The sequence below is a fragment of the Oryx dammah genome, unplaced genomic scaffold, assembly GCF_014754425.2.
Source record: "Oryx dammah isolate SB20612 unplaced genomic scaffold, SCBI_Odam_1.1 HiC_scaffold_29, whole genome shotgun sequence".
Classification (NCBI taxonomy): Eukaryota; Metazoa; Chordata; class Mammalia; order Artiodactyla; family Bovidae; genus Oryx; species Oryx dammah.
This window is the reverse complement of record NW_024070213.1, coordinates 60,419,915-60,554,887: the sequence shown is the minus strand read 5'-3', so window position 1 is coordinate 60,554,887 and position 134,973 is coordinate 60,419,915. Positions and strand designations below refer to the sequence as shown.

Here is a 134,973-nt window from a genome sequence, read left to right as displayed (position 1 = left end):
GGTTAGGACTCTGCACTTCCACTGCCGTGGGCATGGGTTGGATCCCTGGTCAGGAATTAAGACCCCACATGCCTCGAGGTGTGGCAAAAAAAAAAAAAAAAGCATATGATCTGAAAAATGGCGGTCGGTGTGTGTCAATTTGTTTTGGGGTATTTTCTTGATAGTGGCATATATCAGCGTGAGAGTGGCGTTTTCTTTGAGACTGTCATGTGCTATTTGCAGATCTATGTGACCATGCCCTGCACATATCGCATGATGAGCTGTGAACCATTGGAGCGGCTCAGACTGACAAGCTTGATGGATCACCCCCAGGAGGGGAAGAGGGTAGCAATGCCTTTTATATTATGTTTTTACTGAAATGAACTGAAAAAATATGAAACCAAAAGTATGAACTGTGTTGTCTTTTCATGCCCAGAATTAGGCCCTTTCATTAGGCTTGAAAATAGGAGATTCCAGACAGGAAGAAAAAAAGGGAAGGAAAGGAAAAGCTTTGGGAATTGTATAGTGCTAAGGTAGAAGGGCAGGAGGAGAAGGGGACAACAGAGGATGAGATGGTAGGATGGCATCACAGACTCAATGGACATGGGTTTGGGTGAACTCTAGGAGTTGATGATGGACAGGGAGGCCCAGTGTGCTGCGGTTTATGGCGTCACAGAGTCGGACACGACTGAGTGACTGAACTGAACTGAACTGAAGGTAGAAGGAGCCTGAACCATAATTCTTTTGTCATCTGAAATTCCTGATGGACTAACAAACTAGATAAGCATTTATTCTGTGCTTACTCAATATAATGTGTCTAGAGTCTAATTACGGAGAGGGCAGTGGCACCCCACTCCAGTACTCTTGCCTGGAGAATCCCATGGATGGAGGAGCCTGGTAGGCTGCAGTCCATGGGGTCGCAAAGAGTCGGACACGACTGAGCGACTTCACTTTCACTTTTCACTTTCATTCACTGGAGAAGGAAATGGCACCCCACTCCAGAGTTCTTGCCTGGAGAATCCCAGGGACGGGGGAGCCTGGTGGGCTGCCGTCTATGGGGTCGCACAGAGTCAGACACGACTGAAGCGACTTAGCAGCAGCAGCAGAGTCTAATTATTGTGAGAAGAGGAAACTCTATGCATAAGCTAGGGAACATGAGTAAGTGGGTAGTGTACAGGGCTTCCCTGGTGGCTCAGCGGTAGAGAATCCACCTACAGTGCAGGAGCTGCCGGAGATGTGGGTCGAGTCCCTGGGTCGGGAAGATCGCCTGGAGGAGGGCACGGCACCCCACTCCAGTCCTCTTGCCTGGAGAATCCCATGGACAGAGGAGCCCGGCAGGCTACAGTCCATGGGGTCACAAAGAGTTGGACATGACTGAAGGGACTTAGCATGCATGCATGCTTTCATGGTAGTATAGGATTCTGGAAATTAGTTGTATTCATACTGATGAAATATAAGATAGAGCACACTGCTGAAGGAAATGGATTTTTTTACCCTCTGTACCCTTCCAGATGGAGGTATCAGCAAGAGCAGACAGGAAAGGGCAAATGGATGTGATCATCTAGCTGACAAGTAAGGGCTTTGTCAGATAGGGAGAGATGAGGTAAGGAATGTTATTGAAGGAAAGGTCTTGCTTTCAGATTCCATGCCAACAGCAACATGTCATCTCCATCCCTAGTTATGGCCAATGTAGATTATAAGTACACTGCAGTGTGGACTACACACACTTTCTGTGCGTAGAGATTCTGTCCTGGGACACAAGATGAAAATGTAAAGGATACTTCTTTGAGGCGCTTCTAAAACACCCTGATCCGGAAGTGTGGCTGTCTCAGGGTTTGGAATGGAACATCTGTCCCAGGGAGAAACACCTGTTACTAAGGTTTATTACATTTCAAAGACTTTTAAAAAATTATTTATTGGCTGTGCAGGGTCTTAGTTGTGGGAACTTTTACCTGCAGCATGTGGGATCTAGTTCCCTGACCAGGGATTGAAACTGGGTACCTAGCATTGAGATCTCAGAGTCTTAGCCACTAGACCACCAGGGAAGGCTCCATTTCAAAGACTTTTTAAACTAAGCACTTTAGAATCTAAGGGCCCTTGGAGGTCATAGATACCCCCAAGGTCATCTTGCAGGTTCACTTCTGCAGATGAAGTAACTGATTTTACAGATAAAGAAACTGAGGCCCACAGAAACCACAGGTCTTCAAGTTCTGTATTTAGTGGCAAAACCAAATCTATAAGCTAATGTTCCCAAGTGTCAACTGATCTAATATAGCTGTGAAGTAGCTTCTGTGTTAATTCTTTTTTTCCCCTCTTCATACCTTGCACTAAGCCTGGCACATGGAATGAACATGTTCAGCAAAGCTTTCTTGTACCAGAAATCCCTATGAAATCTAACTAGCTCAGAGCAAGCACCCTGTACTAGTTGGCAACTAAATTCAGGGTCAAGTGCTCACTCTTTCTCTCATCAGTCATAAGAAATGTATCCATCAAATCACTTTTCCAGCTGTCACTGCTAAGCGTTATGTCTTCTGTGATGCAGGTGAATAATGCTCACATGCTTCATTCCCCTATGAGTATACCCAGGGTTCTGTCCATCATCTGCTTGCAGCCTGAAAAGTTCTTACTCTTCCACCAGAAAGTTTCTCTGAAACATAAGTGAGAGTACTCTTATGGGGAACTCAAAACTCTTCTAATTTACACACAAAAAAAGATATTTACAAATTTAAATAAATAAAACAAGTTACTTGTGATGTGCCTCATTAGTTTGTCAAGGTACAGCTGTTAAGAATGTTCCCAGACCAAGAGTTTGCCGCTGGTACGCAGGCATGTATCTTATATAGGAAAGAGTGGACCTTATCATCCTTGACTTGATCCTCAGAAGGTTAGGAGGATATATTTTGCTTATCTCTCAATTCATACCACAGGTTAACACAAGGAATCCATGAATTTTTCTGAACCTTTCTGGAGGCTACTAAAATTATTCTAGCCTAGTATTTGGTAGAGCATATACTCAACCCTGGCCTTCCCTGGTGGCTCAAACAGCAAACAATCTGCCTGCAATGTAGAAGACTGGGGTTTGATCCCTGAGTTGGAAAGATCCCTGGAGAAGGAAATGGCAACCCATTCCAGTATTCTTGCCTGGAGAATTCCATGGACAGAGGAACCTGGTAGGCTGCAGTCCAGGGGGTCGAAAAAAGAGCTGGACACGATTGTGTGCCTCACACTTTGACTTTGCACTTTCATTCTCAACCTCGTATATATGGTTACACCCTAAATTTTACATGCCTTCTAAATGAGTTTATCAGAAAAATGTTAGCATTTAATGAAACATTCCCAAAGACAGTGTGATAGCCTTGTTTCTTTTGTTTTTGGTTTGGTGAAGCTTACGGGATTTTAAGAAGACTCTTGAGAGCCCCTTGGACAGCAGGGAGATCTAACCAGTCCATCCTAACGGAAATCAGTCCTGAATGTTCATTGCAAGGACTGTGCTGAAGCTGAAACTCCAGTACTTTGGCCACCTGATACGAAGAACTGATTCATTTGAAAAGACCCTGATGCCAGGAAAGATTGAAGGCAGGAGGAGAAGGGGACGACAGAGGATGAGATGGTTGGATGGCATCACCGACTCAATGGACATGAGTTTGAGTAAGCTCCGGGAGTTGGTGATGGACAGGGAAGCCTGCCATACTGCAGTCCATGGGGTCGCAAAGAGTTGGACATGACTGAGCGACTGAACTGAACTGAACTGATCGAGTTTTAGTTCCCCAACCAAACTCAGGCACTTGGCAGTAACTGGACTGCCAGGGAATTCCCAAAGACAGTGTTAAATGAGATCCAGGGTGACTAGGAAAATGTATTATGTGAAAATCTATGTTTTAGAGGATTTTTTTTTTTTTTGCTGTAAAAGCATTCTGAGCAGGAACAAAAATCCTTTAAATATAAGACAAAAATGAATAATAAGGGAAAAAGAAATATCTTACTCACATAACACACTTATTTAATCTTTATAACTCTAAGAAATACTAGATATTACTCCCATTTTGCAGATGCAGAAAACAAGCTCAAAGAGGGGTACGGTAGCCAAGGCTTCATCCCTAGTGATCACCTTATGCCTAGGCCAGTGGAGTCTTCATATAGTCCCCAGTGGCTCTCTAAAGCAGTACTTCTTTTATTTGTTTGAAAACTACCTTCAAGTTTGAATGCAAGCCCTCTGAATCTAATAATGCACAGTGAAAAAGCACTGTATCCACTTTTCAGCCTTTTTCCAGCCTGATTATTCCTTGTAAGAAGCCCATTCTATTCCCCTGGTCTTTTTAGGTGCTGTTTGTCTCTCCTACCTTTATTACCTGTATTCTGGGAAGGTCATCATTTATCATATATTTCAGGTATGAGTGTACAACGGTTTTACAGGATGGATGAGACTATAGTTCTTTATCTCTTTGTTTAGTTCCCCAACCAGGGATCAAACCTCTGCCCCCTCCATTGGAAGTGTGGAGTCCTAATTACTGAACCCCAGGGAATTCCCTATAGTTCTTATCTTTTAAAATATCTTTAAACATACCACTGAGCTACTGTGCTCAAGAGACAGTTAACAATGACTCAAAGTCCCCTTTCTGAGTTGCAGCTGATAATATACAGTCATCATCAGACAAACAATATAGCTTAGTAGCTACAAGACAAGCTTCTGGAGTGAGGCAGAACACTCCAGAATTTAGGCCTGAATTCCAGCAGTTCCAATTACAAGCTATGGTCCTGAGTGGGATGCTTTATCTAAACCTTGGGCTCCTCCTATGTAAAGATGCTACTATTACCTACATCCCTTAGAGTTGTGAGGATCAATTAAGGTAATGCATGTACCGCATTTATACAGTATCTGGAAATAGTAAGTACTCAACAAATTTTAGTTATTACCTATTAAATAAAGGAGTTTGGTTTCAGTTCAGTTGCTCAGTTGTGTCCAACTCTTTGTGACCCTATGCACTGTAACACACCAGGCTTCCCTGTCCATCACCAATTCCTGGAGCTTGCTCAAACTCGTCCATTGAGTCAGTGATGCCATCCGACCATCTCATCGTCTGTTGTCCTTTCTCCTGCCTTCAATCTTTCCCAGCATCAGGGTCTTTTCCAATGAGTCAGTTCTTCCCATCAGGTGGCCAAAGTATTGGAGTTTCAGCTTCAGCATCAGTCCTACCAATGAATATTCAGGCCTGATTTCCTTTAGGATGGACTGGTTGGATCTCCTTGCAGACTCTTGAGGGACTTTCAAGAGTCTTCAACACCACAGTTCAAAAGCATCAATTCTTCAGCGCTCAGATTTCTTTATGGTCCACCTCTCACATCCATAAGTGACTACTGGAAAAACCATAGCTTTGACTATACAGACCTTTGTTGATGAAGTAATGTCTCTGCTTTTTAATATGCTGTCTAGGTTTGTCACAGCTTTTCTTCCAAGGAGGAAACATCTTTTAATTTCATGGCTGCAGTCACCATCTGCAGCGCTTTTTGGAGCCCAAGAAAATAAAGTCTGTCACTTGTTTCTCATCTATTTTCCATGAAGTGATGGGACCGGATGCCATGATCTTAGTTTTTTGAATGTTGAGTTTTAAGCCAACTTTTTCACTCCCCTTTTTCCCTTTCATCAAGAGGCTCTTTAGATCCTCTGCGTTCTGCCATAAGGGTGGTGTCATCTTCATATCTGAGGTTGTTGATATTTCTCCCTGCAATCTTGATTCCAGCTTGTGCTTTATCCAGTCCAGCGTTTCTCATGATGTACTCTGCATATAAGTTAAATAAGCAGGATGACAATATACAGCCTTGACGTAGTCCTTTCCGGTTTGGAACCAGTCTGTTCTACGTCTGGTCCTAACTGTTGCTTCTTAACCTGCATACAGATTTCTCAGGAGACAGGTAAGGTGTTCTGGTATTCCCATATCTTAAAGAATTTTCCACAGTTTGTTGTGATCCACACAGTCAAAGGCTTTAGCATAGTCAATGAAGCAGAAGTAGATGTTTTTCTGCAGTTTGGTTTCCTGATGAATTTTTAGGGTGCATTCTTCTACTTATCCTTGGCCACCAGAGGGCACTATTGCCCTTGTCTATTTTAAAGAGGTCATTCCCAAGGTCAAGATGACCTCAATTCTCAGTCTTCTCTCCCTTGTCCCCTCCAGTTTTTTCAAACACTTAGCTGTATTTGGTCCTATAATTCACTTGGCTGCTTTATTCATGCTAATCCTTCTCCTTTAACTTTTTTCCCCAACCTCCCCAAATAGCTTCAGAGAAAAGACTCTAAGCCAGTTCCTGGAAAATACCGTTCAGTCCCTTTGATCCCTGGGTTTTCCCACTGATCTTATAGCAATGGATGTCAGGACTGAACAACCTCAAAATGAGTCTGTTGCAGGAAGGTGGACTGTTTCCAGGGCCTGAAAAGTGTCTCTTGTCTAATATTCAGAAATGAATTGTCTGAGGAGACACACGTGCTGACAAAGCAAGAGACTGTATTGGGAATGGGCACCTGGGTGGAGAGCAGTGGGGTAAGGGAGCCCAGGAGAACTGCTCTGCCACGTGGCTCAGAGTGTCGGGTCTTATAGTGATGGGGTTAGTTTCTGGCTTGTCTTTGGACAATCATTCTGACTCAGGGTTCATCTTGGTGGCACACGCATTGCTCAGCCAAGATGGATGCCAGGGAGAAGGATTCTGGGAGGGGGTAGGACATGTGGTTTCTCCTCTTAACCTTTCCTGAACTCTTCTGGTTGGTGGTGGCTTATTAGTTCCATGTTCCTTAGTAAGACCTGTCATAAAATAACTCACGCAAATAGTTACTATGGTGCCTGGCCAGGGTGGGCAGTTTCAGCCAGTGTGTTTCCCCTAACAAGTCCATAAAGGCCTCATGACACTAGGCTCCAGGACACTGTAAGCATTATTGTTCCCCACCCTTCCTCTCATCATGAGAGTTCCAGAACAGGTTACCCTCATGGCCACTCAGTAATATCCCTTTGGCAGCCTCACCCTAAGAATGCCTTCTGTCTGTTGGGGCACTGGAGTTCAGTCCTCTGGTCTGCAGGCTAGTCTCTGTGGATGATTAACCAGAGAGAAGAAACCAGGTCAAACTATTCTAGGGTTAGGAGGAAATCCTCTGTGAGATGCTAAATTGGGAGCAAGTATTGATCAGTGGAGCTTTGAAGTCACCGAGGAGATAGCTAAGTTCAGTGCTCCTCTGGGGCACTATTTATGAAGTTTCTTCGTAGGATCTGATCCCCATGCCAAAGAAGCATTGCTTGGTAGGTGTAAAGCTAAGTATAAAGAAACCTGGCAAGAGAAAATGACTTTTCTTTCTCTTTCCAAGCTCAAGCTATAAACTAGGTTCTTTATCAATGGGATCTAGCTAAACTTGGCTTAGATGATACTGAGACCTCTGAACTTTGTTACTTCTATGTAAGGAGATAAAAGGACTGTTCATCTGGGGTGTAGGTCAGTTCCTCTCTGCCCTTGGGTCAAGGACAGTGATAGCTTATTGAGGTAGAAAGGTTCTAAGTTTTTGTCTACCCCAGTGCCATGGTTCATTTAACAGTCTCTGGGGAGCACAGGATAAGAGTATATAGAAGACCGCCAAGTAAGTGTAAAGGCCCAGAGGCCCTATGAGAGTAACAGGAGTGATGCAACAAAACAGGAGGTGATTTTGGGTGAAGGATTGTTCTGCAGCTCCTGATCTTTTGGTTATATGTGGTGTGGACTGGTTGTGTGGGGTTATATGACTGGAGTGGTAATGAGACTAACGCCCAGGACCCAGAGGCTCTGGAGCACTCTGGAAGCCCTCACGTTAAGGGGGCCTTTGCAGGAGTTGCTTTGTCTGATACTTTCAGATGGTAAAGAATCGGCCTGCGATGCAGGAGACCTGGGTTCTGATCCCTGGGTCAGGAAGATCCCCTGAGAAGAGAATGACAACCCACTCCAGTATTCTTGCCTGGAAAATTCCATGGACAGAGGAGCCTGGCGGACTATAGTCCATAAAGTCACAAAGAGTAGGACACGACTAAGCAAATAACACTTCGTAAGACTTGGGTTTCCTGACACTAATCACAGAACTGACTGCTGGCAAAGACCACCCGATATTCAGGTTCCTGCGTTTGCTTTCCTTCTCCACATTTTAGGATCTGTTGGTATCTATAATACCAGGGCTTCTGCTTACTTCAAATGATTTCCAAGTAGCTAATTCTGGCATCATAGCCTGTGTCCACATGATGTCACCTCTATGGCCATTAAGTCATTAACAAATGACATTGATCAAGAAAGCATGCCAATGGAGTAGGATCAGTTGCCGTGATAGTAAGGGGTTGGCTTCCGAGGACCTTTCAAAGGTCAAAGTCCTTGGAGCTTTTTTTTCTAACAGCTACCTTACAGTTAATCCTAAACGTGTTAGGGGCAAGGGGAAAAGCCTAAGAAGGAAGTTAACTGAGTTCTCAGGCACATACTTAACCACCTACACGCTTCCCCCCGCCCATCCACTCTCTATTAGCCTACCTCGGACGGTCCAATCCTCCCCGCCACAACTGCTGTCAATGGCTTAGGACCCGCCCCCCCACGCACACTGGACCAATGGCCGAGCCCGAGGCGTTTCCCCCGAGAGGGGGAGGGAGCGGGTTCCGGGCGGTAGGCGGGGCCTCACCGAGGACCCCGGGCTGGGCGCCGCCGCCGGCTCATCTACTCTATCCCTCAGCCTCCTCCTTTCAACCTTGTTCCCCTCGTCCGCGCGGCCTCTGGTGCAGCGGCGGCGCCTCTAGTTCCTGCCGCAGCTCTCTTCCCTTCTTCCCTCCCTGGCAGATCCCCAAGTTCGCCCGCCATGGCTTTACTCACTGCGGCCGCCCGGCTATTCGGAACTAAGGTGAGCATCTAGGAGGGACCGCGCGGTTCCAGGGTGGGGCTGAGGCGACTGCAGGCCCTCAAGCCCGGGGTCTCCCTCCCCTACCCAGGCGCACCCCAGCGCGTCTTAAAGGGGCCCTACGCTTGGCTGGCCGCCTGCCCTGCTTAGAGCTCCCAGGGCTATGTGCCTTCCGGCCCACTGCGGGTGAAGTGAGTGCTGCCCGCCCTGGCCTGAGGTCTTGGGCCGGTGGGGAGGCCGGACCGAGCTGTCACCACGCTTGTCAAGGGTGGAAGAGGCGGGGGTGCTTGGCCTTGGAAAAAGGAGTGAAGAACATAGATGTATTCCACTGGGATTAGGGAAAGAGCCTGTTTGGAAGAAGGGGCTGGCTAAGAGAAGTGGCAAGGGTGAGCAAATGTGCTCACTCTATCCTGGGCCCGAGCTGGAGCCGTGGCGAATTTCAGCTTCGACTGGGTAGAGAGGTCCTTGTCAGTTTCAGAACTGCCGGCTTCCACTTCTCCAACCCAGTTATTTAAGCCTTTAGTGACCAAGCATAGCAGTTCTTTCTGGAGGAATGCGACTCGGGTCCTCTTTGTCCTTGGGACTTTTGCAGTTACTCTATATAGGAGGAGCTTGGGTGGGGTGGAGGGCTTGTGTAGAACCTTCTGCGATTATCGCGTGTGATTGGGGAAAATTCGTTCCTATAAACTGCAGACTGATAAGTGAAGATAACTGGGCGGGAGATAGTAATTCCAAGGTTACATGACCGGTCCTACTACTTGCTCACTTAAGTTTTACTGTTGCTTTTAAGTCTGCTCTACCCAAGAAAGGTTCCTCTTTTGGGGGACCCCTTTACTTTTTAAAAATTTATTTGGCTGCAGCACACGGAATCTAGTTCCCTGACCAGGGATGGAATCCAGGCCCTCTGCATTGATTGGGAGCATGGAGTCTAAGCCACCAGGGAAGTCCCATGGGGGGCCCTTTATTTGACTTTTGTTTTTGGGATCATAAGGAATATTGTTGCTTACACAGTGTTTTCAATTTCATATTCCCAAAATTACTTTTGTCTCTGGGTAACTGGGTCCTTTAAACAGAAAGACTGGTGTGCTGAGGGGTCCCAGCCTTCTAATCCAAGCAGGGACAGTCCCACAAGTGACCTTGACTCTGGCAAAGAACTTACATTTTTTTTTTTCTGCAGTCAAATTAAAGCTGCCAGCACCTAAGGGGAGGAAAGGAAAAACCTAGAAAGGTTTTGGCTTACAGTGTGTTATCTTGAATGGTTGGCAGATAAGGTAAAGCCTGTAGCATTTACAGGTTTTTCCAGGTACTCAGCAGCAGCAGCACGGTGGAGGCTGACCATTTAGGAGATACTTGTCTCACTTGATGGTAGTTCCTTCCACTACCAGGGAACAGGGAAAGGAAACCTCTTGGGGAATGAAACAAGTTCTGGATAGTGTTTTGGCAGAATAGGAGATACTATAATTAGCTCATTCCAGAGCTGCTAACTCTACAGTTTGAAACTCCCTTTGGAATTTACATTTGAATTTAGTTTTTCTCTTAATCCTCTGGGGAAAGAAACTCAGAAAGTTTTTGAACTGACAAGGCAACCTAATTGTAGTGATCGTTATTGTTTTGTTTACTTTCTTGTTGGACCTGAGGATCCTAGAAACCTGTATATTGGAAGCCCTTAGAAGGCTTTCGACCCTTATAAAAAGCTCAACAGACCGAGGAGTGGAAACTTCCTGAGATCTAAGCAGTATAGCCAGAATACCAAGAAGTCTTTCAGTCTGACAGCATTGCTAGCACCTGCCTGAACTTTTCCAGATTAGCCTACAGCTTAATGGTGCTCAGTTTTTCTTTTGCTGTTAAGGTAGGCTTTAGAAGGCAAAAATAGTCTTCTAGCCTACCACTTTGATTCTCAAAGTCAGGTGTGATTCACTTTTCTGAGAAAACTTTTTAACCTTGCTAGGAGACACAAATGCTAATAATTGTTCTGTTGTTCCACTCTGCCCACTGTCAGGTAATCTAATGAGCACCTTAGTTGAAGAGACCACCTCATTCAGAGCCTTAAGGTTGTTTGACTTCTTGTTTATCTGAATGAATTTCTAGTAAGCAATGGCTTTAGTATTAGCTGTGGGTACCTTCGCTTTGTGCTGTCTTTTCATAGGTGATCTGAGTTGGGAATTAGAGTAGATCCACCAATTAACTTCTGCATTCTTAATACCAAACTGACAGACAGCCCTACTTCTTGTATCTTTGAGAATTATTCCTCTAAGCTGTTTGATAACTTTAGTTAAGTCAACCCAAAAGTGTTTCTAGATTATTTCTAGACTTTTTCAAGACACTTTACAGCAAGCCCACACCACTACACATCTCTTCTGTAAATTCAAACCTGAAACTGGGTTCTACACAACTGATGGCCTGATGGCTTACTAGATGAATCAGAGATGAACAGTGGAGAGCAATGCCTCAGCCTGTGCTAGTGGTGAAGTGATTGTATTTGTTCTTCCTTGTGGTCTTTAGATTGGTAGCCGTTGAATGCATGGGTGTGGGGAGGCGTAGACATAAGCAGGGATTAAGCAGGTAATCAGAAGGGAAGGCTGCCATTCCAAGTGGGCAGAAGGCGGGAAACCAGACTTGGTGGAGCTTCCTAAAGCCACAGAGTAATTCCTTCTGCCCTGTTTTTGGTGCCTTATGTAACAGAGTTGAATAGGATTTGAGTGAAATTAAAACCAGTAGAGAGACAACTTTAGCAGCAGATCTTAGGATCTGTTTTTCAGTTCTTCCATGAACATTGCCTGAATTCCTATACTTTTAACATGTTATTATTTTAAAGATCTGTGAGTAAGTTCACAGTGCGCATCATCACCTGGGGTGGCTTGTTACACTGCATGTTTATGAATCCTATATGCAGATTCTGGTTCAGCAGAGGTGGGGTGGGTCTGGAAATTTGTATTTTTTCAAGTGTCTCAGTTGGCTGCTTTGGTGATCCCCTCCTGTTGGGCCAGTAAAGCCACATGCAGTCCTTTTTGCTTGTAACTATATTTAATATATATGTGTGTGTGTGTTTGGGCTTTTTTTTTTTAGTGATTTTTTAAATAAATATGTATTTATTTGATCGCATCGGGTCTTAGTTGCAGTACACAGAATCTAGCACAGATTTTCTAGCTGTGTCACATGAGCTTAGTTGCTCCTTGACAAGTGGGATCTTAATTCCTCAACCAGGGATTGAACTTACGTCCTCTGTATTGCAAGGCAAATTCTTAACCACTGGACCACCAAGGAAGTCCCTAACTAGTGATTATTTTTAAATGACTTCAAAAGTAGCTATAGTCTGTTTTAGACTATTTTCTCTAGATAGGTGTTTCAGTTCAGTTCAGTTGCTTAGTCATGTCCGACTCTTTGCGACCCCATGAATCACAGCACACCAGGCCTCCCTGTCCACCACCAACTCCCAGAGTTCACCCAGACTCACGTCTATCAAGTCAGTGATGCCATCCAGCCATCTCATCCTCGGTCGTCCCCTTCTCCTCCTGCCCCCAATCCCTCCCAGCATCAGAGTCTTTTCCAATGAGTCAACTCTTCTCATGAGGTGGCCAAAGTACTGGAGTTTCAGCTTTAGCATCATTCCTTCCAAAGAAATCCCAGGGTTGATCTCCTTCAGAATGGACTGGTTGGATCTCCTTGCAGTCCAAGGGACTCTCAAGAGTCTTCTCCAACACCACAGTTCAAAACCATCAATTCTTCGGCGCTCAGCCTTCTTCACAGTCCGACACTGTTTCCACTGTTTCCCCATCTATTTCCCATGGAGTGATGGGACTGGATGCCATGATCTTTGTTTTCTGAATGTTGAGCTTTAGGCCAACTTTTTCACTCTCTTCTTTCACTTTCATCAAGAGGCTTTTGAGTTCCTCTTCACTTTCTGCCATAGGGTGTTGTCATTTGCATATCTGAGGTTATTGATATTTCTCCCAGCAATCTTGATTCCAGCTTGTGTTTCTTCCAGTCCAGCGTTTCTCATGATGTACTCTGCATAGAAGTTAAATAAGCAGGGTGACAATATACAGCCTTGATGTACTCCTTTTCCTATTTGGAACCAGTCTGTTGTTCCATGTCCAGTTCTAACTGTTGCTTCCTGACCTGCATACACATTTCTCAAGAGGCAGGTCAGGTCAGATAGGTGTTTACCAACTATTAAAGAGCAATAAAAATTTCTCTGAAAGAAAAATTAGGATTCAGGTCTCTCCTAAGGCTGAATTGGTGTCCTTTGCAGTCGTCTTCATTGAATAATCGGCAAAGCTTTAGAGAAGGGTCTCTTAGACAATGGGAGTTGGGCAGAATTATTAAGGGAATTCTTGTGAGTATGAAGGGCATCAGAGTACGAAATCTAAAGATTTCTCTGCTCAGGCTGTTGAGTGGCCTGACCAAGTAGTGCGAGTAGACTTCCAGTATTACCCTTGTGAAACACAGATGTTAAATGGCTTTAGTTCTCTGACCTGGTTCTGGGGAGAGAGGAGTCTTTGTCCTGTATGTGTTCATTTTTACTTAATGCAGGTTGTTTCTTCTGCACTGGAAGCCTTCATAGCACAAGATTTTTCTTGCAGTTATTAGAGAATTGTGTTGTTTCATCAACTAAGCCAGTTCTGCTGGCTTGGCAAGCTCTGATCTTTTGTTAATGGACAAGGGCTCTAATAAAATCAGGAGCGTCTCTCACAAGTTTTTTTTAAGTTAATTTTTAAATTGAGGTGTAGCTGATTTACAGTATTTCAGGTGTACAACATAGTGATTCACAATTTTGTAGATTATATTCCATTTATAAATATTATGTATTGGCTGTGTTCCCTGTACTGTACAACATATCCTTGTAGCCTATTTATTTTATACACAGTAGTTTGTAGGCTCACAAATTTGGTGTTGGAGCTCCTGGGTATGTGCCAGGACATGTTCTGAATGTGTGTTTGATGGAGTATTGAAGGAAATTTGGCTTTTCCCTTGTAGAGTAAGGGTCCTAGATATGGATCAATGATGATAATAGGCTAAGAGGAGTAAGAAGTGACTACATCATTAAGTAAGTGCTTATCCAAATGGGATTCTACTGTTTGCAGAATCTGGGGGAGAAGGGAGTAGTTTTAATTGATTTTTGTTAAGGGATTTGGCCAATATCCTAAAGTATTATAAGCAAATCTTTGGCAGAATTTCCTCCATGTTTTATTTGTCCTTTTCCTCCCTTGGCCTTTTAAGATAGAGGTTCCCTTAATTGTATTTTTCCATCCTAGCATAGCACATTTGACAGCTGCAGCCCATTTCTATCAGTAATAGCCCCCTCACTAAAAGTTATTGGCATGTGATGGCAGCATGTGGGGTCTGAAAAAGCCTTTTAGTGATGGTAATTCCCACCACCCTGTAGAGAATTCTGGCAGACAGAGACTGTGAGCCTGGCCCTGATCTTTGGAAGTAGCTCTTGCCATCTCTCCCCATGAAGCAGCTGACCCACTGAGGGAGATGACTCCCTGATTCACCTGACAGCTGCCTTTCCCATAGGATGACTCCACACGTGGCACGCAACCAGAAGCCAAAGCTCAGTTGCCACACCTCCAGAACTGGGGGCAGGAGCTAGGAGCTGAAAGTTCCGGGATGACTCAGAGATTTGTAAGCTGGCCTATTCTGTCTGTGAGGATAGCCTGCATGCACTGTACAAAAGCCATTTAGCAGCTTTCAACGGCAGCCAGGAGGTAGATGTGTGTAGCCTAAGGTAGGACCGCCCTCTAACACCTCCTGCTGGTGTTAGATTATAGTTAGTTAAATTTGTTTCCTCTCCCTGAGACTCTTCTCTTGGTCAGGAGGCCCTTCAGAAAGTTGGGGCTTTATTTCCTGTTCTTCAGCTACAGGGAATTATTCACTCACCCCTTCCTCAGACCTTACTGTCTTTTTCCTGGGATCCAGCTCCACGAGAGAGTTGTGACACAAGTTGGCAGGTAATAAGCCGACACATAACTAAGAAACATGCTTACTGATCTCAGCTATGCAGAAGGCACTGTTCTAGATGCTCTCAAGCAAATTATTTCATATAGTCCACTTGTCTACCCTGAAATTGGCTTTATTACCAATTTTGAGATGTCAAAATTGAAACTAGAAGTTAGGTCATAGAGCCATGGATAGCACAGCTGAATAGTAGCAGGACCTGGATTTAGGCCTTGACTCTTGATAACACCACATCCTAGACTCTTGGTGTTCTCCCCTCTGCTTCCTTGCTTAACACTTTAAATCATGGATGTTTCTCAAACTTAAATACTGTTCATAGGAATCAACCTAGTGAGTTTGTTAAACTACAGATTTGGATTCAGTACGTCTGAGGTGAAACCCAAGATTCTGCATTTCTGACAAGCTCCAGGTAATGGTAATATTGCTGGCCAGGCAGTCATATTTTTTAAATAGCAAGGTTTTTATGTACCTTTATATATATGTCCTTGTTGGAACCTTAGGATCAGACTTTGGAGCCAAGTAGCTTGAGTGTTATCCTAGATGTGGAGAGGGAAAGGGAAACAGTAATAGTTTTGCTTTAGACGTCTCAGTTATTTAGTAATGGAGCTGGGACTGGAACCCAGATTTCCTTTCCTAATTCCAAGCCATGTGCTCTGTCTTCTACATCATTAGGTAAAGTTATCCTAACCTGAATTTTTTCCAATATTCTATCCATATTGATTGTTTTTAAAATCCGTCATATTTCTTTAGTTTTTCTTTCCCCCTAGGCTGCAGGGTGAGCTAAAATATGACTAAACTTGACATTAAAGAGTGCTGGAAAGTAGCCATACTATTTAATTTTCTGTATTTATTAAAAACAAATACAGAGCCCTTGGTGCTGTGTGCCAGGCGTGATCGTAAGTGCTTCATAAATATTGACTTAATTCACCCTTCTAGCAGTGCTTGAGGTAGGTTCCGTTATATCCATTTTACAAATATTTTCTCAGGTCCTTTCTCTCTCCTCCTTCTGGGACCTGTGTAATGCGAATGTTGGTGCGTCTAATACTGTCTCAGAGGTCTCAGACTGTCCTCATTTCTTTTTTTCATTTATGTCTTCAAGCTCACTTATCTGTTTCTTCTGTGTCACTTATTCTGCTATTGATTCTTATTTAAGTTATTGTATTGTTTAACTTTCCTGGTAGCTCAGATGGTAAAGTGTGTGCCTACATTGTAGGAGACCCAGATTCGATCCCTGGGTAGGGAAGATCCTCTGGAGAAGGAAATGGCAACTCACTCCAGTATTCTTTTGCCTGGAAAATCCCATGTACAGAGGAGCCTGGTAGGCTACAGTCCATGGCATTGCAAAGAGTTGAACACGACTAAACTTAAACTTTATTGCTTATCTGTTTGTTCTTTAGTTTGTTGTTAAATATTTATAGTGTGTTGATCAGTGCCTCTATTCTTTTTCCAAGATCTTGGATCATCTTTACTATCTTTGCTTTGAATTATTTTTCAGGTAGATTGCTTACATTTTAGAGATAAGGAACTTAAAGCACAGAAAGATTAAATGACTTGGCTAGGGTCACACAACCGGAAGTAAAGTAGGAACAGAATATTCTACCTTCACTTTGGAGCTACATAGCCATGCTGTTCACACACTAGCATTATTTTTGCAAATTGGAGATCTGGCTAAGAAGTGTTGCAGATGGAGCTTAGGGACAGTTGAGATCAGCTCTCCTCAAGTTACTTTGAAGTGCCTCATTAAATGGCAAAGACACGCTCTACAAAGGAAATTGAGACTTTGCTGGTGGTGGAAGTATGGTGATTCTTTCCATCTGATGCCTTTAAATGATGTTGCATTCTTATAGCCTTGTTAGTTGACCTTCCACCCTTTTCGTTCTGATTTCCTTTTTTTTTTTAACCTTAAGTGAAGTAAAAAGAGAGGGAAGCTCATTGATTCTAGTAGTTCTCTCTTATAAGGGGAAAAAACTGTTTTTGTTTTATGTTCATATAGGCATATTGGTGGAATAGAGAGACCTCCATTCTGAGAGAATTTCATTTTCATCTTAAGATCAGGCTTTCATTCTGTCAGCTTAGCTTGGATACATTTTTTTTCTTTTGCCTGAGATTTAACCTTACATTATTCTTACAATGTCTTCCTCTTGCCAGTGAAGTAGCCAGCCATTATAGAAACTTAAAGATGTTTTAGAAGTGAAAAAATTATCATTATGGAGAGATTTCAACTTTTTTCTCTCAGATGGTATAGCCATCTCCCCTATAGCCTCTTTAAAAGCAAACCCACATAACCAGCTCCCCACAATTAAAGGGTCTGCTGAGTGCTGGTGTGGTCTCCAGGAGATGGGGCTTCTATAATGAGGGATCTGTGGGACCATGGAGCATGGGATAGCTTGAACATGGAAAGTGCTGTAGAAGAGTAGTTTGAACCCACTCAAGGTTTTCCCTTGTTCACTTTTTGATGACTAGTAAGATAAAGGAAATAGGTATTTCCTGAGTGCTGGGTCCACTCCCATTCACCCCGTGTGGGATGAACAGGCTGAATGGCTATGTGCTGTGTACTTTCTGCCCAAATGGTCCTCAGTGAGCTAGAGGAGATTCTTTAGAAATTTAATGAGAGGAGTCCCAAGCAGTCCTCATTAACAATTTGAGGGCTTCCCCCTTTGTTTTAGGGCCACATTAGCTTGCCTTGTGTTCTCTGAATTTAGCTTTGGGTATTCTTGCCTGGGAAATCCCTTGGACGGAGGAGCCTGGCAGGCTACAGTCCATGGGGTCACAAAGAGTCAGACACAACTGAGTGACTTCTCTTTCTTTCTTTTGATTGTTTTTAAAATAAAGTTTTCTGAAGGGTCTCTTCCCTTTTCATTTCTTCCTCCTGCCCCAGCAGAAAGAGGGGTATGAAATTCTAAAAGCCTCAGGCACTACTCAGTCTCAGCTTAAGCATGTGGTGTTTTGGAAGTTATACAATACCACTAGTTCAGATGATTTCCAGCACAATCAGACAGCAATGCAATACAGTCGGCCCTTTTTATCCATGGGTTTTGCACCTGTGGGTACAACCAACTGCAGATCGAACATATTTTTTTAATTCCAGAAAGTTCCAAAAAGCAAAACTTTCACTTGCAATGTGCTGACTATTGGCATAGCATTTACTTTGTACTTCTAACTATACAGTATTTACATTGCTCTAGGTATTATAAGTAATTTAGAGATAACTTAAAGTATATGGAAAAATATGCATAGGTTATATACAAATACTACACCAGTTTATGTAAGAAACTTGAGCTTCCTCAGATTTTGCTATCTGTTGAGGGTGGGGAGGTCCTGGAACCAATTCCCCCTTGAATACAGAGGGATGACTGTAGTTACTTAAAAAAGTGTCTCTAACCTTTTGGCAAAAGGAGAGGTATAGACTTGTTGCATGGTTTATGTGTGTGTGTGTGTGTGTGTGTGATCTTTAGTTTGCAAAGTGCTCCCACATCCATTGTAATTTAATCATCACAAGACAGCCCTGTGGGATATAGTGGGTATCAGCACCATTTTATAGATGAGGACCCTGGGGCTTATTTTTACTATCTAATTTATCTTCAAAATAATCTCATGAAGAAAAGTCAGCCTCCTTGCCTAAGTCCTTACAATTTGGTAGTAGTACAACTGATTGTCTTTTTCAAAGGCAGTGTTGAACTTTCTGTTGCAACTCAGCAATCTTCACAGAAAGTTGTGTTTCTTGGGGAGAAAAAACAACTCTCTAAATATAGAAAAATACAGCCTAGCTACAAAATATGGAAGCGGTCTAACTGTCCATCAAGAGATGAATGGATAAAGATGTATGTGTTACATACACAATGGAATACTACTAAGCCATAAAAAAGAATGACATTTTACCATTTTCAGCAACATGGATGGACCTGGAGTGTACCATGTGAAGTGAAATAAGTCAGAAAGACAGATGCTGTTTATCACTTACATGGAATTTAAAAAAGAAAACTAGTGAAGAAAACAAAAAAGAAAAATACAGATATGAAAATAAACTAATGGGTGCCAGTGGGGAGAGTGAAGTGGGGCAATAACTATAAATGGACTATAACCTTCAAAAATTATGAATCATGTTGTATACCTGAGACTTACAGAATACTGTACATCAACTATACCTCAATTTAAAAGAAAATTGTTTGGTACAGGTGTGTAAGTGATAAACTCTCAGGTTTTGTTTACCTGAAATGTCTTTATTTTGCCTCCTTTAAGAGTTTTTCTTTCTCACCTGGGTACACAAGTCTAGTAATTTCTCTCAGTATGTTAAAGCTGATTTACCAGTTTTCTAGTTTCCATTGCTGTTGTTGAGCAGTCTGGTTGTTACTTTGTAGATATCCTGTCTTCTCCATGCTTTTTCCAGGAGCATTTCAGGTAGTGTTGTAAAAGGTTGCTTTCCCCTCTGGACTTCCCTAGACTGGAGAGGTTGAAGTGCTGCCAAAGGACTAGGTGCTGAAGAGAGATTAGCAGCCCAGTCAAGGGATTGATCAGTTTCCTCATTGCTTTTCTCAGGGCTCCTCAGAGCTACGGAAAGCTAGATTTTTGAAGGACTGGGTACTTTAACAACTGCCTCTCTGCCGTTTCCGTTATGCCTAACAAAGCCCAGCCCTTAGAACCCAGGTGATGGGAGAGGCTCTTGAGGGAGTGCAGATGAAGCTGCTGCCTCCAGACTGGAAATTCTTTCCAGGTTGCTCAAGGCGTTATACAGCTTTCATATGTCAAACTGTCCACAGAGGCTAAAATAAAGAGAGAGAGGTTGAGTCATTGTAATTACTTGTTAATACTTAGGAAGGAGGATGATTGTATAAGGTTTTGTGGGTTTTTTTTTTGCAGAATGCATCCTGTCTTGTTCTTGCTGCCCGGCATGCCAGTGCTTCTTCCACGGTAAGGTTTGGAAAAGAGGACTGAGGATCATTGAGGCAGCTGGACCCTGGGGTGGGCTACCATCCAAGCTCTTATCATTATCCCAAATGTCTCCTGGAGGTGACCAGGACTCTTGTTATAGCCATTATTACTACTGCTATTTTAAGATGGCTAAATCACTGTGGACATAAGGGCTGTGGGATTTTGACTGGAAAAAAGTAGCTCCATGATATACTTCAACGAAAGTACCATTCTCTTCACTGACTATTCAAAGCGTTCTGTCCCATAAAAGGAAATGGCTGGAGCTTATGGTACTCATTAGAAAATAGACTGTTCTCAAGTTTATAGTTTAGGGTATAGTAAGTAAAGTAAGTAAATTTACTTACTTTATAGTAAGTAAAGTAAATTGTAAAATAATTCACGTACATCATCACTATTCATCTCCAAAACTTTTGTCTTCCCAAATTGAAACTGTATGCATTAAACAATTCCCCATTCCCTTCTTCCTCTGCCTAATTCTTTTACCCTCATCTGTACAGAGCAGTTGACCAGGCTTCCCTTACAGAGAAAGCCAAATTCTAAAAAGCAGTCTTAACATATCAACTTGGCAGAAATACAATCAATATTTTGATTATCACTTAGCCTTTCTACTTCTCTTTTTAGAATTTGAAAGACATATTGGCTGATCTGATACCTAAGGAGCAGACCAGAGTGAAGGCCTTCAGGCAGCAACATGGCAAGACGGTGGTGGGCCAGATCACTGTGGACATGGTGAGGGCTGTGGGGTTTGCATGGAAAAGGAGCTCGGCAACACGCTGGGACAGAAGCACCACCCTCCTCATTGACCATTCAGAGCATTCTGCCCCACATAGGGAAATGTTGAAGTTAATGGTGTCTGTTAGAAATTAGACTGTTCTTTTCCACAGATTTCATAGTTGAGGCTAACCTAATTCATGTATGGGAAAGGATGAATGAAGTTTCTATTACTTTTCCCAACCCCTCAGCTTTTGGGCCCAAGGTTCTCTGTCTCTGAATTGATCATCCAGTTAGACCATAGCTCTAGCTGGCCTTATAGAACAGCTTTAGGATGGTTTTTTCTTCAGTTCTGAGAATCTCAGCAGCTCAGATGATAATTTCATAACACTGTTTAGCCATTGATCTCCATCTTCTTTCCCTATAGTCAGTCCCATTCTGTTTACTTTGGTTGGTGGGAATGAGGGGAGAAGAGTGGGCAGGAGAAAAAAATAACAAAAGGGAGCATAGGCAGAAACACTAAAGATAGTGATTTCTCAACTTAAAAAAATTCATTTCCAGTGTTAGCAGTCTTCCTTTCAAAATTACATTCTATAGAAAGTTAACTCAGAAGTCTCCCAAAGTTTTGCAAGTCAGAGACTAAATTTTCTCCCCCAGATCCCATGAAGCTCTAACAAACTCTTGCCTGAATTACTTGGACAACTTGTTACATCCTCTTCTTTTCTTTAGATGTATGGTGGCATGCGAGGCATGAAGGGATTGGTATATGAAACATCAGTTCTTGATCCTGATGAGGTAAGAGACCTGTCAATCGCTAGTAATCACTGACTTCAGTGAGTTGTGCACACCATGGATTAAATCACTAAGGGTGAGGAGAACAAAATAGGGCACATACCTATATATTTTGAGTGGTGAAAATAGGTACATATGGAATAGCTGAAGAATAACTTTACCTTTTAAGTATATCAACTAGTAAAAGTACAAAGCAAGAGTAAGTTACCTGAAGATTTACATTTTCACAGTTGTAACTTGTTGACAGGTCTGAAGAAAGTGAGATCAGTCAATTTATGTGATTTTTGAGTTGTAATCCTTACTCCTCTCCCTCAAGGGCATCCGTTTTAGAGGCTACAGCATCCCTGAATGCCAGAAACTGCTGCCAAAGGCTAAGGGGGGCGAAGAACCCTTGCCAGAGGGCTTATTTTGGCTGCTGGTAACTGGACAAATCCCAACAGAGGAACAGGTAAGCAGAAGGACATTAGCCTTTCTCGTTCCCCTCCTTAGCCTTTTTCTAATCTCAAGCACTTAATATTCTGGTTATGGGTGGTAGTTTATCGAGGGGAAGGAAATCAGAGCAGAGTTCCGCTTTGTAAGTGGACTGGATTGAAATCTCTTGGATTTTATTTACTTGAAGTCAGTCTTTTCATTTTCTTTATTTTTAATTTTTTTTTTGGTCACACCAGGCAGCTTGCAAGATCTTTGTTACCATTTTGCAAGTTACTCAGAGCCAGAGATTCAACCCAGGCTCCTAGCAGTGAAAGTGCTGAGTCCTAACCACTGGGCCACCAGGGAATAGTCATTGTCTTTTTTTTTCTCATTTCCTCAATTTTGGCTGTGCTGTGCTATGCCGTGCCATGCGCAGGCTTTCTCTAGTTGTGGCACACAGGCTCTAGAGCACATGAGCTTCTCTATTCTCCAGCTGCAGCATGTGGGCTTTGTTGCCCGGTAACATGTCCCCTGCATTGGAAGGCAAATTCTTAACCACTGGACCACCAGGGAAGTCCCCTGTTGCCTTTCTATTTGTCTTTTTTTCCCTTTTATAGTGTTATGAGCGATGTCTTCCTTTTCACAGGTATCTTGGCTCTCACAGGAGTGGGCAAAGAGGGCAGCTCTGCCTTCCCACGTGGTCACCATGCTGGACAACTTTCCCACTAACCTACACCCTATGTCTCAGCTCAGTGCAGCTGTTACAGCTCTCAACAGTGAAAGTAACTTTGCCCGAGCATATTCAGAGGGTATCAACCGAACCAAGTACTGGGAGGTAGGAAACTTTGCTGTGATGATTGATGTTTGATAGAGATTCAAAGGACCTGAGTGTGAAGAAAGAAAAAGGAATGAAGGATCCTTAGGAAAATTACTACCCTGTGTTATGCCACAGATTCGTTTAACACAATTTTATTGTAGGCTTGCTTTTTATGGGTCATTGGAATTACAAAGATAAATGAAGAATGCTTTCTATCACCAAGATTATTGATTTTAGTAAAGGTGATATACACGTAAAAAAAGAATTACAGTTCCGTAATTTTGCTATAATAGAGGTATGTACACAGCATGTAGGAATATTGAAAAAGGTGTGACTTAATTGCAGGGTCCCTGAGGAAGGTTTCGCAGAGTAGACATACCCTGGCCCCAAAAGATCCTTTCTCCTTTTCTTCAAATGAGAACCTTTTTAAGTTGGAAGAATGGCACCTAAGGCAATTCTGGAATCCAGGAAGGACCAATTGCAGTCAGCCACAGTTTGGGCTAAGCCACTCCAGATAACTGTCAGGAGTGGAAGGGTAGTTAGTATCCTGGAATGAGGATGCAAAAAGCAAATGAGCTTTATTCTCTGAAAACACAGTGTGACTTTCACAGTTTGAACTGTGTTGTGAGAGTATGGGAAGATTGTTGGGCCTTGTCCTAGTGCATAGGACACACTTCCTTCCCTCCTCTTTCCAATACCTCACAAATACTGTGTAAAGTACAAATTATCTGGCTAGGTCTACAGAAGGACATCTCTTTTTGTTTGTTTGTTTCTTATTTAGGGACAGGTAGTATAGGAATGGAAAAGTCCCTTTTGGCAAAGCAGATGCATTAAATGATTTTTGACCAGAAGGCCCCTAAAGAGTTCACTGTGAGTTCATACTATTCATAGAATAGTATGGCCCACTTGTCTGATGAAATCTCCTTGGGGTTTTGGCAAATCCCACTCCATTTGATTGGTCAGTGTTTACTCAGTACCAGCTGCATATACAGAATTGAGTGCTGTTGAGGGAAAGAGGGAGAGAAAGTTTACAGTTGACACTAGTCTGGTTGGCGTTGAGGAGAAAGGTATGGGAATGATGCAGACTAAACATCTCCACAAGGCTTTATTTATGACGTCACAAATCAGCAGATTCAGAAGGCTGTGGAACCTGAATTTATTGCTTTTCATTTTCTTTTTAAAATGCGGTTTCAAGTCATTGTTATCTGTGTGGGTCACCATAACAGAAAAGGTTAAATCAAGCCCAACATTTCTCTTAAAACTTGTTTGTTAGAAACTGACCACTCAGGAGTGCCTGTTATTACTTATGATCTTATGGTGCTGTTGCCTTGACGATTGTAGAGTTCTTCATACTTTGCAGTAAATACCTATAAGATATTTCCCAGGTATCCATCCAGGCTGCATTGCTTCACACTGTCCTTTATTGAATCAGGAAGATGAATGTTGTTCTCTGCTTGCTCTTGCCTCCGATTCAGTGTACAGGTACTGGTTGGTTGTTCTGCCACCTCTTGGGAGATGTCATTTGGGGGTGGCTGTCTTGAGGTAAAGATTGTATTTCAGGACTTTATCAACCTGGAGACTATTTATAAGCATTACAGATAAATCTGTCAGCCTCAGGATGTGTGTCTAATAAAGTTCATACTGAACAAAAGTTAGCTCAAGTAATTGCTCTAGTGGAACTTGGTGCCATTTTGCTGCCACGTCTTGTATCTTTCTCAAAGGTCAATGAAGCACTATTTCAATTTAGTTCTCTCGCTTAATTTAACCATTCTGCTTAAGTAGAATTACATGACAGCATTCAGCTGGTCATTTCTGTTTAAAAATTTATGTTAAAGAGTATATGTGATCTAAGTCTCTTCTAGAATTATCACTTCATGCTGTTTTACATATATCTCAAGAGGATGATCTGCCTACAGCTTTCCTTCCATAGCAGTTTACATGACTTTAGGTCTTTTTGTAATTGACTTAACTTCACTTGTGACTAGGAGATTACTGTGATGCACAAGCTGTTTAACGGTAGCCTTAAGACACTGTTGGATCGGGTAAAATTTGCAAAGTACCTGACAGATCAGGTTTTTCTGATAAGGCCTATGAACAGTATGTGTCGGGTTTGAAGCTGTTTATAGTGAAGTCATCATTCCAACACCTCACAAACACCTCTTGAAAGCATCAGCTTGAATGCTTATACTCATCTGATTTAATCATCAGAACAAGCACCCCAAGCACCCATGGGGTAGACCTTACTGTTTATTCTCATTTACTGAATGGCAAGGTTGAAGATGAGAGAAATAAAGTAGCATGCCCAGGGTCATGCAGCTAGTAGCTGGTAGAGACCAGGTTGAGAATTGAGTTTGCAAATGGCAACCCACTCCAGTGTTCTTGCCGGAGAATCCCAGGGATGGGGGAGCCTGGTGGGCTGCCATCTGTGGGGTCGCACAGAGTCAGACATGACTGAAGTGACTTAATAGTAGCAGCAGCAGGGTCTCTTTACCATTAGTACTGACTCTTCGTTTTCTGTGTCTTCTTAATAATGATTGATAGCTGTTAGTAATACAACATTGTAAATCAACTATACTCCAATAAAAATTTTTAAAAAATGATTGCTTGCTAAATACTTGGCCAGAATTCCTCCAGCCCTAGAAATGCTGGGTCACAGTGATGATTATGGCCAGTTCTGTTGCCTTTATTCCAGGCAGTTGTGGTGGTGGCATGTTTTGTCCTTTTTTTTTTTTTTCTGAGGGTTTAAAGATGAAGAATGAGTTAGTACCAGTAGCTAAGTAGCACCTCAGTCTTATTTATTAGCTTATTAAAGAAAAAATAAGGAGTTCTCTGTCAGTGTGTTTATCTATTGAATCTCTTGACAGTACAGCTTTCCCACTACAAAAAGCAGGGTGAAGATCCCACACTGTCAGAACTGGTCTGATACTAGCTGCTTCATAAACTTCATCCTCAGTGGTAGAGGTTGAAACAATCTTTTGTAGTTTCTTTATGAATCGGTCATTCATACTTCACAAATAATTGTGAAAATTAGTACATAGTCCACAGATGCCAGTTGGCCTAGCCCAGGATCTTGTTGTTCTTGGCATTCTGCTAATCAGTCCAGGTCCCTTAGAGCTGCATATCCTTGATGCTTACTTCTGGAAAACATCTGCTTCCTTGGGGGATGTAAATCTGCAAGGAGGTGTGGTTAATAGTATGATTATCATGTAAGTAATCTCCTGAGAACTTGTGTTTGCTAAGTACTTCTTGCTTCAAGTAGCTTTTTAATTTTGGCAGTGTTCTCATTGAATCTTGGTGGCATTGACAAAATTCAGTGCTGAGTACTTGAGTAATAGATGACTTCACATAGATTATCTCATTTAAGATACTTATTATAGATTTTGTTCTGTGTTCCAGCAGAACTAACACCTCATGACTTCTTACAGGAAGATTTAGCCAGTTAGCCTGATAGGACAGCACTATATAATATCATTCAGCAAGTATTTCCTCCATGGTTCCTATGTACTGTGACTGAAAGTAGAAACTTCTTTGATTTTTCTTTGGCTGCAGGAACTGAAGCCAACCAGGAACTGAACCCAGGCCTTGGCAGTGAAAACACCGAGTCCTAACCACCAGACCACCGAGGAATTCCTGAATTTTTTTGTTACTAACAGAAAAAATAGGAATTCCCTAGCAATCCAGTGGTTAGGACTCTGTTTCCACTGCAGAGGACGCAGGTTCAGTCCTTGGTCAGTCAACTAAGATCCCATAAGCTGTGCAGCATGGCCAAAAAAAAACTAATAAGTTCCTCCCTAGGGGAACTTAAAATCCCTATGAGAAGATAAAATTGAGACATAAAAGTTGAGCAAACCATTAACATCACAAAAAGACAACCAGATGTTATATGTTTCTCTTAATAAATGAACATAGCACCATTTATCAAAAAGTCTTGCTAAAAAAAAAAAATGAACCTGAATCTGCTCAAGCCTCCATCTCTTATCAGTTTGTCAGAAATAAAATGGACAGAAGGACATGTTAAATGACATCACAGGTATATAGCCAGCAAAATCTAAACTAAGGGAAATTCTACAGAACAAATGAGGCTGATTTTCCACAAGTAAATTGCAAAGTAAAAAGAGGACAGCATAAGAGGGAACTTAAACTGATTAAAAATTACTTCAGAGACATCAGACAATTGTAATGTGAGCTATTTTTCAGTAAAACAAACAAATGAGGGGGAGCTTTAATCAATGAATGAGGTGTGGGGGGGATTTCAATACTGATTAGTTAATGATATTTAAGATTTGTTAAATTTTTTTTCAGTGGGATAATGGTTTTGTGATTTTGATTATGAAGGATCTTTATCTTTTAGAGATAAATGCCTAAATATTTACATGTTACATATGAGATATCTTCACTCAATAATTTGGGAGATGAGAGGGGAAAGTAAGGGTATAGATGAAACGAGCATGGCCATGAATTAATAATTTAAGCTAGATGATGCTTATTAGCTGAGTGGGTAACTTTGTGCCCCAATTTTTATAAATGAGGGATGTTACCTTACAGGACTATTGTAAGAAAAGAAAAAACTGAAAATAATATATTTAGCACAGTACCTATTATATAGTAAGTGCTTTAAAAATGGAAGCCTTTGTTAATAACTAATGACTGAATGTCACTGTTTGACCCTTAGCATATATGGTGAATTTTCTTTGAAAGATGGAACATAGAATTATTAAATAACCTAATGTCTTAGCATATTCTTTGAGTGCAAAGTCATATAGTGGAAAAGATCATGTTTAAACATGTAAGGGTTTGAAATCTGACTTTGGCATTGACTGAATGCTCTGAGGTTCAGTTCCCTTTTCTGTAAAATGAAGGTCATTATATATTTTGTAGAATGGAGAAAAATTGGGAATTATATTTTAATATACATGGGATACCATGTGTAACTCCTTTGATGCAGTGCCTGGGTCATAACAGTTACTCAGTTACATGGTCATTGTTGTTATTTACTCCATATATAACCACCCAGCATATAATCCAAATATCCGTATCAATCCAAGAAGCCCAATCCATGGAGAAGAGAACACCATCCCTGCCTAACTCTTCTTTGTTGATAATTCCTCTTCTTTTTTCTCCATTTTCCTTTTCTCACCATCAGTTGATTTACGAAGACTGTATGGATCTGATCGCAAAGCTTCCTTGTGTTGCAGCAAAGATCTACCGGAATCTGTACCGAGAGGGCAGCAGTATTGGGGCCATTGACCCTAAGCTGGACTGGTCCCACAATTTCACCAACATGTTAGGCTATACTGATGCTCAGTTCACGGAGCTCATGCGCTTGTACCTCACCATCCACAGGTGAGGGAGACCCAGCCACCAGGTTGCTGGATTGGTGGTGAATATCAAGAGAAACTCCTTGGGACTTCCCTGGAAGTCCAGTGGTTAAGACTCCACACATCCACTGCAGAGGGTGTGGGTTCAATCCCTGGTCAGGGAATTGAGATCCTGCATGCCACACAGTGCACCAAGAGAAAAAAAAGGAAAAGCTCCTTAACATTCTCATCTTTTGGGAACAGGTGATAGGCAGCAAGGAGACAGAAGCACAGAATATGGAATGATACAAAGCATGAAAGGGGTCTGGTAAAGGCACAAGAGGTCTAGTGAAATTACTATAACCACACTAAGAATAAGCTAGTGCTTCTAGCTTGGAGAAGGAAATGGCAATCCACTCCAGTACTATTGCCTGGAAAATCCCATGGACAGAGGAGCCTGGTAGGCTACAGTCCATGGGCTCGCAAAGAGTCGGACACGACTAAGCGACTTCACTTTCTTTCACTTTCTAGCTAGGAAAAGGTACTAGCTCTTTGCGTTAGATGAGCCCTTTGGCTTACCAGCAGCTCCCTCTTCTGGCTATTGCTGTTAAAGCTTCAGTGAAAGTCAGGGAGCATGGCACACAGGCTGGGCATCATCAACCAGTAATCTTTCCATCTCTGAGGATTAGTGAACAAAGGCTGATAATAACATTGGGACATCTCTTACAAGAGCTTATGTATAAATGACTGGCTCTAGGCTGGTGTGAACCCATAGCTAGGCAAGTATGTGACAGTAAGAGAAAAGAAAGGTCCTTGTTAGCATAGTCTGCCCCTTTTTTCTCCTTTCTCTGGGTCTTGATTCTCCTTTCTTACTTCCCCACAGTGACCATGAAGGTGGCAATGTAAGTGCCCACACCAGCCACTTGGTGGGCAGTGCCCTTTCAGACCCCTATTTGTCCTTTGCAGCAGCCATGAATGGGCTGGCAGGGCCCCTGCATGGACTGGCAAATCAGGTAAGCCTTTTCTTCTCCTGCTACATGTTTTTCTCACTGGCATGCTTTTGTTTCTGATCCTGGCATTCTCTCCTGGCGGATACATCGACACTCTTATTCTCTAAACCTTCCCCATAGGAAGTGCTTGTTTGGCTGACACAACTTCAGAAGGAAGTTGGCAAAGATGTGTCAGATGAGAAGTTACGAGACTACATCTGGAACACACTCAACTCAGGACGGGTGAGCAGAGATACTTAGCAACTCAGAAAGACGCTAAGACTAAAGTTCAATAAATTGAAAGAATGAAGGAGAAAACAGTGAGATAACTCCCTAAATTAGAGGAGATTTCTTTTCCATTTGTCTGCCCTGAAGAATTTAGAAAAGGCAAAAATTTCTGCCTGAGAATACAACTGGTTTTCCCCCGACCCCATCCTTTGCAGGTTGTCCCGGGCTATGGCCATGCAGTACTAAGGAAGACTGATCCGCGATATACCTGTCAACGAGAGTTTGCTCTGAAACACCTGCCTCAGGACCCCATGTTTAAGCTGGTTGCTCAGCTGTACAAGATTGTGCCCAATATCCTCCTAGAGCAGGGCAAGGCAAAGAATCCATGGCCCAATGTAGATGCTCACAGCGGGGTGCTGCTCCAGGTGAGTCTTCCCTTCCCTGCTTTCCTCTAATTTATACCATACCCTACTGTTCTCTGTCATGCACAAAATCAACTCCCTAGTCAGAGCCAGGACTTTCACATCTTCCTTAACCCTGTTGATAAAGTTGCCTGTGGTGTAGACAGTGTGGGCTGGAGGGAAGGAATGATGATTTGCTTTCAGAATCCAGCTGCTATACTTTTCCCAGTCATTTCTATTTAAGGCTAACTGGGTTAAGGCTTTTAATCACCCTGGACTTGTACATGCAGCTACCTGTGGGCCTTTAACACAACTTTTTTCTCTTTTACCTTACAGTACTACGGCATGACGGAGATGAATTACTACACAGTCCTGTTTGGGGTATCACGGGCACTAGGTGTATTAGCACAGCTCATTTGGAGCCGAGCCCTAGGCTTCCCTCTAGAGAGACCCAAGTCCATGAGCACAGACGGTCTGATGAAGTTTGTGGACTCTAAGTCAGGGTGAAACGAAGATGGGGAGGAAACTATCCACCAGAGAGTGAGGGATCCTTAAAAAAAAAGTATACTTTTGTTTCGGGGCTTTTAAAGACTTAAGATTAAATTGTATCTGAGGCACTGATGATAAGTTTGAGGTTAAAATATAAATTAAGATTTTTAAAAGAAAAAAAGCAAACCCTTCTCCCCTGACCAGCCCCTTCCCCTGCCTGGTGTGGGTTGCCGTCAGCTGTAGGATGACTGGGACTAACGCATGTAGCGTGGGCCAGGTTTGCCCTCACCCCCATCTTCAGAGCCTGGCTCCTCTTTCCCTAGGTCAAAGCTGGGTGCAGAGAATTTGCCGTCAGTTCAGAGCTTTTGGTTCTACTCTGTCCACCCTTTAATAGGCCAGCAAACCAGGACTCTGTCCCTTCTGTTTCCATAGGAATCATGTTGGATTGTCAGCTGTGCTAAGCCCCATTAACCTCTCCCATGCACACAGACACTTCCTAGCAAGATCTATTGGTGATGCTGTGGCCTTTTTTGTTGTTGTTAAGCTACCAGATGATCATAAAGGCCATGGTATATCTTGTGACTGGCAACCAATATTTGGTTTTTATTTTTCTTTTTTAAAATTATCCTATTAAAATTAAGATCTAGGAGTGTTCTATTCCCCATTACTTGAATACTCACCTCTTTCCAGATTTTCTATACCTGCTGCACCTCAAGCCAAGGTTGCTGTGGACCTTCCCTTCTTGGTCCTTCTTAGAGACCTCTTTTCAGCAGGTTTATACAGCACTGTCTAATATGTGGTCTTTCCTAGTTATTTGGCTTTATCAGTGCTTAATGTGAACTAAGTTTTTACTTCCTTGGAACACACTACCCTCCGACCTTTTTTTTTTTCCCCTTTAATATGCTGTGGGCTGTAGAACAGGGACTTAGGAAAGACCAGCATGATATCTTCATGGCCTGATCCCAGGAGTACTAGTACCTCTTTCTGAACAGGGAAATGATTTTTAAGATTGGACATAGCCTCCTTTGACTATCAGGTGCTGGGGCTGAGGACATTAAAAATAGTAAACCTCCCTCCTCATCCCCTGCCACAAGCCAATATCCCTTTATTTATCAAGGTTCTTATCCTGTCCCTTCCCCAAGAGCTCACAGTACACTGTTTGTTTTAGAAGCCCCATATGCACAGGTTTCAAGTGACTCAGAAGGTTCTACTGCCTTTTTAAGAAAGGATTAAAAATACACTCCTGCTGTGCCCCCTTCCTCCCTTGCAACTCCTGCCTGTGTTTGTGTGGATCCCTAATCCCCAGAACCATGCTGTTGAGATGGATAATACTGTCTGTAAACCCTTGGGTAACTGTCACGATGCAGACTTCAGGTTGTTCTGTATAAAATGCAAAATAAATGTTTTTATTAACAATGCTTGAGCCTATTAAATGAGGCCTGGAAGAGTCTCCATTTCTGAGGTAAGGAGTCTGGCTAGCAAGATCCTAGATTTAGTAGGTTATAAGTTATCCTGTGCATCACTTTCTCTTTAGGCATGTTTGGCACTCACCCTAATCAGAAGACAGGTTCCCTGTGAGATTTCCAAACAAGATTGCTGCTGTCTTAATGGTTAGAAGTCCTTGACCTTTAGCCCCCATCCTTCCTAAATTTGTTGTAAAGTAGAACACTCAAGGACTAGAGCCGAGACCTCACAACTGCTTAGGTGACTAATCCAAGGAAGCTGGTCCAGCCCAGTGGGTGAAAGGAAACGATACCAAGGGCAGTTAGGGTAGGACAGCTAGCTGACTCTGGATCTGACCCTCCAGAGGGCTCTGGAGCTTTGTGGAATGCCGATTCTTCTTTGCTGCCTCCGTTACAGATCCCCCAGAATAAGAGGTGGTCTGGAGGGCATCAGTTATATGGGAGGTCTGAGACCAGATTACTCTGTCCTGAGACTCCTGCTGCAACTGACCTTCTGAAAAAGTCTATAAATAGGCAAGGGAGTGGGTACTAGGTCCTGGCTTGTAGAATGTGCTACTATAGTTAGCAGGGACACTATGTCCAAGAGGCCTTCTTGCACCTTCACTCCCCTAGGGAAGGAAGCCATGACTTCCTTCTGCTCTGCTATATCTACATTATTCCCCCAAGAAGCAATATAAAAAAGCCAGATTCACACTGTCACAATTAATTTATTGAAATTTTATAAAAACTCAGGCCAAGTAGAAGACAGCCCAGGAGTACAGCTGCTCAGTGCCCTTTTGCTCCTTGCCCCTGTGGCACTGGTGGCTGAGAAAGTCCCTTGCTCTCCACTAGCCAGGCAGCATGGAGGTGAGGTCATAGGGGTTTCAAGCTGGGGCCAGATCTCAGGCATCTCCTGAGGCATTTCAGGCAGGCAAGGTTACTGACCACCCAGTAGCTCTGTGTCAGAAGAAAGAGTTCAGTTTCTTCAGTCCTAAGAAAAGCTGCTTTCTTCCCCTGGTCAGACACTAAGGCATTTGACAAGAGCTCAGAGACGACCGCGCAGGCCCAACTATAATTCAGTGTGAGAAGGTGGCAGGCTTCAGGCATATGGTGCTCTCAGGATAACCCTGACCCTTTCCTAAGCATGTCTCTTTTTCATGCCTCCTTGCCTTTTCTTTCCCCCAGCATTTCTAGCCAGCTCAGAGCCCAACGTGGGGGGATTTGAGAGGGAGAACAGTAATATGAACATGGACTCTTCTCTCAGATTGGAACAGGAGCCAAATAAATAAGAAAATTGGGTGGGGGGGGAGGCGAGGCTAGGGAATAATCCTTTGCCTCAAGCCTGGTGCACCTCATGAAACATCAGATCACGGGGGACAGCTGTTTCTGGACCAAACTTGGTTGCTGCCCGGCGCTCGAAGGCAGCGACATTCTTTTTGACAACCTCATCAAAAAAGATGGTGGCCAGCTGGGAGTGCAGCAGAGAGCGAAATTCAAAGGAAATCTGGGAATGGGTAAGAGACAGTCAGAAACTCTTCAAAACCATGTTGGATAGTCCCTGACCAAATGCAATTTCATTTGCCTTTTCCTCCCCCCCCACTCCTGTTCCTTAGATCTCAAAAGCCCTAGGACTGAGTACAAAGTACAAGTGTGATACAAGCTCACCCCTGTGGAGAGTGTCATTGAGTTGGGAAGTAACTGTCATAGTACCTAGGCTCAGCCCCCACAACCCAGTTGTAGCCCTATGTAGTCTCCTGACTCACCGAAAAGTCCACAGTGCAAGTTCGAGGATAGGCAGGAATTCCAGGGCTGAATCGCCAAATGGTCTCTAAGTGGTTGAAGAGCTTGCCATCAGTGCAAACAGCCTAGAACAGGACAGGTAGTTAATATTACAATGGAATGAGACCTACATCAGGTGTAGGAAGCTATACTAAGGAAGTGGAAGCCATTTTCCTTTCCTTCAAATATTAGGGAAATATCTGACACATGGAGATAGAAAAATCATAAGGAAAGCCAAAATAGCCCTTAAATGTAAAAATGCCACAGAACACGGAACAGAACTTCCTGATCAATCACTCCCAACCAGGCCTCACCTTGACCATATGAGGTTTGACCATGGAAACGGCAGAAGTGTAACGTTCCACAACAGGTGGAAAGCCAACCTCCAACTGGGCCTTCAAGTGACCTTTGCGGCTGGACACCACCAAAGACTTCTTACACCAGGGCACAAACTCACGATACTCCTGGACATTGGCTACCACCTCGTACATCTCCTGCATTGAGTACCTAGGGGAAGGAGTCACAGAGGCCAAGAAGCTGCCAGTTGGCTCAGGTTCCTCCTTGCCATAGGCACCCTCCCCTCATACCGTTGCCCACCAATCATGTACCTTCAGAAACTAGAGATCCCAAATAAGCCCCCATGAATGATTTTGCAAAAGCAAATGTCCAGATTTCCATGATGTTAATGCATCTCAAGTCTTGCCATTTAGAGAGTGTTTTTGCATTTACTATCTATTTTGATCCTTAAAAGGGTCATGTCCTGAGAACAGGGATGACTGGTGATTCACACAGGGACGCAGATCCCAGCTCTATAACTGTGACAAAGCAGCCCTAGGAAAATTATTGTCTCCATTTATCTTCTCTGCAAATCATAAGTAATAATAGTAATTGATTCATAAGTTTGTTGAGGATCAAATGGGAAAACCTGTGATAAAACACCTAAACAGCCTAACTACTAGCAATAGTTAAGTGTTCAATAAGTGTTAACTCATATTTGCTTAGAATACCTAAAGTCAGGTCAGTAAAAAAATAATAACCTATTGTCTTATGTTATTGTCCAACTCTAGTCACGTTTCACAATGTACCTGCACAGCAACCAAGAAGAGGGGAATTAAGGTTGGAAGGCTGCCAGAGGAGGGTAAAGGATCAGTAATACCACTGGGGAGAGTGGGATGGCCAGGGATGAATCTTGCCCACTATGGCTACCCTTACATTCTACCCTGGACATGGTGTTTTGTTTGTCGGGAAAACGAACGTGGAGGGATACTGGACAGGAGAGGATGCTCACCCCATGATCCGACGCTCAGAGTAAGCCTTTCGCTTGTTGGTGAAGGGGGCAGCAAAGCCCATAAAGGAACGGCTGGGAGGTAAGCCAGACTCAGTCGCCAAGACCTGGGCAGCCCGGGGCAAGAAGAAGATGCAGGAGATCGGAAATCTAAGGCCAAAAGGAAAGGAGAGATAGTCTCAAGATTCTTTCCTTGTGGTCCTCAATCATTCTAAGGTGCAGAAGAAGAGGGGCGCATCCCAGAAGGAAGGTCGTCCAAACCAGCTTTTCCCCTAGCACCTGCTGCAGCCCGCCAGGCTCCCCGGCCAGGCAGTCACGAGTGCGAAAGGTCGAGGGCGGCTGAGGACAGAGCCGAGGGAGGAGATGGGAAAAAGAGGGGTGCGTGCGAAGCTCCAGTTGCCTTTGACTGGAGGCTACGCTTCTGCTGAAAGCAAGGACTTCCGGGATGCCTCACAGCCCCCGGGGCCTCGCAAGCAGGCGGACGCCAGGGCACCCGCGACCAGCAAGATGTGGTTGGGCACTCACCTCGGGGACTGCCTCGCGAATAATTTGCAAAAGCATTTCCCCAAACCAACACCTTATACCCCAGGGTATGATCACCCCCGCCCTCCCACCGCGCTTGCAGTCAGAGTTGCAACTCTCCACCGCGGAACTTCGGGGTCCTGGGTGACCCCCTCAGCTCCAGCGCGGACGTCCGCACCTCCCTCTCACCTCATTGGTCCCGGCGGTCGCGGAGGGCTCGGGGGCGGAGCCGGGCGCAACGAGAGGCCGCAGCAGCCCCGGGCCGCGGCGCGCGTCCCGGCAGGGAGTCGCCGCGCGCCCGCCGAGGCCATGCGCGCGACCCTCCCTTGCCCTCTCTGCTCTGATAGCGGCCGCGCCCTCCTCACTCCAGAGGGAGAGCGGAGGATTAGCCGCAGTCGGGCGGGTTCAGGGCCGGCGAGGGCAGGGGCGGCGCGGGGTGGTGGCTGTTCTCGCCCAGCTCCCGCCCGGGCAGCCGGATAGCCTAGAACTGAAGCCGCTATCGCCGCTCCCGCAGCTCCCAGTACCCCCACGTCACGCCGTTGCCATGGCTCGGGACCGGGAGAGGGGGAAGTAAGGGGACCACGCGGCCTGTCGGGAGATGTAGTTTCACACCTCTGGCGAGAAAGGGCGAGGGCGCTGGAGTGGGTATTTGAGAAGCTGCAGACATGGCCCGGTGGAGCGAGGTCAACAGGCAAACTACTTGCGGGGTCTGATCACGGGCCTGATACATAAGCACAGAGGTGGCTTAGTGGCCGTGTCAACAGCAGATACCCTCGGTCTTCTGCACGTCTCTTAGAGCCTGTACTATATTTTGCCTTGTTTATAGTTAGAAGTTCCATTCATCTTTAGAGCCAGCATAGCGCATAGTGCAGTGCTTTGAGACAGAAAATTAATGTTCCAAGATCTGGGTTAAGACTTTGCATCATTTTCTGTTAATAATTACAGAAAGCAGTGGAAGTGAGAAGAACCAGACTTTATGGTAGATAGAGAACCATCTTTGCCTGGAAAAGTGTGCACTTGATAGAGGTGAGACCTCATGGGCCAGGAAATGTCACAACACTGCTTTCAGTCCTATTACAAGGGTAGAAAAAGTGTCCTTGATAAAAGTGGGGAGAACAGATGAAAAAGAGAGAGAAATCAGCAATTAGAGACTAGATCTAGGTGGGTACAAGAGCCCTTGCAATTCTCCCACAGTGGAGTAAAGGAAGGACACTTTAGGAACCGTGGTGTCTGCTACTGCATTTAAAGATGTTTCCACTATTACAGTGCAACCCCCTTCTCTGCTTTAGTCTTGAGAGCGTAAATCTTTAGTCCTGTTCTCCACATTCAAGAAATCTTTATCTGAGTAGTGTGGTGTGGTTAGTGCTTCCCAGATGGCGCAGTGGTAAAGAATCTACCTGCTATTGCAGGAGACGGAAGAGACATGGGTCAGGCAGATCGCCTGGAGAAGGAAAATGGCAACCCACGCCAGTATTCTTGCTTGGAAAATTCCACGGACAGAGGAGCCTGGTGGGCTACAATACATGGGGTCACAAAGAGAAGGACATGACTGAACGACAGCACATACCATACAGTCCTGGGGTTGAGGTGGAAGAATGAAATGATTAGTGATGGTGTTGCCCTTAGGATCTGCAGTAAGTCCATACATACAAACCTCCAGGCTGTGAACTTTCAAAGATGTAGATGTGCGTGCACACTTCCAACCACATAAGGTAGTTCATGAGTCTGGTGTACGCTGTCATGCGCATGCATCCTCTATAAGTGGCTGTGCTTTTGTGTACTCTACAGTACTGCAAAGAGGACAACAGTAGAGTATCTTTATTTCAAGCCCAGGAGGTCCATAACCAAGTGCGGAAGTGGTGGTGATGTAGCTGGTACTGCTAAGAAGCACCAAGAGATTGCGATGGAAACAAAAGTGAAAATAATTGAGAGAATGGAGTGACAAGGGGAAGAAGTAACTGAAGAACCAAAGAGGTTCACGATGCAGGAAACAGCAAGGGGATTTTCTTTATCTGAGGAGGCACTGTTAGTTTTGAGGTGCAGGGCCTGAATGTAGAATGGTACACGAAGGTTGCAGCAGCCGTTCAGAATGCAATCCAGTGCTACCGAGTCATGTAAGATGAGAAAAAAAAGAGCTACTACCTGGTCATCACCGGATCATTTTTTCCAGAAGGTAGATAGAATTGATTCCGGCAAGAACCAGAACTTGTGCCATCAACGTCAGGCACGAGTGAAATTGCAGTGTGCCCTCATCTCCAGTTGCTGATAGTCATTCAGCTCTACCATCTCTCACCTCCTCTGCCTCCTCTAGTCAGTAACTCTTCTTGCTGGTTCACTCCATGATGCCAGCCCCGGTATGCCAGCTGTTGTATTGTACTACTTTACTTTTCAAGATACTGTACTGTAAGATTAAAAATCTTTTATTTTCTGTTTGTTTTTTGTTTTATTTGTGTGAAAAGTATTATAAACCTGTTTCCATACAGTACTATATAGCTGGTTGTGTTTGTTGAGTACCTAGGCTAACTTTGTTGGATTTACAAACAAATTGGACTTAGAAACACACTCTCAAAATGGAACTCATTTTTATGTAGGGGACTTGCTGTAACTGGAAGGGAAGAGAGGCAGCTTGTCCAGAAACAAGGCCCTGAAAACAGATATAAACCTTCCAACTTTCCCCCCTCTTTGAGATTGGCATTTATTTGGGGGATTTCAGTGGATATGGATTGATTTTTTAAAGTTTGGGCCATTTTGTCTGGATTTCAAGAAGTGGGGTCCTCCCTTTAACTGTAGCTTACATTTGCCATTTTGCAAGGAAGGCATTTCAATCCTTACTTTGTATTATATACACATGAAGTCCCAATTGTGGAATGATCTCATTTTTCTTTTTTAACATTTCTTCTTTCCCCCTCAGAACCCTCCCTGCCAACAAGACACAATATCTTCTTCCAGTTTGAAGATGGTCATGGAGAGCCATTCTCAAAAGGGTATGTGATCTTAAGGGACAAATTTACTCTTTCCAACCCTACTCTCTTGTCTACCCTCTCTGACTAAAGGCTTAGACATGTTGTCAGCTGTGTAGAGTGGTGGGTAAGGATCTGGTCAGATAAAAGACAAATTAACTGGGATACATAACTAAACTGTGACCTCATTAACACTATGCCTTAACCGAGTTAACAGAATCCCCAAGGAGGTATAACAGGCCTGCCAAGCCAATTTGCTTGCTGTCCCCCCTACTAATTAAATTAGGTAATTATTGCCATTTAAACTCTTCCTAGTTCATCCCTTGTACTTGAAACAACCAATTTCCTTCCATTTCCCTGTCATTCTACATCAATAACTTCCTTCAAGTACTGGCAAAACACACCTCCTCCAGGAAGACCCTCTTGACTGAATCCATCTCTCAACATTATTGTGAACACATAATGCCACATAAAGTAGCTTGAATTCTGTATTCTCTAATTGTTTCATGTTCATATATATGTTTTTCTAACTTATAAACACAAAAATAGACACTGTTACTTAAAAAAAAACCTACTATTACATATATTTTTCTGTTTTTTGGCAGCACCTCAAGGGTTGTGGGATCTTAGTTCTCGTTCTTGGAAGTAAAAACATGGAGTCCCAACCACTGCCCATGAGGGAAATCCTGAAACCATTACTTCTAAGTTTCTACCTCCAAACCAGTTAGTATAGGGCTGAATTCAATGGTGAAGCCTCAGCAAACGTTTGTTAGAAGAATGAAAATTGAGGCTTAAAGACAGGCAGGCATCTGCTTAGTTATCCAAATATGAATACAGTAGTGTACTCCAGGGGGAGAAGGCAATGGCACCCCACTCCAGTACTCTTGCCTGGAAAATCCCATGGACAGAGGAGCCTGGTGGGCTGCAGTCTGTGGGGTTGCTAAGAGTCGGACACGACTGAGCGACTTCACTTTCACTTTTCACTTTCATGCACTGGAGAAGGACGTGGCAACCCACTCCAGTGTTCTTGCCTGGAGAATCCCAGGGACGGGGGAGCTTGGTGGGCTGCCGTCTATGGGGTCGCAGAGTCGGACACGACTGAAGTGACTTAGCAGTAGCAGCAGCAGTGTATTCCAGAAGGACACTTTGCATAGGAGGACTTTAGGACCACTTCCGGCCTCCTTATCCCCACGCCTTGCATCTCCTTGAGCCCTGGTAGTAACTGTGTTACCTACATCATATCCTTTTTTCCCTATTGGGAAATCCTCTTTCTGTGCTCTGAATAATATTAAAAATAACTCTTCTAGCCCTCCCTCCTCCTTCCAGCTGCCCAGAGGACCTGGCTGGCAAACTCCCTTGTTCACTTCCACTCAGGAGCCAGAACCAGGCACGTGACCCCAGTTCAACCTCTGACTCCAATTCCTCAGGTTACCAAAAGCTATTTTGGGCAATGGAGGCCATGTAGTCCCCTCCTCCCCATCCTCTGGGCCATATCCTAGGTTAGCCCTTCCTGGAAGGTCTGTCAAAGCCAATAGATAAGTCAACATGTCCCAACACCCCTATCCATCAGATTCCAAGCTACCTTCAGTTTCTACTTCTTCAGCCTCATCTTCATCATCATCATCATCAAGCATTAAGTGTCTGTTCCGATATACTTCTCTCCTTGAGCATCCTTTTTTCATAGAAAAGAAAACCAATATACAGTCCAATGTTGGAAGACTCTGGCTAACAAGGAGCTTAAAATCCCTTCTGAAACACTGGATTCCTGTATGTCAAAGATGTAAGGTGAAAAAAACAATAAAGATGTGCAATTTAAACTTGATTGTGACTGCGATATAGAGAATATAGCCAGTATTTTACAATAACTATAAGTGAAGTATAACCTTAAAAATGTGAATCACTATGTTGTACATCTGCAACATATAATATTGTGTACCAACTATATCTCAATTTTTAAAAGTGGAAAAAAAAAAACACCCAAAACAACCACCTGATTGTGACAGTGTAAACTAAGTATAGAAGTGTTAAGGAGACCTGTCAAAACTAAAAGAAACTGTTAACCAGGGAAGACTTTCTGGAAGAGGTAAGTTTTCAGTAAAACTGTGAATTTTGTTTTCAAAATGGTAAAAATTTTTAAAAATTAAAGGTATATACTGATAGGTAAATTTCTCTCTCATTCCTTATTCCATCTTCCCCAGTTTTTCTCTCCAAGAAAAACCACTGGCACTTGTGTATTTTTCAAAGATCAAGATGATGAAAGTGATGGGGATCATAGATTGTCAGAAGGCAAAGGAGGGCTTTTATACCTCTGCCTATGTGTTCCTCAGATTGCATATACTGAGTTGCTGAGCTCGGCACAGGACACTGAATCTTTTATAAATTGTATATAAATTCTTCAATATCTACTTTTCTTTTCTCCTTTTGCCTTTTTGGGAAGGTTGACCTCCATCTAGGAGGTCCAGGTTGCCTGATTAGCCTGGTCTCTCCAGTGGAGAAGTACCTCGACCTTTTTCTGGGGAGAAACTGATGAGTGTTTTAAAATGTAGCCACCCTACCACCTTAACCTGGCAACAGAGTAATTAGGCAATGGAAAAGCCCCCTTCTGTTGGGCTTGGAGTCTCAGTTGCCAGCTAGCCAGCTAGCTATCTTATCCTCTCTGTGGGGTTTTTCTGCCGCTAAGAATCCTTGAGGGTTCCCCACCCCGCCCTCTGCAGTTTGGGCACTTTTGCTCTTTCCTTTCTACCCAACTCTTGTCACCGCCAGCGGAGATACGCGCCTTCCCTGCCTCTGGGACTATTGCCATATATAACCCCCAGATCTCCACGCCCGGCTTCCCCAAGTCAGTGGGGAATGTTGAGTTGTGTGATCGCAGACCGGAGGCGTTCGCTCGGCGGAGGCATTGTGGGCTGAGTGAGATCTGGCCCGCCATTTGGTCTTCAGTTTGGAAGGCAACGCAGGAGGGCCGAGGGCCCGAGTTGCCGCTAGGATTTTGTGGAGCATCTCCCGGGGGCTTCAGACTGGAGCTAAGAGCCCGGCGCGGCCGGCCTGAGGAGCTGGGGAACCAGGACGCGAGGTGGGGGGTGCCCAGGCCACTGGGACCGCCGGGGCAGGGCGGAGGGCGCCGCGGCCTGGGGCAGCCTGCGCGGCAAGCGCCCTGCGGCCGGGCCCCCGACGGCCGCCAGGGAGCGCTGCGGGCTCCCGCTCGCCCGCCCCCCGGTAGGCGGGGCTGCGCTCTCCCCGCAGCCGCCGCCGCAGCCGCCGCCTGGGCCGCCCCGTGTCCCCGGTGGAGCCGCCGCCGCCGCCGCCGGGAGCTCGATGCGGACGGAGCCCGGGCCGGGCCATGGGGATCCTCAGCATCACGGACCAGGTCAGCCCTCCTGCCCTCGCTCGCTTCCTCCTTCCAGGGCCCGATGCCGCCGCCACGCGAGCCCGGGGATGTGCGGCCTAGGCTGGGCCCGAGCCCGGGGCTCCCGCCCCGCCCCACGCCACGCTCCCCTCAACCGAGCCGGTGTCCTTGGGGGCCTGGCGACCGGCGGAGACACCGTGGAAGCCCCCTGCAGCCAGGATCCCAGATCGAAGCCCCTCCGGCGTCGCCCCCCATCTCAAACCCGGTGTCCCCCGCCCCCCTCCCCGGTTCCGCTCCGGCCCGCTCCCTGAACGCCGGTTCTCCCTGCAGCCGCCCCTGGTCCAGGCCATCTTTAGCCGAGATGTGGAGGAAGTGCGTTCCCTCCTCTCGCAGAAGGAGAACATCAATGTGCTGGTGAGTTGAGATCAGGGAGGATGGCGAACCGATGATCTGGGCCCTGGCGTTCAGGACCCCTCCCCACGCGTGGGGCGGCTCCGTGTCTGTTCGGCTCGGGGGAGGCCGCAGCTCTTTCCACCCTGGGATGGGCGACTGCTGTACATTGGGGATGAAGAGCAGGGCAGTCTTGGAGCACAGACCAGTAGGGCTGAGGATGCCCAGAAACGGTGTTCTCTTCTGAACCATCCGTGTCTGCAGCGCCCCCACCCCTCCTGGAAGAAGGAGGTTGCTTCGCTGCGCTGCCAGTGAGTGGCCCCGACCCCTGACTCCACCCTCCTAGGTCCTGGCTTTGACCTAGGATTGGGGTTTAAGAGGCCACAGAACCTCTGCGAAGAGGTTGTGGGGAAAGGCCTGGAGCACTAAGACTTGGGGTCCTGGGTAGTTCACCCCCATAGTCGCTCCTCTTCTCTGCCTTACCAGGACCAAGAGAGGCGAACTCCACTGCATGCTGCTGCCTACGTAGGCGATGTCCCCATCCTCCAGTTGCTACTGATGTCAGGTGAAAGTGGGGAGCTGGAAGGTGTGGTGCCCAGGGAGGGACCTGAGGGAGGAGCCTATTTGTTGTATCCAAGGATGGTCCAGCTGGGCCCAGGCGAGGTTCTGTCTCCATCTAGATTTCCGGGCCTGATTCTGGCTTTTCTTCCCCACCTGCTCTCCAACTCCCACCAAAAGCATATTGTGTCCCCACAGGTGCTAATGTCAACGCTAAGGACACACTGTGGTTGACCCCTCTTCATCGTGCTGCTGCCTCCCGAAATGAGGTACTGGCCTCCTTGCTCCTCTCTCCCTTCCGAAGGGGATGAGTTAGTTAAAGGCGGATGGCAAGGGTTGGAGAGCCTTAGTCCGCTGCCCCACAGGTTATGGTCTACCCCCAGGTTGGGAGGAGACCAGACCTTGGCCCCTCCCTCCTACCCCTGGAACTGGCTGGTAAGGGTGGGTGGGGGCTGAGTGTTGCCAGCTGATGTGACGTCAGGGGAGAGCTTAACACTGGGCTGGCAGACTGCAGGGGGCCCTGCTGCCAGGCCTTAGTGACTCATCCCTCCCAGGGGGGCCACCTTGGAGTCTGACCCCCTCTGGGCACTAAGATTTCTTTCCTTGTGCTTGAGGGGCAGGAGGTCGGGGGGGGGGAGTGGTTTGTGACATCCCTGGCCCTTAGACAGCCTGGAAGTTGATAGCGCAAGGATCAGACATACCTCATCAGTTGGGCCCCTCAATCCTGAAGAGCGGGAAAAGATGACCTTCCTCTTGATTTGGCAGTCATTTCCCCTGGCTCCAGCCACTAGGGAATGGGAATGGGGTGGGTGGTGAACAGGAGGGGCATTTTAGCTCCTCTCCTCCTGGAGAGCCAGTATCTGCTTACCTAGGTAATGGAGATGATTTTGATGTCTATGGAAGGATAGAAGGGGGTATTCAGGGCATTAATGTGGTGGGAGCGTTTATCTTTCCTAAAAGTGGAGGGAGGTCAGGACCTCTATGTGGGAATCCGCTTGGTAGTGGCTGTATGTGTGGGTGAAGATTTTCAGGGTATGGGTTGGGAAACGATACCAGGTGACTTGAGGAAGAGTTCTGTGTTTTCCTCAGCAAGTTAGAGAAGATTTTAAGCTCAAAGAAAATCTAGAAGATGGAAAGTGGGTATTGAAAAGCTCACTGTGTTGGAAAAACGCGAGTAACTCTGTGCTGGGGTAGTGGGGAGGGCGGACGTGTGTTCTGTGCTGACTGGTTCTCCCCTCCATCTCCTGTTGGTTTACCTCCTGCTCCCCCTTTGTCTTCTCTTTTATCCTCTGCCCCTCCACAGAAGGTGCTGGGACTGCTGCTGGCACATTCAGCAGATGTGAATGCTCGGGACAAGCTGTGGCAGACACCATTGCACGTGGCTGCTGCCAACCGGGCCACCAAGTGTGCTGAGGCTCTGGCACCCCTACTGAGTAGCCTCAACGTGGCCGACAGGAGCGGGCGCAGTGCCCTGCACCATGCAGTGCATAGCGGGCATCTGGAGGTGAGGACCCCTCCGGGCCACGCCCAGCTTCCTGCCTTTTTCCTTCCCTTCCCGCTCCCCTTCCCCTGCTTCCAGGCCATTAGGCCTGGGGAGCAGCAGCCCAGATGATTATATAAAAAATATACTTGGGCTCAAGCACCAAATGAATGGTTGGGTTAGAGGGGAATTCTTGACTCGGACCTCAAGAGGGTGATAAAACCTCTGAAGCTGCATGGAAAATGTTTGCCTGCATGCCTTTTTCTGAAGGGAGAGTCCATGTCCTTCAGCACATTTAGAAAACTTCTTTGAAAGAGTTCAGAAACCACCAGATCACCTGAAGAGACTCTCTTGAGTTTACCTCAGATTTCCACATCTATCTGGGTTCTCCTTAGTGCCTGCTTTCTTCATTCCCCCTAGTTCTCTGTTCTGCCCAAGAACAGAGACATTGGGCTGCCTCAGCCTTTTCAGGTGCTCTTAGGTACACTGAAGACAGGAAGCTGGCTCTGAACAGGTGTCTTTGCTGTCCTGCTACAGACGGTGAACTTGCTCCTCAATAAGGGAGCCAGCCTGAACGTTTGTGACAAAAAGGAGCGGCAGCCTCTGCACTGGGCAGCTTTTCTAGGTGAGAGGAGAATCGGGGGCTGAGCAGGATTTGGGGTTCCTCGGGCAGGGATGTGGGCTTGCAGCCTTCGGAGGTGCTCACCCTCCATGTCCTTCAGAGCATGCTCTCCCTTCCCAGGGCATTTGGAGGTCCTGAAACTGCTGGTGGCACGGGGCGCAGACCTTGGCTGCAAGGACCGCAAAGGCTATGGGCTGCTCCATACAGCTGCTGCCAGTGGCCAGATTGAAGTGGTGAAGTACCTGCTCCGGATGGGGGCTGAGGTCAGGGTGCAGAGCATGGCAAAGGGTTCGGGATGAGGCCAGAGAGCTGGAGTTCAGAATCTCTTTGGGAGATGGGAGGGTGCTGGGGTTCCTGGTGTGGTTTGGGGAGTTGGGGGGATGTGGTGAGAGGATCTGAATAATGCTTGTCTTAAGCAGAAGTGCCTTCAGTCTCTGGGTTGGGAACCTTAGGAGTCTGAGGCCATTGTTGGATTTCTGGGACTCTTTAGGCTATCTGTGCCGGCTTCCACTTTGTTTAAACTGATACCTCCCTTATCCCCTGACCCTCACCCCTGGAAATCCAGATTGATGAGCCCAACGCTTTTGGAAACACAGCTTTGCACATCGCTTGCTACCTGGGCCAGGATGCTGTGGCTATCGAGCTGGTGAACGCAGGAGCCAATGTCAACCAGCCGAACGACAAGGGCTTCACGCCGCTGCACGTGGCTGCAGTCTCCACCAATGGCGCGCTGTGCTTGGAGCTGCTGGTCAATAACGGGGCGGATGTCAACTACCAGGTGCCTGAAGGGAAGAGTCTGGGACTAGGGGGAGAGGACCCTGGCTCTGGGGGTGCTGGCCATATCTGCCCCTCTGGACAATTCTCTGGGGAGTCGTCTGCTTGTGTCCTGAATTGACCAGACCTTCCCAGGAGAAAGTGGGTTGAGAAGATGTCCCTATGGTCACCCTATCCTCAAAGATGTGTCCTTTGGAAAGGGTAATAGGGCACGCTCCATGCTTTGCACTAGGGGAAAAAATGCTGTGTCTCCACAGAGCAAAGAAGGGAAGAGTCCTCTGCACATGGCTGCCATTCACGGCCGTTTCACCCGCTCCCAGATCCTCATCCAGAACGGTATGGACTTGGGAGTCTTTGTGAACTCTTCTCCTCCCTCCTCAGAGAACTCATCTCTAGAGACCCCTCTTCCTCTTTCTACCTGCCACCCCATCTTCAGTCAGGACTGGCACCTGGCGCTCTGGAGCAAGGCGCCTGTGGAAATGGCCCTGCTCCACCTGCCCAGCCCCTCTCAGATGGTGGCTCACTACCTAGTGGGAGTGGCCTGAAGCCTAAGGGTTAGTTCAGTGTGTGCGTGCGCTGTCCCCTTTCAGGCAGCGAGATTGATTGCGCCGACAAATTTGGGAACACGCCACTGCACGTGGCCGCTCGCTACGGACACGAGCTGCTCATCAGCACCCTCATGACCAACGGCGCGGATACCGCCCGGTGAGTGCGGAGACCCCCGGCCCCACTTCCAGGCTGCCTCAGACCCCAGGCTGGTGGTGGGGCTGCAGCTGGTCCCCGCTGAGGACTGAGTCCCTTCCCTTCTCGCAGGCGCGGCATCCACGACATGTTTCCCTTGCACTTAGCTGTTCTCTTTGGATTCTCTGACTGTTGTCGTAAGCTTCTTTCCTCAGGTATGAGCTCACTGGCCCGGGGGTGGGGAGGAGGGCAGGAGAGCAGGGACCATGTCCTGCCCCGACCCGTGCCCTCAGGTGGGACCTGCGGCTGTTCTGGCCCCTCAGGTCAGCTGTACAGCATCGTATCCTCACTCAGCAATGAGCACGTGCTTTCAGCTGGGTTCGACATCAACACACCTGACAGCCTTGGCCGTACCTGTCTTCATGCTGCTGCTTCCGGAGGGTGAGTTCTCGTCCCCCTCTCTCTCCCGCAGGCCTAGCGAAGGAGTCTGGGCAGCAGTCTGGGCCCCTCCTTCTCTCCTGCCCAGAAATCCCTGCCTCTCGCGGCGAGAACAGTGGCAGCAGAAAGGGCGGTCCAGTTCTGTCCCCGCTCAGCCCCTCCCTGGGGAGAAGCCCGTGGCTTCTCCTTGAAGCGCTTTCTCTGATGAACCCGCACCCTCCTTCCTTTCAGGAATGTTGAATGTCTTAACTTGCTGTTGAGCAGTGGAGCTGACTTGAGGAGGAGAGACAAATTTGGAAGGTGTGTGAATGTGCAGGAGTGTATATATACAGAGAGGGTGCCCGATCAGAGAAACAGGTGATGGAGGAAGTGATGGAGGCCAGGGTGGGGAGTTGGGGACTAAGGGAGGAGTACATTACAGAGCAGCTTATGGCTGCACCTCTGGTTGCATTTGGACCTGCCCCTGATTCTTTTCTCCACCCTCCTCCTCTTCTCCCCAGGACCCCACTGCACTATGCAGCCGCCAATGGCAGCTACCAGTGCGCCGTCACGCTGGTGACTGCCGGGGCCGGCGTCAATGAGGCTGACTGTAAAGGCTGCTCTCCCCTCCACTACGCTGCTGCCTCCGACACCTACAGGAGGTGAGGCGCCCTCTTGGTTCTTCTCAGCCCCACTCTCCTCCCCGAGTACCCTACCAGACTTCCTCACTCTCCTCCACCAGGGCGGAGCCCCACTCGTCTTCCAGCCATGATGCTGAAGAGGATGAGCCCCTGAAGGAGTCCCGCAGGAAGGAGGCCTTCTTGTGAGTAGCAGAGAAGACCCCTGGGCTGCACTTCCCCAGCACTGCAGACTCCCGTCCTGTTATTCTCCACCACTGCTGCTGCTGCCTTGCACCCTGAGTTTAATCCTGGACCAGGCACTGTGGGTACAGACAGAAGTAGGACAGATACTTCCTTCAAGAAATGGATGGTCTTCTTGAGAGGATCAGAAAAGCTAAACACAAATTCATTTATTCCTCAAGCATTCAATGAGTATTTACTTTATAGGTACACCAAGTACTATTCTAGGTGCTAAGGATAAAAGATGAATTACCCCAAGTTTCTGCGTTTTATACCTTCTAGCGTAAGATGTTAATAATAGAGGAAATTGGGTGACGAATATATGGGAACTCTCTGTTATCCTCGTAATTTTTCTTTAAGACTGTTATAAAGGGTTTATTTATCTAACAACAACAACAAAAGGATATTTAAAATCTAGGAGGCCTAACTTGTAACTGTGTGACTTCTGGCAAGTAACTTAATCTCTCTGGGCCTCAGTTTCCTCAGACACAGTATAGATAAGAACAGTATCTACCTCAAAGGATCATTGTGAGGATTAAGTGATTTACTACACATCAAGTGTTTAAAACAGTGTTTGACATGTTGTAAATGTTAAATGCAATATTAATATTACTACTAGTAGAGCTGCTACTGATCTATGAGAGTGGTGCCTGGGGAGGAGGCACCTATCGGGAAGGTTGGGGCGAGCCTCCCACAGAAGAGGATGCTGGGAGTGAGTGTGAGATGAGCAGGCCTTTTCCCGATGGGCTAGGAGGAGGAGGCAGGGGTCAGTATGCCTGGAGGTGGGGAAGAGTGTGTCAGTCAGCAGGTTGGTAACTGATGGTTGTGCTCCAGGGTCTCTAGGAGCGCATTCAAAGGGTCGAGGAGCTAGAGTGGTGCAGGGCAGACCTGGAGGTGGTAGGTCTGGGTCTGGGGTCAAATGGGCCAGAGTTAGCCTACTAAGAGTGGGGGGTGGGCGTGGGCCAGCTGAACCTGGAGGGGCTTCTTTGCCCTCTCCTCTGCTCCTCCCAAACTGTACCCTCCCTGGCTGGGCCTGTCCCTTCCTCACCATCTCCTCCTGTCCCCCAGCTGTTTGGAATTCTTACTGGATAACGGTGCAGACCCCTCCCTGCGGGACAGGCAGGGCTACACAGCTGTGCACTATGCAGCCGCCTATGGCAATAGACAGAACCTCGAACTGGTACGTGTGGGACCTGGTGTGGGGAACGGGAGCAGGGCAGGGCCCAGCACACAGTCTGCTTCTGTGTCTGGATTCTCAGGCCACGGGGTGGTTGAATCCAGTGTGGTCTCTAGATCCAGGGACTTCGGGGATTGCTGTGGGTGGAGTCGAGGGTGATGTCTTGGGAATACCAGAACCTCAGCACCTCCTGTTCTGTCCATTGCAGCTCTTAGAAATGTCCTTTAACTGCCTGGAGGATGTAGAGAGCACCATTCCAGTCAGCCCTTTGCACTTAGCTGTGAGTCCCAGGTCTTTTCCTCTTGCCTTCCCTGTCCCCACCCGCCCCAGGCCGGCTTACAGGTACCAGCACGTGTGAATCCGTCCTTGCTTCTGCCTTCTCATGGGGATGTGGCAAGCAGGCAGTGGTCTGAGAGGGGCCCAAGGAGCTCACGGGGAGGCCTGCTGCCCAGAGTCTCCCCGTGGGCCCCAAGAGCAGAGTGGGGCCATGTCTGGAGCTTTATCCATGGATTTCCCACACCCCTCCAGGCCTACAACGGTCACTGTGAAGCCCTGAAGACACTGGCTGAGACGCTGGTGAACCTGGACGTGAGGGACCACAAGGGCCGGACCGCGCTCTTCCTGGCCACTGAGCGAGGCTCTACTGAGTGTGTGGAGGTGCTAACGGCCCACGGCGCCTCTGCCCTCATCAAGGAGCGCAAACGCAAGTGGACACCCCTGCATGCTGCTGGTAAGGGCGCCCTTTGGGCTGCTTCCTCCCCTTGCCACCCCAGGCCTCCTCTGGGACTGGTCCCCAGCTCCCTTCCAGAACCCTGAAGGGACTGGGGTAGAGATAGGGTAGGGCAAGGAGGATGGAAACCTCAACTCCTGACTCTCCCCCAAGACTTCTCCCTACCCCTTGTCCTCCCATGACCTCCACCCTCCACCTGGTCTTCTTCCCCGACCATGCCTGACACTGAAGGCCCCCTCTTCACCTAGCTGCCTCTGGCCACACTGATTCCCTGCACTTGCTGATCGACAGTGGGGAACGCGCTGACATCACAGATGTCATGGATGCCTATGGACAGTGAGTGTGGGCTGGGGGTGGGGTGCAGGGCTCCCAGGCCTGCTAGGCCCTCACCCTTTCCCGGCCCCCTCTGTAGAACCCCGCTGATGCTGGCCATCATGAATGGCCACGTGGACTGCGTACATCTGCTGCTAGAGAAAGGATCCACGGCTGACGCTGCTGACCTCCGGGGCCGCACTGCCCTCCACCGCGGGGTGAGTGGGCTTCAGGGTGGGGCTGCTCACAGAAGGGCTCGGACACAGGAGCGCACAGTAGGATATCAGATTGTCTAGTAGGTGGGCTGGAGTCTTAGTGAGCCTTAGCGTGCTTGCTCCAGGATGAGGATCCGATGCCCGCAGTTCATCTTCCTGATTACCTTGCTCTGTGATCCTGCGTAGTCACCTGCTCACCGCCCAGACTCTGCCCAGGGTCCCCAGCTGGCCCTCTCATGTGTGATAATGATGCCACTACCTCGGTCCTTCTCCACCATTACCTGCCCTAAAGCTGTCTCCTCCTCATCCTGTGGGGTTGTTTGACTCCTTAGTCTCCCGCTGCAGAGGGCCAGCGTTAACTCTCATTATCCTGCTTGTCTGATGGCATAGAGTCAGGGAAGGAGATGCCAATCCTTAGTACTTAGAATTATTAGAAAAGACCCTGATGCTGGGAAAGATTGAGGTCAGGAGGAGAAGGGGGCAACAGAGGATGAGATGATCGGATGGCGTCACTAACCCGGTGGACCTGAGTTTGAAGATAGTGAAATAGTGAAGGACAGGGAAGCCTGGCATGCTGCAGTCCACAGGATCGCAGAGAGTGGGACATGACTTAGCGACTAAACAATACTTAGAATCATTGTTGCAAAGACAAGGATTGGAGCCTGGGAAGCGGTTCTTACTCCTGGGCCAGCCTCAGGACTGACACCCCCACGTCACCTGCAGGCAGTGACTGGCTGTGAGGACTGCCTGGCTGCCCTGCTGGACCACGACGCATTTGTGCTGTGCCGAGACTTCAAGGGCCGCACGCCCATTCACCTGGCCTCAGCCTGTGGCCACACCGCAGTGCTGCGGACCCTGCTGCAGGCCGCCCTGTCCACAGACCCCCTGGATACCGGGGTGGATTACAGCGGATACTCGCCCATGCACTGGGCCTCCTACACTGGTGTGGCTCTGGGGCCTTTGCTGGGACAGCTGATATGGGGGTGGAGGGGTGTGAGGGAGGGCAGACAAGGACTCGTGGTTTGCTCCGGATCTGGCAGTAGAATGGGGTGTCAAGAGATGGGATGGACCAAGGAAAGGGGCCATGGTCATTTCTCTCCATCACCACTCTTCTCCTCGTCCCCAGGACACGAAGATTGTCTGGAGTTGTTACTTGAACACAGCCCGTTTTCATATCTGGAAGGAAACCCCTTCACTCCTTTGCACTGTGCAGTGTAAGTCCCTTCCTCCACCCCAGCCCCACCCAAGGGTCTGTGATGTGGGCATAGGACAGACCGTCTGTTTCCCCATGCCCCTCCTGCTGACCCTTCCTCTTCCCCCAGTATTAATAACCAGGACAGCACCACAGAGATGCTGCTAGGAGCTCTGGGTGCCAAGATTGTGAACAGCCGAGATGCCAAAGGACGGTAAGTGGCAGAAGGCTTGGGAGACGCCTCCGCTGCCCCCGGCTTCCTCTCTCTGCTCAGGAGAAAGCGCCGTCTCGGTTCACTCTGCCCTGACCCTCCCCACAGGACCCCTCTTCACGCCGCTGCCTTTGCGGACAATGTCTCTGGGCTCCGGATGCTGCTGCAGCACCAAGCTGAGGTGAACGCCACAGACCACACTGGCCGCACCGCCCTCATGACAGCAGCTGAGAACGGGCAGACTGCAGCTGTGGGTGTGTAGGGGCCCCATGTGGACGGGAGGTCCTCCCCCTGGGTTTTCACGAGATGAGTCAGCCCTGCCGGTGGGGGTTAGGAGGCAGGAGGCATGTCTTTGGATGTTTCACCCTCTGCAGAGGGGATGCAAAACATGTGCAGACAAGACTGGGGAGAGCCAGACTGACCCAGCCCTGGAAGGGAGCATCACCCCTCTCTGCCTCCCTTCTCCTGTAGAATTCCTGCTATATCGAGGGAAGGCAGACCTTACTGTGCTGGACGAGAACAAGAACACTGCCCTCCACTTGGCCTGCAGCAAGGTACCATTTGCGGCGGTGGGGGGGGTCTCTGGGTGGGGCAGGGCCTGATGAAAGACCTGGGTCCGGTGAGAGAGCTCAGGGGAAGTCAGGATTGTCCTGACTTTTTCCCCTGGGGGACAGCTTTGTGTACTCCTGCCACCCTCCTCAGCCTCCGTGGTCAGGCTTCCACTTCTCCAGCCCTCACTCTCTGTCCCCCTCCCTCAGGGCCATGAGAAGTGTGCCCTCATGATCCTGGCAGAAACCCAAGACCTTGGCCTTATCAATGCTACCAACAGCGCGCTGCAGATGTGAGTGCCTGGGGTAGGGGGCTCTGGGCTGAGGGGTGGGGGCCAGGTGAGGTGGAAAGGAGGCTGCTGCCCGTTCCAGGGGCTCCAGCTCTCTGGAGCTCACAGTATTCACCCGGCAGTGTGGCTGCTCTGGCTGAGGGTGGAAGGGCAGCTTGCCCCCGCCCTTGACTTCACAATCCCCCTTCCTTCCTTTCTTCCAAGGCCACTACACATTGCTGCCCGGAATGGCCTAGCCTCTGTGGTACAGGCCCTGCTGAGTCGTGGGGCCACCGTGCTGGCTGTGGATGAAGAAGGTGGGTGGGGCCTGGGGCCAGGGACGTTCTTCAGGAGGTGACTTCTTAACCTGGCTGGTTAATAAACTGGATTTTCTTCCCAAGGGAACTCTTCAGAGCAGGGACCCAACACCGATACGCTAGAGTCTCTGAGGGGAGTCTGACGGAACTAGGTGGCGCCTGCAGGGTCCTCAGGACGACCTCCCGCACACCTCAGCCTCCTGTCCCCCAGGCTCTGCTCTTTGCCCCTCACTTGGACAGCCTGCCTGTCAGCCTCCTGGGGCCCTTATAGCCCCCGATTGTGACCCTGTGGGGTTCTTGCCTGCCTCGGCTCCCCTCTACAGAGAAGAGCGCTCAGAGCTCAGGGTGGGTGGAGGGGGCCCAGGAATATAGGACTCTGGGCTCAGTTCTCCCCTTTGCCCCGCAGGTCACACCCCGGCATTGGCTTGCGCCCCCAACAAAGATGTGGCAGACTGTCTGGCCTTGATCCTTTCCACCATGAAGCCTTTCCCACCCAAGGACGCTGTCAGTCCTTTCAGCTTCAGCCTGCTCAAGAACTGCGGCATCGCGGCAGCCAAGACGGTGGGTGGCTGCGGTGCCCTGCCCCATGGGGCCTCCTGCCCCTACAGCCAGGAGCGGCATGGCGCCATTGGGTTAGATGGCTGCTACTCCGAGTAGCCCCCTCCAGTGTCCCTCCCCCTGCCGGTGGCTTGATATCTTATTCTATTTATTTAGAAAAAGTCTATACATTTAGGGCACTTTAAAGGAGAACACGACTGGGTTGGGGGGGGTGGAATGGGGAAAAAGCACTGGGGAGCAGCTGCTCACCCCTTTGCCACACCATCCTGGCCTGGCAGGGGTCTGGGACCAACAGGGAGCACCCCAGGCCCTTGGTACCCCCAGGGCAACCCCTTCTGCCAAGTGTCCCAAAATGATTGCTCGCTGCCTGGCACCCTCTCTTCTGTCCGCTCTCTCAGTTCCCCCTTCTGCTGCCAGCTGCCCCTTACTCTTCCTTCTGACTCGCCCCAGTCCCCTTCACCCTGCCCCTGCCAGGCAGATCCCCGCCTCCTCTTCCATACCCATCACTGCCTCCCTGCTCGGCCGGCCCCTCCATCCCCGCAGCAGTGAGAAGCCTTAATTTCTGGTACTGTGTGAGCACTCTGGGGGTGTCCCCCTCCCCCTTCAGGGGCAGCTAGCGGATGAGGGGGGAGGGTATTTAGCACTGGGGCCTGGAGCTTTTCCCCTACTTCTGTATCCCATCACCCCTAAAGTTCAAATGCAAAACACTTGAAGCAGCAACTACTGTACCTGGGCCCCAATCCTGCACTCTCCCGGCTCCTCGTATGCAAATCAAGGGCTGGCATTGCCCCCACAGCCTGCCCCACCCCTCCTCCCGCCCCCTCCTGGCCTGGCCTCCTAACCACGCACTTTAACACCACCCCCCACCCTGCTTCTTTCTTTTGACTTCTTTTGGGAGGGTGGAGCCTGTGGCCATTCCCTCTCTGGCTCTCCCCTCCCTTGACTTTGAGGCTTGTCATGAATTTTTAAGTAAGCATTTTATTCTTTAGGGGAAGAAACAAATTAATTTCCTGTCCATTTCAAAACCACAGCCCTAGTCTGTCCTCTGTGTTTCAGGCATGTGTTTGCATGTGTGTGGAGGGAGAGACTGTTCTTCCTCCTGTGTCCCCAGTCCCACAGTTGCTCTCTGCCCCCACCCCACCCCACCCCACCCGCTGCCGCCTTCCGTGATGTCCAAGAGCACCCACTGCCCCCAGTCACTCTGATCTGAAGCCAAAGATGGAGGGGCAGGGCAGACTAGGGACCGTGGCTGCTCGGGGGGCCCAGGCTTCTCCTCCGGTGAGAGGAGGAAGGTCTGCGTCTACTGGGGCTTGGTTCCTGCCTTCCCAGCAGCTGGGGGAGAAGGGATCAAGCTAAGGGCTGCGCTAAGGAGATTTCCCGACGTTGCACCCTATAAGCCAAACTGGGCTGGAGTGAGGAGAGGGCAGTTTTCTCTCTAAATGTAGCATTGAATTTGGCCCTGGTCCCTTCAGACGCCCTGTCCATCCATCTCCTAGCTCAGCCTCCTGGACAGTGGGACCCGCTTCCTTAGCCTACCGTTCCTTCCTCACACTCAATACCTCAGCCAGGGGCCAAGACACAGAACTTGAATAGAGGTCCTGCCCTCCCCCCAACCCCAGCGCATCCTCGCCCAGTCTGGCTGCCATCAGTATTGTCCCCGGAGGACTGGACAGGCTTCGTTTACACAATACAGGGCCTCCCCCCTGGGGTGGGGTGGGGGAGTCCCCTCCGTCTCCTTCCCCCACCCGTGCTTGCTTCATTCACAATCTTTTACACCCTTTTCAGTTGTGTCCCCCGCAAGTCTGGCCACCCTTGCCTGGGGTGGGCTGAGGGGAGAGGGGGGACATCCCAGGGACTCCCCACTCCCTTGCAGACACCCTTTACCATACCTCATGCTGGTTTCCCGAAGCCTGGGGTGTTCATCCCAGTCCTTACTCTTTTTGTCTTGCTCCCTTTCCCTCCCACCCCTCTTCTCTGTGTCTTGCTTCCCCCAACCCTCAGTTCCTAAACCATTTCAAAGCTTCCAAATGACCATTATTGGTGAGAAGGAGTGTGCAGCTTTTAGTTTTAATCTTTATTTTCAAAGCCAAAGGGCCTTGCAATGCCCCTCTTGCCCACCTCCCTGCGCACCCTGTCCTCCCCTAGACGACAATCAACGTGACCTCTCTTAAGGGCTGCAGCCCCCCACCCTGCCCCCGTCCTGCTGGTTCTGCAGAGCTTGCCCCTGACTTCACTTCTCTCTCCTTCTTCCTGTCCCGCCCCCCCCCCTCATTTTGGTGCTGGGAATTAGGTGGCAGGGGGGCAGGGGGCGCAGGGAGATGGGTCCTCTGGAGAAGACTCTCGGGATTGCAGTCGTGTTCTCCTTCATCAGTGTCTGGTGACGACAGGAAGACTCGAGTGTTTGTCAGGAGCCCCGTGGTTTTGCTAGATGAGATTTCTGGTGACTGCCCGGTCCCTGCCGTGCCTTTGGCACACCATCAGCAGTGCTGGGGCAGGCCATGGGGAGTCCTCTGTCCTCCTCGTGTGGCTGTGAGGAGGCCAGGAGGCTGGGCAGCCTCCTCCCTTATGCCAAAGGAAATCCCACACCCCACCCCGGGCTCCCCAGCCCCTAGTGTCTTTTGAAGCATTTTGACCATTCTCATGGCCACTGCATATTTATTTTAATGTTAAGTTTTTTGGGTTTTGTTTTAAACCTCTTTGACTTAAACGGGTGCGGAGAAATCAACCAGGCAGAATGCCCCCCAATCCTAAGGAGGCAGGGCAGGGAGGAATCCTCTCCTTCCCTTCGCCCTCCCTCTCCCTGTCCCCTCTCCCCACCGCAGCTCTAAAGCACTTGCTTCAAGTAATAAGCACTTTTGAGAAAAGGCCTATTTTAAGTGAGGACCCTGGGAGCCGCCCCAGGTCCCAGCAAAGGGGACAGAGCGAGGGCTACATAGGAGACAGGGAAACAGATGTGTGAATCAGAGGGCGAGATGGAAAGAGCCAGTTTTTAGTTTCTGATTTTTGGGGAGATGTTTCTGATTGGGCGGTGGCTTTGGTAGGGTTGTGTACTATCCTTCAGAAAAACAAATGGCACAAACTGTGGGTCCCTGGATGGACCAACAGACCCGGGTCACTGCCACTGTCCAGCTGAGACTGAAGGGCCACCTCCCCCACCCCGTGGCCCCCTGAGCCATAGGACTGCTGAAAACCACTGAATGTACAGCCCAGGTTGGGGTGGGGAGCAGCCCCTGGGGGAGGGGGCTTCTCCTTTTGTTTGGTGCTGTGGGGGGTGGGAGAGATGAGACGGAGGGACTGCCACCCCACTTTGACATGTGTTCCTTGGGGTGGAGGGGCTAAGGAGGGCCTGCCTCCCTCTCCAACCCCAGCCATGGCCCCTCTTCCTTCCTCACCCCTATCCGTTTTGACTGTAAGTCCAGCTCACCTTTGCCTTCAATATGTAACCAAAGGAAAACTCAATACTGTTTCCACCGCTGTCTGCCCACCCGAGCACCTTCTTACTCCCCGGACCTAGGAGGGGAGAAGAGGCGGGGTGGGGCGGGGGGCGTGGGGCCAGAGTGAACGGTTCTGCAGCTGTGTACCCCCCCAAACCTCCCTTGGGGTCTTGGGAGGGGGCATTGGGGCCAGACTGGAGGCACTGGGAGCAGGCACGTTCGGGATCTTGTGTCCATGAGTGTGACTTGGCCTGAGTGGCTCCAGGGACTGTGCTCCAGAGAGTGGCCCTTCCTCCTTCCCTCTCCGCCATTTCTCACCCTGTCCCCACACCCAGTGTTCATTCCCCCACCTCCCCTTCCTGCCGCAAAGGAAAATAGCCTTACAGACCCTAGCCCAGAACCCCTCCTCTCGGGGCAAACCAGTACGGGGCCCCAACCCACCTAGTTTGAACCCTACCTTTGAAGGAGGGATAAGGAGTAAAGCAGCCCCTTCCCGTCTAATTGTGGCGGCTCCAGCCCTCAGCCTTGACCCAGATCGGGCAAGAGCTGAGGAGAGGGATCTTTGAGGACCAAGCCCAGTGGTCTGGGAAGAGGGAGGTAGAGAGGGAAGGGTCTGACTTGGGGACCCCCTCCTCCCGACCCAACCCCTAGAGAAGTGACCAAATCCCAGAGATGGGAGGAAGCTGGGGAGGGGAGGGTCTGCTCTATGAATTACTTGAAGGTACTGACTGAGGCTGCTGTTGCCCACTTGGGTGTGAGGGGGACACTGTCACTGCATTTGGGAGGGCCAGGGTGGCAGGGTTGAGAGGGTCTGCCCTGGGCCCTCGCTCACTCCCGCCAGGCCCTTTCCCTGGGGAGCCTGGCTTCGCCCCTCCCACCTCCATCCCTCACTCTGGGCACCCTCTCCAATTGCACTAAAGTAGCTGTGTGCCAGTCTTACCCCACACCAGGGCGGGGTCTCTGCTTCCAGTCCTTTCTCCCCCACCCCGCCTCTGCTCCTGTCCCGGACAATCTCCTTGTTCCTCTGTATTCCTGGGTAGCTCAGCTTTGTGTGTGTGTGTTTTGGGGGGTGGGGTGGGTTCTGGCTGGAGTGGGTTTGCTAGGGGTTTGGGAAGGGCTAGGGGAAAGATGGCGGATGAAATCTCCTGCCCCCTTCCTCAACTCCCGGCCACATAAGCCTGGGAGGGAGGGTGCCTACTCTCGCTGCCGCGTGTCTTGCAGATGTGCCAAAATGGGGGTGGGTGGGGGGGAGGGTGCCTGGCAGAGCAGCCCCCAGGGTGGCTCTCTCAAAGCAATACAGTTCCTCCTGCCTGGGGGACGGCAAGACAGGGGAGAGGGTTGGGTTGGGGACCTGGGGGTTCCCTGTGTACAGCTGTGTATATTCAGGGGTGTTCTCCGTCTGGTACCCGCTGTGGGCGTCTCTGTGTGTGTGAACCTCCCCTTCCCCGTGCCCTGCATGACCTGTGATGCTGCAGACACCACCATCCTGTGTGCAGGGGTGTGTTGGGGGCACCGAGGGGCGCGCCCCATGTCCTGTTGCGCCCACCACCCTGTGACCCATGTACTCGGTTGTAGGAAGTAAAGAGAACTGAGCACAATTCACTGGATTCTAGTTGAATCTTTCTCTAAGCAATGTTCCCCGCCTGCCCTTCTCCCTGCCCTGGATTCACCTGTGGTGCTAGCGTTGGGGTCGGGGGTGGGGGGGTGGGGTGTTAAATGCTGGTGGGCAGCAATAAAGGGCAGCCCTGCCCGGATGCCTGCATCCTCAGGGTGCTGAGGGCAGCAGGGAAAAGTGGGGACCTTGGTGCATCGTCCCGACCCAACCCGCCCCTTCCTCTCTGGGCTGAAGCACAAAGCTCTCCCCTGCAGACCAGACCCATGCGTCCTGCACCCTCCAGGCCCTCCCTCCCCCTACCTGCTTTGAGCCCTCCTCCTGCCACATCCCCGTTTTCTATGCTGTTTTGGTGCAAGTACAACTGTCGTAGTCATGGCTTGGGGATGGGTTCTGTTTATTAAAATCCTATTGATCCTACTGGCCCTGTGTCCCGCCTCCATTCCTCTGGCTGGGGGGAAGGCAGGGCAGCCTGGACACCTTTCCACCAGCCCCCCTCAGTCATCAGAGACAAGGGGCCACAACTGCTCCTCCAGTAGGGCTATGGTGAGCATGAGGGCACCCCCCAGCAGCAGCCCCAACCCCTGCAGCAGCACGTGGAGCCGGGGGAGAGGCTCGGGAGGACGAAGCAGGGCTGGGAGCTGAAAGGAAAGAACATCAAGGGGTCAGAAAAGCCCCTGCTTCCCGCCCCCGCCCCCCTCGCCGCCCCTGTGCCAGCTCTTCCACACTCCTGCATCTCAGATGCTGGTGAGCCAGTGGTTCTCCCCCAACCCCCACCCTGCCACCCTTCTGGTGGCTCCCAGTGGAGGCAGAGGGGCTGAGACTCCCTTCTCCACACCTGCCCGCTTCCCTTGGTTTCTCTGTACCCCCCACCCCTCACCATGTCCACGAGGGCCACATAGAGGAAGACCCCGGCAGTGACCCCAAACACCCAGGGAGTGAGGGGGACAGGGCCCAGGCTGAGCCCCACCCCCAGGGCTGCGCCCCCCAGCCCCAGGACTCCAGACACCAGGCTCAGCAGGAGCAGCTGCCGGAAGGGCAGCCCAGCCTGGAGCAGCATGGCGAAGTCACCTGTGCAGAGAGGGGACAGGGCAGCAGGGAGTTAAGCCCGGGCCACCCCTCACCCATGTCACCCCCCAGCCTCTATGTTCCACTGCTTTCTGGAGTCAACCTCACTGCACTCCGGCCATTCCTACCCAGTTCGTGGGGCAGCTCGTGGCAGAAGACCGCTACAGTGGTGCTGAGGCCGCTGGAGAAGCCATCAGAGAAGGCAGCCCCTGGGTGGGCAAGATGGGAGGTGGGCAGTCTGGAAGAAGGGTCTTCCCAGAGGCAGTAGGGCCCCTGCCCCCCACCCACTTCCTGGTAGCCCTCTCCCAACCCCACCCAATAACCAGAGGCCCACCCTCTCTGTAACCTCCCACCCTCCATTCCCTTTCCCACACACCTATGGCCAGCCCATCAGTGAGGTTGTGCAGACCGTCTCCCAGGAGGACCATCCACGTGATGTTGGTGACACCACCACCCTCGTACCCGTGACTGTGGCCTTGGTGTCCAGGAGGGGCTGGGACTGCTGGGGACTGGCTGTCCTGCTCCCTTGGTCTCTGAGCCCTTGGCCCTGCAGGAAGGAGAACAAGAGCCATGTTGGTGGCTGCAAGTGAGCTGGGAGCCAGGGCCCGCCCCTCACGTTCTCTGGTCACCTGGAGCTGCCTGCAGTGGCTGAAGGGCCACCCCACTGCCATCCTCCAGGTCCAGGTTTGGAGTTCTGAGGTCCTTTCTTTTCTGCCCGCAGCATCTCTGAAACGGGAGGGCATCCTTCCTGATGGAGGAGGCAGCAGAGCCAGGGGGCAGGGAGAGCCCGGGCTGCCGGCTGCGAAAATGACATTGGTTCCACCTCTGGCACTTGGGGATGTTCCCTGGCCTCTGCTCTCTTCCTAGGTTGGCACCCCTCTGGAAGTGGGTGCCCTGAACTCGTTGCCCTGAACTCAGGAGAGGAGCCCATTTGGCTGGAAGTCCTGGGTCTGTGCTGAGGAGCCTGAACCCACTCCCTGCTGGCCATCAGGCCCCGCACAGTCAGGCAGATGTCAGAGCCAGGAGCACTCAGCCCCTCACCTCCTGGCTCAAGTGGGCAGTTCTCGGCTAGCACTCTGGGCTCGGCAGGAAGAGGACAACAGGGTGTCACTCACTGGCTTGCGCCGCAAGAGCCCTAGCACGTTCTCCAGGATGAAGAGCAGGAAGAGACCGCCAAGCACCGACCGTCCCGGGCCCAGGTCCTCCTCTGGCCGCCCACCAGCTCCAGCGTGCTGCCCTCCTTGTGCCTGATGGAGAGGCGGTCAAGGGCAGACTCCAGAAGCCCCCCGCGCCCGACAACACCCCTCTCCTGAGGTGGCGGAGGGGGCTGGCGCGCCTTCACCCACACTCCCTACCAGAAGGCAGCTGTGGACTGAGGCTGGGGTGGGAGAGAGGATGTCCTGTGACTGGGGACACTGGGGCGGGGGGCAGGGAAGGGGCTTCACGTACGTGCGGCAGCAGGTGCAGCAGTGCATCCCCACAAAGAGTGCCTACGGCCACAGCCCCCAGGAAGCCCAGCAGGGGCCGCAGCAGACGAGGTCCCAGGAGCCGCAGCAGCAGCAGGGAGAGGGGCGCAGGCAGGCTGAGCAGCAGGACTGCCAGGGTGCTATGGATCAGGGCTGCACAAAATCAGGGGCTGGAGTCAGGCAGAGCCAGAGGGACACCTCAAAGGTGGGATGGGGCAGAGAAATGCTGCAAGGGGAGGCAGGACCCCGGTGAACCCCCTTCCTTGGCTTGAGACCCACTCTGCCCAGGATTCACGTGCCCCACCCCCCACTCCCACTCTCACCCACTGACCAGATAGTAGATCCCCTGGGGGGGTCGGAGCTGGGGCCCTGATGCAGACACGGCTGTCAATCTGATAAAGCAGGGCTGGACACAGCAGAGCAAACTGATGAGGAGTGAGAGGAGCAGCAGGGCTCAAGCCAAAATTGACCAGCAGCTGGGAGCCATTCAGACACTGGGGAGGGAGAGTGGGAGGGTAGGCACCAGGGAACTGCTGAGACCTGTGACTCAGATCTGCAACGTCGGCCCTTCCGTTGCATGAACTCCTGGGTCTCTTCCAGGGTCCCCTTCACTCACACTGCCAGGTGCATCAGGGACTCAGGACGGTTGTAATCAGCATTTAATTATCAGTAAATACTCAAACCAAAGCAAATAATTCAGTTCAGTGCAAATTGGGTGCTAGTGAGCACTGCTACCATCTCCCTCTCTCCGTAGCTCTGGTGTCTCATTAATTTGGTGATGATGGTCAGACAACTAGAGCCCTCCCTTCCAGAATCTTAGAAGGGAGAAGAACCCTAAAGTGCCATGCAAACCTCCTCTCAATAGCCCTGACACTTATTCCACAGCCTTGGATTGAGTGCTTCCCATGATGGGGCGCTCACCCTCACCAGGTCTGTTTCAAGGCTGGGTTTGGCTGCCCTCCGGTGTACGTGGAACACGTTCACTGACTTTCTGGATGATGATAGCCATCTACCCGCTGCAGTCCTCCTCTCCAGGTAACCAGCCCCAGATCCCACCCTGGGCTGCTTTTCTGGATTCTCTACTTTGCCAAGTGTGGCCTCTAAACCCAATCTTAGAGCTTGGGGCCGTGTGTTTGGGGCCGTGTGTTCACCTACTGTGAGCACAGGGGAACATATTTCTCTACTGGAATAACATACCCTAAGATCACACCTGGATTTTTTTTTTAAGTAGCCATTTTAAATTACTGAGTCCTCAAACATTTCAGGCAATCTAAATCCCATGGCTCCTATCCCCTCGAGAGATCATCAGACTCACATCCTCATTCAGATGGTCAGCCAGTGAGTGGTCCAGCAGCAGAAGTCTGTGAAAGAGGCCCAGGCCCGAGGGGCCTGGCCCGTGGGGTGGTCCTGGGGCCTCTGTCTCTGCCAGGTCACCCCACCCTGAGGGGTCCAGAGGCAGCCCTGCCCAGACATCCACACTCAGCTCGGGGTCCTGTGGCCTAGAGTGAATGGGATGGCAGGTCAGGCTCCCCTGTGTTCTCTTACAAAGGGGCCTTGAAAGGATACAACAAATCAGGGTCTGAAAAACGTGTAATTCCAGGAATCTGATGTTAGGAAGGCAGAGCTAGGCAGCCAGAGGGCAGTAGGGAAGAGCTGGGGTGTGACACTTTGGGTGGAGGGAGATGGGTTAGTACCTGTGTGTGGAATTGTCTCCAGCTGGGGGTGCACCCCGACCAGCAGGAGGCCCGTGGTGTCCCAGGCGAAGGGCCTGAACTCGGCCTAGTCCCAGGCTGTGGAGGAGCCTGGCTAGGCCCCCTGCTGTCAGCGTCCCATTCTCCCCATACAGACCAAACAGCTGGGCCAGGTAATGGTTCTGTTCCTGCTCAGCAGGCCCCAGGTAGGGGGCTGAGCCCTCCACCCGGCCCAAGGCCACCCACACACACAGGCCAGCCAGCAGATGACTCATTGGGGGCCCCATTACTGGGGGGACAGGCTTAGAGGCTCTGGTTCCGGCTTCTATTCCCCCTGGTGGAACATCCTGAGGACTGTGCCCTGGAAGAACAAGGAGGAAGGGGCTGGGGCTCAGCCCTGCCATGAGCCTGCCCTCCTCATACCACCCCCTCAACCCGACACAGCAGCAGCCCCACTCGCTCTCCTTCCCCGGCTTTGCCTCCTTCTGAGCAGCCTCTTGTTTACCAGTTTCTAGAGCAAGCACTTTTCCTGACCCAGAACAATCCCTTCACCCGATCCAGAGTTGCCCAGCCCCTGTCCCTCCCATGCCCCCGAGCCCAACCCTCAACCTCAACCCCACCTCTCTTATACTCCCTCAGTCCCCAAGGCCTCACCCCCACTGGCGGTGTGAGAGCCGTCACCTCAGGTCCCCATGAGGCCTGGCTGTGGGCACTGAAAGGTTCCTGAGTTATGGAGGTGAGCCAGGCTCAGTCTCTAGCTGCCCAGATAAGTTGGAGGCCACGTCAGATAGAAAGCCAGGATGGCCAAGCCCCGGCCCCTAGCCCACCTGCCTGGGGGTGGGGCCAGGGGAGGTGCCATAGTGGGAGGACTCACATCAGAAAAGTTAATAGTTCACTGGTCTCTGGGGTAGGGGTCAAAGGTCAGTCTCCGCTGGGCCCCCGAGTAGGGAGGGGCCACCCTCTGCCCCCGGAAAAGCCACATGGCCAAGGAGAGCCTGGGCCTGGCCTTTTCTTCTAAATAATTTACACACACCCCCAAGCCAGTCGGTACCATCTTAGCCTCTTGCTGCCTAAACTGCCACCCCACCTACCTTACATATGGCATTGGGCTTCATTCAGCTCCAACCCCCATGCCCCATGCCCACATTCCCTGGAAAGTTGGCCCCAGATGTCCCTAAGCTGGAGAGGAGGGTAAAAAGGCAGATGAGTGGTGACCCCAGATGCATGGGGAAAAAATTGTTTTTAGCAATTCCTCATTCCAGAAGAGAGCGAGCCAGAACTCAGGGAATCATGACCAAGAAAGGGGACGCTCTGGTGGGAGGAGGAAAGGAGTGTCCAGGCCCTCTGCAAATGTCTGACCTGGCTTTAAGTTGGGGAGCACAGTCTGAGCAGGGTGGTTGGTCCAGGGGGTCGAGGTTGGCATTACCTGACAGCAGCAAACAGGGGCACCAGAGGAAGGGGGACGCCGTCTTCTTGGCTCCAGCTGTTGGGGGTAGGCAGGCAGGTGGACAAGGGTCACCCGCAGGGGCGGGGGAGCGGGGAGGAGCACCACCTTAAAGGGGCAGGCCCTGCTTCTCCCCTCCCTCTCCTAGGGACACCCCAGCTGCCAATCTCTTCATTTTCCCATGGAAAGCAAAGGAGTCCAGTACAGAGTGGTAACATTTATTAGGAAGGAGAGATTCAACTAGACTTCCACATCACACACTCAAAAAACAGACTAACAGTCGTTTCTAAGCAGGAAGGAGGGGAGGCACAGGGCCCCGAACCCCAGGAGACAGGCAGCTTCAGCTGGACAAGGAGGGGAGAATGGGCTGAGGGTGGAGAAAGGCCACTGCTCATCCACCCTCCAGTGAAGTTTAGTGGCTAAAACACATCTACCCCCTGGCCCCCCAGAGACGGCAGCCCAGGAGAAAGCTGTGTTCTCTAGCAGACGCCTGGCTTATGGCTGGTGGCGGGAAGGAGGAAAGTATCGCTATCTCTTGCTGCTCCTCCGGGTTTCTTTGCCGTTACTGACAGCGTTGCTGGAGGGGCCGGGGGGGACAGCAGGTGTGTGGTTGGGCTGGCTTCGGGTAATTCGGGTGCTGGGGGGGTGGGAGGGAGTGTGAGGCGGGTGCGGGCCACCACCAGGACCTGGTGGGGCGCTCAGTCCATTCCCGTTCTGGCTCTCAGAGGCTAGTTGTGGGAGAAAGAGGAGAAACACAGGAATCAGAAAACGAAGGCAGGCAGGCGGCTATCCCCAAGACCTCCCTGCAGCTCCAGCGGACAGAACAGTCTCCAACAAGTACAACTGCACATTTAAGGGTGTGTGACCTAATGCAAAGAATGTGAGTTTTAGGAAGGGGCCCCAGAGAAGATGCAATCATTTTGACAGTTGCTACATGAACCGTTGTAAAAAAAAAACTGGCTGCACCTCACAGCTTGTGGTATCTTACTTAGTTCCCTGCCCAGGGATTGAACCTGGGCCCTCTGGAGTGAGAGCGAGGAGTCCTAACCACTGGACTGCCAGGGAATTCTTATTTTTTCTTTTTTATTCATCTCTATCATTAGGAGTCACACCTAGCTGTTTGGTTCTAGGCTCAAGGACCACCGAAAAAATAGATCTTGACCAAAACTGACTGTAAAACTGAAGAATCACTGGGAAGGGAAGTTTGTGTTAAAATGTAAGAATGATCTTGAAAGGAAGAAAAAAGTGTGGTGTGTATCACAATGAATCACATTCATTTGAGAAAATACAAACAAGAATAAAGCAAAAAAAAAAAAAAAACAACAACTATTATACATACTCACACCCCCAAAATGATAGACAACACTTTTGTGTATGTTTTCAGTGTTTAATCCTTGAACTACCTTAGCTGTGAAAGCCATCATCACCACACTTACCACAGTGTTATTATTAACATAACCATCATCTGTGGGACTATTTCCTGCATGGACTTCAAGCTCCTAAAGACAAGTGCTGTGTTTTTTCCCTTGTATTTCTCATTTATAAATGCTTGTTAAATGAAGATAGATGCCTGCCTCTCACATACACAAGGCACCATGAACCCTAACCATACCCCTGCTGATCCAGCAGACAAAGATATCTGCAGCCAAAACTGAAGAATAAAGCTCTTTCCTTAATTCACAGAAATAATTAGGAGAGTATGTAGAAAGTAACTGTTTTTATGCCATACATTTTTTTCTTTAAAATCTTCTGTACCTATTAGCAGAGGACAAAGCAAATAAACATGTAGCAAATGAATATGAGGGGGCAAACAGGCTTAAATGTATCTTATTTAAAATATTTTTGTAAATGATAGAGTTGTAGAAACCAGAGAATATGTAACTGTCATTTTCAGTTGAAAATATGGATGCTTACTTTTTATGGTGGAATTAAATGTTGTTATTTCATGGTGCTTCCAAAAAAACACCATGACCTTGAGTGGTTCTAATGCAGGTTAGGAAACCACGGTAACTGAGGATGCAGACACAGACTGAGGAACGCCAGAGGCAGCCCGAAGCCTAGTGTCACTGGAAGAAACATAAGGCATGGATCTGAGGCAAGAGAGCCAAACACCCAGGAGTAGTAGCGCCAGCTGGGAGATGACCCAGGAGAAAAGAACAGTAGAAAAACAGGTTTCTAAGGAAAAGCCAAGGCAAGAAGGGAGTGATGTTGGTGACTGACTCTAATTAAAAGTTGATGATCTACAGGAGGACAAATTCTCAAGAGACCAAAAGCAAGGGCTTCTGAGTTGGAAGAACCATAATCCCGAGGGCCAAGGCCTAGGAGCAGGGCCTTAAATTTCAAGAGTGGCAACCCTAAACAGAAACTATGTGCTTAAAGTCCTGCAGTATGGGCTCCGTGTGGAGTCATGTAAGTATCAGTGTATCAGAACTGACACTGAATCAAAATAGGCAAGGGTGGAAAATGCCAAGTTTCTGCCAAAGGAGAAGCAGAGAGGAAGGAGCTAGAATGAAAGAGGGCAGTCTGCAGAGAAACTGCTCTCATTTTTGGCTCTGAGTGTTAGTGGCAAAAGGGAGCTCTATCAGTGATAGAAACATATCCCCAAATGTTTTCACCCGAGGGACTTGCAAAAGAACTGGGAGAGGGACTTCCCTGGTGGTCCAGTGGTTAAGAATTCACCTGCCAATGCAGGGGACATAGGTTTGACCCCTGGTCAGAGTACTAACATCTCACATGCCGTGGGGGTAACTGAGCGCACGCACCACAAGGAAGATCCTGTGTGATGCAACTAAGACCTGACATAACCAAGTAAATAAATATACAAACACTTATTTAAAAAAAAAAAAAAAAAACTGGGGTGGAAAAGGCTATAATCACAGAAAAGAGATTTGGAAAAGGGATGAAGGCAATGCATCTCTCCAGGCTGGGGAGATTAGGGAAACTAGGAGGGCTAGTGAATGGAAGAGAACACATTTACCTGGAGAAGTAGCAGGGGGTCCAGTGGTAGGCTGGGGAGCCACAGGGCCACTGTCGTTCTGCACCTGAAGGCACAAATGACATATTCAGACCTTACTCTCTGCCAGGCTTCTTGGCCTGACCTGCCCTTCTTCCCCACAACACAGTCATGGGACCCACCGTCTTGTTGGGTGCCTGCTGGGCGCTGTATTCGGGGTTTGGCTCACTGAAGTTAGGAACCTCAGAATAAACCATACAGAATCTGCAAGGGGAGAAAGTGGCAAAGCCTCAGGCCCATCCTCTGGAAACCTCAGAAAGGTCCAGGTTCCGGGCATGGAACGCACACCCTCATGCTGCTTCCTGCAAAACACAAACTTCTTTCCTTCGCCTGTGCTTCTACTTTCCCAAGATAGCACTTACTCTCCAATCTTCTGAAGATCACCCCCACGGCCAGTGTACAATGTCAGACAACCTTTGAACACTGACGCATACCTGTGGGGGCACAAAAAGCAGGATTGAGAGTTACAGAAAAGGCCCTTGAATAACCAGAAGTCATCTGATGGCTTACCCTTTGGTGAGCCGGATAATATCCCCAGGCTGGATCAGGTTGCCCACGTCATCCCAGACGGAAATATTGATGCTGCCAGTTTTGTCAGCCACTTTGCAGGTCCGAACCTCGTGCCCGTCCTTTGTCTTGGTCACTCGGCCTGGAGGCAATAGACCAATGGGGTGGGGGTGGTCAAATAAATAGGGGTGGTGATGATCAGAGGGATGAAGTCTAGATATTGGTGGAGTGAGGTGTACAAACAGGGCAAAGCCAAATCCCTGGGGCAGGGAGGAGCCAGCACCATGGAGAGGGCCCTGAGTGGGAAAAGGCCCGGAGGCACTGGAGGCTTGGATCTGGCAAGAGTTCCCTCCATCTACTCTACACTCGACTACAACTCTCCGGGCGGGGCCTAGGAGAGAGACTGGACGTAAGCAGTGTCTTGGGGTGCGCCCTGCCGTTCTGGGTGCAAGTTAAGAATGGTTCTCCCCAACCCCGAGAGCCTACGCAGGGGGCCCGCCGCCCCAGCAGAGCCACCTGTCTCCAGCACAATGAAGATGAGGTTCAGATTCTTGAGCCCGGGCTTGATATCCTTCACGAAGGTCTCCGTCGTCATGCTGCCCGAGCCTCAGGACCCCACTAGAAGGGGGGGGGGGGGGAAGGGGATGAAGGTTCAATGCATGGACCTTCCCATGTTCACTTCGCAAGGCCTATTTACCACACTAGGCTGGTCAGGCAGCCCTAAACCATCTAACTCTTCTGAAAGGGTAGAAACGAACTTCCCTGTGGGCCTCCAACTTCAAGATCAGAATTTGGGTCTCTGGACAGGCTGCTTCGGGGCTGGAAGTCCCCCCTCCCCCGATGCTCTTTCAGTCTCAAGTCCCGAAGTGGGGAAGCCGACGGAAACCGGGGCAGAGAACCTGATGCAGAGCCAAGGAATGGAATCTCACTCGCCACACCTTCCCGAACCCTCATCTGGACAATCCGGGACTCAGTCCATCCTCTCCCCCAACCCACAGCCTACCACCCACCCAGCCAGCCCGCCGGACTGTGCAAGGCGCCGAGTCGCCTGCAGGGGGAGCCAAAGGTCCCCAGGCCGCCGGATGCGGACCAATGGAACGCAGGAGTAAGAACATTCCCGGAAGTTTTCCGGCCGGCCTCCTCCAGCCAATCAGCACTGCTCCGGCTCGCCTCCTGCGTCCCGCCGCGGGTCCCCACCCGGCCAATCGGGATTCGAGATTCACGCGCCGCGAAAGGGGTGGGATTTTTAGGTATTAAAGGAGGGTTGACCGCGCAAAGAATAATAAAGACCACCAGGGGGCGCCTCAGGTCCCAATTTTCCTCCACTTGACTAGGCGCAAGAACTAAGATTTTCTAGTGGAAATAGGACCAAAGGTTTTTTGGAATCCAGCGGACAAAAACATAAAAACAAGCTCATCATTTCACTTTTTTACTCGACAATTCTTAAATATGTGATTCCATTTTGCAGACGAGAAAAAGCAGTGTCTAGCACATGTAAAAAGCAGTGTCTAGCACACAACAAGCAGTTTCCTCCTCTTCTCCAACTGCTCTAACCCTCAACTTTATTTCTGATTTGGGGCCCTCAAGTTTAATGCAGTAACCAGCTTGGTCAAGATCTCTGGAAAAAGTAGCATTCACACCAGAGACAGACAGTTGGCAGCCTCACTCCTTACCCCTTGGAAATAATGGAATCTGGGGCTCTGAGAGCCCCAGTTCCTCTCACAGTCCGAAAGGCAACTGTTCCTGAAGTACTCAACCCCTAGACCTCAGGATTCTCAGAGGACTAAAAAGAAGAGGCCCGAACCTTTAGTTCCCTTTGAGACTTGATACATAGTCTACAAAATGTAGCTAGCTCTGTAGTATTCCGTATAAACCAATTATATATACAAACAATGTAAATACACGTGCGTTACCATTTGCCTAGCGAACATCGGTAAAAAAAAAATACTGCTTATTATCAGATTAGCCTAAGAGGCCATGCAATTGTAATGCCTTGGTTTGCTTAATCAATCCCTTACCTTCTTCTAGAGGGCTTTAGGCTCCACCTTGACTTTCCTCGGAGCTCAAGTTCTTTCCCGCCCACACCCCCAGCCACGGTGTTGTACCTTAAGGAAAGCAAACCACAACCCGGGAAGAGGGACATTTTTATCTCCCTTCTGTCCCCTGATGTGTTTCAGGCAACTATACGAGTGCTCCGAAGGCCGACGTAAATACGGCGGGAGTGAGACTGGGAGGGAAGCGGGCAACCATAGATCAAAGTTTTCCGGTCAGACACTCCCCCATTCCCCACCCAGTGGTCGCCTTGTTGACTACATATCCACTCCCATGACTATGAGTCATAAGATCAGGAGGCTCCGGGATGCTGACCACGGCTCTGGAAACGGGAGAGGGGCCGGGGAGACGGCAGGTCACTGCAGGCCAGCCTACTATCGACGATCTCGCACCAAGTCGCATCAGCTTTAGAGCACGAACACGTGCACCCCTCCAAAGCGAAGCCTCGCGCTCCTGGAGAATCGACCTCCGGCTCAGCCCCTGATGTTCACGCTGGGAAGAACATAGAGTCCTCCCTCCCAAATGGCTATCTAGTTCTCCCTGGGACCATAAAGACTTCCGGTCTAGAGCGGAGGCCTGGCTAGCCTTCACTCTCCTCGTTGGCTGCTCGTGGTTTCTAGTCCAGGACCGAGTTAAACAAAGAGGCGGAGTTTGGTGACGGGCTTCCGCCGGGTTGCGTAGCAGCGGTGGGCGGGGCAAAGGTTCCGTCCCACACGGCGGAGAGTGGTCGGAACGCTCTCGCGTCTTCTTCCCCTTCCCCTTCCCCTCCCAGAAAAGGCTGGGACCCGGCACCCGGGCTGTCTCTCGGCCGCTGCGGGTACAGAGAGTCCAGACCGCTTCCAGGGCGGTGCGTACGGCGCCTGCGCGCGATCCCACTTAAAGGAGGGTGTGGGAGGGAGGGGGCGATGTCCCAGGGGGATTGAGGCGGGGGTTCGAAATATTGGAGGTCAGGAGAAGGGATGAGAGTAAAGATGAAAAATGGAGGAAGGGAGCAGCAATAGGGAGGAGTCCAGAGGTGATAAAGGGGCGCCGGAGGGTGGGTTGTTGGGGTGATCCATTGGAATGGGGGAGCCTTAAAAAGTGCAGGAGGGGGCCTGGGCTGGCTGGAGGACAGGGAGGAGGGGACTTGAGGGAACAGCGTGGTGTTTAAATAGGCAATGATTGACAGGCCGGGAGCGGAGGAAGGGAACATTCTGAGGGCCAGCCTGGGCAGGGGCCGCGGAACCTGAACCCCCGCCCTCGAAGCGCCATAGCTTGGCTCCTCTCCCATGCCTTGTCTTTGGCAGCCTTGTCTTCCTCCTCCATTCCTTCCCCTCTCTCCCTCCCACCCCTCTATGTAGGAATCTCACATTCCTTACATCCCTGCCCTGGGTTTGCAGCCGGTCCCTCTTCACAGGCTTCACACACCGGAAAGCCTTCTCCAAGCCAGAACGCAGAGGAAATTGAGGACTGGGAAGGAGGGAGCTGGAGAAGGAGCAGAAAGCTGAGAGGGCTGAGTGTGTTTCGCTTGAGGGACTGACAGGCATCTTCATTCAGAAACTGACTTCGTTCCATCTAGTAGCAAATGCAGCTGTTAATGAGACCATTGAACCACTGTTCTTGGGGACTGGACTGTGATAGTCTAATCCCTTCCTTACAGGTGGTTTTACTCTGACAATAGAGCAAGAAGCTGATATTGTTGCAGGCTGCTAGTTTTCCCCAGATAGGGATGGTAGGGAATCTGAGTGATGCAATAATGTTACTGCCCTGTGTGTCCAGCCGACTTTGTGGCTGCACCTGGATAGAAAAGAAGAAACAAGCTTCTTTCAAGTATTTCCTCATGGACCCTCGGAACTCTAAATTTATTTTGCATTCCATCGCTACAAATACCTCATGGTGTTTGTACGAATAGTGGTATGAATAGCAGTATTCAGTATGCTTTCATATTTATTATGTCATTTGATTTTCCTGGACAATATGTAAGATAGATAAGTCAGTTATCATTTTCCCTGCTTGACAGGTGAAGAAACTGAAAACTGCAGAAGGGATGCATGGCTTGTTAAAAGTCGGACAGCTGGCAGAGCAGGGACCAGAATCCAGGTCTCCTGACTCCAGGTGCCCCTTTGTGTTGAAAAATCCTGTTTTGTTCTGGTCAAGAGAGTTGTGAGAGGAGATATTTTTTCCCAGGATGGACAACTGTTAGCCTGGAACTTGTCTCTAAAAGACTGAACATAGCACTGATTCCTGGAAGCTTTTCTTGGGGTTCAGGGGTGGACACCAGGCTGTTGGGAAATTCAGTATTGTCAAAAGGGAAGAAGCATTGTACGCTCCTCTGTATTATGGATGGGAGAGACCTATCAACTCCCCGCTACTGCCCCCAACTACAGGGAGGAGAAAGTGGACCTGGCCTGGTACCTTTATCCTCTGATTAGTTTTTAAATACTGCACTAACATGTTATGGCTGCTGAGGATAGTAAACTAATGAGCCCATGTACCAGACTCCGGATGAGGTGGTCTCTGTTTTACGGATAAAAATTGTCATCCTTCCTAACATAGTCCTTAATATTGATCGATGTGAAGGTGAGGAAAGGAATTTGAGTAGTTTCTGTTCTGCCTCTGAAGCTTTGTCTCCCTCTACTTGGTTTCATCCTTTTAGTAATGAGAGTTTGGTTTTCCCAGTTGTCTGTCCTGGAGTAATTTCCTGATTGACTGCCTCTTCATTTTTTTTTTTTTAAAAAAGCCTGATCCCTTCAGGAATATTTCCGGACTTGAAAGTAGAATTACACCTATACCAATATTCTTGAGTATCTTCTCCTTGTGAAACAGTATTTTCTGAGTGGAGAGTAGGACAGAATTCTTTTTATATGAAATAGTTTATGTGAAAGCACTTTGGAAACATTAAGGCACCATCCTGTGCATGTAAGGCATCATGGCTCTCTGTGTTATATGGCCACAGCTTTGGATTCGCTGGCATCCCTTGCAGTTGTATGCACTGCATAAAAGAATCTTTTCTGTCTCAAACAGCTCCTCTTCCCTGCCTTGCTTCTTGTCCCTTTCTGTTCCCACCTCAGCTGTGTTTGAATCCCTTGGCCCGGGTGTGTGATTCCCTAGCAGATGACCTCACTCCTTACAGAGTAGCCTGTGTGCCTAACCCTGAAACCTGTAGCTCTCAGTGGAGTTGTCCTCCTCAACCGACCGTCAGATCCAAGTCTGTCTAGTTTCACTGCCAAGTGCAGGTAGTGCTCCTGACTCACCTTTTTCTTCCTTGTTCCTATTAATAGAGTGCTCCCGATTGTGACATCACATCCATCCCCTTGGCGATGGAGCTTGTTACTAGGAAGGAAGACTCAGTCGGAGAATAGCCAACAAGATGGGTTACTGGGAGCGTCTCCTGAGTGGCACTGAGTGGAGGCATCAGGGGGTCGGAGCCTTGTGAACAGGGAACCTGCCCCCCAACACTTGGAAGGTAAAAAGCAGTGATTCAGAACCCCCTTCTGGGCTTCAACCCTCTTCTCTACTGATCTGGATCCCTTCTGCTCTTGAAAACCTGATTCTCAAAACTCTTTTATGCATAAACTTTTCTGTGATTAACCCACATCAGTCTGTTCTTCATTGTATACTTATGTCTTACATGAACTATTAACTTTCACTTGTTGATAATTGTTAAATTTTACTATTTTTGTATGTTTTATATATAAAACATACAAAATATATTCAGTGTACTCACTCATTGAATTCAGGCCTGCACATTTGTTTGAGGACAAAGATTGTGCTTGCTGTGTCTTTTACGTGAAGATGAGATTGGGGTAGCCACACAAATAGTGCTTGGTGCTGATGACCAAGGTGGGGGTGGGGGTGGGGGTCCTTGCTGATTTTTGAGGCCTGGTGGGCCTCACTCGAGGTGTTAGAGTTGTTAGTTGGGAGTTTTTGAAGGATTGTGTGACCTCTGGATGCTTTTATTTATTTATTTTTAAAAAATATTTGTTTATTTGGGTGTACCGAATCTTAGTTGCGGTATGTAGGATCTAGTTCCCAGACAAGGTATTGAACTCAGGGGCCCTGCATCGGGAGCATGGAGTCTTAGCCACTGGACCACCAAGGAAGTCCCCCTCTGGATTGTCTTTCAAATTTAACCAATTAAAGTGTGCTGAAGAAGCCTGACTTTAAAAATCCCCTGTGCTAAATCTAGTCTGGATCACAGAATTCTGGAATTAAATGGAACCTTAGAGGTAATGAGGAAACTGAGTTCTAAGAGCACAGTTCTGTAAGAGAGGGAGTGACTTCTCTCTAAGGATTCTATTGCTTAGATGAAAAAGAACACTTTCTTTCATTTAGAAAGTCAGGAGAGTTACCTAAAGAGAGCAAGGTCAGAAAGGCCCTCTCATAAAGCCAGGGCACCTTTTATAATATAATTACCCCTAATTTAGCCTATTTTTGTACTTATGTAGAACTTGTATTGTCTTGCAAGCTTCATTTCGTGTGGAGTAAAGGGAACTGAGGCCCAGAGAGTTGAAGTCAGTTGCCCAAGGTTACACACCGCTCGGTAATAGAGCTAGAGAGCCACTCAGGTTTCTAGATTGTCAACTCAGTTTTCTTTTTCCACATCTATTTGTTTATTGGGAGACAGGGAGATAAGGTGAAATGTTTTAGGGATTCCCATGAGGCACCCTTCACCAGCTACTTTCTTCACTAGGTTGAAATTCCTAGGAGTCACCTGTTTCATTACAGTGGGGCAGGTTATGGGGCCTTTTGCCTTAATGTCTGGTGATTTGTAGTAATTGGTGCTGGAGAATTCTCAGCCCTCTATACCTGTATTGTATTCAGGGCATGGACGAGAGAGAAGGCGTAGAAGGAGATCATAGCACATATGCTTGGATTTTACCAGTATGCTTTTGCCAGGCATTGGTGACAGCATACCCAGTTACTCTAAAATGGGAATGGTTGCACTAACGTTTGTGCGTGTGAATGTGCATGGTTTGCACATCGGTACATGGGTTCAAGAAACCCTGATAAGGGAGGGTAAGTGTTCAGGCTCTTTTAGAAACAATCTGTTTTGAATTCCTAGCTCTCTCTGGGAGTAGACCAGTGAAAACAATTGCAACAGTAAGTTACAAGGGTGTAGGGAGTGGTCTAGTAAAGTTCTCAAGTTTTTATTTATTTATTTGAAATTAATTAATTAGTTTACTTATTTTTGGCTGCACTGTGCCTTCGTTCCTGTTGGTGGGCTTTCTCCAGCTGTGGGGAGTGGGGGCTACTCTCTGTGTGGTGCACAGGCTTCTCACTGCACTGGCTTCTCTTGTTGTAGAGCACAGGCTCGGGCCCATGGGCTCAGTGGTTGTGGCACACAAGCTTAGTTGCTCCGAGGCCTGTGGAATTTTCCTGGACCGGGATCATCAAACCTGTGTCCCCTGCATTACAAGGAGGGTTCTCGACCATTGGACCACCAGGGAAGTTGTCACATTTTTATAATAATCCTGACCAGAAATGTAGAGACATCCCAGTGTAACAGTGAGGAAGTGCAGCCTCATAATTACCTGCTTTGGTTCTGGCCTACTGGGAAGGCAGTTTTCAGTTTGGGTTCAGAATGTTCAAATTGGGTAAGTTGGCAGAACGCCTATAAGCCTGAAGGGACACTTCAGTGTTAATTTAGTTCAACTCCCCAACTTACATGAAACCTTCCAAGGCCTTTTCCTGTTCGACAGCTCAAGGAGGAGATCTAGGAAACTGTGCTTCCAGTGGCTGTGGTCACTGGCTGTGATTCTTGCGGTCTCTGTGGTTTCAGTTTTATTAAGGCTTCTGTTGCTAGGGCAGTAGGCAATTGAGAACCCACCACTGTGATAGTCCCACAGTAATGTTGAGAGTCCTAGAGAGAGAAGGACTAGTTGCAGAGCCTAGCCTGTCAGCCTGACTGTCTACCCAGGGGACCAGTCGAGACAGGGCAAGGAGCTGGCTTCTGAGGCTGTGTATAACCACTTCCTTCAGCATCTTTCCCATAGACGACAAATCGGAAATACCCTAGTCAGAACAAAATCTAAATTTCCCCTTAATTCTTGAGGTCACACCTCTGAAAGAACAGAGTTAGAGGAAGATGGATAAAACAGGAGCATCTCCAAGCCGATAAAGTGGAGGTTTCGGTTCAGAAAGAACAATGCCCAGCATCTTTGCTGAGTTCTGTAAACCTTGACTTTATGGTGGGAACCTTGTAACTCCTAAGCCTGGCTGGTGGCTTCTTACACCCTCTGACCATCCCTGTAACAACTGAGGCAAGTTCTCTGCTGTTTCTTTTGGGGATGTGGAATCCCATGAGACCCCACTAAGATCAGTTTTCAGAATCTGTAGTCTTCCTTCAGATAGCATTTTATTTTAAATATTTATTTGGCTGCACCAAGTCTCAGTTGTGGCATGCAGAATCTTCTAGATGGTCTTTAGTTGTGGCCTGTGAGATCTAGTTCCCCGACCAGGATTTGAACACAGGTCCTCTGCATTGGGAGCCCTGGACCACCAGGGAAGTCCCAGGACTGTTTTGAAATTAAAACACAAGTGAAGCATACTACAGACTCTCAGCCTGCTTTCTACATTGCTCCATAGCAACAAGAGAGAGAAGGGTATTGTTTTAATTTTTGCCCCTTGCTCTAAGGTAACTGATTTTTTTTAAATTAAATCTTGCAGAAATATGTTCTGTAGATCAAAATTATAATCTCAGTAGATTTTTAAAATGCGTACACAATATATTCCACTTAAAAGAAGTTTTTATATAAATGGGACCACCACTATATGTACTGTTTTTGCAGCTTGCATTGTTCAGTTTGAGAGGCAGTTTAGCATGGCAGTTGCAGTTAAAGGCTTGAGCCCTGGGGCCAGTCTGCCTGGTTTGGGATCTGGCTCCACCACCTGTTAGCTGTGCGATTTGGGGAAAGCTTTTTTTCAAAAATGTTTATGCATTTATTTGGCTGTGCTGTGTCGTAGTTGTAGTTGTGCTGCACAGGATCTTTTATTAATAGTTGCGGCATGCAAACTCTTAGTTTTACCATGGAGATCTAGTTTTCTGACCAGAGGTCGAACCCCAGCCGACTGCATTGGGAGCAGGAGGTCTTAGCCACTGGACCACCAGAGAAGTCCCTAGAGAAGCTTTTTAACCTTTGTGCATCTCTTTCCCATCTGTAAAAGGTAGATCACGGTCATGCTGACCTCACAGAGTAACTCATAGTTATTGTAAAAGTCAGTTGAGTTAATATGCCAGAAATGCTTAGAATTGTGCCTAGGATGTAGAAATACTCAATAAATAATGATTATTATTTGGTTGTACAAGTAAAACATCATTGTAAAAAAAAAAAAGAGGAAAAAACTAATAAAGCAAAACTCTGAGTACTAATAACGTGGGGAATATAGTCAATATCTTATAACTCTAAATGGAGTAGAACCTTCAGAAATTGTGAATCACTGTGTTGTACACCTGTCACTTATATTGAACATCAACTATACTTCAATTTAAAAAAAAAGTATGGAGAAAAAAAGTAAAAGTACTAAATGTCTATACTTAGGGACAGCTTCTCTTATATGCTTTTAGATGCTCTCCAGCATAAGTGTGTACACACATAAGATTTTTTTAATGAAAATGGCACTGTAGAATATATACTATGAATAAATGTTATTTTACTTATATAAATAATGAATAAATTTGAATAACCTAAATAAACAAATATTAATAAAAATAAGTCATATTAATGCTACATTGTATTCCATTTTAAGGATGTAAGGAATTGTACTATATGTTTGTGTCACTTCTGATTTTTTTGTACTATTATAAACAATGCTTAGATAAACAACCTGGCATATTGTTTTGCTCACTGTGTAATTATTTCCTTAGGCTAAGTTACTGAAATTAGGATTGCTAGATAAAAGGTATATATTGTTTTAGGATATTGAGTGACTCTTTTGTTATGATTCATCTTGACTAACTTTTTCTTGCAAGAGAACATTTTTTCCAGACCTTGCTATAGTATACAGCATGTGTGTGTGTATATATATATATATACATATATATAGTATACAGCGTGTGTGTGTATATATATATATATATATACATATATATAGTATACAGCGTGTGGGTATATATATATATATATACATATATATAGTATACAGCATGTGTGTGTGTATATATATATACATATATATAGTGTACAGCATATGTGTGTTGTATATGTTACATGATATAAATGACACATATAGTATATGTGACATTGAGTGTTTTGGACATGTTTTTTCATTTCACCTTAATACTTTAACAGTTTAGGATAATTAATAAAAGTATTTCTTTATGTGACTATTGAGTACACACACACAGAGAAAATCTTTTTCAAAGATTCAAAGGGATAACTGAGGAAATTAAAAATTTCCCCTGTTCCTGTTCCTTAATGACCCTTCTTCAGCAGCAGCCACTATTGGCCATTTCTGGAGAGTTTCGTGTATATGAAAGCATATTCATATGCATTCATAATACATACGCACACATATGTATTATATTTTGTGCTTATTTTGGCACATTTCCATATACTATTACATACCTTAGTTTTTTTCTCTTAGCAGTATATCTTGGAAGACTTCATACCTGGTACATTTTAAGGCAGTAATAATTTTTCTTCCTCTAAGTAATAGCTATTATAGAGAAACCAGATTACACTTTGTTTATTTAATTGAGGTAGATATTGTCAGAAGCTTCTCTGGTGGCTCAGATGGTGAAGAATCCGCCTGCAATGCAGGAGATCTGGGTTCGATCTCTGGGTCAGGAAGATAGATCCCCTGGAGAAGGAATACTCCCCTGGAGTATTCTTGCCTAGAGAATTCCATGGACAGAGGAGCTTGGTGGGCTATAGTCCATGGGGTTGCAAAGAGTTGGACACAACGGAGTGACTAACACTTTCACTTCATTTTCAAATATTGTAAAGTCAGGGGTTCAACAGCTGAATTATGGGTGTTGGGTGATATTTCTGCTATCATGTAGAGGCTCTCAGGTAGCACCTAGCCATTATTCAGAATAGCACAAACCAGTGTCAGGATGCATTAACTAACTGAAGTAGAGAGGAAATGTGATAATAGTTCCATTGTGTCCTTAGAGGTCGGTCCGCAGGTAAAGCTCCCAGTACCTGTTTTAGAAGGACATAGATACTCTAGATGCTATGGGAGAGTTGAGTCTAGGCTAGATACTCCTCTTCTGTGCTATTGTTGTTCTCTATCTTGACCTTTCCCAGGACTGTCTAAGCTCAGGATGACTGACTCTTGGATACCATGGAGAGGATTCCAGCCCTGGTGTGTTAAACCAGATGGTCTCTTATGGTCCATTCCAACTCTAAAGGCAAAAATAAGACTGTCTTAACCAGGTGAATGGGGAAATCTATTTAAACAGATCTATATTCAAGTTTGTGTCCTACTTTTTAAATATATTATTGGGTTGGCCAAAAAGTTTGAGTTTTTCCATAAGATATTACAAAACCTGAACAAACTTTTTGGCCAACCCAATATATCATGTTATCGTATATTCCTCATAAGCATCATTTAAAATACATATGCTCGGGCTTCCCTGGTAGTCCAGTGGTTAAGAATCTGCCTGCCAACACAGGGGACATGTGTTTGATGTGCTGAAGCTGAAGCTCTGATACTTTGGCCACCTTATGTGAAGAGCTGACTCATTGGAAAAGACCCTGATGCTGGAGCTGATTCATTGGAAAAGACCCTGATGCTGGGAAGATTGAAGGCAGAAAGAGAAGGGGACGACAGAGGATGTGATGGTTGAATGCTATCACCAATTCCATGGACATGAGTGTGAGCAAGCTCCGGGAGATGATGAAGGACAGGGAAGCCTGGCGTGGGTCTGAGTCAGACACGACTGAGCGACTGAACAGTAGCAGCTGGGAAGATCCCGAAGACCCCGAGGCTACTCCTGAGCTGGTGCTCCAGAGCCCACAAGGTGCAACCACGGAAGCCCTTGTGCCTAGAGACTGCTCTGCAACAAGAGAAGCCACCACAGTGAGAAGCCTGTGCTCTGCAACCAAGAGTAGCCTGCACTCGGTGCAGCTAGAGAAAGCCTGTGCACAGCAGCAAAGACTCAGCGCAGCCAACAATAAACAAAAGGATGTTTTAAAAAAAAATAGATGTGCTAGATATGCTCTTCCATCAGGTGGGCTTATATTACCATAACTAAGTGTAGCTATACTTTACTGTTCACTTAAATGAATGTGATTATCTGATTTTTAAAAGTTCATTAGTGTGATTTTTGAAAACCTGTCTGGACCTCTTTCAGTACCATTCTTCTTTCCTGCTTTTTTTTTTAAGCTTTAATTAAAAATTTTTTAAAATTTATTTTGACTGCACTTGGTCTTCATTGCTGCACTCAGGCTTTCTCTAATTGCAGTGAGTGAAGACAACTGTTCATTGCGTTGCACAGACCTCTCATTGCAATGGCTTCTCTTGTCTTAGAACACGGGCTCTAGGGCATTGGGGCTTTAGTAGTTATGGGGCACTAGTTGCCTCATGGCATGTGGGAGCTTCTCACAGGGATCAAACCTGTGTCCCCTGGATTGTCATGCGGATTCCTAACCACTGGACCACCAGGGAAGTCTGTGTGCTTTCCTGCTTTAAAGGTGTCCCTCTTCCTATTTAGCATATTTCTTGGTTTCCATCCCACCTTTCCCTCAGTGACCAGATTCTCATCTTTTCTTTTCTTTCTTCATTAGAGCTTTCTTTTCAGTACATACACATCCTCAAACCTTCCTTAACATAAGGAAAAAACACCCCTCCCCACCCCCTTGCTCAGCCTCCTGTGCTCCTCTCTCCCTTGCTTCCCAGGAAATCAAGCTTTTGACAGTTTTCTTCAGTCCCCGTCTCTGACTCACCTGTTCACTGTGAGCCACTGCAGTCTGGCTTCCACTCTCAATGCTGCACTGGCCACAGTGCCACCTAGCGCCATGTAGCCCCCCTCTGCTGTGGGCGTCCACAGTCCCATGTCTTGGCAGTTTCTGCTTTTTTTAGTCCAACTTGTGTTTGGAGTTTTTGACACTTCTTTTCTCTCTAAGCATTCCACTTCCTTAATTTGTGTGTGTGTGGTAAAAACACGTAACACAAAATTCCCATCTTAACCATTTTTGAGCATACAGTTCAATAATGTTAAGTATATTCACATTGTTGTGAAACAGACCTCTGGAACATTCTCATCTTGCAAAACGGAAACTCTACTCATGAAACAAGAATTCCTCTTTCCTTCCTCCTCGCCACACCCCCAACTCCTTTAACTTCTGACTCTCTTCTCTCCAGGATTTTCTCTTATCTGGGGCCAATCTTTTTCAATCTCTCTCTCTTTTTTTTTTCAGGCTCCTTCCCTGCCCCCCTTTTAAATGTCATTATTACAGTATTTTCACACACTGTTGGTGGTGCTGTAAATTGAAAGGGCCTTTCCAGAGTATGGTATGGAAGTGTCTAGAAAACAAATAGCAAGCCCACCATTCAGCCCAGCAATTCCAGCTCTCAGTATCCATCCTAGGAGAGAGATTTGTTCTTATGCTCCAAAAAAATCATGTTACAGGGGTGTTAATTGGAACATGATTTGTTTCAGGGGAAAAATTGGCAATCAGGCAAACCTCAGTCCTGAAGGGAATGGCAAAACACGTTGTAATCAAGGCTTAGACTGGTGGCTTGAACATTCTCAACCACTAGAGTATAAACTCCCTGGGAGCAGGGCTTCCTTCATACATGATTCTATGGGACTTCTCTGGTCCAGTGGTTAAGACTCTGAGCTTCCACTGCAGGGGGCATGGGTTGATCCCTGGTTGGGGAAATTAAGATTCTGCATGCTGTACAGTGTGGACAAAAAAAAAAAAATCTAGGTATAGCAAAGGAAGGCAGGGCAATTGAAAGAAGGAATGTTCACCAAGCAATGGATGGGGAGAGGAAGGTGGGAAGAGTGGCTTTATTCTTTTAAAATGAGCATAAAGTCATATATTCTACTTGTGAAAAAAGGAAAACTAAAAAATAAAGCAAAGAATCAGTGCTTCCTAGTGTTCTATAGACTTCAGAACCATCCTCATTATCTGGTTTCATTCTGTGTACATTCCCTTGTGACCTTTCAAAACCCATCAGCTATTACCTTCAGGATTTCTGCTTGGAATCTGAAACTCTACATGTCCAAGACTAGGATAATTACTTTTTACCCCATCCTGATCTTTTTCAAAGTTTCTTATTTTGGTAAATAAAAATTCACCACTAATTATCCAAGGCAGAAACAAAAGAGTAATCTTTTTATTACTTCCTGAACTAATATAAATTCCCTCTTTAAAAATTTTTGTTTATTCATTTTACTATTGTTATTTTTGGCCACACCATGCAGTATGCAGGATCCTAGTTCTCCCAAGTGGAAGTGTGGGAGTTCCAACAACCACTGGCCTGCTTGATTCCTGATTCCTTCTCTTAAATGCCTTGGTTTGAATGTTTATCCTTTTTTTAATCTTAATTTTTACAATAAACTCCTACAAAGATCTTATTTCTCTAATATTCCCTATCCCCTATATTTTTTGCATGGCTGCCAGAATCTGCCAGTCTAAAATAGAAAGCTGATCATGTCAATTTCTTAAAGATCCTTCAGGTGTACACACACTTAAAGAATCTCTGCCACAACATTCTTATTGATTACATAGGAAAAAATAATAACTCTTAGAGTAGAAAAACCTGACAGATAGCACTTAACCAAAGGATCAAAGCTGGTACCACCAGGAACAGTACGGATCAGCATTATGTGCTCCTGATATGATGCATTGAGAACACAGTGCTACTTTGTGGTATTTTTGCCTAAAATGAAACCTGAATTTACTTTTTTATTTTAAATATTTATCTATTATTTGGCTGTGCCAGGTCTTAGTTGCAGTATGCAAAATCTTTAGTTGTGGCATTCAGAGTCTTAGTTGCTGCATCTGGGATCTAGTTCCCTGATCATGGATCGGACCTGGGCCCCCTGCATTGGGAGCTTGGAATCTTAGCCACTGGACTGCCAAGGAAGTCCCAAAACCTGAATTTAATCACAAGGAAACAACAGACAAATGAGAGACATTCTCATGTAACCGGTGTGTATTCTTATTTATTTACTGGCTGTGCTGGGCTTTCTCTCGTTGCAGTGATTGGGGGCTGCTCCCCAGTTGCGGCACGTGGGCTTTGTCGTTGTGGAGGCTTCTCTTGTGGAACGTAGGCTCTTGGCATGTGGGCTTCAGTCGTTGCAGCGCACGGGCTCGGTAATTGTGGCACACGGGCCTGGTTGCTCTGTGGCATGTGGGATCTTTCTGCACCAGGGATCGGACCCGTGTCCCCTGCGTTGGCAGATGGGTTCTTATCCACTGTATCACCAGGGAAGTCCACTGTGCATTCTTAAAAAATGTCAAATTTATAAAAAACGAAAAGGATTTAGTAACTTTTTCAGTCATAGGATTAAAGAAGTTTGACAACTCAGTGGATAATATAATTCAACATAATCTTGAATGTTCTTTTGCTTAAGGAGATTATTGGGACAACTAGCAAAACTGGAAAAATGGTTTGTAAATATAATATTACATCAATGTTAATTTCCTGATTTTTATAATTTTACTATCAATATAAAAATGTTCTTTTTAGAAAGCATCAAGTCTATAGTTTACTTTTAAAAGTTCAAAAAATTTTGATATATATATAGCAGTTATAAATGTGATTAAATGTAAACATTTAAGGAGTCTGGATGAAGAATATATGGGATCTTTGGAAGTCTGAAATTGTCAAAATAAAAAAAACCTGTAAATTTATGTCAACAAAAATCCTTCAGGCACTCCCATAACTTTCAGGTTTATTCTAACCCTACTATAGTATCCTAGGGTCTTCATTACTCTTAATTTAAACCATCCCTCTTTAAGCTCCTAATGCTATATGCTGTCTCTTTGCTGTTGTTTGAACCAGGATTCTTTTGGTTGGAAGATACAGAAGCCCAACTCAAAGTAGCTTAAATAAAAAGAGGATACACAGGGTGTCTCACAGAAACCAAAGTTAGGAAGGCAGCTGGATCTTGGGAACACACCTGCACTCTGATCTCAGGACTTTCTCACTGTGTCCATCTCAGTCTTTTCTTTCCCTCTGTAGATTTGTCTTCCTCAGTGAACATGGCACGCAGAAAAAGAGCAACTCATCTTGCTTGATGTCAAGTTCAAATTCTCAGAGATACGATATGTTGGCCCTGATTGGGTTGCATGCTCACCCTTGGCCCTTTCAGCTGCAGCCTAGGGTAAGGTCTCTGTACTGGTGGGGCGGCTTCTCTCGGAGCCGTGTGGATGAGAGAGAGGGAGTAGAGTTCCTAGAGCGAACAGTGCTATGGTGTGCACTGCAGCTGTCAGTAACGCAGGGCCAGAGAACAGGGGCCCTGCACTGCACGCTCGGCTCTCTCACCACCATCCTCATTGTTCAGCGAGTCGCAACAAGGAGAATCACAAGGGGCCTTGGTTCTGGGTCTTCCATTTCACTTTATGATGTCTTTAATATCACCTTTCATGTACTCACTCTGATCCATTACTGTTGATGGATTATTCAAAAGAATGTTGACATAGGAACAGAAGGTCAGAGGTCTGAGGAGAGACAAATATATGGCTATCCCCACTTTTTTTTTTTAAACTTTTTATTTATATTAGAGTATAGTTGATTAATGATGTTGTGATAGTTTCAGGTGCACAGCAAAGGTACTCAGTCATATGTATACATGTATCCAATCTCCCCCAAAACTCCCCTCCCATCCAGGCTGCCATGTAACATTGAGCAGAGTTCCTTGTGCTATACAGGTCCTTGTTGGTTATCCTTCTTAAATATAGCAGTGTGTACATGTTGATTCCAAACTCCCTAGCTTTCCCTTCCTTCCATCCTTTCCCCTGACAACCATAAGTTCATCCTTTAAGTCTGTGAGTCTATTTCCATTTTGTAAATAAGTTCATTTGTATCATTTCTTTTTAGATTCCGCATATAAGGAATGTCATGCGGTATTTCTCCTTCTCTGACTTTACTCAGTATGACAGTCTCTAGTTCATCCATGTTGCTGCAAATGGCATTGTTTCCCTTCTTTATGGCTGAGTGATATTCCACTGAATATATGTATCACATCCTCTTTATCTCTTCCTCTGTCAGTGGATGTTTAGGTTGCTTCCATGGGTTGGCTGTTGTAAGCAGTGCTGCAGTGAACACTGAGGTGCATGTACCCTTTCAGGCCATGTTTTTCTCTGGGTATATGCCCAGGAGTGGGATTGCAGGGTCATATAGTAGCTCTGTTTTTAGTGGAATTATTTTAATACTCTTCTTTAAAAAAATTTATTTATTTTTGGCTGTGCTAGGTCTTTGTTGCTATGAGAGCTTTTCTCTAGTTGCATCGAGCAAGGGCTACTCTCTAGTTGAGGTGCTCAGGCCTCTCATTGCAGTGGTTTCTCTGGTTGCAAAGCATGGGCTCTAGGGGCACAAGCTTCAGCAGTTTTGGCGTGGGGGCTCAGGAGTTGCAGAACACAGGCTCAGTGGTTGTGGCACATGGGCTTATTTGCTCTAAGGCATGTGGGATCTTCCTGGATCAGGGATCAAACCCATGTCTCCTGCATAGGCAAGGCACGTGTATTCTTTACCACTGAGCCACCATGGAAGCCCTATTTTTAGCTTTTTAAAGAGCCTTTATATACTGTTCTCCACAGTGGCTGTACAATTTACATTCCCACCAACAGTGTGGGAGGGTTCCCTTCTCTCCATGGATATACCCATCTTAGAGGAAGATAGCCAGACCAAAGTAGTTTAGAGTGACAATTTCAGAGGCATTGTTAGTAAACCCAAGGCCCTGAATGTAGATCCTAGAAATGGAGGAACAGGAATGCAGAGAAATTGTGGTGATGGAGGTCAGTGTAATTGTAGCAATGTCATGGGGTATCATTCATTGTTCCTATATAAAATGGGTAAAGAAAGCTGAGTGGTTCCAAAGTGAGCCTTGTGATTTGTTATCTCCATTAGCCTAGTATATTAGTTAGGATCTTGTCTGATTAAAGAGACAAAATCCCAGCTCAAACCAGCCTAAACATAATAGGGAATTTACTGGCTCATGTAACTTATGTTCAGAAAGTGATTGTGGCTTCAAACATGGCTGAATCTAGGCCCTCAAATGATTTCATCTAAATTTTATTTCTCAGCTCTGCTTTCTTTATTGTAGTGTCTTTTTTTTTTTTTTGGCTGAGCTCTGTGGCATATGGGATTTTAGTTTCCCAACCAGGGATTGAACCTGTGCCCCCTGCAGTGTGCAGAGCCCTAACCACTGGACCACCAGGGAATTCCCAATTATGGTGTCATTCTATAAGTAGGCTCTCCTCAGGGCTGGTCACTGACCACTCTGAGTTGTACATCCTACCAGCTATACAAACTCCTTAAGAGTCCCAGGCATTTCTCTTATTGTCCTGGGTTGGGTCACATGTCCATTAGGAACAAGGATATGATTCCTAAAGGAAAACTGTGATGCTGTTTACAGAAAATGGGATGGTAGGTAGGCAGAAATACATGTCCACTATACTCTGTTTGCTAGGAAGCTCCTAGTTAAAGCAACATTTAGTCACACCAATATTTTATATTTTGTTAAGAACTATAGCTTGGTGTTGTAACTTGGATTGGATGTAACTTACAAGTTCCTACTCTTAAGGAATTTTTAATCAAGTAGAAATTCGATGTGTACATAAATAGGGAATTAAACTACCACACAGTTGCACTCATCTCACATGCTAGCAAAGTAATGCTCAAAATTCTCCAAGCCAGGTGTCACCAGTACATGAACCGTGAACTTCCAGATGTTCAAGCTGGATTTAGAAAAGGCAGAGGAACCAGAGATCAAATTGCCAACATCCGCTGGATCATGGAAAAAGCAAGAGAGTTCCAGAAAAACATCTACTGCTTTCTTGACTATGCGAAAGCCTTTGACTGTGTGGATCACATCACAACAAACTGGAAAATTCTTAAAGAGATGGGAATACCAGACCACCTGACCTGCCTCCTGAGAAATCTGTATGCAGGTCAAGAAGCAACAGTTGGAACTGGACATGGAACAAAATACTGGTTGCAAATCGGGAAAGGAGTATGTCAAGGCTGTTACATTGTCACCTTGCTTATTTAGCTTATATTCAGAGTACATCATGAGAAACGCTGGACTGGATGAAGCACAAGCTGGAATCAAGATTGCCAGAAATATCAATAACCTCAGATACACAGATGACACCACCCTTATGGCAGAAAGTGAAGAAAAACTAAAGAGCCTCGTGATGAAAGTGAAAGAGGAGAGTGAAGAAGTTGGCTTAAAACTCAACATTCAGAAAACTAAGATCATGGCATCTGGTCCCATCAGTTCATGGCAAATAGATGGGGAAACAGTGACAGACTTTATTTTGGGGGGCTCAAAGATCACTGCAGATGGTGACTGCAGCCATGAAATTAAAAGATGCTTGCTCCTTAGAAGAAAAGTTATGACCAACCTAGACAGCATATTAAAAAGCAGAGACATTACTTTGCCAACAAAGGTCCATCTAGTCAAAGCTATGGTTTTTCCAGTAGTCACGTATAGATGTGACAGTTGGACTGTGAAGAAAGCTGAGCGCCAAAGAATCGATGCTTTTGAGCTGTGGTGTTGGAGAAGACTCTTGAGAGTCCCTTGGACTGCAAGGAGATCTAACCAGTCCATCCTAAAGGAAATCGGTCCTGAATATTCATTGGACGGACTGATGTTAAAGCTGAAACTCCAATACTTTGGCCACCTGATGTGAAGAACTGACTCATTTGAAAAGACCCTGATGTTGGGAAAGATTGAGGGTGGGAGGAGAAGGGGATGACAGGATGAGATGGTTGGATAGCATCAGACTCAATTGGAAATGAGTTTGAGTAAACTCCAGGAGTTGGTGATGGACAGGAAGGCCTGGCCTGCTGTAGTCCACGGGGTCACAAAGAGTTGGACATGACTGAGTGACTGAACTGTACTGAACTCCCTGGCCGTCCAGTGGTTAGGGCCCCTGGTGAGGAACTAAGACGCCGCATGGCACAGTCAAAAAAAAAAAAAAGTTTACATAAATAATGGTTACTCTTGTGTACTGAGTGCCTAGTATGTGCCAGCAAACACCATGCTAAATGTTCTTCATACACTGTTTCTTGGTTATACCCATTTCATCTATTTAAAAAGCCATTTAGGCTTAGGAAGTGTACATGGCCTGCCCAAGGTCACACAGCTAATGAATAGTAGAACTAGGGATGTAAATCCAGTCAGTCTTAACTCAATCTAGTGCTGTACATTAGTTTGTACTTGACCTAGCAAGGCCTGTCTGTGTCCATTCCATTCCTCACCCTTATATTTTCAATTTTTATTTGTTTGTTTATATTTGAGCCACACAGCTTCAGGGATCTTGGTTTCCCGACCTGGGATCAAACCTGGGCCACCACAGTGAATATGCCAAGTCCTACCACTGGACTGTCAAGGAAATCCCCCATTCCCCACTCTTGTAAATTGAACAGCGTAATTCTAAATTTCTGAGAACTTCATGATTGACGTAGCTCATCTTTTTCAGGACATCACAGTTTGATGGGGTCTGCAGATTGTCTACCCTTATACCAGGTGCCCATTCTTGCTCCAAGTAGCCCACTGGTTGGATGTCCACAGGGGAGTTTCAGTTACTGTTCAGTGACGTCTTATTTGGGGCTTTCCTGGTGGCTTAGTGGTAAAGAATCTGCCTGCAATGCAGGAGACACAGTTTGATCCCTGGGTCAGGAAGATCCCCTAGGAGAAGGAAATGGCAACCCACTCCAGTATTCTTGCCTGGGGAAAAAAAAATCCCATGAACAGAGCCTCGTGGGCTACAGTCCATGACCTAGCAACTGAACATGCACACACAATGTCTTATTTAGGTTTGATCTTTAGGAGCCGAAGGAAGGGGTGTGGTTGTTTCTTGAACTTCCCTCCCATCACCATCACCTAAATTCAGACTCTCACCGTTTCTCTCCTGCCTAGATATTTCTTCCTGTCTCTAATCTCAGCCCCGTTTACGGAGTGATTCTAAAAGAGAACTTTTATCATCGTTCCTTTTAAAGTCTTTCATTGGTCCCTGTAGCCTTCAAGGTGAAGTCCCAATTCCTTATGTAAGACTCCCCATGGCCTGGCCCTTGCTTGCCTTTCCAGCCTTGTATTTTGACACTCCCTCTCTTGCACCCTTCAGATCAGCCTTTTTCTGAATCACTTATAGTTCCCTGAACTCATATATCTCCTCTTACTTCTGGGCCTTTAAATACACTATCTCATATGCTTAAAACCCTAATGTCCCACCCTGCTCAGGCTGCCCCACTCTCCCCCACCCTCACCCCATCCCCCTGCAACCTAGCTAACTACTTGTTTGTCCTGCTAGTGTCCTGGAAGACTTCTCAGCCTCCCTCTCCTTTCAGCCTGCGTTAGGTATCCAAATTTCTTGCCATCATAATGCCCTGTGCTTAACCTGAGAGCATTTATCATTTCATAATTTAAGTGTATGTTTATATAAAATCCTTTAATTCTCCCATTAGAATTAAATTTCTTGAGTCAGCTTCCCCTGCTGCCCCACAAATGACTGGCATGTAGTAAGCTCTCAATAAATATTTTTTGGACAAATGAATGGGTTGTGGCAGTGAGATAAAGTTGGCACATATCTGTATTCTTCTGAACTGGCCTCTTTTTCCTCTGTTGTTCCTTCTAGGACCTGGGTTTCAGTGATGAGACATGGGGTATGATGTAACCCGTTTCCAGGGGGATGTTGACGAAGACCTTATCTGTCCTATTTGCAGTGGAGTCTTGGAGGAGCCAGTCCAGGTGAGTCGGGTTGATGGCAGGTTTGGTGAGGCAACAGATGGCAGTGGAGCTAATTAGAAAACATTCTTAGGAAATGGGGCCAATGGGGAAGTCACTGTTCAGGCTCCCACTCCCCACACTCCTGACACATGCAGACTAGAGGTCTGGGGCAAAGGAGCAGTGGTGGTGACACCAGGAATGGGGCCTTCCAGAGTCTGTGTAGAGGCGAACACCGCAGAAGTGCAGCTGGTTCAGATTTTCTTCGGAGGTGAGGTTTTCATGCTGTAAAATGGTCAGCTATTTGTTTCTGTCCTCTTGACAATAGCTTGGTAGCTTCTTTTTCTCTTTAGGGGCTCTAACTAGGTTCCATCTTCCTTTCCACGACTGAACTTCTGGACTCTCCTAGTAAGTTCTTTCTGCATTTTCATGATGCAATGTCTCAGATTATCAGCCTGCTGCTGCTAAGTCGCTTCAGTCGTGTCCGACTCTGTGCCACACCATAGACGGCAGCCCACCAGGCTCCCCTGTCCCTGGGATTCTCCAGGCAAGAACACTGGAGTGGGTTGCCATTTCCTTCTCCAATGCATGAAAGTGAAAAGTGAAAGGGAAGTCGCTCAGTCATGTCCCACTCTTAGCGACCCCATGGACTGCAGCCTACCAGGCTCCTCTGTCCATGGGATTTTCTAGGCAAGAGTACTGGAGTGGGGTGCCATTGCCTTCTCCTATCAGCCTGAGGGCCTGCCTACTGTTTAACAGATAGGAAGTGGGGAGCTGTATACACTGATCTAGTTTCTTCCTGGGATTTATTGGGGGGAAAAAGGTTTTAATGCAGCCATGTACTCTGCATTGTGATATGAAAGCTGCCACCTTCACTAGGTCATTTCTTTACCAGCTTTGAGAGACCAAAGATAATTGTGTCTTCCTGGGGCAAGTGTGAGGAGAAGCTCGTGAGTACCAGGCAAGTATAATGAACGAGGTGAATTCTTAACAGTTGTATTCATGGGACATCATTCTGCATGGTCCTTATTGCCTGTACTCTGTAAATACCAATTAATCCTCTGCCGCTCTTCTGACTAGGTGGAGATAATACCATGTTCCAAACCCAGACAGCAGTCAATGAGGGCTGTGGCCCTGCCCCCACTCACTGCTTATACAAGGCTCCCCTTGATTCTTGGAGTTTATTCTTACTGTCCAACTGTCAGCTACCCAAAGGAACACAGATGACTGAACTGAATGAAAATCAGAATGCATTCCAGTGGCAGCAAGCCCTGGCCCTATCGCCTTCCTTTGCAGCCTGCTGCCATGTGGCGCTAGTGGTAAAGAACCTGCCTACCAGTGCAGGAGACGTAAGAGATGTAGGTTCGATCCCTGGGTCAGGAAGATCCCCTGGAGAGGGAAATAGTAACCCACTCCAGTATTCTTGCCTGGGAAATCCCATGGACACAGAGGAGCCTGGTGGACTACAGTCCATAGGGTTGCAAAGAGTCAGACATGACTGGAGCAACTTAGCACGCATGCATGCCATTAGAAGCAGCTTGGCTGGGTGTGGAGCAGGCTCTCCTCTTGGTGTCAAGAGGTCATGGGGTGTGTCAGTTCCCTCTCCACCCTGGCAGGGCCTTGTCTGTTTTCTGGCACCGTCATTTGAGGTGAGTCGCATGTGGAGAAATCAGTGGCAGTTAGTGACCCTCTGAGACGGAAAATCCTCCCCCACCCACTCAGGCTTTACCGTCTGAGAAGCAAGCCAGGTTAATAGACGCATGTCCAAGGACAGAAAGCTTCTGCTAGGGATGCTGATTTCCCTACATCATTTTTTAAAAAATAGATAATAAATTCATATGGTTTAGAAATCAAAACAGTAGAAAAAGATGTATGGTGAAAAGTCTTAATTCATCTTTGTCCCAGTCCACCTAATCCCCTCATCAATAGCCATTTCTATTAATTTGGTATCCTTCCAGCGTGTATGGGGGCAGATACAAGCAAGTGTGAATGTACACATATATTTGCCTACCTTTCTTACACAAAAGTAGCACCTTCTGTATACTTCTGCAGGGGTGGCAGGTTTAGATAGAAAGGTCATGAAAGAGGTTTAACTGAGCTGAGATCAGAACGATAAGGGGCCAGCAAAGGGGAGCAGCAAAAGCAAGAGACAGTAATGAGCAGGGTGGGATGAGGAACAGAGAGAATGCCAGAAGGGCCTGAAGTCAGTGCTGGGAACATGGTGTGAGGAGAGGCACAGGGCCAGATCAAACAGAATTTTTAAGTCCTGGGCAAGAGTTTGGATTTATTTTAGGTGTAATGGGAAACCACTCTAAAATTTTAAACAGGTGAGGAATATGATCCAGTTTGCATTTGTAAATGATCACTCCAGGTGCTGAATGTAGGATGGATTATAAAGGGGCAAGGTGGAAGTAGGAAGACCAGTTAGAAGACATGATAATTTAGATGAGAGGTGATCACTTGAACTGGGTTAGTGGTAGTACAGATGGAGAAAAGTGGACACACTTAGGATTTTTTTAGAGATAGGGTCTAAGATTTTGAAAAGAATCAAATATTATTTGATTCACTTTCAGTGAAAGTGACAGTTGGATTAATGATATTGATAATGACTTCTTATGAAGCCTTTGTATGTTACAATCTGTGAGCATTTTGAAAGCAGAAACTGTCTTACCTTTTTTAATTTAACCACGTAGCAAAACGTTTGGCTCATAAGAAAGCACTCGACGTCATTCATCCATTCATCAACATCTAGTAAGTGCCCGCTCTGTCTGCCCCAAGCTGGAGGCCAGAGAATCCTCTCACTTTGCATTATCAAGGAAGTAGGCTGAAATATGATCTGTATGAAACTGAAGAGAATGTGATTCTACAAAAATCTAGACCTGTTTTGGAGCATAGGCATTGCTCCTTGGGACTCAGGGCAGCACCTCAGGTTGGACCTCATAACATAAGAACTTGGGGGAGCTCCCTGGTAGTCTAATGGTTAAGGATTTGGCACTTTCACCGTTGTGGCCCAAGTTCAATCCTTTGTTGGGGAACTGAGGTCTCGCAGCCAAAAAAAAATGAACTTTTGCCAGTAAGTCTCTGCCCCCCTCCCCCCAATTTATCCCTCAGGACCCATATAAAATTCTGTCCTGTCCATAAATACCTGCCCTGATTGACCTAGACTGGAAAGATCTCACCCTCCTCTGGATTTCTTTGGCCAATTATTGTATATTTGTAATCCAGTTGGCATTTAATAATTGACCACCTTATGTCTCGCGCTCAGTGTCCTAGAATGTTATTTATAGTTCTTATTGTTATATAACTTTTTACTTGTCTTATGTCACAATCCATTTGGAATCTTGAGCACAGGAAACATATCTGAAGCCTTACCCATCGTAGATCTCACCGTTGCCATGACCCAGCCCTGGAAGCTGTGCAGTGGCTTGATCGGCTTTGCAGAGTTATCGTCCCCAGGCTCTTGGCTCCGCTAATTCGCTTGTGTCCCCTTTGCCCTGCTTTCACTTCTTCCAGGCGCCTCACTGTGAGCATGCTTTCTGCAATGCCTGCATCACCCAGTGGTTCTCTCAGCAGCAGACGTGTCCGGTGGACCGGAGCGTTGTGACGGTCGCCCACCTGCGCCCAGTACCTCGGATCATGCGGAACATGCTGTCAAAGCTGCAGATTGCCTGCGACAACGCTGTGTTCGGCTGCAGTGCTATCGTCCGGCTTGACAACCTCATGTCTCACCTCAGTGACTGTGAGCACAACCCCAAACGGCCTGTGACCTGTGAACAGGGCTGCGGGTAAGAATCCTGCCTTTCTTCTGCCCACAGAGAGGGGCCTTCCCATTTATACCCATCTGTGGACCTCCCACTCCCTGCTGAAGAGGTTTCCTGTGTGCATAGGCAAGGAGTGCTCTTGGCCTCCCTGGCTCCCTGCTCCAGGATCTGTTTTGTGCTGCTTTCCAAGCTACAATCTTTGTCCTCTTGCTTTAGTAAGAGAAGGGAGACCGCTTCAGCAGTCTGTGTGATACCACTAAAGACTGATTTACTTTATTCCTCCCTTTTGTCCAGTACTACTTCTCTTTGTCAGATTCACTGCTCTAATTTCCAGGCCCTCATGTTACCTCTGGTCCTATTTTGTCTTTCTTTGGGGGTATAAGATATTTGATTAAATACTGATAGCTGGGGCTTTGAATCTAGGGCTTCTCAGAAGGAATGAGTCCACAGGCAGAATCTGTAGGAGGAACGCAGAGCCACGTGGGATATAAAACACTGTCTTGGAGAAGGAAAGAGGCCCAGAGGAAGAAGACAGCAAAGGGATATGGTGGGTGGAGGAGCTGGGGAGAAGGAAGTGAAGGCAGTAAACAAGAGAATGTTAGAAATGAATGAATGTTAGTAATTTCTGGTAGAGAAAAGCCCTCTCAGCAGTTACCTGCCTGTGCCACATATCTCATTGAACGCTCCTGTCGTGTTCTTTTCCCACCCTGGGTGGCAGCCTGGAGATGCCCAAAGATGAGCTGCCAAACCACAACTGTATTAAGCACCTGCGCTCAGTGGTACAGCAGCAGCAGACACGGATTGCAGAGCTGGAAAAGACTTCAGCGGAACACAAACACCAGCTGGCGGAGCAGGTAGGGCCTGGAGAACACAGAGTGTGTGCCTGTGGTTGATAGGCACGGATGTGAGCGGCGTATCTGTGCCTGTGCTTGTGAGCCTGGTCACTGCATACTCTGCCTGTTCATAGCAGCGAATCAGACTGGAGCTCTTCTTGTTCCTCATTATCCCATCAGTGACATTCATTTAGTTACCATTTATCAAATGCCTTCCCTTGGAGGCACTTTGCTAAGCACTGAGGGTACAGCTGGAATTGATACAGTCGTATCCCTGTCTTCATGAACCTTCCAGTCTGGTTGTTCCTCAGACCTCTCGATTTCCTTCATTTTGTCTTTCATCTATTGTCTGTCTTAACCATTATCCCTTGTTCTCCTTTCCTCCGACAGAAGCGAGACATTCAGCTGCTCAAGGCATACATGCGTGCAATTCGCAGTGTCAATCCCAACCTTCAGAACCTGGAAGAGACCATTGAGTACAACGAGATTCTAGAGTGAGTGTCATTCAGGATGTGGAATCCTCATTCCATGTCCTGACACTGAGCCCTGAGGAGAGAAGGGCAGGGGAGTGGCAGAGGGGGAGGGCAAGAAGAGGGCTGGGCTGGGGCCACTGCTCCTCAGATGATGGGATGAAGAACAAGAGGCAGAGGAGAAGGGGATCACCTTCAGCCTCAGTATAGGATCTCATGTTTTTGGTGGATGGAAGGGAAAGCTTACCCAAGAGTTAGGTGGGTACCCACATGCACAAAACCCTGTGTTAAAAGAGAAAATACTGTCCCTGTCTTCAGGGAGTTTACAATTCAGAGAAGAGAGTGCAAAAATCCAGGAAACTGATCTAAAATGTGGCAAAAACAAGTGAAGTCTAAGATCCCTTTCAGTTCTAGAGTTCTACATAGTTCATAGACTAAACTGTGAGTCAGTCTATACAGTGCTGCAAGGGACACAGAATAGAGGAATAATTGCTTCATTCGGTATTTATTTTTGTTGAATACTTACTACCTGCCAGGCACCGTGTGCTAAGTATTGGAATTTTCAGGAGAAACAACAGGAATCCTACATTTGTGGGGTTTAATCTGGTGAGGAACACGTGCTGACACTCAGATGGGACCACCTAGGGAAAGATCTGGAGTTTCTGAACCAATGATGGAAGGAAAGAAGGAGGAATCGAGTTAGGCTGAGGGTAGAGCAGGCAGTCGTTACTATTAGGAGGAAAGCCAGTGCAGAGAAAGGGGCTGACCTTCACTGACCCCCTCCAACTCCCTCCACACAGGTGGGTGAACTCCCTGCAGCCTGCACGAGTGACCCGCTGGGGCGGCATGATCTCCACGCCTGACGCTGTGCTCCAGGCTGTCATCAAGCGCTCCCTGGTGGAGAGTGGCTGTCCTGCCTCTATTGTCAATGAGCTGATTGAAAACGCCCACGAGCGGAGCTGGCCCCAGGGTCTGGCCACGTTAGAGACAAGACAGATGAACCGGCGTTACTATGAGAACTACGTGGCCAAGCGCATCCCTGGCAAGCAGGCTGTTGTCGTGATGGCCTGTGAGAACCAGCACATGGGTGACGACATGGTGCAGGAGCCTGGGCTCGTCATGATCTTTGCGCATGGCGTGGAAGAGATATAGGAGATCTTGACAGGCTCTCTGGAAGAGATGAAAATCTGAAGATCCTGTCACTCCAGCAGCAGGGCCCCAAGTCCTCCCCACTTTCCTTAATACCGTGGCTTACCCTGGAGCCACACGTGTCCCAGCTGTGCCACCACTGAAGGGGGCCGCAGGGCACTCTGCTCAGCCTTTCAGGTGGGAAACCCAGATTCCCTCCTTTTGTCTAATTTCGTCCCCCAAGATGTCTGTAAATTTTCTACCTGATTGGGAAAGTCCCCATCTCTATTTCTGTTTTCCTGCCTAGAGTCCCTGGTTCCAGATATTTTCAGAAAGCACAAAGATACTCATTTTTGATAGAGGATCAGGATGGAGTGAGGAATCGCTCACTGTTCCCCTCCAAAACCTGGGAATCCAGATGAGGCAGGTCTGTTGACTCTGAACAGCACTTAGAGGGCAGCTGTGGGGAGCAGACATCCTGAAGACATGGTAGAGCGGAACAAAAGCCTAGAAATAAATAATGAGGCCAGTAGGCCATCGCTGGTGGCCCTTAAGGGAAGACTGGACCTCGGTGCCAAGCAACAACCCCAGGCCACGTAAAGGTGTGGGCTCCTGTGGGGCCTGTGGGTGGGGATGCCGAATATTTTCAGATGAGCTCTTCTTTCCTACACTTTCTCAAGGTTAGGCAATGACAGGGTTGGGGGTGAGGGGTTAGTCTCCTGGGGTGAATGTGCTCAGCAAGAAGTAGGTTGCTGGCTTCTGCTGCAGTTGGGTGGGTGCTGCCTCTGTGGCACGGACCCCTCGCCAGCCCTGTGATTGTAACTAGTTATTTTGATAACTTTCTTTCACTCTTTCCCTCCCACTTTTTTTTTTTTCTTAAGAAAGGCCTGATTATGGCTACCCCACTTTTCTAGCCCAGCCATGTTGTTGGCAATTTAATTTATTTACCCTTTTTTTTTTAAGAAAGGAAAAAGAAAAAAAAATTAACAAAACAGAAAACTTTCCTTTTGCTGTTCCTGTTGTGGGGATTTTTGGATAGGGTGGGACAGGGCTGAGGTCTTTTATATTTTTCCTTTTTAGCACAACCTTTGGCTTTAATATAGGAAGGGCCATGGGAGCCCCTGGCTGAACTGAAGCTTGCCCCAAGCCTCCATAACCCGTCTAGGATGAGGCGCTTCCTCTATTCCAGTGATGGATATGACCGTCCAGCATCACTGACTGTGCCCTAGAGAACTGTGCTCCCAGCGTCTCCAGGGTTTCATGGTAAAACTCTGGATTTAATTTTGAAGAAATCCTGACCGCCACCAGCCCTACCCCAACACCGAGTTTCCTTGCAGATATATAGCTGGGTTCTAAGCTTCACCAGGCAAAACAGGATGGAAATCCTGTCACTGAGTACAGGCTGTGCTGTCTCACCCATACCCGCCATGGGCTTCAGCTCCATTTCAAGCTGCCCAGGGCATTCCTTCATCCCTGGGGTGACCAGCAGAGTAAGAGAAAGGGAGGGGTAGTGGGTGTGATTATCTTAATATGCAGGTGAGAGAGGGGCTAGAGGAAGATGGCTATAGGACAGCTTGGACTTTTATCCCAGGCCAGCTTGCTGTAGGTCTGGGTAGTTGGGTCATGGCTACACTGGGACTGTGGGGAGGAGAGGGACACAGCTTGAAGGCGGTGAGGAACAGTCATATGTTCCAGCTCCGGGACGTTGTGCTCAGGAATTTGAAAACGCTGCTATACTTAGTCTGGTTACTACACTTCTTCCACTCCCCTCTGCCCCTGCCTGCCTTACCCAGGCCCATACCCTCCTGTTATCACCTTCACATGGAGCCAGGAAGCTCAGTTAAGGCTCCCCTACCCTTTGCACTAGTGTCTCTGCAGGTCGCTGGTTGTGTTATACATGTGCTGTTTCATGGTACTGACTGCACTAATAATAAATCTTTCACTCAGCTCTCTCAATTCTTAATTCATATCACTCCCCTCCTGGAGGTTCTCCTCTGCTTTGGCCTTTCTCTACCTTAATTCCCTGACTTCTTCCTTGCTCTGTAACTGACTCTTCGTCTTTGGGCTGACCTCTGTTTTAGGAGGATGTCTGTCTGGAAGGAGTGTACGTACCCTCCTACGCCCTTCCCTCCTGTCTCCTGTTCTGTAGAGCTGAAGCACTCTTGCTAGTGATCTGGATTGTGTTATTTTTAGTTTTCCTTTGCTCCAAATCCATGTCTTCCCAAGGTGCTCTGGGATTTGGGGACACTTTTTGTAGGTGATACACAAGTACCTTTCCTCTTGTCCCACAAACACCTTTGCTTTGGAATCTGGGATTCTATGGCAGGCAGAGAAACCTCCGCCTAACCAAAAAAAGTAAACATGAGGAAAGGAACCTGGAACGACTGTGCCTGCTGTGACTGTCAAACCTGATAAACCCTTCTGTAGGCATTTGGTGCCACTTCTCCCTGTCATGAGAAAAAAAAAAAAATCGTTTACGACAGTACTGTATTTTAAATTTGTTGAGCATTTGCTGTGCATCTAATATAAATCTAATAGTAGTGTAGACACTTTAGAGGGGCGAAAAAAAAGCGTAAGAACATTCCTGTGCCCACGGAATCTACTACACTTTCATATACACAAGATCTGATTAGAAGATACTGATAAGCACATCATGGTACAGACCACAAGTGGCAACGTATATGCACTAGTGACAGCAGTAGTGCTTTTTTTTTTTTTTTTTTAAATTTTTTTTAAAATTATTTTTAAAACCTCTGCTCATTCTTTTTAATGTCATGAATGATGCCAAATCTTTTAGGGTAGGCCTGGTTTTTGGAAACAGTAGTCACTGAATGTCTGTTTTGCAAGAACTCAACTAGGGTGGGGCTGGGGCTGGTGGTTCATATAGCAAAATGGCACCTACCTTCACAGAAGTTACTCCCCGATAGAGATAAATGTTTAATCAGTTCAGTTGCTCGGTCATGTCCAACTCTGCAACCCCATGGACTGCAGCATGCCAGGCTTCCCTATCCATCACCAACTCCCAGAGCTTGTTCAAATTCATGTCCATCGAGTTGATGCCATCCAACCATCTCATCATCTGTCGTCCCCTTTTCCTCCTGCCTTCAATCTTTCCCAGCATCAGAGTATATAATAAGACATCATAAATGTGGGAAGTGGATCTTGCCACAAGCAGTATGTGAGCAGAGTGAAGATAAAGCCATGGGTTCCAGGAAAGACTCCCGGGAGATGTGGTATCTTGTTCTAGATCAGAGGTTGGCAAACTACAACTTGTATCTTGCTCCCTGATTTTGAAAAAAAAAAAAAGTTGTATTGGAACACAGCCATGCCCTTTTGTGTTTATGTATATTGTCTCTGGCTGCTTTCAGATTACAGCAGTAGAGCTGAGTACCTGCCATAAAACTATGGCAAAACCTAAAATGTGTGCTACTTGGTCCTTTATAGAATATGTGCCAACCTATTTTAAGGTCAAGAGAATGGGCAGGGAAGTAAAGAGGGTTACTTGTTTTAATTTTTTTTTAGTATATGCCTTTGAAAAATCAGAATTTGTCAAAATAACAAATGCTTAAAATTAACAATGTATTCTTAATCTAATACAAATTTATATTCACAGTTCCACAATTGTCCTAAGAAAAATACTTTTAGAGCTGATTACTGTCCAATCTGGATCAATGGAACCATGTGGTTACAGTAGGTTATGTGTTTTAATTCTGTCTGGATTCCTGAAATAACCTCTTTTTGGTAACATTAATTTGTTGAAGAGAATAGGGTCAGTTGTCCAGAGAGTGGTCTTTTGAATTTGACTCCTTCTTCACAATGTCTTTACTTATTCTTCAAACCGCTATTTTTCCTAAACAAGATTAGATCTAGAGTCAGAGATTCTGTTTTTTTCTGTCATGCCATGTGGCTTGTGGGATCTTAGTTCCCCAACCTGAGATTGAACCCAGGCCCTCAGCTGTGAAAGTGTGGAGTCAGAGCACTACCAGGGAATTCCCTGGAGTCAGGGAAGTTAACCAGTTCTGGGAATAAAAGACATCTCATGGGAGATGTTCTTTATGTTGTGTAACATGAGAACATAGGCCCTGTTGTCACACGATTACCCTGATCTCATCACTGTATGCTTCCATTATTGAGAGGTTTTTGAAGCTGGCTAGGTGACAAATATGTGCCCCGAGAGAAGGGGCAGCTGGCAGTACAGATCTGATTGGTTACTGCTATACAAGAATAGGGACTCAACACTGCTCCTATGATTTTTTCAAAAACTTGTGGACATCCTAATGTTTATGCTAAATGTCACAACTTTTAAATGCTGGCTCAATTTTTTTAATGTGGGCCAAAAAAAAAACATGGTTCACTGGAGTTTTCAACCTCTGTTTTAGGCTGAAATAATAGCATGAATAAAAACAATTGGAAGTGAAGGATATGTTGAAGAAGGAAGAATTGTGATCTGAAGCATGCTGCTGCTGCTAAGTCGCATCAGTCGTGTCCGACTCTGTGCGACCCCAGAGACGGCAGCCCACCAGGCTCCCCCATCCCTGGGATTCTCCTGGCAAGAATACTGGAGTGGGTTGCCATTTCCTTTTCCAATGCATGAAAGTGAAAAGTGAAAGTGAAGTCACTCAGTCGCGTCCGACTCTTAGTGACCACATGGACTGCAGCCTACCAGGCTCCTCCGCCCATGGGATTTGCCAGGCAAGAGTACTGGAGTGGGGTGCCATTGCCTTCTCCGATCTGAAGCATAGAGTTTGTTGAAAGAAGTAATGGAAGCCTAAAAGTAATTTGGGGCTGATTCCTGGAAAGCTTTGATATGGCAGGGAATTTGGACATTAGTTTTTCAGGTAAATTCTTGAGAAGTGACTTGCAATTCATGGTTCTAGTGATGATGGAAAAACAATGAAAACTGGATGACAACATTAGTAAGCTTTGCACTAATTCACATGAGAGGATTAGAGCTTGAAATAGACCAAGAAAGAGGACAGAGGAAGGGAGAAAAATCAACAGGTAACTGACCTTGGTAACTGGATTCACTCAGCCAAAATTTATAGCATAAGTGTCAAGTGCTGGACGGGGTTCTGGGCATTTGAGATATACAAATAATTGTATATTCCTTGAAAGGAATTTGAAGCTTGGGTGACATAAACTTGAACAAATAATGGCAAATACAGAATAGCATACTGCTAATAGGTAAGTTTAATGCAATGGGACAACGAGGAGGAAAGGGGTCAACTCCCTACCCTACCCTGATGGGATGCAGGAGGGAAGGCTTCCCAGGAATCACTAGAGCTGAGTTCCAAATAGGATCAGATATTGGCAGTGAGGAAAGGGACTAACAGTCAGATTGAGCATGTATTGTGAGTCATGAGCTAAATATTAAGCATCTAGTCATCCCAGCAGTTTTATAAAAAGATTATCATCATCACTTTCTATGTGGGGAAACTGAGACAAAGGACAAAGTTCATGTAGCTAATAATCAGAACTGGGGGACTTCTTTGGCAGTCCAGTGGTTAAGAATCAGCCTTCCAATGCAGGGGGCATGGGTTCAATCCCTGGTCAGGGAACTAAGATCCCACATGCTGTGGGTTGTGGCCAAATTTATTTTTTAAAATAAGAAGAACTAGGATTTGAATCCAGAATTCATTCCAGAGCCTGAGTTGCTAACCAGTGCACATAAAAAGGGGCACTTAACTAAAGATGAGTCACAGATAAAGACAGGTTTCTAGTCTGTGAGTGAGAGGACATGTCATTAACCTGAATAGCGAGGAGAAGATGAGCAGCTTTGAAGAATGAAGTAATGAGCTCATTTGGGGGAAAATGGGTTGGAAGTGCTTCCCCATAGAGGGAGTTGGCTAGAAAATAGAAATGTGGGTCTACAGCTTAAGAGCAAGAAGTTAGGGTTTAAGATGTGGATTTAGTAATTATCAAGAAATTCCAGGAATGATAGCAGCCACTAAAGGAGAGAATAGAAGGCTAAGAATTTGACCTTAGGGAATTCCAGAAGTAATCTGGAACAAAATCTGGAAAATAAGATGCATGATAAAGGTGGCTAATGCTTCAGCTTTTCTTTTTTTTTTTTTTTAAGTAATTTTGAAGTAATCAATCATTTAAATGTGGCTTGTAAACTAGCCATGAAGGAGCTCCAGAAATGTTCTATGCAGTGATAGCATTCCTGAAATAAGTGTAGGTTGAGATCATTTCGGCTTGGGTCCTCTAATGATTTGTTTTACTGGATAAACTACAGAAATTCAAGCCTTGTAACATCTCGAACAAGTTGACTAATTGGAAGGAGATAAGTTCCTGCATGTTAGATTTCCCCACATTAGCTTTTTAGTCACATAAAAGCAAATTTGATTAAGATCTAAGAATCTGCAGCTTAAAAAAAAATCAGTATAGGGTAGAATTAGCTAGTCATTGGTTTTAAGGTGAGGAGACAGAAGGAACTTCACGAGAGAAAGAAGGAATGAGGCTGTGACTTAGACATCCAGCCCATTTAGATTGGGGCTATCTTACTGGAAGGACACAAGGATTGAAAAAAGAAAGGTGATTTAGGCAGGGCATATTGATAATAGGAGAATGTGTTTGAACAGATGGGGCACTGAAATTCCTAGATGAGATTAATATGATGAAAGCAGTGCTTCAGAGATTTTTAAGTGTGGTGAAACAGGGGCACCTGGAAGGCCACTGTAACAGAGCATGAAATGGATGGTATGATGGAGGAAGCAATGGTTGGTGAATGATGGATATGGCAGAAAAGAAAATGCCTGATAATTCTTAAGGTTGGAAACTAGTTAGAATTGGGAGAATACTATTAACAAATGAAAAAAGTTGAAAATGTGATTCAGGGAAGGAAAAAGTTTTGTGTTTCAGGTGACATTAGGTCAGCTATGCAGATATATAGGCAGCTAGAGATATGGGGCTTCCCTGGTGACTCAGTAAAGAATCTGCCTGTCAAGCAGGAAATGCAGGTTCCAACCTCAGGCTGGGAAGACCCCTAGAGAAGGAAATGGCAACCCACTCTAGTACTCTTGCCTGGGAAATCCCATGAACAGAGGAGCCTGGCAGGCTACAGTTCTTAGGGTTGCAAAAGAGTCAGATATAACTTAGCAACTAAACAACAAGGCAGCTTGAGATATAGGACCATGGTGTGGCTGAAAGTTCGTGCTTGGAATAGTGGTTTGGGGTTTCTGGCTTGGGAGGAGGAGAAGAGCAAAGCTTTTGTAGAACTTCACAGAAGAAGGAAGAAAATAAATGAGATGGAGAAATAGTGTTCTAAGAGAAAAGCAAGAACGTACAATGTCTCTCAAGCCCAGTAAGAAATCAATGGCTTCAAACATAGCAAAGTTTTCTACCACAGGGTATTGAAGATAGCATGGAGCTAGAGGCAGAAGGTCTAGATTTAAAAACAAAAAACAGTAGAAAACAACATGGTGATTTGGAAGTGTTAAGTGAAGGCATTGTTTTGTTTATCCTGAATTAATGAAGGATTGAATGAGTAGAGTAGGAGAATTTTAATCTGCTATGAAAGGCTATTCTTTAGGAGGTTGAAATGAGTGGGGCTTGCAAGCCTAGGTGCAGAAGGTAACTTCAGGGCAGAAGAGCAAGGCCAAATATTGAATCAGAAACTAAAGAATGCCAGTGGGTAGAATATAATGAATATGTAAGAATAGTGAGAAAGGGGGCTTGATTATGAAACACAAAACAGGACAGAAAGATAAGATTTGTTGGGATAGAAGGGTGAAGAAATTGTGATGGGCAATGGGGATGGTAAAATTTTGAAATTCTCTCTTGTAAATGACAGTTCAAAGTCTTGGCCTCTCACTTCCAACACTACAAGGAAAGCATTTGAGAATGAAAAGTAGTATCTCAATTACCAAACAATCTCAACCAGCTTATTCTGGATCCGGATCCTCCATTTTGTAAACCATGAGGCCTCCTCCTCCTCACAACATAGTTGTCTGCTGCCCTCTGCTGGTCAATTTTGATCTTTGCTCTTCAGATAATTAAATTTGAGAGCATGCGCAAAACCAGGATTTGGTAGGAAGTCCAGTATAGAACCTATTAGATTATATTCATTCAGTACATTTTTTTTAATCACATCTATGTCTAAGGCCTAATAGAAGAGGTGCAAAAAAACAATAAAACACACAGTCCTACCTCTCAAGAAGCTCTCACGCAGTCCAGTCTGAGTGAAGATTAAAATATGTACACATGTTTAAAAAAAAAATCCACGTACTCAAAAAGATTTTTTTTGGAGTGGCTTAAACATGCCAAGAGTGTATATTCTACAAGGGAAGAAAGATTTCACATAGTAAGATAAGGGGATAGGATATGTGAGTGACGAGTGGTTAGGGAAGACTTCCCAGGAGAACCAATGTTTAATGGAAGCTGAGAAGAAAGTGACGACGAGAGATGATTTCAGGCAGAGAACAGTATGAACACAGACAAATATTATACCAGGAACTAAAAGAATACTAGTGGATGAAATGTAGTGAATGTGAAAGAGTGAGGAGAAGTAAAAGAAAGGAACCATGATAGGGTTTAAGGTCCCTGGCCACAGTGTGGATGCTTTAGATAATAGCAGTGTGGAGAGATCACAGTGTAGATGCATTATATATACCAGCACATGCAGTCCTCACAGGAAGGCTCCAGCAAGGGGTGGGGGGCCAGCCTGCACTCAGTTCTGAGAAAAGTAGACACAGTCGAGACTATATAGGAGGTAGAATAAATATAACTTATTTTAATTAAAATTTGCAGAAGCACATAAAAGGAGATGCCTTGAATAGAACCTAATGGATAGTAGTGGTTGACTGATAGGTTCTAGCTGTTGTAATCAAGAACCTCAAAGAGCAGGTAAAGAGACATGCAGGATGGAAAGTATGGGGGGATAGTGGTATGGTTGGGGGAGGCAGTGGCAAGGAAAAAAAACAGCATAAGTGGACAGAGCAGCATGAGATAGATATATCTCATATGCAAGCAGAGTTTGCATATGAAACTCTGCTTGTATATCTCATGAGACAGCATAAGAATGATAGAAAGGTGGGAAACTCCGAAAAGAAATGTGTAAAAAACTCTATGAATTACCTTTGAATCCCTGCCCTCTGGGGAATCTTCTTGGGGATGTGGCTGTGCAAGAAATCAAATACAAAGAGAACATCCTCAACAAGAATCCTAGATATTCATTCCCCACAGTGAGAAACTGGGAAGAGAAAGAACCGGGTGAGGTGAGTACAGAAGGGTTGGAGAAGGATCAATTAATTCCCTAGCTAGGAACTTGGAACAAGGAGAATTTAGAACACTACCTGGCACATAATAAGCACACGATAAAAAGTGAGTTATCTTCGCACACTCTGGCTCCAGCCAGACTGGCAGTGTTGATGTTTCAATAGATCATTCCCCACAAGCTCTGTGATCCCTGAGACGCAGCACCTGAGGGAAATCCCAGTGAAAGAACGCCTTGTTTCTAGGATCTTCACGGTACAGAGACCTACAAGATGTGACGTCTGGTCATTAAATTCAGAGGTGCCCTCTTTATCTGGAAACTCCAGTTTTTACTATTAAAAGCACAACTAGCATTCACATTCCCGAACAAAACTTAACCGTTCTTGAACCAAATCTTTTGCTACGCCCTCCCGAAAGAATGAAACAAGGTATGTCGAAACTCTGGTTGCAAACCTGAAGTTACAGAATTCTCTAAGTGCGTTGTATCCTAGCAGCCAATACAGTTGTACATCATTAAACGCTTCTTGTGGTCACCCTCAGCCCCCTTCTTCCCCCAAATCCAGGGATGAGACCTTCTGGCTTCTGTTTCCGATACAGAAAGGGAAAGGCACGAAACACACGTGGAAGTCAAGAAGTTTCCTTTACACACACCCTGAAAAAAAGCGGCCGTCACGAACAGGATTCGAACCTGTGCGGGGAAACCCCATTGGATTTCGAGTCCAACGCCTTAACCACTCGGCCACCGTGACTTCCAAGACCGCCCTTCACCGAGCACTTACAGAAAGGGTCTGTACAACGACCCGGAGCGAGTGGTGGAAACGGGAAGCTGGGCCAAGCCCAAACACACAGCCTGTGACCTCCTCACATTCCGCTCCTTACCTCTGCCTTCACGCCGCTCAAAGGAAGAGTCAGGTGGATCGGGTGACCCAAGGAGGCAGGGTCTCCCGCCCCACGAAGATGAGGGTCTCGAGGAGCGCAAAGCTGTTTAGGAGGCATTGGCGAGGCCTGCAGAGGAAAGCAGTTGGAGAGGAGGGGCTGGGTCCCCGGGGTGGCGGCTAGGGGACTCCTCGGGTTACGGAGTGAGACCTGGGACAAGGCGTTAGGGGCGAGGGAGGCTCAGGAGTTTAAACGGGGCACTCCTGGGGATGGATGAAAGGAAGAAACTTCTTGAGGAAACGGGTCCAGAGCTCCTCGGGATTAGGGGCTTTGTGGGGTTAAGAAATGTGCAAGGTGAGGACCACTGAGGTCTGGGCTGGGGGCTTCTCAGGCGACCGGCATCCCCCTGGGGTAGGACAGAGAGGTACCCCACTCCACCGGCTGAGAGGCAAGAAAAGACTTCAGGTCAGGTAAAGGGCGATCTCAGGGGAGTGTGCGCCCCCTCCAGGAAGCAGCTTCCTCTCCAGAGCTCCGGCCGCGGCCGCCGCCGCCAGGGAGGCCGCCAGGGTCCGCCCCGCGCCAGGCGCTCCGCCGCCACCGCGTCCGGCCGACCGGCAGGGGGCGCTGCGCGGGCCGGGGCCGGCCTAGGCGGCGGGAGGCGGCGGCCGCGGCGGCGGGAGGCGGCGGGAGGCGGGCGGAGGAGGAGGCGGAGGAGGCGGGAGCTGAGCTGAGCGGGGCGGGCGGCGGCGGGGCCCGAGCCCGAGCCCGAGCCCGAGAAGATGGCGGTGCGGAAGAAGGACGGCGGCCCCAACGTGAAGTACTACGAGGCCGCGGACACCGTGACCCAGTTCGACAACGTGCGACTGTGGCTCGGCAAGAACTACAAGAAGGTACGCGGGCAGGGCCGCGCGGGGGCCGGGGGCGGGACAAAGGGACCGAGGCCCCGCGGCTCCCCCCACCCCCAGCTCCTGCCCACCCTCCCGCGGCCCGCGGCCCCTCCCCCGCGGCGGCCGGAGCGGCCCCAGCGCGCCCTCCGCCGCCCCGCGCCCCTCCCCCAGCCTCTTTTAACAACCCCCCCACTCCCGCCTCCGGTTCCAGCCCCCGCCCCCACTGCTGCGCCCTCTGCCCCTTGTTTTTCTCCACTCGTCCGGCGGGTCCCGGTGCCAGCTGCCCACCCTCCATAAGCCATCGCCTTCCGGGCTTTTCCGGGAGGGACGGTCGCGGATGGACGGGTGCCGAATGCCCCCCGCCCCGACCCGAGCGTGCCCGCCACGGTGCCCGCCAGAGCTCCCCGCGGAGCCAGGTACCAGCAGGGCTGAGGCCTCGCCGGTGCTTTGTGTATGTTGAGAGAAAGATGATGAAAGCCGGAGGATAAACAGCCCCAGAGCAGGCCCTCGACTGCTCACCAGCCTGAAAAAGGCCCCCACCCCGGGATCACCTGTCTACCGCCCGCCCCCATCTCCGCACAAGGGGTAACAGAACCTCTTTGGGAGTCAGGGTATAGGAGTTCCTGGGCAGCTACCCCTTTTAAAACCATTGCTCAACTTCACAATGAAATCACCCCACCACCACCTGGCCTTGCATTGCCTTGGGTTTGGGGTTCAGAGACTAGGATGCAGTTTGTGTCTGGAGTCCCCCATCCTGTAACGGGAGATAATAAGGTAATGAACAAAAGGTTCAAGCCTTACCTGTCGTTTATACCAGACCTCTTCCTGGTGATGTCTTTGTCTTTGGGCCTGGTTGAAAGGAACATCTCTGCATTGGGCTTTGCTCTGGAGAGGGTCTGCGTCTCTTCCTTCTCACTGCCCCCAATAAGAGGTTCTCTGACTTTCCTTCAGCTCCCCAGTTCTTCCTGCTCAGCTCTGCAACCTGTCAGAAGTGTGATGGGCCGCTCGAGAACGCCCCTCTGATCCTGGTTATGAGTCGGGCTCTGTTCTCAGAGATCTCTCTGGGTGTCAGAGCTTGACCAACAGCTGCTGGGTCTGTGGCTTGTCTCTACACCAGCGTGAGGCTCTGGCTCCCAGGCTTCTACCTTTGACCTTTTGGACAGGAGATCAGTCTAGGGGCTTAGTGTCTGGCCCTGGGGGAACTGGCAGCCTGTGACCTAGTTCAGCTGTCAAGCTCTTAGCTCTTTGTCATTTACTTTTTCTTTCAAGGATCTCTTTACACCTCCCACCAAAAGGTGCACTTTTTTCTATGGTTGGGGTTGAGGAAAAGGGGATCAAAAGATAAAGTTAGCCTCTTTGCACAGTTTTACATGAGAACTGAAGGCTAAGGTGCTAGGTCGCATAATATGGAAATATTTAAGAAGGCCCAGGCTCGCCTGTGTCCAGTACAGTCTCCTCAAGAAGGGTAGATACTGGCTTGCTATTTCCCACCTGGCTGGGCAGTAGCTGTCTTTTTTCCCGTCTAGGAGGGCATGTGAAGACATGTGCCCTATATTGCTTCTTTGCACCTTTCTTATCAGGCTATATTATAGGGGGAATCTTGACCTTCCACACCATTACTCAAAGAAGTAGAGTGCTGTCTCCCTTAGAGCATTCCAGATGTTGCTTCTGTGGCCTGATCCCTATGAATCTTCACAATTTTACAACTCTACGTGCCATTGGCTAAAGATCGGGATCCTGCAGCTCCATTTTTAGGGTGTAGTTAAGGGAGAGTAGGAAGCTGCCTATATTGCCAGCACCCAAGACTGGCAGTAGGCAGCTGAATGTCATCTTCTTGGTGAGGGGCACCTCAGGCCTTCCTTCTGCCATTTTCTTTCTAAGAGATTAGGCATGTGGGGGAAGAAGACACTATTTCTATCCCAGATGCTTCCAGAGCTTCTGGGGAAGAAATAAGGGAGACAGTGGAAAATTGATTTGGGGTCTGTTTTTCTCTCCTTTTCCCTATTTCCCCAGTATATACAAGCCGAACCACCCACCAACAAGTCCTTGTCTAGCCTGGTTGTACAGTTGCTACAATTTCAGGAAGAAGTTTTTGGCAAACATGTCAGCAATGCACCGCTCACTAAACTGCCGGTGAGTGCAAAAAGCAAGGGGGCAAATCCGAGAAGGAGTTGTCTTTTGTGTTTTTGTAAATCTTCTAGTTTTTGAGGTTTGGGTGACTTCCTACCATCCCTTTCCCTGGTTGGGGTGTTACTGGCTTGGCAGAGCCCCCAGTTTACCATCCCCTTTGTCCTAGTAATAGTTCATGCAACAGGTTATCTCAGAGTATCGAAACTCAGTCATGAAACTCATGGCATGGTGAAAACGTGAGATTTGGATTTGCACACTCTTGTGTTCAAATCCTGGGCTCTGCCACTTGGTGTCTCTGTCATCTTGGACAAGCCATTTATGCCTTTTGAGTCTTGGTTCCTTTATCTCTCGATGGGATTAATATACCTATCTTGTAGGTATAACCTGTAATGATTAACGAGGTAACCCAGTAAAGGGAATCCAGCAAGGGACATGGTGGAGCTTTGTGAATATTGGTTTCTTTCTCTCCGCTCTTCTAGGCTACAGGATAGAATGGCACAGGGGTTAAAGAATTCTAGCTTTGAGAGGGAGATCAGTTCAGCATAAGATTTTGTGAAAGGATTGTTAAATCATAAGAAAATTTAGGATGTAACTCTCATATACTTCTTCCCTGTCTCAATTTTGTAGATCAAATGTTTCCTAGATTTCAAAGCAGGAGGCTCCCTGTGCCACATACTTGCAGCTGCCTACAAATTCAAGAGTGACCAGGGATGGTGAGATGCCTTCTCTCTGTACTTCTTCCATTTACTTTAAAAGGAATCCCCCTTTATGATTCCCTGGGGTCTTTGTGGGGTGGGAGAGAGTAGACATTCTTGCAAGTCTTTTACTTGTGCTAGATCAGCAGACCTGACCTGCTGGGTCAGAAAAGTGGCTGGGAGTCAGAGCCGAGAGTCTCTAAGAATGAGTGAATATGTATATGTGTGTCAGTGTGTGTATTGTAGAGGAAAAGGGATTCTTAGGTTGACATCTCAAGCCTTTCTTTGTCCTTTCGGACTAAGTAAAAGTGATTTGTGGAGTTGAGATCAGTGAACCCCAGATCCCAGGTGATTTTGGCACAGCTGAGGGCAAAATTGCCTCCTAATCTCCCATGTTAAAATAATCACCTATGCTAACCCCGTCCCCAGACTTGAGCTATACCACTCACTAGATTATTGCTTCTTTACAAGGCGGCGTTACGATTTCCAGAATCCATCACGCATGGACCGCAATGTGGAAATGTTCATGACAATTGAGAAGTCCTTGGTGCAGGTAATAGTCAAGAACTCCCCCACTTATCTCCCTTCCCTGGATGAGAATCCAAAACACCCCTTCCCTATAATCTCATCCCACTTATTTCTTCTCCCCACAGAATAATTGCCTCTCTCGACCTAACATTTTTCTGTGCCCAGAAATTGAACCCAAACTGCTAGGGAAATTAAAAGACATTATCAAGAGACATCAGGTGAGTGGGTGGGTGAGGAGAGGTTTTAGAAACTCCATGACTCTTTTTCTGATGTTTTGCATACAAGAAGCAGCCCCACGGTAGCCCTACCTATTTGGAAGAATGTTAGAATTAAAGCTTTAAGCCTCTGTTTCTGTTTCTCTGTTTCTCCCATTCCCATTCTTGGCAGGTTTAGATCACTGTTCCTAGAGATTGCATAGGCCTGAGGGGAAAAGCATCTATTTCCACTGAGCTAGAGATTGCCTGATTTTAGATAAATGAGATCTTTGCTCTCTGGAACTCTGTAATAACAAGCAGCTGTCATTGGGACGTACAGGGACATAAACTTGACTGTTCATTTCCCATATGTAACAGATTATCTGTTCAGAGGTTTATCTGTAGCAGTTTAAAATTCTTTGATTTTTCTCCATTATTTGCAAAGTCCCAGCTGTTTCTCTCTGCCACTCAGCTGATGTGTATTTAGAGAATGCAAACCAACTTTCATACCATTTTGATACCATATGATTATGAAGGCAGATCTGTGGTTAAATCTTACTTTGGTTTGTTTACATTCATGACTAATTCAAAGAGGACCACACTTACCTGCTTCTCTTTATGTCATCCAGGGAACAGTCACTGAGGATAAGAACAGTGCCTCCCACGTTGTATATCCCGTTCCAGGGAACCTGGAGGAAGGTGAGACCTGGGTTTCTTGGTCACTGTAGTGGATGGCTTGGACTAGGAGATGGAGGACCACTCAATAGCTGTGTAGTGCCTGGGCTCCTCCCTCCTTAGAACTCTGAATCTTCTTACCACCTTTGTTCGCATTCCCGAGTCCCCTGCTGCAGCAGGTGTTGTGTACAGAGTTCTTTGGTATATGTACCCTTTTAGCTCATGTCTCACCCTGCTCTGTCTCTGTCCCCAGAGGAATGGGTACGGCCAGTCATGAAGAGAGATAAGCAGGTTCTTCTGCACTGGGGCTACTATCCTGACAGGTGAGGATGGGATCTGGGGACAGGTTTAAGTACAAGAGCCAGACGGAAAAGCCCTGGAACATCTAGTAAAGCAAGAAGGCACTCTTCGAGGGTTGTTTTTCACTCTGTTAATTTGTTCTCTCACCTATTATGTGAACCCTCTTGTCTGTCCTGTGGGAAGTTTGGGCTTACTAGATAAAGCTTAGGCTAAAAGCATTGGGGCTTTGTGTGTGAGATGGTTATCCTAGTATAAGTTTTGGTAAGTAAGCATTAGAAATAATCTAAATATCTAACAGTGGGGAAATGTTTCAGCAAATTTATATATCTAGTCAATGGGCTATTTTACAGTATTTAAAGTGATAGAGATAGCATACATAATTTATAGGTAAGTACTGCAAAAAGTAGGATGTAAAATGACATGTAGTATCATTGCCATTATGTAAAAACAAAATAATAGGAAAAAAATTGTAGAAAAACATTACTGGAGAACACATATATACTGAATGCCACAGTGCTTATGTTAGGATGATTCCTTTCTTCTATTTTTGAAATGTTTTGTAATCATTTTTATTACTGTATAGTGAAAAGAATCCCAATATTAATTGGAAAAAATAATCATACTCAACAAACCATACAGAAGGTAACCCAACAACCCGATATTTTTTGTAAATGGGAAAAGTAAAAGGTTTGCCCTTTATTTTTCCACAACTCTATCCCATTGATTGTGCTTCACGCTCAATTTCCCATGGCAGTTATGACACGTGGATCCCAGCCAGTGAAATTGAAGCGTCTGTGGAAGACGCTCCAACTCCTGAGAAACCTAGGAAGGTGAGCTTTGCTTGTCCGCCCTCCCTCCCCCAAGAATACCAGGGCCAGACCCCTCTTGGAGGTGAACAGAGAGGCTCCTGGGCCCTTGGGTTCCTCTGTTAAGGGTCCCCAGGCAGAACCAAGGGCTTCCAGGCCTCTCCCCAGGGCAGTCTGCCTTTGTACTTCAGGTTCATGCAAAATGGATCCTGGACACAGACACGTTCAATGAATGGATGAATGAGGAAGACTATGAAGTAAATGAGGACAAAACCCCTGTCTCCCGCCGAAAGAAGATTTCAGCCAAGACGCTGACAGATGAGGTGAAAACTCTTTTTCTTTTCTCCTGAGCCCTTAGCACAAGTCTCGGAACAATATTCGCTGGAGATTGTTGGCTGACATCTGCCCCAATTCTTCACCCTGCAGGTGAACAGCCCAGATTCGGACCGACGGGACAAGAAGGGGGGGAACTATAAGAAGAGGAAGCGCTCCCCCTCACCTTCACCGACCCCAGAAGCCAAGAAGAAGAATGCTAAGAAAGGGTAGGCCAGCCCTTAACCGGCCCCTGGCTTCACTGCTGTGTCCACTCCCTGGTTAAGGAAGGAAGGACTGGTCCCCTCCTGTAACTACCAGGCGCTGGCCTACAAAGGAAGAGGAGATCTTTAGCTATCCAGTGTCTACTTCCGGTCCTGGCCACTAGTAAACTCAGAGCTTAATCTGCAGATGAAATGTCTTCGCCTCTTCTGCTTACTTTGTAGTGATCAGTTTCTTCTTTGCTTAGTTCTGCCGTCAGGGTTTTCTCTCCCTTTTTTCTTCCTTGCAGTTATTTTTTTTGATTAATTTATTTTTGGCTGCATCTAGTCTTGGTTGCAGTGCTCGAGGTTGCTCGAGATCTTCCTTGCAGCTCATGGGCTCTCTAGTTATGGCACACGAGCTCTAGGGCATTCAGACTTAGTAGTTGTGGCGTGGGCTTAGTTGCCCTGCCGCATGTGGGATCTTAGTTCCTGGAGCAGGAATCGAGCCCACTTCCCTGTATTGGAAAGTGGATTCTTAATCACTGGACCACCAGGGAAGTCCCTTCCTTGTAGTTTTATTGCAATGTAGCTGACATACAGCCCTGTAGAAGTTTAAGGAATACATCATGATTTGGTTCACATACATTGTGAAGTGATTATCAAAGTACATTTGGTAAACATCTTTTGTCTCATGTAGATAATAAATTAAAGAAATAGAAAAATAAGTAAAAAAATTTTTTTCTTTGTTCTGAGAACTCTCAAGATTTGCTCTTTTTTTAAAATTTTTATTTATTTGTTTATTTTTTGGCTGTGTTGGGTCTTCACTGTTGCATGGGCTTTTCTCTAGTTGCGACAAGCAGGAGCTACTCTCAGTTGTGATGAGCACGCTTCTCATTGAGGTGGCTTCTCTTGTTGCAGAGCACGGACTCGAGCACAGAGGCTCCAGTAGTTGTGGCCCCCAGGCTCTAGAGCACAGACTTAGTAGTTGTGTTGCAGGAGTTTAGTTGCTCCATGTCATGTGGGATCTTCCCGGCCCAAGGATTAAACCCGTGTCTCCTGCATTAGCAAGTGGATTCTTAACCACCGGACCACCAGGGAAGCCCAGGATTTACTCTGCTAACAACTTTCGTGTGCACCGCACAGCACTGTTAATTATGTTTATCACGTACCTCTCAGTCCCTTTGGGAGTTTTTCTTGCTTCCTTTCTTTTCATTGAACTCACCTTCCAGGGAGTCCTTGTCCAAGGATGCCTGGATTCACTTTCACTCTCTTTCCTTTGCAGTCCTTCAACACCTTACACCAAGTCAAAGCGAGGCCACAGAGAGGAGGAGCAAGAAGACCTGACGAAGGACATGGATGAGCCCTCACCGGTCCCCAATGTGGAAGAGGTGACATTGCCCAAGACAGGTATGGGCCAGGCCCAGCTCCAGGTATAGAGACTCTTACCCTTCAACTTAGCTGGTTATTGAAATCATATTCATCACCACAGACAATCCTCTAACTTCATTTCCATGTCTGAGTCATGGACCGTGCTGTCTCCAAATTTCTTTTATTACACACCAGATAGCTCAGTTGGTAAAGAATCCACCTGCCATGCAGGAGACCCTGGTTTGATTCCTGGGTCGGGAAGATCCACTGGAGAAGGGATAGGCTACCCTCTCCAGTATTTTGGGACTTCCCTGTGGCTCAGCTGGTAAAGAATCCACCTGCAATGCGAGAGACATGGGTTCAATCCCTGGGTTGGGAAGGTTCCCCTGGAGAAGGGAAAGGCTATCCACTCCAGTATTCTGGCCTAGAGAATTCCATGGACTACAGTCCATGGGGTCTAAAAGAGTCAGACATGACTGAGCAACTTTCACTTTCACTTTCAATGTCAGTAAGATATACTTGAGCACAAATTATACACATGTAATGTTCACCACTACTTTTAGGAACATTATAAAACACATATGTTATGTAAAATTAGGAAAATGTACAGGATAAGATTTAAAAATAGAGGTTCTAATATTCTCGGCCTGTGTTCCAGTGGACCCTCTTTTGCAACCCCACTTTGGAGACTACTGCTCTGCAGTACTGCTTTATGTCTGTATTCCACAGACACCCAGGAGTGGGTTTCAGGAGTAGGGTGGGGAAGGCCACTGAGAGGAGTTCCAGCTTTCACCTCTTCTTCCATCAGAGCAGCTCTTCTCTATGTGTTTTCTTGGGTGAGCTCCTGTGTATGAATTCAGTGGAGGAAAATGTCTTCTGCTTTCAAAAATGTTTAAGATCCAGCCACTCCTCTACAGAATGATTTGGTCAGACTCTGTGTCAGTCCAGGAGGAACTTACAGACTTCTAGATAGAGATAAGGGGCAATTAAAGACAAGAGTGATTGATGAATGTTCGTAAAGTAGAAGATGCTTCTTTATAAGAAAAAGCTTGAGTAAAATGAATCTTTGGTGGGGAAAGGGGAAGAGTTTCAAGCTCCAGAATGATTGTGACTGGAGCAAGCTATTACATTTTGTGATCAGATGGAGCAAACTTTGGAAGAAAGTGAGCTCTCTGGAACTGTTCATAGTGGAGAGGCGAGGGCTTGATTTAGACAGAACCTGTCTGTTAAAATGACTCTCTTCCCCTGGCAGTCAACACTAAGAAGGATTCGGAGTCAGCCCCAGTCAAAGGAGGCACCATGACTGACCTGGGTAAGATGGGGCACTTGGGGCAAGGCAGTTAGAGCCTAGAGGCGGTGGCAGGAGGCTGGCCCCTGCCCCTGGCCTACCGGGGCCTTTCCAAAAGCGCACTTGTTCTCTGGACCCTCAGGCAGCACCAACCTTCTATCTTGCTGTCTCTCTCTTTCAGATGAACAAGAGGATGAAAGCATGGAGACCACGGGCAAGGTAGAGCCAGTTTAGAGGCCCCCTACCTCTCCCTGTGATTCTGCCTTGTGATTATAAAGTTCCTTTCACCCAGAACTTTCCACTGTCCAGACTCTTCCCACCCTAGAACTCATTCTCACTGTTGCTCAAAACTCTGAGCCTTTTGAGTCCCAAGGCCCTTAACTGTTCAGTTCCATCCCATCTTTAGTGCCCATGGTCCCAGGGTGGGGGAGAAGCAGGGGGTTGCTAAGGGCTAAACGAGAATGCTGAGAGTCCAGCAGCCTCCATACTCATAGGATGAGGACGAGAACAGCACAGGCAACAAGGGGGAGCAGACCAAGAACCCAGACCTGCATGAGGACAACGTGACTGAGCAGACCCACCACATCATCATCCCGAGCTATGCTGCCTGGTTTGACTACAACAGGTATCGCTGCTCCAGCTCCTCACTGAAGCCTTTTTTCCTGTGACCACGGGTCCGCATGTTGTTCCTTCTCCCGCCTCCAGATAAGTTCCCTCTTGCTCAGCCAGCAAGACTGGGGTACAGTTCAGCTGTAGGGGAGCTCCTGGTCTAGTTCTCAGACCCAGGCCTCCCGTTCCTTCTTGCTGCCCCTTCTTCCAGACGTTTCCTCTCTCATCTGGGGGTCCCATCTCTCATCTTTGGGGTCCCATCTCTCCACTCGAGCCTTCTCATTGCACCCTGGCTTCTCTTGCAGTGTTCACGCCATCGAACGGAGGGCTCTCCCCGAGTTCTTCAATGGCAAGAACAAGTCCAAGACTCCAGAAATGTAAGACACTGTAGCTCGTGTTTCTCTTCCTCCTGTCCCCATTGGCTCCTCCTGATCCACGTGGGCAGACACTTCTTGAGCTCCCTACATGAGCCAGGCACTGTGCTAGGCTCACGGAGACATGCTGTCTGCCCACAGGCAGCTCCAGCCCAGCACTGTGACCACTGCCTCTGGGATCTGCTGGGGGCTGTGTAAAGCCTGCTCTTCTGTTCAAAACAAGTATCTGCTTCCCCCTGGGCTCAGCTGTGTTTCCTCCCTCTGTTTCTTTTAACAGGGTTTAGAGCTTTCCATCCATACTTACCTGTGCTGTCTAAATTGCAAATATTTCCAGCATAATTAATCTCTTTGGCTAAAGTGTAACTGACTATTACTAGTCCCATAGAGTAGGTTTTGACAGAAAAAAATGGGAAGAGGAACTATTAAGACCCAGTTTGTGAATTAAAGGATGGAGAGATGTGTTTTGTAAAGTCTGGGCCTGGGGCTCAGACGTCTTCATGTCCTTCGAAGCTCCTCCTCAGACCAAACCTGCCTGGCTTTAGTTTGGTGGTTTTCTGTGGTTAGGAATGTTCCAGGATAGATACGGTTGGGCAGGTGGGAGCTAGTGCTGAGCCCAGGCGCCCTGAGGACTGAATGCATCGGCTTCCTAGCTATTCCTCAGCTCCCCATCTCCCTGCTCCGGGGTCCTTCCACCGTGTTTCTTTCCCCACAGCCTGGTATGGTTTTCTTCTCCTCCTCTTGCTGGGGAAAGCAGTGTATGAAGAAGCCTTGCTCTCTCCAGAGGCAATAGTGACAGATGACATGAGTTCAACTTGATCTGCAGGCAGAGTTGGAACTAGAACTCTTTACACTTTGCACTCTGGGTGTAAAATACCAAACAGCGATAATGGCCTATATGTATTGAGTGCCCTTTATCTCCCAGGCATTATCCTAAGTATCCTACATACCTTGACTAATTTAATCTTCACATCAGCTTTAGCTGTAGCTCTTATTATCTTCAATTTACTGACAAGGAAACTGAGGCGTGGAGGGCGTCAGTTACTTGCTTAAAGTTACACAGCTCATGAGTAATAAAGCTGGGGTCTGAGTCCTGTAGTCTGCCTCATGTTCTCAAACTTTACGTTATGCCACACAATAGCTGCCATTTTTGGAGCTTGTACAGTGTGCCCAGCACTATTCTGTATCTCTACAGACCTTTCTATTCTCAAAAGACACTTCATTTTACAGTTAAGGTAACTAAGTTTCAAAAATTTAAGGCCATCATAGTAGAACTAGGATTTAAACTTAGACCTCTCCACCTTCAAAACATGTATTCTTAAGGCTGTGCCCTGCTAACTAGGTGGAGGCACCCCTAAGGACTTCCCTTTAACACCTGCCTTTGGAATTAAGGGCACTTTCTCTTTTTGATTTCTTTTCCAAATGTTGGATGCGGGAGTGCCCTGTTAGCCTAATGGTTAGGATTCTGGGCTTTCACTGCCAGGCCCCGGGTTCAGTTCCTGGTCAGGGAACTGAGATCCTGCCACCCATGTGGAATGGCCAAAAAAAAAAAAAAAAGGTGGATGAAACATCCCCAAGCACACACAGCCAAGGAGATAACTCATTTAACGAAAAATCCCATAGAGGGTCTGAACCCCTCTTGTCTAGCACACAGGAGACCCACAGTGTGTATTGAGTTGGATGAGGCATTCTTCTTCTTCTCTGTCACACATGAAGGTCGTTCTTCTCTTACCAATTTTCCCTACCCCTCAGCCCTCTCACCGTTCACATCTCTCTCTTCTAAGCTACCTGGCCTATCGGAACTTCATGATTGATACTTACCGGCTGAACCCCCAGGAGTATCTCACGTCCACCGCCTGTCGCAGGAACCTGGCGGGTGACGTCTGTGCCATCATGAGGTGGGTCTGCAGCTGAGGGGTGGCAGAGGCTCAAGGACGATGCTCACAGGTGCCTCTTGGTCGAAGTAAAGAGGCTGCTGGCAAGGAGCATAGGGGATGAGCGGGAAAGACACAGCTAGAGAAAGGCAAGTTCAGGCTTGGGTCAGGGTGACTTAGGGGATGGCAGGGCGCTCTCTGCAGTGTGGCGGGAGGAAGAAGGAGCACATCTGTAGTGAAGGAGCCCATCCGGTGAGAGATGGAGGAAGCAAGGTTTAGCTGATGGGTGGATATGGAGAGAAACCCTGGTGCACATGGAGACTTGGCTGTCCCTGGTGTGTAGGAGCTGGGAGGAGGCCATATTTCCCAGGGAGTAGAAGGAGCAGAGGAGAAGGCAATGGCACCCCACTCCAGTACTCTTGCCTGGAAAATCCCATAGATGGAGGAGCCTGGTAGGCTACAGTCCATGGGGTCGCTAAGAGTCAGACACGACTGAGCGACTTCACTTTCTCTTTTCACCTTCATGCATTGGAGAATGAAATGGCAACCCACTCCAGTGTTCTTGCCTGGAGAATCCCAGGGACGGGAGAGCCTGGTGGGCTGCCGTCTCTGGGGTCGCACAGAGTCGGACACGACTGAAGCGACTCAGCAGCAGCAGAAGGAGCAGAGAAGAGGGTGCCCCCAGCCCTCTCCTCGTGTGTGACCCAGTCTCTGCCTCTCTCCTCACAGGGTCCATGCCTTCCTAGAACAGTGGGGTCTCATTAACTACCAGGTGGATGCCGAGAGTCGACCAACTCCCATGGGGCCTCCACCCACCTCTCACTTCCACGTCTTGGCAGACACACCATCCGGGCTGGTGCCGCTGCAGCCCAAGACCCCGCAGGTAGAGTGAGGGGCTGCGGGGATGGGGTGGAACTGGGCAAACGGGCTTCTTCGGACTTTTCTTTTTCTGGTTTTTTAGGGTAATGTTTCAGGAGTGTTTGAGGCTTCTTCCTTTTCCATGGGATGCAAAGGGCCACAGGAATCAGTCCCATGTATTTAGCACCCTCTCTCAGCCTTTGTACCTAAGACTGCAAGGACTTGCTGAGGGAGAAGAGATGCTTGTTGTCCTCGGGGAGCAGACAGGCTAATGTAGGGGATGGAGCAGATAGAGAAAAATGGCTTACAATTCAGTTGCATGAAATTTTTTAACCTTGTCACGTTTCCAGCATTTTTTCATTTTTGCTTCATAATTTTTATCACTTCCATTTTTTTCCATTTCCATTTCATACATTACAAAAATTGTTATGTGGCTTGCCCAGGGTCAGACATGTAGGATTAGAACCTACTTGTCCAGCTCCTAAGAGAACCCATAAAGATACCTGTGAATACAAATGGATATCATGCCAATTCCAGATCTAATTAATCATTCAGGGAATACGGAACTGTGGCATGAGTGCCCCCCGAGCTTCGGGCTGCCCAGCATTTGGTCTTGAGGCTTCCAGGGCCTCAGCCTGGTCATTTTGTGCCCAGCCTCCATGACACCAAGCTCTGTCCCCTAGGGCCGCCAGGTTGATGCTGATACCAAGGCTGGGCGAAAGGGCAAAGAGCTGGATGACCTGGTGCCAGAGACGGCTAAGGGCAAGCCAGAGCTGGTAGGTGGGGTGTAGACCCCGCTGGGCTGCTTCTTTGCCCCTTTATTGGGGGGCCCCTGCCCGGGAAGAAGAGCTGTGAGAGCAGAGGAGCTACAGCAGTGAGGAAGTCCACGCAGGGGTGTCCCTGGCTGTGGGAAGGGAGCCCCTTCTGTCTGTCCTCTCTCTCTGTCTGCCCCTGGCTCCTGGCAGTCACTCAGAGTCACCTCTCTCTTTCCCTTCCACAAATAGCAGAACTCTGCTTCCCAGCAAATGCTCAACTTCCCTGACAAAGGCAAGGAGAAACCGACAGACATGCAGAATTTCGGCCTGCGCACAGACATGTACACGAAGAAGAACGTCCCCTCCAAGGTACGGGGCCGTGGGCACCTGGGGTCGGTGCTCCTCCTCCTGCAAGGCTGCAGGCTCTTCTTGCTGACCCACCCGTGTTTCCCCTGCAGAGCAAAGCCGCAGCCAGTGCCACTCGAGAGTGGACGGAACAGGAGACCCTGCTGCTCCTGGAGGTAACTGGGGCCAGGGAAGGAGAGTCCTGTGAAAGGGAAGTGGCCAGGGTGCCGGCCGCACTTGGGAGTGGGGAGGGCGTGATCTCGCCCTGTCTCTCTCCTTCCCAGCGCCCATCACACACTCCCTCAGGGGCCAGCTGCCGGGCAGGGACTGAGACCATTTTGTCAGCCCCTTGTCCTTACCAAGTGCTACTTGGAGATTCCCCTTGGGCCTGGCAGATTATATAAATATCACAACCCAGAGAGCTCTGAAGCAGCTCTGCTTAGCAGGGTTGGGGACGCTGACCTTTGAGGGAGGTGGCTACTGGAGTAAGTGAGGTTGTGTCTGCACCACCACCACCAGGCACTGGAAATGTACAAAGATGACTGGAACAAAGTGTCGGAGCACGTGGGAAGCCGCACACAGGATGAATGCATCTTGCATTTTCTCCGGCTTCCCATCGAAGACCCGTACCTGGAGGACTCAGAGGCCTCCCTGGGCCCCCTGGCCTACCAGCCCATCCCCTTCAGCCAGTCAGGCAACCCCGTGATGAGCACTGTCGCCTTCTTGGCCTCTGTCGTCGACCCTCGAGTGGCCTCAGCTGCTGCGAAGTCAGCCCTAGGTAACGTGCAGGGCTCCCAGCCCTCTTGGTTTGCATTTGAAAGGCTGGGTGCTCTGACCGTGGAACCCCCTCAAGTTCACTGCCCTACTGGCCTTGTCTGTGGCTGGCATCAGCCCAGGCAATGGTCCAGCTCCACGCAGGCAGAGATGAAGAGCTGGGTTTGTGAGGGAGCTCTCACAGAGAGTGCCAGAACTGCCTACCTTCCTGCTCCCAGCCTCCCCTTCTCTGGGTCTTACAGAAGAGTTCTCCAAGATGAAGGAAGAGGTTCCCACAGCTTTGGTGGAGGCCCATGTTAGGAAAGTGGAAGAAGCTGCCAAAGTGACAGGCAAGGCAGACCCAGCCTTTGGTCTGGAAAGCAGTGGCATCGCAGGGACCGCCTCCGATGAGCCGGAGAGGATCGGTAAGGCCTGCCGTGTTCCCCAGTTCCTCCCTTTTTACCAGCAGCCTCAGCCCCCTGGCCTCCCCATACCATCCCTGCCTCCACCCGACCTCAGAGCATGAGACGAATGGGGTGAGTTGGTGGGGTGTTCATTTTCCTCAGGGCTTTACTTTAGGTACCATGGCTCCCCACTGGTCCTCTCAGTAAGATCTTGGCTAGAAGGGGCAGTTGGAAGAGTGTTGTAGACCAACTGTCAGACATCTCCTGTTTCCTCTTCCCCTGGACCCAGAGGAGAGCGGGACTGATGAGGCACGGGCGGAGGGCCAGCCCACAGAGGATAAGAAGGAACCCAAGGTACAGCGGGATTGACACGGGCTGGGAAGGCAAAGGGGTCCGGCGTGGACCAGGGAAGGGGAGCCGGCTCCACTTAGCTTGGGCAGGCGAGGGCTGGGCTTGGATGGGGCTGTGTCCTGGATCCAGGCCCTCTCCCAAATAAGAGGTGTAAACTCAGCTCCTGGTCTGGGCCCTGTGTGTGCGAACCAGCACCCTGACACTCCCCTTTTTCCTTTCCCTGGGGCTCCAGGAACCTCGAGAAGGAGTTGGGACTGTGGAGGAAGAAGCAAAGGAGAAGACCAGTGAGGCACCCAAGAAGGACGATGAGAAAGGGAAAGATGGCGACAGCGAGAAGGAGTCAGAAAAGAGTGACGGAGACCCAACAGGTGAGCCTCACGTGGTGGTTGGGGTTCTGAAAGGAAGCCAGGCTCTAGGGCTCACGACCCTTTTCCTGGCCCAGTGGATCCTGAGAAGGAGAAGGAGCCCAAGGAAGGGCAGGAGGAGGTGCTGAAAGAAGTGGTGGAGTCGGAGGGGGAAAGGAAGACGAAGGTGGAGCGCGACATTGGCGAGGGCAACCTCTCCACCGCCGCCGCTGCTGCCCTGGCTGCTGCCGCCGTGAAGGCCAAGGTAAGGCCTCAGCCCCAGGCAAGGAGGCGCTGCTCCTCATCACACAGCACCTGGAGGAAAGCCTGCCTTGTCATCCTTACCCCTCAGCCCCAGGCAAGGAGGCGCTGCTCCTCATCACACAGCACCTGGAGGAAAGCCTGCCTTGTCATCCTTACCCAGTGCTGGCCTGTCTCCTGTCCCCTTTGGATCCTGAGAGGAACACTTGGTCATCTCTCATCTTTTTTAAACCTTTATCATTAGGCCTGTTTCTTTTTTTTTTAATTGTAAAACATTTTATGTATTTATTTGGCTGCACTGGGTCTTCGTTGCAGCATGCAGGCTTCTCTCGTTGCAGAGCACAGGCTCTAGAGCGAAGGGCTTCAGTAATTGCAGCTCACAGTCTCTGGTTATGGCAGTTGGGGCACGTGGGCTTAGTTTCCCCACGGCCTACAGGATCTTAATTCCCTGACCAGGGATCGAACCCACTTTCTCTGCATTGGAAGGTGGATTCTTAACTACCAGACCACCAGGGAAGTCCTGATTGGGCCTGTTTCTACCCTCTCAATTATTTGACCTTTCCTTATCCTTTGATATCCTCTCTCTTTTTTCATGTTCTTTTAAAAACACCGCTCAGGCCTGTGCTACTCTCTGGGTTGTGACCACAGCAAGTTCTGTCTTAAAGCCTGTCAGCCCCTACACCACCCTTCTCTGTTGCCCAATGTCTTCAGCTGGGTCCTCCCACTGATGGCCACCCCACCCCTCCTTCCTTAGCACTTGGCTGCCGTTGAGGAGAGGAAGATCAAATCTCTGGTGGCCCTGCTGGTGGAGACCCAGATGAAAAAGCTGGAAATCAAACTCCGGCATTTTGAGGAGCTAGAGACGATCATGGACCGGGAGCGAGAAGCAGTGAGTGGAGTCCCCTGGCGGTTGGCGGGGCCCCACCTTGGCACTGGGCTGGGCCGCGGTTTAGGGTGAGGGGAGCAGCAGTACAGAGAACCTGAGGCTGGCGGCGTCACAGCGGAGCAGACTAGCCCAGACCAGGGCAGGAGGAGCCAGCCTGGGCGGTTAGGGTCCAGTGACCCAGAGGTTCAGCCTGGAGACTGAGGTCCCACAGAATGTCAGCCCTAGGGTCAAGTTCTTGTCGATTCTTTGCTGCATCTCCAGGTCCTTGAAGGGTGCTTAGTCCACGGTAGACTTGGCTGTGGAGTGATTGTTGAGTGATTAAACAGGTTTAAGGCATAATGAGAGGGTAAGGGCTTCAGATCCAGGGGTTAAAGTTGGAAAGGGAATAGCATGGACATGGTGTCGACTCATTTTGATTCTTAGAAGATATGAAAGAAGTAGAAGATAAGGACTCTGATCCTGAACTTCTCAATTGAAGATACCAGATATCCAATATGGAGACGTCAAAGTTGGCTAATGCTTCAAGTATCTGACAAATGAAAATTAAGAGATTTCCAATCAAGTATAAAAATCCTGAATGAGAGCAGAATAAAGGCCAAAGCTCAGAGGCTAGTGAGGTGATCTGGGAGGGCTTCCTAAGAATTGTGAGTTTTTCTTCAGTTTTGAAGGAGGGAAAGAACATGATTTGACTAGAGGAACTTGGTTGGTTGGCGGGGTGGGGGTTGGTTTCCAGATGAAAGTAATGACAAATTCAGAGCTCTGGAGCTGAAAATGAACAAGGGCTACCACCAGATTAAGTCCACTTGTCCACTGCAGTGAGAAGCCATGCGGGCAGCCAGAAGACCTGGTGGGGGGAGCTGGAGAGGGGAGGGGAGGCGAGAACAGCGGAAGCCAAGCACAAGGCTGAGGTTTGGTGTGGGGATCTCCAGGATGGCAGGCTGGGCTTGTCAGAAGACAAAGCAGGGGGCAAGGTGTGTGCCTTTGGGGTTTCCTGCCCCCGGGTGACAGCTCTCCATCGGCCCGGGCAGCTGGAGTACCAGAGGCAGCAGCTCTTGGCCGACAGACAAGCCTTCCACATGGAGCAGCTGAAGTACGCAGAGATGCGGGCCCGGCAGCAGCACTTCCAGCAGATGCACCAACAGCAGCAGCAGCCACCGCCAGCCCTGCCCCCGGGCTCCCAGCCTATCCCACCACCAGGCGCTGCTGGGCCACCCACTGTCCACGGCTTGGCCATGGCTCCAGCCTCTGTGGCCCCAGCTCCTGCGGGCAGTGGGGCCCCTCCTGGAAGCTTGGGGCCCTCCGAACAGCTTGGGCAGGCAGGGTCAACGGTGGGGCCACAGCAGCAGCCACCAGCTGGAGCCCCCCAGCCTGGGGCCGTCCCACCAGGGGTACCCCCCCCTGGACCCCATGGTGAGTGATAGCTTCTGGAACTCTGGCTGAGTGGAGGGATCCGGGGGAATGTTCCAGTTCCCCTTAGAGGCAGTGTGTGTTAGGACTGGAGATAAGGGTTGACCTCAGCTTCTACAGCTCCTCCTTCACCATGGCTATTCCCTAAGTCAGCAGGGCTCCCTCCCCAGAGCCAGGTTTTTGGAATTTTGTACGAAGGATTTATCACTCAGTTCTAGTATCAGGAAAAGGGAAGGTGGCCTAGGAGTGACTGGGTTATCCTCACTGTGTGAGTGAGTTGGTGAGTGAGATTGTATGCCTCCAATCTTCTCCATCTCTCCTCTTCATTCCCAGGCCCCTCACCGTTCCCCAACCAACAAACTCCTCCCTCAATGATGCCAGGGGCAGTGCCAGGCAGCGGGCACCCAGGCGTGGCGGGTAATGCTCCTTTGGGTTTGCCTTTTGGCATGCCGCCTCCTCCTCCTGCTCCATCCATCATCCCATTTGGTAGCCTAGCCGACTCCATCAGTATTAACCTCCCCGCTCCTCCTAACCTGCATGGGCATCACCACCATCTCCCGTTCGCCCCGGCCACTCTCCCCCCACCTAACCTGCCTGTGTCCATGGCGAACCCTCTACATCCTAACCTGCCGGCGACCACCACCATGCCATCTTCTTTGCCTCTTGGGCCGGGGCTCGGATCCGCCGCAGCCCAGAGCCCTGCCATTGTGGCAGCTGTTCAGGGCAACCTCCTGCCCAGTGCCAGCCCACTGCCAGGTGAGAAGGGTCCTGGAGGGGACAAGGGGCGGGAGAGGGCTCCACGGGGTGGACTGGAGGGCAGGTGGGCGACGGGCTCGGGTACCAGGGCTTCCAGGATCCTTTTTTTGAACACCATGGTAAAATTAGAATACAGGAGGGAAGGGCCTCTCTGGCTGTCCTCCACCATTCCCCAGCCTGGCAGCTGGCCCCTGGGATGACGCTGGGGCCTTTCACTGGTGGGTCACGGAGGAGTCCTGTGACACAGAGCATCTCAGTTGTAAACTGGAAAAACGGCTGCTTGTTTGCATGATGACTGCCGTCCCGTTTGCTTGTTCCCGTCACACTCAAGTGCCCCATTTAGAGAGTTCCCTGGGGGGCAGGAGGACAGTTAGGGGTGTAGCAGTTTTCCCAGCGTGTGGTGGGAGAGGGCACTGGGAAAAGGAAGTTGTCCATCGGGGGTGCTCTCTCATCTCCCGTCCATTGCATGCCATGCCCGGTTGCGTGTCTGGTGGCCTGGGTCTGGACCCTCTCCCCTGCTCACCTCAGCTGATGCAACTTGCTTCTCTCCACAGACCCAGGCACCCCCCTGCCTCCAGACCCCACGGCCCCGAGCCCAGGCACAGTCACCCCCGTGCCACCCCCACAGTGAGGAGCCAGCCCGACATCTCTCTCCCTCCTCACCCCCCACGGAGATCAAGGTTCCAGGAACAGCCCCGTCCCCACCACTGGGACCCTTCCCCAGCCTGGAGAGTTCGTCACTACGTAAGGAAAGTCCTCCTGCCCCTCCAAAGCCCCCACCGTGCCTGTCAGGGGCATGCATTTTTATATTGGATGATTCAAGGACTTCTGTGGAAAAGATGTTTCTAATGTCTGGGAGAGAAGATAGGATGGGGACGCTGCCCTCAAAGGAAGGGCTGGGCAAAGGTGTTTCTACAAGGTCCTAATTAACCACTGTTAAGGGTACATCCCCACAAAACTACTGCATTTTTTATGGATTGAAAAAAAAAAAAACCTTTTAAAAGGAAGTAGAGATTTAAAAAAGCCCTCCAACCAGTGAGAAAAATCCAACTTTTACATTTTTTGGAGGAGGGAGGTGAGTTTTAGGAAAGGGGTATTAGGTTCTGGGGAGAGCTCTGATAGGATAGGGTGCAGGCTGTCTCCTCCAGCCCCTCGTTAGTGACCGAGTCAGCTCCCCACCCCGCTCGGCTGCCCCGTTTATTCCCACTCCTCTCTCCTACTGCTTCCTCAGTGTTGCTGTTTAGGCCACCCCAGCTCAGCCAATGACCCCTTTCCCTCTGAATGTCAGTTTTGTGTTTTTAAGTCTCCTGCGTAGTTGATGTCAGAGTATGTCTATTTGGTGGGGAAACGTCTTGGGGATTCCTGTGGTAGGTAGTGGAGGAAGAAAGGGCACGTGGGGCTGTGTGGCCTCCTCCCCGGGCTCTGACTCCCAGAAGATGCGGAGAGGGGAGCACTAAAAGAATGGGAAGTTTTAAAAACGTGGAATTGTCAAAAAAGCACTTAAGCACCTCCTTCTCACGACGTGGTGGGTCACTCTGTCCCCTCTTCCCTCCCACCACGCCCGTCATGACTGGTAGTGGGGAATTCCCTGGGATTTGGGGCAGCAGCTGGGTAGGGGTGCCCGACCTAGGGGCATGCCAACCCCCTGATGGCAGCTCATGGCTCAGCTCTGCACCCCAGATTCCAGTGCCCCCAGTACCAGCTGTCCCTCTTCATCCCTGATGTGACGACAACAGTGATCCCAAGGCTTTTCACCAATTCTTGGTCCCTCCCACCAGGCCCTTTGTTCCTCGTGTCCCCATGTTTCTCTTCCTCTGCGTCTTGGCACCTTTCTTCTGTTCAGAATTTTCTGTAAATTTTCTTTCTTTTCCTTTTTTTTTATAAATTAATTTGCTTTCAGTTCCATCTTGTGGATGCTTTCTGTGTTCTCTTACCCGTGGCTGTGAGGCAGGGGGATCAGGCTGGAGTAGCACCCCAGGAGTCCTTCCAGCAGCATTGGGTGGGGCTGGAGGGACGCCCGGCCAACACTGGGCCTCTCTCCACAACGGGCCAAAGGCAGCACAGCTGTCAGGGCTGAACAACTGTGCAGAAGCTGGGGAGAGGCTCTCACCTGCTCTAAAAATAGCCATTTAAGCCTTGGAAGGACACCTCACAACCTGGAGACTTTGTCTATTTGTCCTTTCAGAAGTGGCGGCTTCATGTCTTCCCTTTTTAGGCGGGAGAAGGCAGGCATCTCAGCTGCTTGTTATTGTTGGCCCTGGGCCTCGCTGAAGTGACAGGCCCAGGCAGTACTAATATGGCCTGACTTTGGCTCCAATAAACAGTTCCCGGGCTCCCTGACAAAAGACCTTCCATGCCAGGGAGGGCTAGGAGAGGACTTAGCCCCACATGGGATGGAACAAGGGTGGCCAGCCTTAGTCCTACAGGCATTTATGGCTTTCCTAATCCCCCCAAGGTAGCCTTTGTAGCACCGATGAGTGAAGCCAGCATCTCTTAAATGAGGCAAAAGTGGCTCCTACAGGCCCTTGGCTGCCTTTCCGCAACCTCTGGTCCACTGACCCGGGACTGCCTTCCCTTTCACCCTGCTCAGGAAGAACAGCAGAACTGCACATAGAGCAGAGAACAAGTTTATTTGGTGAATGCCGATGGTAGACATCATCCAAGAGAGAAAATCTGGGGAAAATACTGTGACAAGAGAACCTAGGAAGCCTCAGGGCTACATACACAGTCTCCCACAAGGAAGGTGCAGTGTCCACGCACAGTGGGAATATCCTCAGCCATTCAGCACCATGCGGACGAGCTCTGTGGAAAGGAGAGGGGGGTGAACAGGAAGCAGGGCGAAGGGGAGGGGTCCGCCAGGGGCCAGGAGACCACAGACCACAAAGGCAGCGTAAGAAGGAATGTGCCCACAACAACCAACCTTGGGGTCAGTGTGCAGTACTCTCGACCCCCAGCTCCCCTCCCACCAGCTGTTAGTTCCCCCTGCCCCACCCTGAGCAGCAAGAACACAGCAGAGGCGGAAGAGTTCCCAACTACACCTACAACTACTGTCAGCCACTGGGGGAGGAGGAGACAGAGTTTTGGGTTAGGGTACCTCCAAGCTGCCCAGCGGAAAGAAGCGAAGACCTACAGCAGCACGGTGGGGCAGGCAGCCCACCCTCCCTGCCAACCACGTGATCCTGGGCTAAAGGATCACCATGAAGCCAGACCGGGGTAGGTAGGCTGGTGTGAGTTCCCAGACACCAGCACCCTGGAAGCCAACCAAACCCCAGACCCAGTTCTAGGAGAGGAGGAGGTGCCACACCCCCAGGCTGTCTGCCTCTTTGAGGAACCCCTCCCCTCCCCAGTCAGCTCCATGCAGAGGCATGCCGGGAAGAAGTCAGATGGTAGTAGGGGAAGGCGGGCTAGAGAGCAGAGGCTGGGGAGAAAAACACTGGGGAGGTCAACTAGAGAAGGGGGGCTGGGAGGAGCCGTACCCGCCCCATGGGCCCGTCACCCCGACAGGATATGCCTCACAAACGCTGCAGGAAGGAAGAGACATTCATGGTGAAGACAAGACATAGACGTGGGGTGAAGGGGTCAGGCAGTGAGGAACTGGACATCCATTTTTACTTCCCATCCCTTTCCCACCCTTCAGGCCACAGGAGCCCTTCCTTTCCTATCACACCCCTCTGGCCTCCCATTCCTGGGCTGGGCTGGGCCCTGCCCCTTGCCTCCTAGCACTTTTAGGAGCCTGAATCCAGGGACAGGGAAAGCCCTCAGTGCTGTGCATGACCTGCCCCGTATGGCTGCTTCCTCCTTGAGACCCCCGGTTCGTCCCTCACCTTCATAGTTGATACAGCCATTGCTGTCCTCATGCCCTGCCACCAGCATCTCTACTTCTTCCTCTGTCATCTTCTCGCCTGCAGAGAGGAAGGAAGAGCGAGCATTCTAGAGTTGGGTGACACCGAGGTCTATCAGGTGGCACCTCAAGAAGGAAGGGCAGAGCCTCACCCAGTGTGACGAGAACGTGCCGGATCTCAGCACCCATGACGGTGCCGTTCCCTTCCTTGTCAAACACCCGAAGGCCTTCAACATAGTCCTCATAGGTGCCCTGGTCCTTGTTCTTGGCCACAGTCTGCAGCATGGGTAGGAAGTGCTCAAAGTCCAGTACCTTCACATTCATCTCTGCCGAAAAGGAGGTGGAAGCTAAGTCATATGTGTTCTCAGGACTGGGGGTTAAGGGGCTCCCACTCCAGGCAGGAGAAATCTGTGGGATTTGCCAGACAAGACCCGCTCGTGTTTGGGGCCTAGGAAGATAAAAGGAAGCTACTAGCTGAAGACTGCGGGCCCACCACCACACTGCAGAGTTGTTCTTAAGGACCCTCACCATCACTCTTGGGGTTCCCCAGGACTTTGAGCACCTCGGCGTTGGTGGGATTCTGGCCCAGGGCCCTCATCACGTCCCCACACTGACTGTACAGGATCTTGCCATCCCCTGTTCGGTCAAACAGCTGGAAGGCCTCCTTGAACTCTGAGGATCCAGATACCAGATAAACATCAGTATGGGACACACAGGTGGTAACCCAAACCCTCCTCCACGGTCCCCACCGCCCATTCAACTTTGATCATGCTGAGGAAATCAGATATTTATAACACTGTACACCCAACCCCTCTAAGAGGGATCCAGTGTCCCTTCCTCCCAACTCAGGTGTCTCACATAAAGACCTGGCCTTCCTCAACCCTTAGCAGAGTGGTTACGGCCATTTACATACCCTCTCCGCCTGCAGCAAGCCTGCCCAGCCTCCTCATTACACGACTCAGGGCAGGAATTTGCCACCGCCCTGTCTGGGCCCTGTCCTTATAAGGAAGTGGGAGCAGCGGCCTGGGACTGGGGTCATCCCAGCCTGCCACTTCCCACCCCTCCAGTGCAGGGTCCTTTCAGAGGGCACTGCTACAAAGAAGTGTCCTCAGCAAACTCCCCTGTTGCACTTTCACAAAGAAACAGATCACTGCTGTTTACAGCCTTCACAATTCCAAGCTGAGGGGAGAGGGTAGTTACCACAGGAGGGAAAGAGGCAGAAGTGGCTGATTAAGGAACACAGGAGCACAAACAGCTTAATACACCATCCCCAAGCCCCACACACAGCAGGCATTAGTGATCAAGTTGTTTCACACACCCACATCACCTAAAACTCACCCAGTGCTTGGGGCTCAGATCTAGAGTAGAAGGGAAGGGAGGAAGAAAGAGTGAGAAAAGAAAATGGAAGATCCAGAAGGAAGGAGAAGGGAACCCACCAGGTACTCCCCTGGGGGTGCTAAAGAGATGACAGGTGAGGGTGAAGGAGCTAGAGGGAGTGTCCCTCTCCCTAACATGACCTCAACAGAGGTCAGAGATTACCTACCTGCGGTCTGATCCTCGGTGAAGTCACACTGCTCAGAGAAGACGAGAGTGGTCAGCATCTTAACTCCAGTCCCCCCAGCTTCCGTCCCAGTCCCAAGAACTCTGAATCACAAACTCCTATTCCATGCTGGGGACTCGCTTCCCAGCAGGGTAGGATCCCAGACACTCCAACCCCACCTCCAACCTTCGAGGGCCTCAGGTTCATTTACCCGCTACTCTCTGCCTTCTCCCCGCCCCCTCTCCCCGGCTTCCCGCCTCTCGCCCCAAATCCCGCTCATCCTCTCGGCCCCGGGCCCCACCATCTTGACGCTCAGCTCTCCGGGACCTTTTCCTGCAGTAATGGCTCCGGTTCCTGGCCCAACCCTAGTCTTAGTACGTCCTAATGACGTCACCCCAGCTGACCCAACCAATAGGGATCCTGGCCCGGGTTTATGCAGATGACGCTACTATATTAGTAATAAGGTGGGCGGGGGCCAGCTGGTGTTCAAGTCTCCAGAATAGCCCTACCTGGGGCACAGAAACTGCAGAACAAGGTGGAATGGGGCGCAAGGAATCTGCTCCTCCGAGCAGGGAGAAAGTCAGAGGAGGTCGCGTTGGTGGGTGCGGGTGGGAAGAGGAGCCCTCCCTTTCCCTCCCCCACCTCTAAAGAAAGCAAGAGTCGGAAGCTAAGGGAGGAAACGTCTCTTTATTTTGAAACAATAGCCTCCTAGTGGCAGGAACGTGCTTTTGCCTGGTGGGAGCCCAGCGTCCGACGCCACTGCACCTGTGGAAAAAGATGGACGTTGCCAAATCCTGCCGCTGACGCGCAGCAAGACACGGAAATGCACTTCCTTGCTTTTGTACGCAGGCAGAGGGACAGGAAGGAGGCTTGCCTCCCAAGGCGCAGTGAGAGTGCCCTACCTGCATTGCTCAGACGCTTAGGATGTGCTTCAGGAAGGCTGCAGAGAGAAGAGGCAAGAGGGGCTTCAGAAGCTGGCCTGATGATAACCCATCTGACTTTAGATAATTCAGGCTTCAGGATGCCTCCACCCACATGCCTCGGGCCTCCTGCCTCCCCCTTCCCCAGTCGTTTCTGCTCCTCTGGCCCCTCACCTTCATAGTTGATGCAGCCACTGCTGTCCTCATGTCCTGCCAAAACAGACTCCACCTCCTCTTCAGTCATCCTCTCTCCTGGGCCCAGACACAGTGTTTTAGCCCCTGCCTTCCCTCCCTCATCAACCCATGCCTCTTTCTTCTGGTGGCACCTCCTCTTCTCCCACCCTGGAGACTTGCCCATAGCAACAGTCCCCCAAGAGAATTCCCTCTTTGTAGTGGGCATGCCTTGAATGTGTCTCTGAATCTTGCTTTCCATTTCACCTCAATTATAGGTGGTGAAAGCTTTGACAGACAAGGAAACTGAATTCCAAAGGATTAAAAAACAGACCATATCATAGAGTTACAGCCATCTCTTCCCAAGACTGAAACTCAGATTTCCCACCTCGTTCCCTTTCCTCTGCCGTTTGGGAGGCAGCTGCAGCCCACTCACTTTAGACTGAAGGAGGAAGAACTTCAGATCCTATCCCTAAGGCTCTGACCTTCTCAGTCTCCTGCCCATGACCCACAGGACAGTAATCCCTCATTGGCTCTGCCTACTTGGCTAACCTTCTTAGTTTATCCCCTCCTCTCAACACCCCCAGGAGTTCTGGTCCCTGCCTCACCCAGGGTGGTGAGGACATGTCTGAGCTCAGCTCCCATGACTTTGCCATTCTGCTCTTTGTCAAACACCCGAAGCCCCTCCAGGTAGTCCTGGTATGAGCCTCGGTCTGGCAACTTGGCGACTGCCTGAAGCATGGGCAGGAAAGTCTCAAAGTCCACACGCCGGGACTTCAGCTCTGGAGATAGACAGGTGAAGGAGAGGTTACTACAGTGTCATCTAGGACCCAACTCCCATCCCCACTATGAAGGGTTTCATCTGTTCAACATTCAGATATTTTTCTGCCCTTATGTTTGACAGTTTTTAAAGTCCTGGAACCCACCTCAGCATCCTTTATCACCTTACCAACATTCCACCACCAAACTGAAAACCCGCATTGTCTCAGAGGTGCCCTCACCATCACTCTTGGGGTATCCCATGACCCTGAGCACCTCGGCGTTGGTGGGGTTCTGGCCCAGAGCCCTCATCACGTCCCCACACTGGCTGAACTGGATCTTGCCATCCCCCACTCGGTCATACAGCTCGAAGGCCTCCTTGAACTCTGAAATGTAAGGAGAGGTCAGTGTTGACAAGGGATTCCCATCACCACCAGGAGAAAGGAAATTCAGAAACAATGTGCTTGAGCTGGGCAGAACAGAGAACAAGGAGCACTAGTGTGGGAGGTTTCAAGGTCGGGAATAGAGGTAGGGGAATCGAAAGAGGATCTGACTAGGGACTTGGGATGGACGGTGGGCTCAGTGGCGTCTCCTTACCCTCCAGCTGGTCCTTGTTAAACTCGATCTGTGGAAGAGAAGAGCATGTGAGGAGAGATGACAGGACTCACTCAATCCCTCTCCAGCACTCCTCCCGACCAACTGGCAGCCACTTCGGGGGAGGGGCCCATAGGGACCAGGCTGGGAACCCAGCCACCTCAGTCCCATTCCCAGCTCCAGAACTTGGGAGAATCCCAAGAGGAGGAATTATTGGGGGGAGGGTTTCCTGGGAACAGGGTTAATCCCATGCCACCTGTTCCCCTCCCTCTACTGCCCTGAGCCCTGCATCCCTCACATAACTGGGGGCTGAACAAAGGCTAAATTTACCCCTGGCCCCCAGCTGTGATTGTCTAACAAGTCTGTCCTCTTCAGCCTTCCCTCCTGGGGTTCAGAGCTGTGGCTTTTCATATTGAATAGTTAGACAGGCACAGGCAGCAGCTCCCCTCTTTCACCTTGAAACTGTCCTCAGAACCCAGATGTTCCCCATCTTACAGGCTCTGCCTCCAGCAGCACAGTGAGAAAGTGATGTACATACACACACACATGTTATCGGTTAGAGGCAGAGACAAAGACAGTAGAGTCATTAAGCTTAGATGCTTCCGGCAGGGGGTGGGGGGGGTACTAAGAAAACCCCCCACCATCATCCAGTGCTTACTGATTCCCTACCTTCTAGATACCTGTAGTCCCCTAGGCTACATCCCACTGTTGTACCAACTCCTCCATTCTCTTCTCACTTTTTAGGGACTTACCACCACTTTGGAGAGATCGATGGGGGGCTCCTGGGGTTTCGCAGGTTTCTCAAGGATTAGAGGGACAGGTGGTGGTAGCTCAACCCTGGATGGAGGGGGCCCTACTGCGGGCTTAGCAGCAGGCTTGGAGGCAGCAGGGGGCCCCACTGGCTTCTTCACGGGAACATCCTTCTTGGGAGGCATGATGTCGGGTGGCCAAAGGACAGTGTGCCGATGGGGGCACCCATCTCTGTTTAAATAGCCAGGGAGTCTGGGATGTCAAGGGGCGGGGGCAGGGGCAGGGAGCCAGTTGGCTGGGGGGAGGGTGAGATAGAGGAGAGGTATGCCGGCTGCCCTCACTCCCCTGGCCTCGTGTGGTTCAGGACTCCTGCCCCAAGGTCTTCTCCCTTCTGTCCACCCCGCCCCAAATGCTGACCAGAACAATGGCCCCTTGGGGGCCGGGGGAGGAAGGCAGAGACGGCCCAGAACGGGGGAGTTAACTTTCAGGGTGCAGATAGGACAGTTGCCAGGGACAAACTGAAACAGGGTTGAGGAAGAGAAGGGGACCCAGAAAATTCCGACCCCCTGACTCAGAATAGTCCTTTTTCCTAGCAGCTTTAGACTCTTGAAGATGGAGGCAAGGATGGGGGCCTTATTAAAGTGGGGTCTGGGAGTAGTGAAAGAGGAAAAAAACAAGCAGCCCTTCCACTTCCCTCTTCCTATGGATGAGGAGCAGGGTAGTTCACCCCACAGCTTATAATACTCGGTACCTCAAGTCCCTAACCCCCTCCCTCCCAGCCCAGAACTGGAACTGTGCACTGCACGATGCGGAGAAAGAATAGTAATAGAAGGGTGTGACTCCCACCCACTGTCTCCTAGCCCCAGTGTTGTTTTAAGAGTGGGGATGGAGGGAAGGATTGAGTTTAATACCCATCACCCATACTCCGAAGAAAGGAACCCTTGTCCACAAGCCTATGGTCATTCAAGTCAGATAAAGACGGGGTGTCTGCTGAACCTGTAGGGACCCCATGGTGACACCTGAGGGGAAAGGCAGGCTCTGAGAGGCAAAGGGCCTAATTTCTAAAATCTCTAATCCATAAAGATGTGCGAGGTCCCTCAACCAGAAGGATAATAAAACCCTGACTTGGCAGCCAGGTTGCAAACCTTGCTGTGGGCACTGGGGAAGGGTGGAAGTCAGGGGCCTATGAAGGAGGGGAGGGTTTGCTGGTTATTTTTGTACTGGGGGTAAAGAAGGCGATGATTTAGACAGCATTCTGAAGAAGACAGTAGTGATTCCATTTAGGGGTTTAGAGAGTTGATGCCGTGTTTCCCACTCGCAAAAAAAAAATAAAAATAAAAATAAAAAACAACCATCTGAACCTCATTACTGCAATTCGTCTCATTTTAGGAAAATCAGAATCTCTCCTCTAGCCACGAGTACCTCACACACATACACACATACACACATACACACACACCCCTACACATACACACCCCTAAGCCTTAAATAAAGGAAAGAGCCCCTCCCCAGCGCCCCAAAACTCACCCTGCGGGGTCCAGGTAAGGGGCGGAGGCGGGGCGCAGGGCAGCCGCGGGCCCTGAAGGGTTAATTTCTGCGGCCTCGGAGCATGCCGGGAGATGTAGTCCTCGCGCGCCCGCGGGCTCACGGGAAACACCGCGGTAAGGCTCAGGGAGGATGCTGGGGCAGTGACTTCCGGCCCGCCGCGGCGGTTGGTGACTCAGGTTTTGGGGGTGCGATTCTTGTCCCAGAACCGAAAGGCAGTGAGCACTTTACAGCCCCTATCCCTGACCGTAAAACCGCGCGTGGCCCCTCAAGATATCTCCTTTGCTTGGCTCTGAGTTCCCGTTTAGTGTGGGCGGGGATTTATTCCTGAATCCACTGGTAAGAACGCAGAACGAGGGGGAAAGGCTGCAGCTGCAGCAGGCCGGATGGAGGTCAGACAGTAGGAAGCACTTACTCCCTCGGGCATAATGGTTCGGCCTTTTTAGCGTCCTCTTACTGTTTGGTAGAAAGAGAACAGAAGCCGTTGAGTTGCCTTGTGACTTGGAACAGTTAACTGAAGTTTTTCGTTTTTTAAAAAATGAACTGGTAGTTGAAGTGTTA

General features: G+C 48.4%; 11 protein-coding genes, 1 long non-coding RNA gene and 1 other non-coding gene across 42 annotated transcripts in view; 5 read left to right on the top strand and 8 right to left on the bottom strand.

Annotated features, from left to right (window-relative positions):
• CNPY2 (canopy FGF signaling regulator 2) overlaps positions 1 to 392 on the top strand; it is a 3,841-nt gene extending 3,449 nt beyond the window's left edge. Inside the window, exon 6 of the mRNA XM_040232958.1 lies at positions 223 to 392. Coding sequence (XP_040088892.1) covers positions 223 to 266 — 44 coding nt within the window. The 3' untranslated portion in view covers positions 267 to 392. The remainder of the gene's footprint in view (positions 1 to 222) is intronic.
• The window catches only part of IL23A (interleukin 23 subunit alpha), a 33,701-nt gene extending 24,698 nt beyond the window's left edge, over positions 1 to 9,003 (bottom strand). Inside the window, exon 1 of the transcript XR_005719666.1 lies at positions 8,833 to 9,003. The gene's annotated coding sequence lies outside the window, so the exon portion shown is untranslated. The remainder of the gene's footprint in view (positions 1 to 8,832) is intronic.
• CS (citrate synthase) lies at positions 8,623 to 31,300 on the top strand. The gene is made up of 11 exons (XM_040232950.1): positions 8,623 to 8,860; positions 19,676 to 19,726; positions 20,369 to 20,476; positions 21,188 to 21,253; positions 21,567 to 21,698; positions 22,308 to 22,496; positions 27,622 to 27,821; positions 28,659 to 28,788; positions 28,906 to 29,007; positions 29,208 to 29,417; positions 29,730 to 31,300. Exons 1-11 carry the CDS (start codon positions 8,819 to 8,821, stop codon positions 29,898 to 29,900), a joined length of 1,401 nt encoding a protein of 466 aa, XP_040088884.1. The 5' UTR covers positions 8,623 to 8,818; the 3' UTR covers positions 29,901 to 31,300.
• Positions 23,611 to 35,464, bottom strand: COQ10A (coenzyme Q10A). 4 transcript variants are annotated; one of them, XM_040232955.1, is made up of 6 exons: positions 35,100 to 35,464; positions 34,392 to 34,538; positions 33,418 to 33,610; positions 33,088 to 33,189; positions 25,160 to 25,212; positions 23,611 to 24,014 (listed from the first exon to the last, which is right to left on the bottom strand). In XM_040232955.1, the coding sequence occupies exons 1-5, from the start codon at positions 35,219 to 35,221 to the stop codon at positions 25,162 to 25,164; spliced, it is 615 nt and encodes a 204-aa protein (XP_040088889.1). In that variant the 5' UTR covers positions 35,222 to 35,464; the 3' UTR covers positions 23,611 to 24,014; positions 25,160 to 25,161. The 4 variants fall into 4 exon arrangements, with proteins under 4 accessions (XP_040088889.1, XP_040088887.1, XP_040088890.1 ...); XM_040232953.1 differs by having other exon boundaries at positions 23,611 to 25,212; XM_040232956.1 differs by lacking the exons at positions 23,611 to 24,014; positions 25,160 to 25,212 and adding an exon at positions 26,122 to 27,968.
• Positions 35,465 to 41,128: 5,664 nt separating this feature from the next.
• Positions 41,129 to 57,993, top strand: ANKRD52 (ankyrin repeat domain 52). 5 transcript variants are annotated; one of them, XM_040232925.1, is made up of 28 exons: positions 41,129 to 41,237; positions 41,547 to 41,630; positions 42,093 to 42,171; positions 42,363 to 42,433; positions 43,468 to 43,668; positions 44,182 to 44,269; positions 44,387 to 44,529; positions 44,832 to 45,044; positions 45,298 to 45,376; positions 45,631 to 45,745; positions 45,854 to 45,936; positions 46,045 to 46,162; positions 46,391 to 46,459; positions 46,660 to 46,800; positions 46,881 to 46,961; positions 48,067 to 48,178; positions 48,384 to 48,455; positions 48,704 to 48,905; positions 49,154 to 49,241; positions 49,318 to 49,435; positions 50,156 to 50,375; positions 50,559 to 50,646; positions 50,755 to 50,838; positions 50,944 to 51,089; positions 51,307 to 51,389; positions 51,594 to 51,676; positions 51,878 to 51,969; positions 52,376 to 52,721. In XM_040232925.1, exons 1-28 carry the CDS (start codon positions 41,211 to 41,213, stop codon positions 52,624 to 52,626), a joined length of 3,231 nt encoding a protein of 1,076 aa, XP_040088859.1. In that variant the 5' UTR covers positions 41,129 to 41,210; the 3' UTR covers positions 52,627 to 52,721. The 5 variants fall into 5 exon arrangements, with proteins under 5 accessions (XP_040088859.1, XP_040088861.1, XP_040088857.1 ...); XM_040232927.1 differs by adding an exon at positions 52,054 to 52,121 and having other exon boundaries at positions 45,854 to 46,162; positions 52,376 to 52,460; XM_040232923.1 differs by having other exon boundaries at positions 45,854 to 46,162; positions 52,376 to 57,993.
• SLC39A5 (solute carrier family 39 member 5) lies at positions 57,954 to 63,342 on the bottom strand. 5 transcript variants are annotated; one of them, XM_040232930.1, is made up of 11 exons: positions 63,225 to 63,342; positions 61,802 to 62,159; positions 61,423 to 61,606; positions 60,439 to 60,601; positions 60,091 to 60,260; positions 59,757 to 59,888; positions 59,271 to 59,367; positions 59,018 to 59,188; positions 58,770 to 58,850; positions 58,454 to 58,644; positions 57,954 to 58,214 (listed from the first exon to the last, which is right to left on the bottom strand). In XM_040232930.1, the coding sequence occupies exons 2-11, from the start codon at positions 62,083 to 62,085 to the stop codon at positions 58,071 to 58,073; spliced, it is 1,617 nt and encodes a 538-aa protein (XP_040088864.1). In that variant the 5' UTR covers positions 62,086 to 62,159; positions 63,225 to 63,342; the 3' UTR covers positions 57,954 to 58,070. The 5 variants fall into 5 exon arrangements, 4 of the variants coding, with proteins under 4 accessions (XP_040088864.1, XP_040088862.1, XP_040088865.1 ...); XM_040232928.1 differs by lacking the exon at positions 63,225 to 63,342 and having other exon boundaries at positions 61,802 to 63,218; XM_040232931.1 differs by lacking the exon at positions 63,225 to 63,342 and having other exon boundaries at positions 58,583 to 58,644; positions 61,802 to 63,218.
• A 102-nt stretch (positions 63,343 to 63,444) lies between these two features.
• NABP2 (nucleic acid binding protein 2) lies at positions 63,445 to 69,425 on the bottom strand. 3 transcript variants are annotated; one of them, XM_040232937.1, is made up of 8 exons: positions 69,130 to 69,425; positions 68,781 to 68,867; positions 67,279 to 67,380; positions 66,766 to 66,904; positions 66,618 to 66,689; positions 66,378 to 66,459; positions 66,220 to 66,283; positions 63,445 to 63,970 (listed from the first exon to the last, which is right to left on the bottom strand). In XM_040232937.1, the coding sequence occupies exons 3-8, from the start codon at positions 67,355 to 67,357 to the stop codon at positions 63,771 to 63,773; spliced, it is 636 nt and encodes a 211-aa protein (XP_040088871.1). In that variant the 5' UTR covers positions 67,358 to 67,380; positions 68,781 to 68,867; positions 69,130 to 69,425; the 3' UTR covers positions 63,445 to 63,770. The 3 variants fall into 3 exon arrangements, with proteins under 3 accessions (XP_040088871.1, XP_040088872.1, XP_040088874.1); XM_040232938.1 differs by lacking the exon at positions 68,781 to 68,867 and having other exon boundaries at positions 69,130 to 69,392; XM_040232940.1 differs by lacking the exons at positions 68,781 to 68,867; positions 69,130 to 69,425 and adding an exon at positions 67,662 to 67,892.
• A 2-nt stretch (positions 69,426 to 69,427) lies between these two features.
• RNF41 (ring finger protein 41) lies at positions 69,428 to 97,214 on the top strand. The gene is made up of 7 exons (XM_040232933.1): positions 69,428 to 69,661; positions 72,075 to 72,259; positions 88,560 to 88,672; positions 92,162 to 92,433; positions 93,128 to 93,263; positions 93,633 to 93,736; positions 94,513 to 97,214. Exons 3-7 carry the CDS (start codon positions 88,583 to 88,585, stop codon positions 94,862 to 94,864), a joined length of 954 nt encoding a protein of 317 aa, XP_040088867.1. The 5' UTR covers positions 69,428 to 69,661; positions 72,075 to 72,259; positions 88,560 to 88,582; the 3' UTR covers positions 94,865 to 97,214.
• On the bottom strand, positions 93,401 to 107,550 carry LOC120857444. 5 transcript variants are annotated; one of them, XR_005719661.1, is made up of 4 exons: positions 104,936 to 105,462; positions 102,709 to 102,892; positions 97,743 to 98,124; positions 93,401 to 93,701 (listed from the first exon to the last, which is right to left on the bottom strand). It is a non-coding gene; the product is annotated as an uncharacterized LOC120857444 (long non-coding RNA). The 5 variants fall into 5 exon arrangements; XR_005719662.1 differs by lacking the exon at positions 104,936 to 105,462 and adding an exon at positions 103,919 to 104,916; XR_005719664.1 differs by lacking the exons at positions 102,709 to 102,892; positions 104,936 to 105,462 and adding an exon at positions 106,621 to 107,550.
• Positions 104,724 to 104,805, bottom strand: TRNAS-CGA. The gene has a single exon. It is a non-coding gene; the product is annotated as a tRNA-Ser (tRNA).
• On the top strand, positions 105,615 to 126,197 carry SMARCC2 (SWI/SNF related, matrix associated, actin dependent regulator of chromatin subfamily c member 2). 10 transcript variants are annotated; one of them, XM_040232917.1, is made up of 30 exons: positions 105,615 to 105,822; positions 107,833 to 107,952; positions 108,577 to 108,662; positions 109,116 to 109,197; positions 109,298 to 109,390; positions 109,996 to 110,065; positions 110,295 to 110,364; positions 111,096 to 111,171; positions 111,339 to 111,470; positions 111,574 to 111,689; positions 112,945 to 113,069; positions 114,283 to 114,342; positions 114,500 to 114,537; positions 114,813 to 114,943; positions 115,233 to 115,304; positions 117,083 to 117,196; positions 117,902 to 118,055; positions 118,714 to 118,806; positions 119,038 to 119,154; positions 119,244 to 119,306; positions 119,650 to 119,908; positions 120,147 to 120,308; positions 120,577 to 120,641; positions 120,871 to 121,006; positions 121,081 to 121,247; positions 121,998 to 122,132; positions 123,158 to 123,539; positions 123,870 to 123,953; positions 124,227 to 124,292; positions 124,847 to 126,197. In XM_040232917.1, the coding sequence occupies exons 1-30, from the start codon at positions 105,712 to 105,714 to the stop codon at positions 124,921 to 124,923; spliced, it is 3,456 nt and encodes a 1,151-aa protein (XP_040088851.1). In that variant the 5' UTR covers positions 105,615 to 105,711; the 3' UTR covers positions 124,924 to 126,197. The 10 variants fall into 10 exon arrangements, with proteins under 10 accessions (XP_040088851.1, XP_040088850.1, XP_040088847.1 ...); XM_040232916.1 differs by having other exon boundaries at positions 119,035 to 119,154; positions 124,847 to 125,611; XM_040232913.1 differs by having other exon boundaries at positions 123,870 to 124,292.
• Positions 126,198 to 126,903: 706 nt separating this feature from the next.
• MYL6 (myosin light chain 6) lies at positions 126,904 to 130,057 on the bottom strand. Of its 3 annotated transcripts, none has more exons than XR_005719659.1 (6): positions 129,975 to 130,057; positions 129,677 to 129,704; positions 128,662 to 128,805; positions 128,117 to 128,459; positions 127,769 to 127,813; positions 126,904 to 127,094 (listed from the first exon to the last, which is right to left on the bottom strand). XR_005719659.1 is itself a non-coding variant. In XM_040232942.1 (6 exons), exons 1-6 carry the CDS (start codon positions 129,975 to 129,977, stop codon positions 127,066 to 127,068), a joined length of 456 nt encoding a protein of 151 aa, XP_040088876.1. In that variant the 5' UTR covers positions 129,978 to 130,056; the 3' UTR covers positions 126,904 to 127,065. The 3 variants fall into 3 exon arrangements, 2 of the variants coding, with proteins under 2 accessions (XP_040088876.1, XP_040088875.1); XM_040232942.1 differs by lacking the exon at positions 127,769 to 127,813 and having other exon boundaries at positions 128,117 to 128,189; positions 128,281 to 128,459; positions 129,975 to 130,056; XM_040232941.1 differs by lacking the exons at positions 129,677 to 129,704; positions 129,975 to 130,057 and adding an exon at positions 129,047 to 129,098 and having other exon boundaries at positions 128,117 to 128,189; positions 128,281 to 128,459.
• MYL6B (myosin light chain 6B) lies at positions 126,904 to 134,521 on the bottom strand. 2 transcript variants are annotated; one of them, XM_040232935.1, is made up of 8 exons: positions 134,395 to 134,521; positions 132,870 to 133,098; positions 132,121 to 132,148; positions 131,766 to 131,909; positions 131,373 to 131,546; positions 130,768 to 130,845; positions 130,576 to 130,613; positions 130,342 to 130,438 (listed from the first exon to the last, which is right to left on the bottom strand). In XM_040232935.1, exons 2-7 carry the CDS (start codon positions 133,050 to 133,052, stop codon positions 130,585 to 130,587), a joined length of 636 nt encoding a protein of 211 aa, XP_040088869.1. In that variant the 5' UTR covers positions 133,053 to 133,098; positions 134,395 to 134,521; the 3' UTR covers positions 130,342 to 130,438; positions 130,576 to 130,584. The 2 variants fall into 2 exon arrangements, with proteins under 2 accessions (XP_040088870.1, XP_040088869.1); XM_040232936.1 differs by lacking the exons at positions 130,342 to 130,438; positions 130,576 to 130,613 and adding an exon at positions 126,904 to 127,094 and having other exon boundaries at positions 134,395 to 134,464.
• Between the last annotated feature and the right edge of the window lie 452 nt (positions 134,522 to 134,973).

Coding starts and splice junctions, on each gene's coding strand:
- MYL6B (XM_040232935.1), bottom strand. CDS start 133,052: ATGCCTCCCAAGAAGGATGTTCCCGTGAAGAAGCCAGTGGGGCCCCCT. Junction 132,149..132,869: donor TCGATCTCTCCAAAGTGGTG/GTAAGTCCCTAA, acceptor TCTCTTCCACAG/ATCGAGTTTAACAAGGACCA. Junction 130,846..131,372: donor ACATGTCCTCACCACCCTGG/GTGAGGCAGGGA, acceptor GTCTGGGCCCAG/GAGAGAGGATGACTGAAGAG.
- SLC39A5 (XM_040232928.1), bottom strand. CDS start 62,202: ATGGCAGGGCTGAGCCCCAGCCCCTTCCTCCTTGTTCTTCCAGGGCAC. Junction 60,261..60,438: donor CCCAGGGGATCTACTATCTG/GTCAGTGGGTGA, acceptor GATTTTGTGCAG/CCCTGATCCATAGCACCCTG. Junction 58,215..58,453: donor ATGTGGCCCTCGTGGACATG/GTGAGGGGTGGG, acceptor CTTTCCTTTCAG/CTCCCAGCCCTGCTTCGTCC.
- RNF41 (XM_040232933.1), top strand. CDS start 88,583: ATGGGGTATGATGTAACCCGTTTCCAGGGGGATGTTGACGAAGACCTT. Junction 88,673..92,161: donor TCTTGGAGGAGCCAGTCCAG/GTGAGTCGGGTT, acceptor CACTTCTTCCAG/GCGCCTCACTGTGAGCATGC. Junction 92,434..93,127: donor ACCTGTGAACAGGGCTGCGG/GTAAGAATCCTG, acceptor CCTGGGTGGCAG/CCTGGAGATGCCCAAAGATG.
- ANKRD52 (XM_040232923.1), top strand. CDS start 41,211: ATGGGGATCCTCAGCATCACGGACCAG. Junction 50,647..50,754: donor ACTCCTTTGCACTGTGCAGT/GTAAGTCCCTTC, acceptor CTCTTCCCCCAG/TATTAATAACCAGGACAGCA. Junction 51,677..51,877: donor ACCAACAGCGCGCTGCAGAT/GTGAGTGCCTGG, acceptor CTTTCTTCCAAG/GCCACTACACATTGCTGCCC.
- CS (XM_040232950.1), top strand. CDS start 8,819: ATGGCTTTACTCACTGCGGCCGCCCGGCTATTCGGAACTAAG. Junction 21,699..22,307: donor AAATCCCAACAGAGGAACAG/GTAAGCAGAAGG, acceptor TCCTTTTCACAG/GTATCTTGGCTCTCACAGGA. Junction 29,008..29,207: donor ACACACTCAACTCAGGACGG/GTGAGCAGAGAT, acceptor CATCCTTTGCAG/GTTGTCCCGGGCTATGGCCA.
- MYL6 (XM_040232941.1), bottom strand. CDS start 129,083: ATGAGGAGGCTGGGCAGGCTTGCTGCAGGCGGAGAGG. Junction 128,806..129,046: donor GCTTGCTGCAGGCGGAGAGG/GTATGTAAATGG, acceptor CTGGATCCTCAG/AGTTCAAGGAGGCCTTCCAG. Junction 128,190..128,280: donor TTCTCGTCACACTGGGTGAG/GCTCTGCCCTTC, acceptor TCTGCAGGCGAG/AAGATGACAGAGGAAGAAGT.
- SMARCC2 (XM_040232912.1), top strand. CDS start 105,712: ATGGCGGTGCGGAAGAAGGACGGCGGCCCCAACGTGAAGTACTACGAG. Junction 109,198..109,297: donor TTGAGAAGTCCTTGGTGCAG/GTAATAGTCAAG, acceptor TTCTCCCCACAG/AATAATTGCCTCTCTCGACC. Junction 118,056..118,713: donor TGCAGCCCAAGACCCCGCAG/GTAGAGTGAGGG, acceptor TCTGTCCCCTAG/GGCCGCCAGGTTGATGCTGA.
- COQ10A (XM_040232952.1), bottom strand. CDS start 35,221: ATGGCCTCGGCGGGCGCGCGGCGACTCCCTGCCGGGACGCGCGCCGCG. Junction 34,539..35,099: donor CGACCGCCGGGACCAATGAG/GTGAGAGGGAGG, acceptor TTTTGGCCTTAG/ATTTCCGATCTCCTGCATCT. Junction 33,611..34,391: donor TCTGAGCGTCGGATCATGGG/GTGAGCATCCTC, acceptor TCCTTCCCCTAG/GTACTCAATGCAGGAGATGT.
- NABP2 (XM_040232937.1), bottom strand. CDS start 67,357: ATGACGACGGAGACCTTCGTGAAGGATATCAAGCCCGGGCTCAAGAAT. Junction 66,284..66,377: donor AGCAGGCACCCAACAAGACG/GTGGGTCCCATG, acceptor TTGTGCCTTCAG/GTGCAGAACGACAGTGGCCC. Junction 63,971..66,219: donor ACCCCCTGCTACTTCTCCAG/GTAAATGTGTTC, acceptor TCCCACAACTAG/CCTCTGAGAGCCAGAACGGG.